This window comes from Bubalus kerabau, chromosome X, assembly GCF_029407905.1.
Source record: "Bubalus kerabau isolate K-KA32 ecotype Philippines breed swamp buffalo chromosome X, PCC_UOA_SB_1v2, whole genome shotgun sequence".
In the NCBI taxonomy this organism is placed as follows: Eukaryota; Metazoa; Chordata; class Mammalia; order Artiodactyla; family Bovidae; genus Bubalus; species Bubalus kerabau.
Genome location: NC_073647.1, coordinates 5,494,269 through 5,613,103, shown reverse-complemented (window position 1 = coordinate 5,613,103; position 118,835 = coordinate 5,494,269). Strand labels below are relative to the sequence as shown.

Genomic DNA, 118,835 nt, shown 5'->3' with positions numbered 1-118,835 from the left:
AGCATTGTATACATAAATATTTAATGTCACACTGCTTCAGTGACACCAGTATGTAGTGTTTACATCATGTTTTTATCTGTTCATCTGTATTGCAAGGTGTTGGGGCAAGAAGAGTATTTTCAGTTCAGTTCAGTCGCTCGGTCGTGTCCTACTCTTTGTGACCCCATGAATTACAGCACACCAGGCCTCCCTGTCCATCACCAACTCCCAGAGTTTACCCAAACTCATGACCTCCTTATATTACTCACATGGCTTGTACTTAGCATAAGGCATGTAGTGAGAGGCCGATGGGAAATAGTAGGGCATTTTTCTTTGCTATTTCCCTCCTGATTTCTGAATTTGGAAGGAGAAGTAGTTTAGAGTGAGGGTAGATGTGAGCTAGCAAGAACTGGGAGAAAAGAGGGCTGGGAGTCCTGGGAAAGCCTGGGATTGGGCTGTGTGACCAGGATCTCACACTACATTTAGCTTTCACGTCTCTTCAGTCTCCTCTGATCTATGACAGTTTTTCAGTGGTATCTCCTACTTTTAATTTGCATTTCCCTAATGACAGATGATGTTGAACATATTTTTCTTTTTTTTATTGTGGTAAAAAACATATAACATAAAATTTACTGTCTTAACCATTTTGAAATGCACAGTGTTGTGCAACAGATCTCTGGAACTTTTTCATCTTATAAATCTACAAGTGTATACCCGTTAAACAATAACTCTCCCTTTCCCCTCTCCCTAGTTCCTCGAACCTCCATTCTACTTTCTATCTCTATGGATTTTACTACTTTAGAAACCTCATATGAGTGGAATCATCCCAGTAGTTGTCTTTTTGTGACTGGCTTATATTTTGCATTGAATAATGTCCTCAAGTTTCATCCATGTTGTACAATATGATAGAATTATGCATAGACCATATTTTGTTTACACATTCATTCATCAATGGCCATTCACATTGCTTCCACCTCTTGGCTGTTATGAATAGTGCTGCTGTAAAAACACTGGGTACAAATATCTCTTCAAGACCCTGCTTTCGATTCGCTTGATTATATATCCAGAAGTGGGATTGCTGGAACATATGGTTGTTGTTGTTCGGTTGCTCAGTCATGTCCGACTCTTTGTGACCCCATGGACTGCAGCACGCCAGGCTTTCCTGTATATCATCAACTCCCAGAGCTTGCTCAAACTCATGTCCACTGAGTTGGTGATGCCATGCAACCATCTCGTCCTCTCTTGTCCCTTTCTCCTCCTGCCTTCAATCTTTCCCAGTGTCAGGGTCTTTTCCAATGAGTCAGCTCTTTGCATCAGGTGGCCAAAGTATTGGAGCTTCAGCTTCAACATCAGTCCTTCCAATGAATATTCAGGGTTGATTTCCTTTAGGATGGACTGGTTTGATCTCCTTGCAGTCCAAGGGACTCTCAAGAGTCTTCTTGAATACTGTAGTTTGAAAGCATCATTTCTTCGGCACTCAGCCTTTTTATCGTCCAACTCTCACATCTGTACATGACTATTGGAAAAACCATAGCTTTGACTGTACAGACCTTTGTCAGCAAAGTAATGTCTCTGCTTTTTCATATGCTGTCTATGTTGGTCATAGCTTTTCTTCCAAGGAATAAGAGTCTTAATTTCATGACTGTAGTCACAATGGAAACAGTGACAGACTTTATTTTCTTGGGCTCCAGAATCACTGTGGATGGTGACTGCAGCCATGAAATTAAAAGACACTTGGTCCTTGGATCATATGGTAATCCTGTTTAATTTTTTGAGAACCCTCCATACTATTTTCCACAGTGACTGTACCATTTTTAATTCCCATCAGTAATATACAGGACTCCAATTTCTCCACATCCTCACCAACACTTATTTTCTTTCTTTCTTTTTTTTTTTTTTTTGGTCTGTTTCTCTCAGCTTGTAGGATCTTAGTTCCTTGCCGGGGATTGAACCTGGGCCCTTGGAGGTGAAAGCACGGAGTGCTAACCACTGGACAGTCAGGAAATTGCCTTTTTTTTTTTGATAGCAGCCATCCTAACAGCAATGATATATCATGGTTTTGACTTGCATTTCTTCAGTGATTAATGATGTTGAGCAATTTTTCATGTGCTTTTTGGCCATTTGTATATTATATTTGGAGAAATGTCTATTTGATTCCTTTGCCCAGTTTTTAAATTGGATTATTTGATTTTTTTGCATTGTGAGCATAGTTTTACTTGCTAATTTTCCATCTATGTATCTTCTTTGGTGAAGCATATGCTCAGATCTTTTACTTATTTTTAAGCTGGGTTTGTTTTTGTATTGTTGAGTTTTAAGAGCTCTTTATATAGTCTGGATAGAAATCTTTGATCAGGTATGTGATTTGCAGTATTTCCCAGTCCATGATTTGTCTTTTCTTTCTCTTAATAGTGTAGTACCTTTCTGCATGACCCAGGATCATGCAGTTTTTTTTCTATATTCTAAAAGGTTTATATTTACATTTAGATCTATGATCCATTTTGAATTAATTGTTGTATAATGTATGAGGCATGTGTTAAGGTCTTTTTCCTTTCATAAACATGTCCAGTTATTCCAGCACCATTTGTTGAAAAGACGTTCCTTTCACCTATCAGTACCCTTTGAGCCTTTGTTAAAAATCTGGGAATTCCTTGGTGGTCCAATGGTTAGAACTCAGAGCTTTCAGCCATGGGCCTGGGTTTGATTCCTGGTTGGGGAACTAAGATCATGCAAGCCGTATGGCACAGCACGGCCAGGAAAAAAAAAAAATCAGTTGACTATGTTTTTGGACTTTGTCTTCTGTCTATTGTCTGTCTATTCTTGCATCAATACCACACTATTTTGATTTGAGTATTACAGCTTTATATATATCTTGAAATTTGGTAGTATGATGCTTCTTTGCTTTTTTAGAATTGTTTTACTTACTCTAGGTATGATATGTCCAGAATTCTTGCAAGGGTTTTGATTGGAACTGTGTAAAATCTAAAGATCAGGTTGGAGAACTTCCCTGGTGGTCCAGTGGTTAAGACTCTGTCTTGCAATGCAGGGAATGCAGATTTGGTCCCTGGTTAGGGAACTAAGATCACACATGCCATGGAGAAAGTAAGCCTGCGAGCTGCAACTGCTGAGCCTGTGCTCTACAGCTAGAGAGCCCATGCGCCGCAATGAAAGATTGTGCATGATGCAATGAAGATCCCACGAGCTACAACTAAGAAGGTAAGGTAAGGTGAAGTCGCTCAGTCATGTCAGACTCTTTGCGACCCCACGGACTGTAGCCTACCAGGCTCTTCCATCCATGGGATTTTCCAGGCAAGAGTACTGGAGTGGGGTACCATTTCCTTCTCCAGAGGATCTTCCTGACCTAGGGATCAAACCCAGGTCTCCCACATCGTAAGCAGACGCTTTACCGTCTGAACTACCAGGGAAGTCTCTAACTAAGACCTTACGCAGCTAAATAAATAAATATGATTAAAAAAAAAGATCCAACTTGGGGAGAATTGACTTCTTAATAATATTGCATCTTCCAACCCATGAACATGGTCTATCTCTACATTTATTTAGATCTTTGATTTCTTTTGTCAGTGTTTTATAGTTTTTCATGTATAGATACTGCCAATATTTGGTTCAAATGTATACCTTCATTTCTTCTGATGCTATTATAAACCTTGTTGTTGTTGTTCAGTCACTAAGTCGTGTCTGACTCTTTGTGACCTCATGGACTGCAGCACGCCAGGCCTCCCTGTCCCTCACTATCTCCCAGAGTTTGCTCAAGTTCATGTCCATTGAGTTGGTGATACCATCCAACCATCTCATCCTCTGCTGCCCTCTTCTCCTTTTGCCTTCAACTGTAAACCTTACCTCCTTTCAAACAAGGGAAATCATCTCAGGATGTATTTCCAAGCTCACTAGGCTTATTCTTACATAAACTCAGGCCATAATTTCCATTTATCTCCTGACCCCAGGCCCTGAGTCCTCAGTGTGACTTGTCTTATGGTGGTGTTCTGAGTCCCCAGAACCAGGGCCTGAGTATTGTCCTTTTCTAGTTGACAGTAACTCTGATCATTGCTTTTGGGGAAAGCCATACAAAAACTTCATATTAAAAAAAAAAAAAAAAAACAACTTCATATTACATACTTGTGGCAAGGTCAAGGGGGATGCTTCAACTCTTGGTTCAGAGGTCTCTTGGTCAACCAGTCTGGAATGGCAACAGGCCTGGGAAGTGGGCAGTAACATTTCATTATAGGTGTACACAGGCGAGACCTATAGTTCTTTATTTAAAAAAAAAAAATTACAAAAATCTGTAGGGTAACAGTCTTCTGCCCAAATATTTTAAGCCACTGCCAATGAGTCCTAATTATCAAACATTTTGGCTAAAGCTTTGAACTTGATTTCTATTATGGCAGCCATGCTTAGCTGAAAAAATAGATACATCTTACCTTCTTTGAATATTGTAACATCTACCCTGCAAGCTCCCAATTTAGAGTCAATCTTACAACCTACTTTCTCTGATCTTTTACCCAAATAGATGAATGTTCACATCTTATAAATTAGTGGAGTTTGACATTGTAAATTTATGTTTCCCATATCAGATGGGTTCTCACCATAGCTGGTTAATCCTACTATATGTTTTGGGTCAGCCACTCTCCTGTTCCCCTCAGGAACAATTTAGAGCCTCCACCACTTTTCCCAAACTTCTCTGCCTATGCGGCTTCTCTCTCTGCAGATGATTTTCCTCCCCAAAGCACCAAGAACATAGGGGCACACTTGGTTGCATCTGCTCCCATCCTTTTCTCTCTTTAGTCTCAGAGGAAGAGGTGGCCCTCTTCCTGCTCAAGGCTCATCTACCTTTTATTCAATCAACTAATATATATATTAAGTATTTATTATTTGATAGATATTGCACTAGAAGCTGGGGATATAGTGGAGAACAAAGCAGTTCACATTCTGGGGGCAGGGGTGACCAACAAGTGAACAAGAAAATTATCAAGAGGCTTCCCTGGTGGCTCAGTGGTAAAAAAATCTTCCTGCCAGTGCAGGAAGACATGGGTTCAGTCCCTAGTCTGGAAGATTCCACGTGCCATGGAGCAACTAAGCCTGTGTGCCACAACTATTGAGCCTGTGCTTTAGAGCCTGGGAGCTACAACTACTGAGCCCACATACCAGAACTGCTGAAGCCCAAGTGCCCTAGAGCCCGTGCTCCCCAACAAGAGAAGTCGCTGTAATGAGGAGCCCACACACTACAACTAGAGAGTAGCGCCCGCTCGCTGCAACTAGAGAAAGCCTGCATGCAGCAGCAAAGACCAAGCACAGCCAAAACTAAATACAAAATAGAGAAAGAGTTCACGAGCTGGTCAACTCATGAGAAACATATCTTTGAAAATTGCCCTGAGACTCTGCTTTGTTGTTGTTAGTCACTCAGTCAGTCTGACTCTTTGTCACCCCGTGGACTGCAGCCCACCAGGCTCCTCTGTCCATGGGATTCTCCAGGCAAGAATACTGGAGTGGGTTGCTGTTTCCTTCTCCAGCAGCTCTGCTTGGAATGAAATAAACAATACATATATATTTAAAAAAGAGAAAATTATCAGTTAAAATAGCATGATGTGATAGAGAGTGACAGTGGTCAGGATGGACTCTAAGGGGGGGCCGTTTGAGCCATATAAGACCTGAAAGATGAGAATACAAAGTCAGCCAGGTAAGGACCAGGGAGAAAGCATTCCAGATGATGGCAATGGAAAATATAAAGGCCCTATGGAGAGAGACAGAGAAGGTGATGGCACCCCACTCCAGTACTCTTGCCTGGAAAATCCCATGGGCTGAGGAGCCTGGTAGGCTGCAGTCCATGGGGTCGCTAAGAGTCGGACACGACTGAGCGACTTCCCTTTCACTTTTCACTTTCATGCATTGGTGAAGGAAATGGCAACCCACTCCAGTGTTCTTGCCTGGAGAATCCCAGGGACGGGGAAGCCTGGTGGGCTGCCATCTATGGGGTCACACAGAGTCGGACACGACTGAAGTGACTTAGCAGCAGCAGCAACATAGAGAGAGAAGCTTAGCATGTTGAAGGAACAGAAAGAAGGCCAATGTGACTAGATTGTAATGAGTGAGAGAGAATGAACAAACAACAAGAGGTGAGGTCAGAGGAGTGCGCAGAAGCCAGGCCATGTGTGGCCTTACAGGCCCAAATAAGAATTTGGGGTCTCAAAAGTACAGGGGGAAATGACTAGACTCTCAAGCAGAGGAGTAACATGATTTATGTTTTAAAATCATTCTGGCTGCTACATGGAGAATGGTTTATTGTTGGGAGGCAAGAGGAGAAGCAGGGAGACCAAGGAGGAGACTAGTGTAGTAGCCGAGGTGAGAGATGAGAGTGGTTGGACCAGGGTAGTAGAGAAAGAGAAAAAGTGAATGGAGGTTTTGTTATCAGTACTAGCTGACAGACTGTGAGAAGTGAGGCGAAGAGGGAAATCAAGGACAACTTCTTGATTTGTGGTCAAATAACTTGGATGAATTGAAGTGCAATTTATTGAGATGAGGAGAAACCCCATTCAGGAGATAGCCAAGTGCTCTGCTTTGGACATGTGTTGTTTGAAATGCCTATTGGCTATTGAAGTGGAGATGTCAGCTAGGCAGTTGAGTATGTAGTCAGGCGGGGAGGCCCAGCTAGAGATAGAAATTTGGGAGTTTTCAGCACATTGGTGTTATTTAAATAGATGTTATCCATGAGATAGCCTGAGACTCCCAAAGATGTAAGTGTAAATAGCAAAGAAAATAGGTCCAGAGATTGAATCCTGGTGCACTCCATCTTTAAATGGTCAAGAGATGAGGAGAAATCAGCATGGAAGACTGAATAGAAATGGCTAGTCAAGTCGAAGGAAAACAGAAATATCCTGACAGCTAAGAGAAGTAGGTGTTTTATATCAGACAGGGGCCAGTTAGAAAACAGAAGCCACACTCAGAATTATAAACAGGAAAATTTAACATGAGGAATTGCTTACTTAGGTGAGACCTATTCTTCCTGGGAAGAGCTGAGAAGCCAAGGAGGTGATGGTTAATTAACCCAGAAATTTAGCAACAGCAGAAAGCTGCTTCTCCTCTCAGCTCAGTTCCATTCAGTCGCTCAGTCATGTCCGACTCTTTGCAACCCCAGGGATTGCTCAGACTCATGTCCATTGAGTCGGTGATGCTATCCGACTTCACCTCTACTGGAGGTAAAAGTGATGTCGCTCAAGCCCAAGATCAGGGACCACACAGCAGAAGCAGGAAGGCTAGCCCTGAAGGAGTTTTATCCATGGGGGGAGGGCCTATCCAGGGGGAACCACAGAGGATGTACAGTCACCGCTAGAGATGACACTCAAAACAGAGGGAAAGGAAGGGGAATACCCTCACTTGTCCACTTCTCCTGCTCTTTCATCTTAAGCCATTGATTCTCATTGGCCAAATGTATCAGGAAGTTGGAGGGACAGGGTGGCTGGGAAATGTTGTCTTTTCTACGCAGCTGAGCAGGAGAAGAGGGAATGGCTCTGAGAGCAAACAGGCAAATGACCACCACATGTAAGTAAGATGACGATTTGGAAATGGCTATGGCATTTAGCGATATGGAGGTCATTGGAGACCTTGACAAGAGCAGTTCAGTGGAGTGGTATGAGAAAAAGCCTGGAGGAGTGAGTACCAGAGAGAATAAAAAAGGAATTGGAAGCCATGAATACAGGCAACTTTTTTTAGTGTTGCTATAAAAGGAAAAGAAATAATTGGGAATATATGAAGTGGGAAATAAGGTTGACAGTCAGTATTTTTGAGATGGGAGAAATAACAGCATATTTGAATGGTGATGAGGAAAAAGCCAAGATGGAAATAAAAGTTGATAATGTAGGAAAGAGAAGAATTACTGGAGTGATGTACTTGAGTAGGCAGGAAGGGATGAGATCCAGTGCAGAAGTGGCATAAAAATAGGATTTGGAGAAAGTCATTCATAAATTTAGGACAGGCCTTAAACATCACGTGCTCTAATGTCCCACATGCAGGGATTCAGACACATATTGGTCCAGGCTTTGCTTGAAAGTCTCCAGTGAGGGTAAACTTACAATTTCCCAAAGCAGCCATTACCATTTTAAGACAAATATAGTTGTTAGAAAAATATTCCCCTTTCAAAACAATCAGATTCAATTAATGCCTTGTTCTGAATTGGGTTTTGGTTTGGACAAACCAGCTATAAGGGTCATTTGGGGGGTCAATTGGGAAAATGTAAATATGTGGTATTAGATGAGATGAAAATTTATTAAAATGGTGGAGATTGTTGGCTGAAAAAAAGTTTGCAGAACAGTGTGGAGAGTGAACTTATTTGGTGTATTATATATTTGTTCATGTGTACTCCCATACACATGCACATAAACAGATCTGAAAGTGTATGTATGCATTAAGATATAAGTGGTGATCTTGGGTAATGAGTATATGTCACTGAGTTCTGGTAGAACTTAAGTAAATAGATCTTACAGTGTTTTAGGGAATATAAAAAGATAACTTTTCCCAATTTTTGATATGAAATAGGATAACTGATACCAAACCTGACAGTGATATAGGAGAAAGAAATATATGGACCAATCTCACCTGCAAACAGATATAAAAATCCTGAGTATGGTTCTAAAAGTTCTAAATAAAATATTAACAGATAGGATCCAGGTGAAAATCTAGAGGCAATGTCATTAATGTCAGAACAAGACTAGCATGCTTGCCATCACTGCTATTACTCAATATTATTCTGGAAGTTCTACCTCACTGAATAAAATCAGAAAATTGAGAGAGGGGCTTCCCTGGTGGCACAGTGGATAGAAATCTGCCTGTCAGTCAGGGGACATGGCTTCCATCTCTGGCCTGGAAAGATTCCACATGCCGCAGAGCAACTAAACTCGTGTGCCACAACTACTGAGCCCAGGCACCTAGAGCCTGTGCTCCAAAACAAGAGAGAAGTCACTGCAATGAGAAGCCCTCATACTGAAAGGAAGAGAAGCCTCTGCTTGCTGCAACTAGAGAAAGACCTTGTACATCAATGAAGACCCGCCACAGCCAAAATAAATAAATCTTAAAAATACAAACAAAAACCCCCCCAGAAAATTGAGAGAGATAAATATTTAGAAGAAAGTGTCAAAATTATTATTGTTTTAATTAGGCTTTTTAGGGTGTTGCAATTGATATTCAAGTTATCATAAATGACAAGAATTTATTGTAAGGATATACATAAGAATAAGGAATCATGAATAGAAGATATTTCTTAGTTATAATAAAAGGTATCTGTAAAAAAAAATCTTACACCAAGTATCATACTTAAAATCTTGCCTCCTAAAAGGAAATGAGTGAGGGATTCCCCATATTACCATTGTGTTGGAAATCCTAGGCTGTGCAATAAGAGAAGTAAAAAAAAACCAAAAACTTTAAAGACTTGGAAAGGAAGAAACAACACTGTAATTGTTAACAGAAACAGGATTGTGTACATAGAATATTCAAAAGAATTGAAGGATAAGCATTTGAATTGATAAATGAATTTAGAAAGGTTGCTGAACATGTGGACAACGATGAAAATCAATTGTATTTCTGTATATGATCAACAAACAGTTGGAAACTTCAAAAATATAATGTTAAGTCATTGCAATAGCATAAAAGGTACCCGGGGATAAATCTAGAAAAACACATGCAAGGCCTCGACACAGAAAACTATAACAGATTATTGAGAAAAAGGAAAACCTAAATCAATGGAGTGATATACTGTGTTCACAAACTGGAAGATGCAATATGTTTAAGGTGTCAATTCTCTGCAAACTGATTTATAGATTCAATGAAACCCCATTCAGAAATCCCAGCGTTTGTAAATGAGTGCGTAAGTGCGGGAGAACTGACAAGCTAATTTAAATTATATGGAAATAAAAAGGTTCAAGAATAGCCAGAGCACTCTTGAAGAACTAGTGGGAAGACTTATTCTACTAGATATTATCTTATTATATAGTGAAAATAATTAAAAGAGCAAATAGGCAGTGATAGGCAAATAGATCAATGAAACGGAATAGAATGTCCAAAAACACCTGGACATATCCAGCACAGATATAACAGATATATAACAAAGGTGCCACTGGGAAAGGATTAAAAAAAACTTTGCTGGGACAACTGTCTATCCATATGGCAAAAATAAAAGTTGACCACCCCCTTATATCATCCACAGAAATCAATTCTAGGTAAATCATAAATCCAAATGTATGAATTAAAATATAAAACTTCTAGAAAATAATACAGCAAAATATTTTCATTGTCTTTGGGAAATGAAGGACCTTCTAAAACACAAAAATACTAATCATAAAAGAAAAGATGGATACATTTGATGACATTAAAATTAAAAGTTTGTGTTATTAACAGAATGAAAAAGCAAGCCACAGAATAGTGTTAGTCTCTCAGTTGTGTCTGACTGTTTGCAATCCCACGGACTGTAGCCCACCAGGCTCCTCTGTTCATGGGATTTTTCAGGCAAGAATAGTGGAGTGGATTGCCATTTCCTTCTCCAGGGGATCTTCCTGACCCAGGGATCGAACCAGGTCTCCAGCATTGTGGGTGGATTCTTTACCGCCTGAGCCAGTGGGAAGTAATACAGAAAAGTATATACAGAAGTAATACAAGAAGTGATACAGAAAAGTATATATGGAAACTCATAGCCAAAATATCTAAAGAACTACAAATCATCTTTTAGATAGTAGAGGGTTTGACTTTTGACTCTTTGGGCACCAGTGCAGTCCCCAGATCCCCAAAGGAAGGCAAAGCCACTTATTCTTTTTTTTTTTTTTTTGGCCTTGAGGCTTGCAGGTTCTTAGTTCCAGACATGAGGTGGAACCTGTGCCCCCTCCAGTGTAAGCTCAGAGTCCTATCACGGGAGTTCCAAGGAAGTCCCAAGGCCACTTATTCTTTTTGCCTCTGAAGGCAGAGCCAGAGTCAGGGAGGGAGGTGGGAAAGTGGGACTTTGAAAGAGAATGTGCTGTCTAAAGACCCTAATTGAAAAGATTTTTTTTCTCAGAAGGATTAGAGGGAATAGGTGTCCACATCCCATCATGCCCTTCATCATAGCATCTCAAGGGACAAGTGAGTGGAGTACTTTCTGAAGGTAGAAGGGTGGACTGCATAAACTCTAAAGGTCAATTCTTTTTTTAATATTTATTTTTGTTTATGTGTGTTTTTTTTTTTTTTTTGGTTGTACTGGGTCTTAGCTGCAGCATGCAGTCTCTCTCTCTCTCTTTTTTCTTGAGGAACCTCCATACTGTTTTCCATAGTGGCTGCACCAACTTATATTCCCACCAACAGTGTAGGAGGGTTCCCTTTTCTCCAGACCCACTCCAGAATTTGTAGACTTTTTTTTTCCGCTTTATTTTTTACTTGAAGGATAATTGCTTTACAGAATTTTGTTCTTTTCTGTCAAACATTAACAAGAATCGGCTGATTCTTGTTCAGATTCTTGTTCATGCGATCTCTTAGTTGTGGCAGATGTTATCTAGGTCCCTGACCAGGGATCGAATCCAGGCCCCCTGCACTGCGAGTATGGAGTCTTAGACATCAGGGAAGTCCCTAAAGGTCAATTCTTTTTTTTTGGAGGGGGGGTGATTTTATTTTATTTATTTATTTATTTTACTTGGAGGCTAATTCCTTTACAATATTGTGGTGGTTTTTGCCATACACTGACATGAATCAGCCACGGGTGTACATGTGTCCCCTGGTCCTGAACCCCCCTCCCACCTCCCTTCCCAACCCAAAGGTCAGTTCTTAATTTCAGCTTGCTCCTGCTGGCTCAGCCCTAATTCCAGACTGAGGAGGTGGAGGAGTTTCAAGGACTCCCCCCGTCTGTCCTCCCAGGTCTCGAGGTTGGGGGTGGAGTGGGGAATCCAGGCCTGAGAATCCAGTGAGGCCTTTGGAATGGAGCTGGAGAGAGAGGGAGTTATTAATAGGCATTCCTGTGGGACCTCCCCTGCCTTCCCTGTGAATCCCAGCAGCGTTAGGAGGGCTGCCACGCCGGCGCTGGTTTGGCTCTCCCACTCCTAGGCACAGGACACAATCTTCACTCCTTGTTCATTCGTTCTGACCTCAGCTCCTGCTATGACCCCCCTCAGCTCACTCCCTTCAGCCTTGGTGGCCTCCCTGACGCCCAGACATGTCAGACACATTCCTCCCTGAGACCTTTGCATTTGCCATTCCCCTGCCTCGAACACTTTTCCTTCAGGTATCTACATGGCCCATCCCCTGCCCTGTTTCAGGTCTTGACTTAGATATCATTTTCTCAGAGAGGTCTTTGCTGCCCATTCTATCTAAAATTTCATTACCCGCCCCCCAATACTTCCTATCTTCCTTCCTTGATTTCCTTTCCCCTTAAGACCCTGTGTATTTTATTTACTTATTTATTTATTTTCGGCTGTGCTGGGTCTTTGTTACCACGTGGGCTACTCTCCAGTTACAGTGTACGGGCTTCTCATTGCAATGGCTTCTCTTGTTGCGGAGCACAGGCTCTAGGGCCTGTGGGCTCAGTAGTTGTGGCACATGGGCTTAGTTGCTCCTTGGCAAGTGGGATCTTCCTGGACCAGGGATTGAATCCGTTTCTCCTGCGTTGGCAGGCAGATTCTTCACCACTGAGCCACCGGGGAAGCCCTCCTGTGTATTTTTGTTGCTCATTTTGTTTACTGTCTGGCACTCCCACAGTGAGGACAGGGATGTTTTTTGTGGGGGTCACTGTTGTATCTCAGAGCCTAGTAGTTCCTGGTAATGTAGGAGATGTTCAATAAATACTGGTTGAATACATGAATCAGCGCTTATTGAGTGCTGACTAGGTCCCCGCCTGTGCTGGGTGCTGAGGGTATGATTGAGAAAGATGCAGGCCTTGGCTCCTCAGGGAGTTTGCTGTCTCTTCAAGGAAAGAGCGACCAGGAAGCAGGTCTGTTGGGAGCCCCCACTGTGAGACTCCGACACGAGGAAGAACCCTTGCTTGGTTCCTGTACTCCTGCAGTTCCTGATGGGAGCCCCACTCACAGTGGTTTGGTTTCCAGGCTTCAGAGTGGGGCCGAACAGGAGACTGCACCACCAGAAATGGGTCCCTGACTTTTGTTTGGCTTCTTTGAAGCTGGGCCTGAGAAAGGAGTCCCTGTAACCTGTTGGCTGCTGCACTGGAGCCCCGCCACTGGGCCCTCTGAAGCACCGCCACAGCATCCCCACCCTGACTGAGGGACTCGTCACCGTGCGCTGTAATCACCCATCGACCGCCCTGGGGCCACGCTAGAAGGTAAGCACAGGGCAGGGGCAGGGGCCAAGTCTGTGCTGCTCACGGCTCTAACCTCTCTCGCCGTCTACTAGCCCAGGCCCTGGACCACACATGCCAAGGAGCATGGGCACTGTGGGCCAGAGTGCCCGAGTTTGAATCCCAGCTCTGCCACTTACTACCTGTATAATCTGGGGCAAGTCACTTAATATTGCTGTGCTTCAGATTTTCCATCTGGAAAATGGAGACAATAGCAATACCCCTCTCGTGGGGTTATGAGAATGAAGTGGGTTAATATTGCAAAGTGCTTAGAACAGCACCTGGCACATGGTAAGTGCCTGATAAATAGACACATGCTAAACACTAGCTATTGCTTGAATGAATGAACTGCAGTGATGCTCACCCCCACCTGTGCTGAGCTTAACCGTGAATCCCACGTGTCTCTAGCTCTGGGACAGCTCAAATCAACTGAATTTCTGGTAATGGTGTTAGGGAAATTTTTTTAAAAAAATAGTCTTGTTTAGGCTTCAGAGACAAAGCAGAGCAGGCTTCTGACCTTGCTTCTAACCTGCCTGGACACTGCCCTGATTGGGAGTGACTGCCTGCTTTGAATGCAAGACTCACAGCACTATAGATAAGATGGGGGAGACATCTTGAGATTGTTGAGCCCCTGGAGGGGGCCTGGCCAACCAAGCCCCAGGCGTAGCTGCATTCCAAGTTTTACAAAACAAAACAAACAGCATTAACAGGAAACCAAGCTTGCAATTTGGTCACAGATTGATGATGATATCAGTTTGCGTCTGTCCAGGGATTATAAACAGGAACTTTGAACTGCGATCTTTGAAGTCTTACTCATTGAGCAGACACACTGCCTGGGACCCTTTTCCCAATCTGGACTCCAGATGTGCTGTGACATGGGACTTTAAGTATGGATGTTGGTCAAAACCCAATTTGGTGATGTATTCTCTGCTCTTTCTATTTCTCTTTTCTTTTAATGTTAGTATGTTGAATGTAAGCTAGATAATTCTCTAATAAATATCTGTATTATTTATTTGTATATAACGAGTCACTTATTTTGTTAACAAATCCTTTGAACCTGAGACGCAAGTGAAAACTTGCGGCAAAACCACAGCACCCAGGCTGGCCACCCTCAGAGCAGGTTTCTGTCTGTGTCCTCTTGTATCCTTTCCTGACTTGATCTCCATTTCTGCCCTGTAGCAGTGCTTGTGGCACCCTTGGGGCCCCTAGTTTTCATCTGCTCTGCCAGGGAGCTTCATTTCCCTCCATCTCTGTTTTTGCATTGGGGGCATGGTGCCCTGATCCCTTTCTGAAGAAGCTTAGCACTTTCTTATTGTCTGCAGGCCAGGGCTGGGTTATCCCACCAGAAACCTCATTCTGGTGCAGGAGATAGCCCTGGGCGTGGTAGCGGGGATATGTGAGGTTGCAAGGTCAGGTTACAGAGCCAGAGCATCCTGAACTTCAGCCGTGAGAAAACCCTTGAAGTTTGGGACATGTGCACTCTCTCCCAGAGGAATCTGGGGGCCTGCCGAGCCAGGTGAGGGTCTGGGCCAAGTTGCTTCCTTGGAGTGGACTAGCCTACCGCAGAGGTTCTTAACCTGGGCTCCACAGAGTTCAGGCTGAACTTCAGAGAGTCCTTGAACTCTTTGAAAGAAATATGTTGTGTGTAGATGTAAGCAGGTGGGCATTTTTCTGTGGAGAGAATTCACTAGTTTCACTAGGTTTTCAGAGAGGCCCAAGAAGACACAACAGTTAAAAATCACTGGTCTAGGGGGCTTCCCTGGTGGTCCAGTGGCTAAGACTCCACGCTCACAGTGCAGGGGGCCCAGGTTCCATCTCTGGTCAATGAACTAGGTTTCTCATGCTACTGAACCGGAGCAGGACCCTATGGTCCTTGCCCCGCCCCCACCATGTCCTCTGCCTGCCTTTTGTCTGTGGAAAACTTTAGTCAAAAAATAAGTTTAATCAGAGAAGTGAGAAATGCTGAAACAAAGGAAAACAGTCAAAGGAGACTAAATAATAGTAATGTAGTCATTGAGCATATTCAATGACCTTTAGCTCTTTCTCAAAGGCTCTAGGGAGAAGGCAATGGCACCCCACTCCAGTACTCTTGCCTGGAAAATCCCATGGATGGAGGAGCCTGGTAGGCTGCAGTCCGTGGGGTCGCTAAGAGTCGGACACAACTGAGCGGCTTCACTTTCACTTTTCACTTTCATGCATTGGAGAAGGAAATGGCAACCCACTCCAGTGTTCTTGCCTGGAGAATCCCAGGGACGGGGGAGCCTGGTGGGCTGCCGTCTATGGGGTTGCACAGAGTCGGACATGACTAAAGTGACTTAGCAGCAGCAGCAGCAGCAAGGGCTATAGATAATATTCTGAGCCATATCCTGCAAGCTGTCTTATAGATATTGAAACACCAGGTGGGGAAGTTAAGTACATGATGACCAGAATGTACCCAGGACATGAGCTGCCACAATTCTGAGAACTGACCTCAAAGAAATAGGAACAAATGGACCCTGAAACTGAAGATTAACTGTACCTAAAACAACCAAGATGATGCTAATCAGACCACTGATGACCAATTTGAAGATGACTGTTAGAGGTGATTATGCAGTTTCCACATGTAGCCCACCACTCTGTCTATAAAAGCTCTCACCCTCTGCTTGTCGGGGCGGGGGGCGGTGTTGGCTTTTGGATAGATGTCTGCCACCCTCTCTCTCTAGTAGCTGCCATCTGAAATAAAGCAAACTCCTTTTCACCAACCTGGCCTGATTATTGGCTTTTGAACAGTGAGCAGCCAGAACCCACATACATATCTTTCTGTAACACTATAAGAAAGATCAAAGACCCACGTGCTGCAACTAAGACCCAGTTCAGTTTGGTCACTCAGTTGTATCCAGCTCTTTGCAACCCTATGGACTTCAGCATGCCAGGCTTCCCTGTCCATCACCAACTCCCAGAGCTTGCTCAAACTCATGTCCACCGAAACAGTGATGCCATCCAACTATCTCATCCTCTGTTGTCCCCTTCTCCTCCTGCCTTCAATCTTTCCTAGTATCAGGGTCTTTTCCAGTGAGTCAGCTCTTGGCATCAGGTGGCCAAAGTACTGGAGTTTCAGCTTCAGCAACAGTCCTTCCAATGAATATTCAGGACTGACTTCCTTTAGGATGGACTGGTTAGATCTCCTTGCAGTCCAAGGGACTCTCAAGAGTCTTCTCCAACACCACAGTTCAAAAGCACCAATTCTTTGGTGCTCAGCTTTCTTTATGGTCCAACTCTCACATCCATACATGACTACTGGAAAAACCATAGCTTTGACTAAATGAACCTTTGTCGGCAAAGTAATGTCTCTGCTTTTTAATATGCTGTCTATGTTGGTCATAGCTTTTCTTCCAAGGAGCAAGCGTCTTTTAATTTCATGGCTGCAGTTACCATCTACAGTGATTTTGGAGCCTGAGAAAATAAAATCTGTCACTGTTTCCTTTGTTTCTCCTTCTATTTGCCACGAACTGATAGGACCACATGCCATGATCTTAGTTTTTTGAATGTTGAGTTTTAAGCCAGCTTTTTCACTCTCCTCTTTCACTTTCATCAAGAGGCTCTTTAGTTCCTCTTCACTTTCTGCCATAAAGGTGGTGTCATCTGCATATCAGAGGTTATTGATATTTCTCCCGTCAATCTTGATTTCAGCTTGTGCTTCATCCAGCCCAGCATTTTGCATGATGTACTCTGCATTGCATATAAGTTAAATAAACAGGATGACAATATACAGCCTTGACGTACTCCTTTCCCAATTTGGAACCAGTCCGGTGTTCCATGTCCGGTTCTAACTGTTGCTTTTTGAACTGTATACAGATTTCTTAGGAAGCAGGTCAGGTGGTCTGGTATTCCCATCTCTTGAAGAATTTTCCACAGTTTGTTGTAATCCACACAGTCAAAGGCTTTAATGTAGTCAATGAAGCAGAAGTTTTTCTGGAATTCTCTTGCTTTTTCTGTGATCCAGTGGACATTGGCAATTTGAGTTCTGGTTCCTCTGCCTTTTCTATATCCAGCTTGAACATCTGAAAGTTCTTAGCTCACATACTATTGAAGCCTGGCTTAGAGAATTTTGAACATTACTTTGCTAACGTGTGAGATGAGTACAAGTGTGTGGTAGTTTGAACATTCTTTGGCATTGCCTTTCTTTGGGATTGGAATGAAAACTGACCTTTTCCAGTCCTGTGACCACTGCTGAGTTTTCCAAATTTGCTGGCATATTGAATGCAGCACTTTCACAGCATCATCTTTCAGGATTTGAAATAGCTCAACTGGGACTTCATCACCTCCACTAGCTTTGTTCGTGGTGATGCTTCCTAAGGCCCACTTGACTTCACAATCCAGGATGTCTGGCTCTAGGTGCGTGATCACACGACTGTGGTTATCTGGGTCATTAAAATCTTTTTCATATAGTTCTTCTGTGTATTCTTGCCATCTCTTCTTAATATCTTCTGCTTCTGTTAGGTCCATACCATTTCTGTCCTTTATCGAGCCCATCTTTGCATGAAATGTTCCCTTGGTATCTCTAATTTTCTTGAAGAGATCTCTAGTCTTTCCCATTCTATTGTTTTCCTCTCTTTCTTTGCATTGATCACTTAGGAAGGCTTTCTTATCTCTCCTTGCTATTCTATGGAACTCTGCATTCAGATGGATATATCCTTCCTTTTCTCCCTTGCCTTTCGCTTCTCTTCTTTTCTCACCTATTTGTAAAGCCTCCTCAGACAACCATTATGCCTTTTTGCATTTCTTTTTCTTGGGGATGGTTTTGATCACCACCTCCTGTAAAATGTCACAAACTTCTGTCCGTAGTTCTACAGGCCCTCTGTCTATCAAATCTAATCCCTTGAATCTATTTGTCACTTCCACTGTATAATTGTAAGGGATTTGATTTAGGTCATACCTGAATGGTCTAATGGTTTTCCCTACTTTCTTCAATTTAAGTCTGAATTTTGAAATAAAGAGTTCATGATCTGAGCCACAGTCAGCTCCCGGTCTTGTTTTTGGTGACTGTATAGAGGTTGTCTACCTTTGGCTGCAAAGAATATAATCAATCTGATTTCGGTATTGACCATCTGGTGATGTCCATGTGTAGAGTCCTCTCTTGTTTTATTGGAAGAGGGTGTCTGCTATGACCAGTGCGTTCTCTTGGCAAAATTCCGTTAACCTTTGCTCTGCTTCATTTTGTACTCCAAGGCCAAACAAGGCCCGGTATCTCTTGACTTCCTACTTTTGCATTCCAGTCCCCTATGATGAAAAGGACATGTTTTTGGTGTTAGTCCTAGAAAGTCTTGTAGGTCATCATAGAACTGTTCAGCTTCTTCGGCATTAGTGGTTGGGGCATAGACTTGGATTACTGTGATATTGAATAGTTTGCCTTGGAAATGAACAGAGATTATTTTGTCATTTTTGAGATTGTGCCCAAGTACTGCATTTTGTACTCTTTTGTTGACTATGAGGGCTACTCCACTTCTTCTAAGGGATTCTTGCCCACAGTAGTAGATATAATGGTCATCTGAATTAAATTTGCCCATTCCAGTCTATTTTAGTTCACTGATTCCTAAAATGTCAGGGTTCACTCTTGCCATCTCCTGCTTGACCACTTCCAATTTACCTTGATTCATGGACCTAACATTCCAGGTTCCTATGCAATATTGTTCTTTACAGCATTGGACTTTACTTCCATCACCAGTCACATCCACAACTGGGTGTTGTTTTTGCTTTGCCTCCATCTCTTCATTCTTTCTGGAGCTATTTCTCCACTCTTCTCCAGTAGCATATTGGGCATCTACTGACCTGGGAAGTTCATCTTTCAGTATCATATCTTTTTGCCTTTTCATACTGTTCATGGGGTTCTCAAGGCAAGATTACTGAAGTGGTTTGCCATTCCCTTCTCCAGTGGACCATGCTTTGTCAGACCTCTCCACCATGACCCCTCCATCTCGGGTGGCCCTGCATGGCATGGCTCATATTTTCACTGAGTTAGACAAGGCTGTGATCCATGTGATCAGTTTGGTTAGTTTTCTGTGATTGTGGTGGGTTGCCATTTCTTACTCCAGGGGATCTTCCTGACCCAGGGATTGAACTGAGACCCAGTGCAGTCAAATAAGTAGATTAGTTAATTTAAAAAAATCACTGGTGTAGTCCTCAAAATGTGGGAGGTATCATAGCCCTCCTGGGAAACATACAACCTTGCCATCAGATTGTTTGGGTGCTATCATGTACTGCCTGTGACCTTGAGTAAGTCACTTTACCTCTTAATGCGTCAATGTCCTCATCTAGAAAGTGAAGATAATAGTACAGTCACACCTTGGAGATACCGTGGGTTTGGTTCCATACCACTGCGATAAAGCAAATATTGCAATGAAGTGAGTCATATGAATTTTTTAGTTTACAAGTGCATATAAAAGTTATTTTTACACTTATACTATAGTCCCTTAAGTGTGCAATAGCATTATGTCTAAAATAAAAAAACGTACATACTTTAAAAAAAATAAAAAAATAAAATAAAAAAAATGTACATACTTTAATTTAAAAAGACTTTATTTCTAAAAATACTAACCAGCATCTGTGTTTCCATTGAGTCATAATCTTTTTGCAGTAGTAACATCAAGATCACTGATGATGGATCACAGTAACACATATAATAATGAAAAATATGAAATATTTCAAGAATTATCAAAATGTGACACAGAGACATGAAGTGAGCAATTTGCTCTTAGAAAAATGGCACCAGTAGACTTGCTCAATGCATTTTCAGTGGCTCAGTTGTGTCCCACTATCTGAGATCCCATGGACTGTAACCCATCAGCGTCCTCTGTCCATGGAATTTTCCAGGCAAGAATCCTGGAGTGGGTTGCCATTTCTTACTCCAGGGGATCTTCCTGACCCAGAGACTGAACTTGAGTCTCTTCTGTCTCCTGCATTGGCAGGTGGATTCTTTATGACTGAGCCACTTGGGAAGCCCTTGCTCAATGAAGGGTGGTCACAAACCTTCAATCTGCAAAAAAACACAGTGTCTGCAGGATTTCCCTGGTGGTTCAGTTGTTAAGACTTCACACTTCCATTGCAGGGCCTATGGTTTCAATCCCTGGTTGGGGGACTAAGATCCTACATGCAGAGCCACCAAAAAAAAAAAAGAAAAAACAAACAACAACCTCTCCCCCTAGTATTTGCAAAGTGCAGTAAAGAGAAGCACAATAAAACAAGGTCTGGTTTTCTCCAGATATACGCCCCAGTGTTCATTGCAATACTATGGAAGCAACATAGACATCCACTGACAGAGGAATGGGTAAAGAAGATGTGGTGCATATACACAATGGAATATCATTCAGTAAATGAAATAGTGCCATTTGCAGCAACATGGATGGACTTAGAGATTGTCATGCTGAGTGAAGTAAGTAAGACAAAGAAAGACAAATACCATATGATATCACTTATATGTGGAATCTTAAAACAGGCTACCAATGAAGTTATCTACAAAACATAAATAGAGTTACAAATGTAGAAAATAAACATGGTTACTAGGGGGTAAGGGAGAGGAGGGATAAATTAGAAGATTGGGATTGACACATACACACTACTATATATAAAATAGATAACTAATAAGGACCAACTGTATACACAGGGAACTTTACTTTGTAATGGCCTATATGGGAAAAGAATCTAAAAATGAGTGGGTGTGTATATATATATATATATATATATATATATATATATAAAACTGATTCACTTGGTATATATCTGAAACTAACACAACATTGTAAATCAACGATACCCCAATTTTTAATTGAAAAATTAAAAAAAAAAAAAAGCAAAGTCTGCCTGTACCTGCTGTATAGAGTTCTTCAGAGGAAAAAAAAATGGCATCATAAAGGCACACCCCTGGGGCTTCCCTGGTGGCTCAGTGGTAAAGAATTTGCCTGCCAATGCAGGAGACACAGGTTTGCTCCCTAATCTGGGAAGATCCCACATACTGAGGGGCAACTAAGCCCATGCACCACAACTACTGAGCCTGTGTGCTCTAGAGCCTGGGAGTCACAACTACTGAGACCACGTGTCCCAGCTACTGAAGCCTGCAAGCCCTAGAGCCTGTGCTCCACAACAAGAGAAACCACTGCAATGAGAAGCCTGCAGACCACAACTAGAGAGGAGCCCCTGCTCACTGCAATAGAGAAAAGCTGACACAGCAATGAAAACCCAGCACGGACCAAAATAAACAAGTAATAGTTTTTTAAAAAAGCAAAGCCCTTAATAGACTGTGTGGAGCATGATCAAGTAGGCGTTATCATTATATTCTGTGCATGTGTGTTTCTGAGACTAGAGGCTGAAGGATGGCGGACAGTGGTTGGAGCTCTTGGAACTCTTGCCTAGATCTGACAGGCTGCTGGAAGGAGCTGTAGGAGCTCTCCAGCATGGAGGCTGTGGGCAGCCCCATCGTATTTCTAAGATACAGTTGAAAGCAAGATCAACTAACTCCCCTTGTATCTAGAATGGTTTTAGGGCGCAGCAAGGCAGTGTTACTCTATTGGTCTGCCATTCTCTGTGTCCTAAAATGTCTACAATTAGAGTTGCTGATAGCTTGGGCAAAAAACTTGTGCTCAGTAGCAAGTCTGTGCAGGGAAGCAGGGTGAGGCCCCATCACAAATGTTGACTTTGTTCTGTATTTGGCTGTGTCGTATATTTCCTAGGAGTCATATTGCTACTGCCAGTTATACAAGTTGTTGCTACTCACTCGCAGTTACTCATGGATGACAAGCTGGTTTCCTGTGAGAGGCACAGTAGGCAGAGTGTAGCCCACACTCTCAGCTGAGTGAGTTCTCATTCTAACCACTCCCTATTGTGTGGGGACCCTCTCTTTGAAAAGCAAAGCATCATTTTTTAATAACTCTCCACATACTTCCTGTATGGATTTTAAAAGCCCATTTAATTGAGCCGTATACTTGTTTTTTGTCACTCTAGTACCCGACAAGCTACCTGTTCTGATTTCATCATCACAGCAATGGCTTTGCTTTTGTGACTTCCTAATTAATTTTCCTTTGAATTTTCCTACATTTTGGATTTGCCTACTAATCAGATTTAATCTTGACTCCTATAATTTTCATTCATCTGCTCATAGACGTGTTTATTTTCTTTATTGTCAACTCTGAAAGAGTTTTCTGATTGGTTTGCAATGTTTAATATCCACACTGTTTTATTTCCGGTTAGCCAGATTGTTGCCATTAGCATGATTAACTATTATCATAACAAAAATGAGTTAGATACCAGCATTCTTGAATTTAGGTCTTGTTTAGGTGGATTCTTTACCAGCTGAGCCACCAGGGAAGCCCAAGAATACTGGAGTTGGTAGCCTATCCCTTCTCCAGCAGATCTCCTCAACCCAGGAATGGAACTGGGGTCTTCTGCATTGCAGATGGATTCTTTACCAGCTGAGCTACTAGGGAAACCCTTGTTTAGAAAATAGTTGAGGTAAAAAGTTTCTGAATTTAGGAACATGGTGCAACATAATATTCTTCTCTAAACGATATATAGATGTTTCCTGGTACAAACTAATTAAATCCAAGGGAGGACAGAGCCATATAGCTGAGGATGAGGGACCTTGAAACCTGAATGCTGTTTGAGCCTGCCAAAATGATTCCTTCTCTAGTTTCACAGACCCCAACGCCACCTGGCGATCCAGCCCTATGTCCCTGGGCAGCTCCTCTTCCGGGTCCTGAAGCAGCCATCCCACCACCATTCATTCCACTTGCCTCCATCCCACAACCCCCGCCAGCATCCCCTTTCAGCAGAACGACCTGTTTCCATTTTCATGGAGCAAAATTCAGGCCAACAGTGTAAACTTCAGCCTCAACCTGACTGGCCCACAGATTCAATTCAAGTGCGATGGCACCCCCTTCCTCTCTGTGGCGGGCATTGTATGTACTTCCCCGGACCATCTTCATGATGGAAGGACTCAGTGCCTAAGCCCACAGCCCTCAGCTGTCAGATCCCTCTGGGGACTGCCTCCACGGAAGAGAGCTGCTTTGCCCAAAGGCCAGCCAACTTCCTGGGGCAGCCTGTATCCAGTGAATGACTGATGAGGGGGTGTAAAGGCCCAGCCCCTGGTTTCAGCTCCTAGCTTCAGAGCTTCCCAATGGGGCTGGCTGAGGCCTTTGTCCAACCTGCTTTTGCAGCCCAATCCTGCTTCCATTCCTTCCCATCCTCGGGTGGAGATCCCAGGAGAACTCCCTCATAGCCCTACGCTGAACCCCTCGTCCTGCCCACAGCTGAGAACTACCTCCCCCAGGTACTCAGGTCCAGTCCCCTGGCCTCTCCTTGAGCCCTGCTCCTTCACTTATGTCATCTCTCTTCCCTGTAGCTTTAAGCTCTCCCTCTCTCTCCATCTCTCCCCCTCAACGTGGAGATTTGAATAAATACCTTCAACAAAAACCTCCTTTGACACAGAGCTCCCTTGCAGCTTCGGTCGTTTCTTGCCCTTCAGTCTCAGCTGCTGGAATCAGCCCTCTGCAGTGTGGCTTCTGCCTCCATCACTCTGCTGAAATGTCTCTCCTCATGTCCCTGCTCTCTTTTCTGGTACATCTGGCTCTGACAGCCATTCTCTCCTCCCTTCATTGCTAGGACACTTGGCTCTCTCTCATTTCCTTTTTGTGTTTTAAGTGCCTGTGCACTAGCTCCAGAGTTCCATCCTTAGCCCTCTTCTCTTCTTATTCATAATTCTATCCCTCATCTCATTCATGACCATGGCTTCAGCTCCCCTCACATACTTGTGCGTGCATGCTAAGTTGCTTTGGTCGTGTCTGACTCTGTGCGACCCCATGGACTGTAGCCTGCCAGGCTCCTCTGTCCATGGGATTCTCCAGGCAAGAATACTGAAGTGGGCTGCCATGTCCTCCTCCAGGGGATCTTCCCAACCCAGGGAACGAACCCACGTCTCTTATGTCTCCTGCATTGGCGCCATGTGGGAAGCCCTCTTTTGTCATGATCTCTCCCTTATCACCTACTTTTGTACACCCACCACATTCTGTTGATTCTGCTTATTTCAGGGCTCTTGAATCCCTCCTTTATACCCTCCCTGACAACGTCGTCATTCAGGCTTTGAACCCACAGAATCTAGACAACTGCAGCGGCCTCCTCAGCAGGCCCTTCACAGCCTGCCCGTCTCTCTGCTTCCAGAACCGTGTTGCTTAATAGTGCCTTGGATCACAGTGCTCCCCTATTCAGAATGCTCCAGTGACCCCCCCCCCATTGCCTTCAGAATGAAGTAAAAACTCCTATCAGGGGCTTCCATGGTGGCCCAGTGGTTAAGACTACACAATCCCAACACAGGGGGCATGGGTTCAATCCCTGGTCGGGAAACTGAGATGCCACGTGCTGCAGGGTGTGGCCAAAATATTAAAAAATAAAATAAGAATAATAAAAATAAGTTTTAAAAAACTCCTTTCACTGGCATCTCTCTGATCTGGCTGCTGCCAGCCTGGCTTCATCACCCTACCCCCACTCCCACCTAGCACTTTATATTCTAGCACAACTGGACTCCTTGACGTGCTTTGAACATGCCTCACTCTCCACATCTCAAAGCTTCCTTTGTACATGTCCTTCTCTCTGGAAAACTGCCTCATTACTCCCCAGCTACTCTTCCTTCCCCCATCCCCATTTATTCTTTGAGTGTCCTTGCAAACTTTCCTGACTCCCTGAGGCTCTCTTAGGCCCTCCTGCACCTTCCCTCCTCTTTATAGACATTCCCTATTCAGTGCCCCTCTTTCCATGTCTTTATTTCTACCTGGCTGATTGCTGGAAGCCAACAGTCCCAGCCTGTGGTCCGAGTACTTGACATGGTTATTGGCAGTTGGCTGCCCCTCATTAAGGACTTCCGGGATGAACGAGTCAGCAAGGCCTGAGTGTAGCAGGAGGAGGGAAGAGAAGAGCTTGTGGGGCGGCAGACAGCAGATGCCCTGGTCCCACGATTCTGCTCTGAGCAGATACCATGTCTTTGGTCTCTGCGCCACGCACATTATCCCCAGATGCAATCTGCATTGGCCCAGAGGTCTGTGGGGTGGCTGTGATCTTGTTGCTTCTCTGCCTCAGAAAAGGAGCCCAAGTAAAGCCGAGTCTGCAGAGCTCTGCCTGGGGGCCAAGGCAGGCATAGAAGACCCTTTCCTGCTGCTCAGCGGCCATTCCCGTCTGCACCTATGGTCACTGCAGGGCCACCCACCAAACCCTTGGCTGACTCTCTTCATGTGGAAAGAAGGGAATTTGAATCCTGACAAGGCTCACCACTGCTTTAGCGACAACTTTTGTATACAGCAGACGGCGCTTGCCATCCAGGTGCTGCAAAAGGATTCCAGCAATGCTGAGATGTTGGTGCTCTCAGCCTTTGGGCGGTGGGGGGTGGTGGTGGGAGGGGGCGGTGCTGGGCGGAGCCTGAGACGGCTCTTACTTTTCATCCCAGAGTACTAGACTAAAGTTCTCTCTGTGCTGCGACATGAAAAAGGTTGCTTCTATTACATTGTTGCTTCTAATAACATTGTTATTAATAAATCATATCTAATCCTTCTGGTCAAGTACCAAGAATTTCACGAGTGCCCCCTTGGGGCCTTGGCATCTTGAATTAACCCATCCATCTTCCCCCCGGTTAAAGCTTTGTCTCAGGTTTTCAGGTACAGTGGAGGGGACTTTGTTTATCCCTGTTTCACAGATGAAGAAACTGAGGCATAGCGAGGTTGAGACCTACCCACTGCAGTACTGGCATAGATGAATCAACCTGGTAGGGGTAGCTGGCTTCCCCACACCAGAAGATGTGAGAGCACAGCCTGGTGAGAGCCAAGCCCTCTAAGGCTGCCCAGCCAGCGCAGTACCTGTACACTCTGTCCCCCAGAGGTCAGTAGGGTCTGTAGGAGCAGAGAGGGTACCTGAAGGCGGCTCCATGGCAGTGGCAGGTGGAGCTCTTCTCCGTGATAACAGCCTTGGCCACATGGGAGCTCCCTAAAGGGAAATCCTGCTACACAGCACTTCTGGGATATGCCTCCTCCCCAGACAGATCAGAGGTTGTGCCAGGCCAGGGGTGTGCCTCTCCTGGGAAGGCTGTGGGACTTTCCAGGGGCAGCCGCCTTCTTGTATGGCCAATCCTCAGGACATGATGAGCCAGTTGTGGCAGATAGTGCCTGTAGGTGCGGGCTTCCCAGGTGGCTTAGAGGTAAAGAACCCACCTGCCAATGCAGGAGACGTGGGTTCTATCCCTGGGTCGGGAAGATCCTATGGAGAAGGACATGGCAACTCACTCTAGTATTCTTGCCTGGGAAATCCCATGGACAGAGAAGCCTGGTGGGCTACAGTCTATAGGGTTTCAAAGAGTCAGACACGACTGAGCCACTAAACAACTGCCTGTAGGTGCAGCACCTATCCTACGTGCCCTGTGTCTGGAAGGCTGCAGTCATCTCCACAGGAATAACTGTAACCAAAAATATCACAAGGTTGTGTCTACTGGGCCAGAACCTTCCTGGGTGAGGGACGCTGAGGGTGGGGGAGACTTGAAGAGCCATCTATATAAACATCTCCAGGATTTAGAATCAGGACCTGGGTTTGAATCCTGACATGTCCTCTTATTAATCATGACCTTGGGCAAGTTACTTCACCCCCCTAAGCCTCACTCTCATAATTAGTATCATGGGGAATAATAATACCTGCTTTTCAGGGTTGTCCTGACCACTTACTCATCCCCATTTGACAAATAGCGGAGGTCCTAGCAAGTCCTATCCTAGACTTGCTATCAGAATCAGGGCACATGATGCTTAGATTTAATACCTGGCACACTGTAAGTGCCGAATTAATGTTAACTTCTCTTTGAATGTCAGGCCATGAATTGGGACTCAAGGGAGCAGGCAGCTGGAGGCATTCTGAACAGAAGAGTAGCAGGAGAAAAACACTATTAGGGAAGGTTGCAGTGCAGAGGCAGGATTGAAAAAGGCCAGCCTTATCATTTCCACAGGGTTATTATGAACATCATAAAGCACAGGCAGAGCAACAGGCTAAGGGCTGGCTCATCAGGACTTGAGCCCAGACTGCAGTTGGGGACCGGAAGTAGCAAGAGGGAGGAGGGGCTGGGAGGAATCCTCCTCTCTGCACCCTGGAAGCTGCTGGGCTTCATTTTCAGATCACCTTGCCTGTCTTTGGGCAGTGGTTTCAGGATGTGGGAAAAGGTGTGGGTATGTCTGTACTGCAGCAAGGACGTGAGCCAGGGTGTTTGAAGGACATGAGAACACAAGGGTATAAAAATGCCACCCTGTGGATGAGACCCCATTCCTCTAACCCAGACGAGGGCATCATGGGATGCAAAGACCCCACCATGGTCCTTGAGTCCTTCAGTAAACTGTCAGCCATGAGTTTACCCAAGTCTTTCAGAAACTTGTCTTTTTCAGCCTCTCTCACCAACTGGGATGTTTTCCACATGTTTGTTTCCTTCTAAAGAAATTCTTTTCTTAAAAATACACCTCTCAGGACTTCCCTTGTTGTCCTGTGGTTAAGACTCGATGCTCCCAATGCAGAGGGGTTCCGTCCCCAGTTGGGGAATTAGGGTCCCACATGCTGTGTGGCACGGCCATCCTCCCTTCCAAAAAAGCAAAGCCAAACAAACAAAAAAACCACACCTCTCCCAAACTTCATATGATGCCCTTTTTCTAGGGCATCAGCCTTTCCCTCTGCCCACCAGATTGCAGGTGTGTGTCAGCAGTACACAGCACGGCTGGAGGAAACCAAGGAGATCTTCTAGAAGAGCCCCTTTAGATAATTTTCTAAAAGCTGGTTTAAAACTCAACATTCAAAAAACTAAGATCATGGCATCCAGTACCATCACTTCATGGCAAATAGATGGGGAAACAATGGAAACAGTGACAGACTTCATTTTCTTGGACCCCAAAATCACTGCAGATGGTGACTGCAGCCATGAAATTAAAAGACGCTTGCTCCTTGGAAGAAAAGCTATGACCAACCTAGACAGCATATTAAAAAGCAGAGACATTACTTTGCCAACAAAGGTTCATTAGTCAAAGCTATGGTTTTTCCAGTAGTCATGTATAGATGTGAGAGTTGGACCATAAAGAAAGCTGAGCACTGAAGAATTGGTGCTTTTGAACTGTGATGTTGGAGAAGACTCTTGAGAGTTCCTTGGACTGCAAGGAGATCCAACCAGTCAATTGTAAAGGAACTCAGTCCTGAATATTCATTGGAAGGACTGATGCTGAAGCTGAAGCTGAAGCTCCAATACTTTGGCCACCTGATGTGAAGAACTGACTCATTGGAAAAGACCCTGATGCTGGGAAAGACTGAAGGCAGGAGGAGAAGGGGACGACAGAGGATGAGATGGTTGGATGGTATCACAGACTCTATGGACATGGGTTTGAGCAAGCTCTGGGAGTTGATGATAAACAGGAAAGCCTGGCATGCTGCAGTCTATGGGGTCACAAAGAGTCGGACATGACTCTGCAGCTGAACTGAGACTGACAATCAGAGACATGAAGTGACTTGTTTAAGGTATCACAGCTACTAAGCTAAGGTAATCTAAGTCACTTCAGTCGTATCTGACTCTGTGTGACCCCGTATTATACGGCAGCCCACCAGGCTCCCCCGTCCCTGGGATTCTCCAGGCAAGAACACTGGAGTGGGTTGCCATTTCCTTCTCCAATGCAGGAAAGTGAAAAGTGAAAGTGAAGTCAGGACCCCATGGACTGCAGCCTACCAGGCTCCTCCATCCATGGGATTTTCCAGGTGGTAGGTAAAACCGGAAATTTCCATAGATGTCCAGTCGGAAAACTGACCTGTACTTTTCTTCCCAAGCCAAATGGTTTCCCATTTAGGTTGTATTTTTCTGGACTTCCCTCATTGCCTCTATTCTTTCCACCCCACCCCTCAATTTCTTTTCATTCTGTCTGCTTGTCGGGTGTAGGTGCCAAAGTAGCCTAGGCCAATCAGGAGAGCCAGCAGGCAGGAACCAGAGCAGTGGACCCTGGAGGAGGGCATAGCAACCCACTCCGGTATTCTTGCCTGGAGAATCCCATGGACAGAGGAGCCTGGTGGGCTATGTCAGACATGACAGAAGTGACTTAGCATGCATGCAGGTGTTCTGTAACCGGGAAGTTCAGACACCAATTGTTGTTCTTCCAACCTAGGAGAAAAGTCACCTCTGCCACCGTCCCCTGCACCCCTCCCCAGCCCCCACTCCATCCCCTGCCCTCCGAGGCCAGTGGAAGTGCTAACTGGGAGCCATCTGCTCGTGGCATCAGCCTGAGAACATCCTGGGCAGCTGAGAGTGTGGTGCTGCCCTCCTGTGGTATAGGGGATGGGAACTGGCAAGGGTGACGATGCAGACACAAGGGCTCAAAAGGCTCTGAAAGGGGAGGGTTCAAACAGATTTACAAAAGTCCCACTCCCTGCCGGGCACCCATGTCCCACCCAAACTACCCCTACCCCAACACATCTTCCAGCCGGTGCCTTCTGACCACACCGTTCATGGGGGTTTGGAAAAGAGGAGAGGCCTGCTGTGTAGTTTGCACCGAGGCATGGCTCTGTGGACTCCCACGTCTCTGGGTCACTAGTACTGTTGTCCTGATGGCTCCACACAACTATTAAGGAGACATTGTAAAACCGCGCCTTCTTCTATCAGCAGGCCCTGGGCTGAATGACCTGGGGAGTGTACCAAGTTGGAAGTTCTGGTGTGTGTGTCTGTGTTAAAATATTAAAACTTTCTGTTTCCAGGCCAAACTTTGCTCCTGTGCTCCAGACCACACACTGTGGCCTCAATTCAAGCACCTCCTGGCCAGCCCCGCTTGGCTGTCCCAGAGGCAACTCAAATTTGACAGCCCCAACCACACTGGAATCCTTTCTCTCCCCCTCAGACCCGCAGTCTGTCCCTCCCAATGAGCCCTCTCTTGATAAAGTCACTGATGCTCACTTATGTGGCTGAGCAGGAAACCTGGGCACCCCTCTCATCCTACTTGTCCACATGTCTGGGCACCAAGTCAGGCCTCTTCCATTCTGCACGTTTTCACTTCATCAGCCTAGCTCTGCACACCCTGGCGAGACTTGAGGTCAGGCCACCATCACCTGGACGTGCAGTCTCAGCCTCTTGATGTGTTTTCCTGCCTCCAGGTCCCCCATCATCCCTACCCACCCATCTCTATTCTCCACCCTGTCCATAACCAGTACTGAATGATGCGCCCAAGGCAACAGGAAGAAGGCCCTGCTTGACTGAATTGGTTTTTATCTCGGAGTCTCAGGTACCCGAAGTTCCAGTCAATTCTGAGGACAGACGCTGACTTCACAGCTAGCTCACGCTTGACCACAACCCAGTTTATATGATTTATCCTACTGACATCAGATTTTCCTGGGCAGTAAGGACAGAACATGAAGTGGAAAGGAAGTTTTGACACCAGTGAGGAAGTCGGAAGCATGCCCAGAATAGGGTGATGCACTTGTCCCCAGAGCCAGAGGGCATTTCTGGGATTTGGGGAAGTGGCTTCCAGAAAAGGGGTGGCCTGGGTCCTGCAGGGACCACCGGGAAAGAAGACTACCCTGGCAATGGAGAGGTCTCAGGTGGGCAGCTCCCGCAGTGACTGGGGAGCTGCAGGTCTTTCTGGGGTGGAGTCACTGAAGATTTCCCAGAGGGAAGGTGCTCAGATCTTCCAGAATGTGGTCTGGGGTTTCCTTTCAGAAGAGAGGGAAGAATCGGGGAGAGGAAATTGAGGGTGAGGCTGGAAAAGCAGTTCCCATTCTCCCCCTGAGACTTCTGGCCTGAGGAGGTGAGCCCCACATTTCTGCTCTGGGTGGGTGGGGCCTGATTCTCAGAGTCTGAAGGAGGCGTCTCGCCTTTCTTTCCTGGTAAGTCTTCACAAAACACAAGGCTCTCTTCCCAACCCCCATCCTCTAGGTCTGCTGGAGAGACAGCCCCCTACAGCAACAGCCCCGCCAGCCCCCTACTATAGTCCTGCAAGACCAGGTTGAAGCCCAAGCCCTCCTTGGCTGCTCAGACAGATCCAGGACACCACTCCGCCAGTCCTCCAGCAAGGTGACACCACTGGACTTCTCGGGAAGGGGTCACCATGCTCATCTTTGTACCTCTAGGATGAAGTGTCCCCTAAACATAACAGGCACTAAGAAAATCAGCCCTATGCCTCCCTCTGCTCAGCCTACAGCATGCTGCCTTTTTCTCTCCATCCTTGAGCATCCTCTGAAGCCAAGCCCCTTCCTTGACCTCTGTTGAGATTATATCTTTTTTTAAAAAAAAAAAAAGAAAAAAATTTTTGGCTGCACTGCTTGGCATGTGGGATCCTAGTTCCCTGACTAGGGATTGAACCTGTGTCCCCCTGCAGTGGAAGCATGGAGACTTAACCAGTAGAGTACTGGTAAAGTCTCAACAGTATACCTTTTTACCTTCCCTCTCAGCCCTGTTATACAGAGTATGTGACAATGATTCCAAATCTGTAAACTACCAAAACCTACAAATTAGAAATCCAAACATGAATCAACATTGTGGTGCAAGGTCTTTTTAAAAAAGTATTTCTGTTGTGTGTATCTCATTGTCCTCCAGATAAAGCCCAGATTCCCACTGTGGCACTTAAGTCAGTTCAAGATTTGGCTGCTGCCAAATGGGGAGATGTTGGTCAAAGGGTATGAATTTCCAGGTATGAGTCAGTTCTGGGGATCTAATATACTGCCTGCTGACTATGGCTAAACATAGTGCATTATAAACTTGAAAACTGTTAGGAAAATAGATTTTAAATGTTCTCAGCACAAAAACGAAATGGTAATTATGTGAAATGATGGAAGCGTTAGCTCTCACTAGTGATGGTAATCACTGCAATATGAAAGTGTACCAAACCATCACGTCCTATACCCTGGTCCTCTGTCTGTGACACCTGACCATAATTGTTTTATTATTTGGAAATAATTTCAAATTTTAAAATGTTGTGCAAATAAAAATAGCACTAGGAACACTTGTATACCCTTTACCTAGATTCACCTATTGTTAAAATTTTATCCTGTTTCCATTATCATTTGGCTTTTCTCTCCACACACACACTCTGATTATACGGTTGACCCTTGAAAAACATAGGGTTAGGGGTGCTGACCATCTGAGCAGTCAAAAAATCTGAAATTCCATATATAACTTAGAGTATCTGTATAACTTATACATATATGTGTTTCCTCTGTGTCTGCAGTTCTACACCCAAGAATTGTGTAGTACGGTAGAATTTACTGTTGAAAAAAATCCCCATATAAATGAATCCATGCAGTTCAAACATATGTTGTTCATAGGCCAACTGTACATCTTCAGGGGCTGTCTCTGTTTCTGTCTCTCTCTCTCTTTCTCTCTCCATATATGCACACTTAATTATGTACATATAGTATATGGTCACACACCATACACATATATACATATTTGTATATCCATCTTTTACACACTCATAGACACTTTTTCTGAGCCATTTGAGAGTAAGGAGTACACATCATGACCCTTTACGCCTCCACTTCAGTTTGTATCTCCCAAGCACAGAGCATCCTCTGCCATAGCCATGGCCCAGCTCTCAGTTCATGAAATGAACACGGTCATAATACTTGCCTCTACTGTCCACATTTTTCTTTTGCCAGGTGACACACTGATGTCCTTCAGGACATCCCTGTCTAGTACCAGAGTTACTCTAGGGTCAGGTATTGAACGGAGTTGCTCCTTCTTTAGCTTTCATTAAACCGGAACATTCCACAGCATTTTGGGGGTCTTTTATGACCCAGTGATTTCTGAAGACTACAGTTCCTTCTCCTGCTAGCACTTTTAACAGAATGAATGCTCCTCGTGTTGTTCCCTCATGAGTCAACCGGGGTCGTGCCTCTCTGCTGGCACACTGCTGTGGAGCTAATATGCTTTCTAATGTGGAGGTACTCAGTGTACGTCTGTCTCTCATTGGTGATGTTAATTTTGATCACCAGTTCAAGGTGGTGCCCGATTTCTCTACTCTATTGTTTAGTCGCTCAGTCATGTCTGACTCTTTGCGGCCTCATGGACTGCAGCACACTGGGCTTCCCAGTCCATTACCAACTCCCGGAGTTTGCTCAAACTCATGTCCATTGAGTCAGTGACACTTGACTTTATAGCTACTCTTCAATCTCTCCCTTGCCCATAATAAGCAGCCTGTGGGGAGACACTTTAAGATTATGCAAATATCCTGTTTCTCATTAAAATCTCCACTAAATTTAGCACCTATGGATGGTTTTTGTCCAATCTAATCTTTATAACGATTGCCGTAAAATAATGCATTTCTAGCTTCCATACTCCCTCCATCCACATTTACCAGGGTCAACTGTATTTTAAAACATGTGTGTGGAGAGAGAACCTAAATGATAAAGGAAACAGGACAAAATTTTAATTTTCAAATTTACCACTCTAGGGGACTTCACTGGCGGTCCAGTGGTTAAGACTCTGTGCTTCCACTCAGGGGGCACCAGTTCAATCCCTGATCAGGGAACTAAGATCCCCACCATGCCACAGTTTGGCAAAAAAATAAAAAATAAATTAATTTAAAAATAAAATAAAATTTACCACTCTAACCATTTTGAACCACTTTTGGTTCGCCACACCTGCTAAGGGCTTCCCTGATAGCTTAGTTGGTAACAAATCCGCCTGCAATGCAGGAGACCCAGGTTCAATTCCTGGGTCAGGAAGATCCCCTGGAGAAGGGATAGGCTACCCACTGCAGTATTCTGGCCTGGAGAATTCCATGGACTCTATAGTCTATGAGGGCACAAAGGGTCGGACACAACTGAGTGACTTTCACTTTCACATCTGCTAAGGGCTCTTGGCTAATTCCTATTCACCCTTCAGTCTGGGCTACCACAAATGGTGGTGTGCAACTCCAGGGGGCACCCTTTACATTGTAGCCATGCCCAGTGGCAGCCGTGGGTCTTGGTTTCTCGGAACTTCCTGTTGGAAGCTTTCCCAGATTCCCCAAGTGTCAGTTAGGCAATCCTGCTCTTTGCTTCCAATGCTCTGTCTGCTTGCTTGTCATCAGCATGCTTGTCACATTATATTATCATTGTCTTCTTCTCTGCTTCCCTCAGTGGGATACGAACTTGTCAAGGGTAGAACTTTCTCTTTCTCCTTCTCTGCTGTGCCCCGCCCAGAAGATACATCCAGCAAATGTCAAAGCAGTTAAAGAGTTGGGTCTCGTATTACAGCTAGTTACTTATATGGCCGGCTTCTCCGGTAGAGGACAAAGTCTTTAAGGGCAAGGACCACACTTAATTCGTCTCTGTATCTTCTGCCCCTCCCCTTAGTACTTGGCACGGGGACTCGTTTGTAACAGGCGCGGAAAGAACCTTTGCTAAATGAGTCCTCATGTGTATACTGGTCGTTAAGGAGACGTGTTTATTCCCTTTCCACAGAACCGCACTGAACTCTGTGGGCAACGCCTGTGAACCACGTGCTGTGCCCTTTGTACCCCCGCCCTTCTAGCCCAGCTGGGCCCAGCCCTGCCTGGTTACAAGGCACAGGGAATGCAGGGGCCTGTGCTGGGGATCACCAGGGTTCTTGTTACTGAGTGCGACTCTGAGAGTGACCAAGGGCTGTCAGGGACCCATCCTGAGGCCTGAAGCCTTCCTAGATGACAGTCCCTGGCTCCTCCCAGGGACCCTTCCCAGGAGCTCCTGGCTGAACTATACACAGTTGGCAAGCTGATCTTGGATGCCTTTCTGGTGCTAGATCATTTGGAAGGCACGCTGCTCTGTGGTTGGGTTGATGCAGAAGCAGGAGAGACATGGCGAGACAGCCTAGGAGAAGCTGGGCTGCCCACCTGACCATTTTGTCTGGAGCTTAGCCTGCCACTCGGGCAGAATGACCTCTGATGACTGCCCAGATCTGGACCTGGATTCCAGGCTTTCATCTTGCTTGGCAGCCCCTCAGAGTGGAGGCCCATTGCCATAGCAGCACCTACATCTTTGGGGAGGCTGAGCCATGCCCCCAGCTTGGCAACTAGAGCAACTCTTCCCAGAACGCACTGGCTGGGGAAGCTCTGGAGAATGCTCAGCTCAGCCCCCTAGAGGCAGAATGGAGCCTCAAGAGCAGCCCCAGGCAGGAGTCAGCGTAGTGAGACAACTCCACCTTTATGCTGAAATTTTAGCCTAGATACCGGCTGTTCTTTAGGTTTTCCTCTCTATGTAAGACAGCACTCAGTTTTTCCCAGTAGGAAAAAAAAATGCACCCAGGAGCCCAAGATCAGTTAAGTGAAACTCTTGAAACTTACAGCTAGGGAACGGCTAAATTCAGGAAAATAGATATAACACGGAACCGCTAACATTAAAAGTTCTATTTTTTATTTCAAAAGCACTTATATAGCATTTACACTATTCCAGGGACTGTTTTAAATGCTTCACAATCTAACTCACTACATTCTCAAGACAATCTTTTAAAGTAAGTACAGTTATCATCCCCATTTTTACAGCGGAAGAAAACCGAGGCTCAGAGAGGTTACATAACTTGCCTAAGGTCACACAGCTGATCAATGGCACAGTCAGGACTCCAGCCCAGGTAGTATGACCCCAGACCCTGTTCTCTTTACCCTTCTGTCCTGCTGCCCCCCTGGGTTTGCAAACCTTGTGAGAACAGAACAGGACAAGGAGTGGGCCTTCTCCCTTAGCACTCTCCTTTCTTCCTTGGGCACTTTCATTATAGACCAAGTGGAGTCCAGCCTGTCCGCTAGTCACCTGAGGAGGAGTGAGCGAGAGAGCAAGAGTGTTTGAGAGAGAGAGAGAATGCGAATGAAGGCACTCTCTGAATGCTTGGATGCTTCTGGAAAAGCCAGCTCTAGCAGGGGCTGAGACATACCGCCATGGTTCCGAAACTCCTGTATTTTATTTCCTGAGCCAAAATTCTGAGCTGAATGTGCTTAGAGACTCCCCAGAGATGAGCATGGCATCTCTTTAACCCTAGCTTCAGGCAACAACCACCACCAAAGAGCAGCCAGAGCTAAGCTTTGGCTTGACACTAAACAGCAGGGAAGAAAGTGAGTGCACCAGGATGGAGTTTCTGAGCTCGGATGTGAAAGGTGACCTGCTGTTTACAGTCAGCAAGGCCCCAGTGACCTCTTCATAAAGCTCCGTCCTGAGAAAGCACAGTCAGAGCCCAAATGGGTAACATGTTGGTATGCCTGTGGGAACCTCAACTAGACAGAATGGACTCCCAGGGCATGGGTGAGGGCAACAAACTTCAGAGCAAACAATCCTACAACCAACATACTTTTTTGGCAGGCCTGTGTGTTTGGCCCTCTTCTGGGCACCGGGAATACAAACATGAGTAAGAATGCTACCATTTGTGCTGACCTCTTGCATGCTCATGTCTACAATGATGATCCCTGGTGGGGGGGCGGGTACCAGTGGGATCTGGGGACAGAGATCACTTGGGGGTAGTTAGGGACCCGTGGTGGGAGGGCAACCATGTTGCCACTGCAAACCCTTTCTGCCTTGTGAGTTTTGTCTCAGAGGCACATGTTACCTGTATATGACCTCTGCAAAAAATAAATAACATAAGAGGGAGAGATAAACATGAAGATGAGTAAATAGGAAAGTCAACAGCAGGATAAGGGCTCACAAGGATATGTTCAAAGAGCTGCGGGTTGTAGGTAATGGAAGAACCAGGACAGAAAGACTGAATTTACCAATTTGTCTTCCTTGCTTAGGACATAGGCCAGGCTTTAGCCATGCCAGTTATTTTCAAGAAGTTTTCTTATGATGTCCTCACTAGAGAAAAAAAAAAGTGTGTTTTCTAGTCTTTTCCCCCCCCCAAAACATGTCCCATGAAGAAACTACTAACCTGACAAGAAAGCAGAGGCAGGTGAGGCCTGCCCAAGGCAGAGGGGATTTTGTCCTTCCACAGCTTTGGCCTCCTCCTCCCTGCTTCATGGACAAAGGTGACTGTGTGGTAAGAACCATTCACCCAGCAAACACACACGGCTCCCCAGCCAGGCCTGCCCCAGGCACAGAGAAGTGTCTCTCAACAGGCTGGGTGTCTGGCTGGTCGTCGGCCAATGCTGCCTGCTCACCGAGCCTCACCGGGCTGAGGAGCTGGCCCAAGCCTGAGAACAAGGGTCAAGAAAGCAGGTTCTGGTGGTTTTCAGGATAACAAATGGACACCATCAATTTTCTAGTGTGGAGTACATCTTTTCTGGATTGTATGCTCATAGTCTTCAATTCTGGTCTGACTTTCCCTCACATGCCCCTCACTATCTGCCGACTTCCTTTCTCACTATGATCACTACCCTTACGGAACGCTTTCGTAGGCCAGGCTCAGGCTAAGTGCTTTACAGGTATTGTATTTCACGCAGTCCTCACAAACACCCAGTGAGGAAGGGACTGTGGCCCTCTTGGCTTTATAGATAAAGAGACTCAGACTCAGGGAGACAAACAGCTAGTACGTGGTGGTGACCAGACAGTGGTTACAAGCCCATAACCACTGCGCTAATTAAGGCTTTTAAGTACTCTGCGGTACTGCCTCTCATAAAGTTAATTTTAATATTAGCCTAATCCAACCCTATTTAGGAAGGAAAGTGTGCTGCCAAAAAATCACTTATGATATCCTAAAGTTAAATATAAAAGTTTTTCTGTGATTTCTTGTTTGGGGCTATTTAGGACAAGGCTTTCCTCCAAGGGCCTAGGTACCCAAGGGTTATATGGGTGCATTCCATTTGGGTAGACAGGAAATGAGCCCAGCTCAGCTGGCCCTGAATCAGGGCCTGAAAAAAGATCTTTTTATAAGATCAGCATGGACATGAAAGCCTTTAGACCAGGCCCTAGGGACTAAAAAATGCCAAGAGCATCTTTCCAGTTTATTGCCCCTGGGTTGGGGTGGGGAGGGTTCTGCCTGGGGATGAGCATTTTGTAGCTTATAGCTGAAGCTTTTGTGGGGGAGAAGCCAACTTCTAGATCCCATTGGGTCATCACCTTGGAATTATAGATGTGCATTTAGGATTCAGAACAAATAAACTTTCTGACTCCCTTTTTCTGTATTCTTGGTTTAGTCCTACAGTCAGACAGTCCCTGGGACTCTTCTCCTTCTTAGCTTGCTGTCCTGGTGGTTAATTCTGTGTAGACTAGGCTGAGGGATAGCTAGTGAAACATTGTTTCTGGATGTGTCTGTTTGGGTGTCTCTGAAAGAGATTAGCATTTGAATCAGTTGTAGAAGTAAAGAAGGCAACCCTTCCCCGTGTAGGCGGGTATTATGTAATCTGTTGAAGGTATCCCACCCTCCCCCCCAAAAGGACAAAAGGCAGAAAAAAAAGTCAAATTTGCTCCTTTTGATTTGTCCATCTTCTACTGGGCTCAGACATGGATACTCCTGGTTCTTGGGCTTTTACACTCGGACCTAGACTTATGCCATTGGCCACCTGGCTCTCAGGTATTAAGACTCGAACTGAGTTATATCACCAGTTTGCAGATGGAAAGTCTTGGGACTTCTTTGCCTCCATAATCACATGAAGGTAAAAAAGTGTTAGTTGCTCAGTCGTGTCCAACTCTTGGTGACCTCATGGACTGTAGCCCGCCAGGCTTCTCTCTGTATGGAATTCTCCAGGCAAGAATACTGGAGTGGGTAGCCATTCCTTCCTCCAGGGGAATCTTCCCTATTCAGGGATTGAACCTGGGTCTCCTGCATTGCAGGCAGATTCTTTACCATGTGAGTCACCAGGGATCACATGAGCCAATGTCTATTATAATATATACACACATTCTGTTTCTCTGGAGAACCCAGACTAATAGAATTACTCTCATGGATTTGCATTCATCTTCTAACATGCTGAGGCTGGACACCAAGAGACTTTTCTAGCAATAGTCACTGGAGACACTCTTTCCCTCATCTCTCTTCCCTGGCTTCTTCCTGCTGAGGTAAGGACTCAACTGCCTCCCTGGCCGGCCCAAGGGTCTTGCTGCACCAACCCCAGGGCAGCAGCCCTGTCCTTGCTAGCACAGACACAGTGGGCTGATCTGTGAACTCAGCCATGAAGTCTGAGGACGTTCACTCTCTCCCTCTTCCTGGAATGCCCTCCCCACTCTGCTCTCCCCACTCCTGCCTCTTCACCTTCAATGACTCAGGGTAAAACCTACCTCCTATGCACCTGCCATTGTATCTTCCAAGTTTTTTCTGTATTCAATATGTAGCCCATTGCTTTATGATTACTATTAACAATAACAAGGTCTTCAGGGGAATTCCCTAGTGGTCCAGTGGTTAAGAATCCATACTTCTACTGCAGGGGACATGGGTTTGATCCCTGGTCCAAGAACTAACATTTCACATGCTACATGATGCAGTCAAAAACACCCAACCAGACAAAAACAAAAGAAAACAACACAAAAATCCCAAGGACTTCAGCTAACATTCATTGAGAGCTGTTGTTAGACTTTTTCTCATTTACACATTATCTCATTGAAATCCCACAGCCACACTATAAGACAGGTGCAATAACAATTACTCTCCCCATTTTCCAGATGAGGAAACTAAGACTCAGGGAAATTAAATGTCTTGTCCTAGGACATAGAGCTAATAAGTGGTAGAGCTGGATCTGAACCTAGGTCTCTCTGATCCCAGAGGCATTCTTTGAATTAATATGAGTTTACCTGTTCTCTTCCATTAGATTCAGTTCGTTAAGGGAGTCTTTTGTTTCTTCTGGATTTTTCCTCCAAACACCCAGTCCTGGGCTCTGCTTGGAGTGGGCAGTTGCCCGATTGATCTCAGTTTGCAGGAGCTCTGCTCTCACCATCACACCCCGCTGGGCATCAGACTCTGCTTCTATTCAGCTCAGAGAGGGAGATGCAAACAGCAAGGCAGCCAGGAGCTAGAAGCAGGAGGCAGCGTCAAGTGTGAGCAATGACCAATGACCCCCCTGAAGTCAGGCAATGGCTCTGTGGCTTCCTGCTGTTCACCGCGTGGCCATATCACAATTGCACACCTCTGGCAGTGCAGCTAATGAGGCAGGGAAAATAAATGACACCGACATCCTGTTTGTGCTTGTGCTTGTTTGGACAGCTGGGGTATCTATGCAGGAAGATCACCTTTTAATATCACTACATTTCAACAGCAACCAGACTCTGGCAGACATCATCTGCCCCCTTGTGGACTGTGCTTCTCTGACACTTGTGGAGAAGAAGAGAGGAAAACAGACGCAGTCTCTAAAATTCCTGGAAAAATACCATTGTCTGAAAATCTTGCAGGGTCTGAGAACTGGTGATTTTCATTGACCAGGGACAATAGAAGCCCTTGTGAGCCTTCTGGGTTCTTCTACTCTGATTGGGGCTCCCGACAGCACCTGGCCCCTTGCACTTTGCAGTTAAGCCCACTTAGCAGGTCTCTGCATCTTTCTGAGCTCATACCTGTCTCCCCTTTTAGTCTGCAGCCAGCTCTCAGCAGTCTCCTTTCAAAAATAAGAAGTCTCCTTCCTGCTCCTTTTCCCATCATCCCTTTCCTTCCGTCTCCACTGCCCCCGCCCTAGCTTGTCCTAATCCCCAGCCAGTTAGAGCAGCCTCCACGCCTGCACCTCCTCCCCTGCCGCCCTGCAACCCTCGCCTCACCCCACTTTGCATAGGAGATTCACGCTGCCCACAGGGTTCAAGTTCAAAATCCCCAACCTTCCTCTTAGTCTTACTGACTGATGGCCTATTGTATACAAAGCACTCCTCAGAAATCTGTTCCAGCCTCAAGGCTGGGATCACAATGGCTACCAACAGTTTCTGAGGGTTGCCACAGGCAATTTATACACATTCTGTCCTTGAATCTTCAGGACAATTCTTCAAGGTATTATCATCAGAATGGAAAATGAGTCTCACAGATGTTAGATAAGTCTGTGTTCCTCTAATCTCCATCTGTTTGTTCTGACTTGTGAGGTGTGGGAAGCTTTGGTCTCAACTTGGCCAAATTCATTCATCTCCCTCCCTTTTCTCCCCTCCCTTCCACCCCTTCTTCTTTCCTCCCTCTCTTTCTCCACACTTATCAAGATCTTACTACACTAAGTCCTGCCAAGGACTGTGCTAGTCACTGGGGATACAATAGTGAGCAAAAAACTACCCTCTGGCACTTGCAGTTTGCAACCATTCCTTCCTTCCTGCCTCGCCCCTCTACTCAGGCCATTCCTCTGTCTAGATGGTCTTCCTTGTATTTCTTTACCAAAATCCAATCCAGTCCTCAAAGCTGATCTCGAGTCTGAGTCTCGTGTCTGCCAGGGAGCCTTGCCTGACCATCCACCCATAGTGATTGCTGGTGTCATTCAACACTTACCATCTGAACAAGTCACTTGACACATGCAAGACCTTCTTGTATCCTTAACTTCCACATTTATGCATGGATCTTGTAACCCTGACTTTGTTGCAGGGAGCAAGCCAATTCTGACTCCAAGTTGGAACTGTTTCTTTGACTTGCTTTTCATTGCTAATCACACAGAATGGTTAGCCTCAGAGAATCCTGCCCCTCTGCCTAACTGTTAAACTAAAGTGCTTTTGTTCAGAACCCTGTGTACCTGGCAGGAAGGAAGAAATTAACACATCCCCTGCCTGAGGCTTGCCATTCTAGGAGATGTTGGCAAAATTAATGGCCTTTTTACTTTGCTTCCTCCCCTACCCTCATCTCTGATTTATCAAAGAACCTGGCATCCAGACCCCAATAAGATGGTTATTTTGAGGCACTAGCCTGCCATCCTCTCAGTCTGCCGGCTCCCCCATTAAAGTATCTTCCTTGCCTCAACACCTCATCTCTTGGATTCATTGGCCTGTTGTGTGGCGAATTGAGTGAGCTTGGACTCTATAACAACTTGACTGTTCGTCTCAAAATGGGAAACATTTTCACTCCTCAAGAAGCATTTATACGAGCACCTACTATGTATTTTTAGCAGTGCAGAAAGTGATAAACCTTTGTGGAGCCTCTTTAAATTAACAAAAAGTTCTCATAAATAATTTATCATTTGATTGTCACAAAACACTACCACTTCCATTTTATTTTTTGACTTAGAAATGGTAATTTAGATTACTTAATAAATATATTCTCCTCATGAAAGTGGAAATACTATAGGTCTGGCTACCATACTCGTTGACCACCCCTATGCCTTCCCATTCCAGATTCTCTTAGAGATACAGATGAAGACACAGGCTCAGAGAAGTGACCAAGGTCACAGAGCGAGTGTGTGGCAATTTTCTGACTCTAAATCTCTTGTTTCCGTTTTTCCATGCTGCATCCCGTGAGGAAAAGGACCCTGTTTACATATCTGTGTCCCGGGTGCTGTGCACAGGGCTCTACACTGAAGCTGGGACTCAGCAGATATTTCCATTATCAGTGGGCTTTTCCGCACACCGGTTTCCTCTGCACAAGGCACTCACTGCCTCTGGAGGAGGGCTATACCGGTCCCACTCGGTTAGTGAAGGCTCAGGTGTCAACTGAGGACACACAGGCATCCTGCTAGGCGCCCCTTCTGCCACCTCTGTGCTCTGACATCGAGGACCCCGACACTCCCCTGGGGAGTCATTCATGGAGGTGAGTCAAGTGTTCTCTGGGCACTTGGTCTGTGGCTACCAGCGTGCCAGGGGCCGCGTGTAGTGGTGAGGAGGGCTGATATTTCAACCCTTCTGACATTGTTGTGGAGTCAAGACTTCCCAGTACACCAGACACACTTAGCGAGCCAGCCGGCACATATCCGAGTTCTAAATTATGCAAGCGTGGATGATGCTTTAGGGGATCAGGGGAGGAAGAGTATGGCCACAGTGGTCAGAGCAGGATACTTGGAGGAAGTGGGCTGGCCCAAGCTGGGTGGAGAGCAGCTGGCGTGGAGGGCGCCGCAACCCGCCGGAGCCCCCACCCAGGCAGCAGTGCCGGGTAGAGCAGAGACATAGCGCGCCCTCTGCAGGCAGCTGCGAGGAAGCTACTGAGCCCGGAGAGGCGAGTTCGCCATTGGTCGCGGAGGCGGCTGCGCGGCAGGTCTCCCAGCCTGTATCTGCCAGCCAGCCTAGCATTTCCAGCAGCTTTCAGTTGCCAGGCCCACGGCAGCCTCGTTTTCCCCACTGGGCGTGCCCGGCCCTCCTCTCTCTTAGTTGCCTGCAGTCGCCTCCGCGGCAGGAGGGGACATCTCCCTCTGCTACTCCCTCCACTTCCCATCCGCCGCAAAGACTATTGCCGCCAACACCCCGAGAGCGCCCACTACAATGTTTCCCTTGAAAAATCCGGCACCTAAACGGACGATGCTGGCGGTCTCCAGAGAACCCCCTGGTCATTTCACATCTAAGCACAAATTCTGTGCCCAGCTCAGTTCCAGGAGCCTCGCAAGTACTAACTCATTTAATCCACACAGTAGTGCTGCTCTTGACCCTAGACCGCTGAGCAAGCTAAGGCACTGAGAACTTAGTACCTTGTCCACCTCCTGGCCTCACTCCTGGAAAGCGGCAGAGCCCTCCTCTAACCACTACACCAAAGCGTCTCCTGACGCTGCAGACATCGGGTCCTTCCCCACCCAGGCGGATGGTTCCCTACACACCACTCTCCTTCCTCGGGTCTCCCTGGTCATTTTCCAGGAACCACAGCATCTCCTGGCCCTCACTTACGTGGTGGGTGGGGGTGGGGCTGAGCTCTGCTTTCAGGGTTTTTAGCTGCAGGTGCTGTTTATAAACATATATGACTTGCCTCAGTTATCCTCATCTGGAAAATGGTAATCACAGCACCTGCATCAAAAAGCAGCTGAAAGGATTAAATAAGAGAACCCATACACCACTGGAGGAGTGTCTGGCCCACAATAAAAAGCTCAAGAAATGACAACGGGTGAGCAATAAGAGACCGAATCCCTGGGGGGTTCCCACCCACTTTCAAAACAGGGAGCAAACCCACTTGCCTTCAGAGTAGATCAGAGGGTCACCTTCACTCTAGGGTTCTCTTCGGCCTTCTGTGGCCGGGGCTGTCTTGGAAGCGGGGAACATCAGGCCCAGGCACAGGAGTATGTCTGGTCTAATCAGCCCTAATATATCACGTGGGTGTGCAGTCGGTACAGCTCTGATGGCAGCGTCCTCAGGTGCCCCAGTAACTGCCTATTCCTCTCCCCTTGGAGTGGCCTGAGTCATGTTGTGTGACAGTCAGTGTTCAGCACTGTCACCATCACAACCAGATATCCATCAAGTATTTACTTGATGGAGGGATCTGTGCTTGGGGTTCATGATGGAATAGGCAGCATATATTCCCAGGAAGCTAGGGGCACTTGCTGTGGAGTCATATCTATTTTGCACATAAATTTGGGGAAGGGGGGTTTCCAAGACCCTGGCTCTAGCATGGACCACATAGCAGCAATACAGGAACACGGTGATTCCCCAACCTCCTGCTGTATCCAGAGCCTCCCTCTAAGCCCAGGAGCTGGGCAAACAATAGATGCCAGTCAAGAAGGCCCAGTGCAACATATTACTGCAGAGTTGTTCCCAGGGTGCAAGAGGCTGGATCCAGTCAAAATTTACTCCTGCAGATCAATAACCAAGGAGCAAAGTTCACACGTTCATTCATTTCTCCCTCCAATGGACATTTACCACACAAAGTTTTCTGCTCCATGTTAGGAATGTAAAGAGGAACAAGACACAGCCCCTAATGGGGCCAGACACTTAGTCATTATACAATGACACAAACATTAGAGTTCATTCACTTAATTATTTCTTGAATACCTACTATGTGCCAGGCACTGTTCCAGGCACTGGGGATACAACCATGAATTGAGCATAAATAGACTACTTTAGCAGTTCAGAGGAAAGGGCAGCAAGCACTGACTAGTGGAGTCTGGGAAGACTTGTGGAAAAAGGGGTGATCTCAACTGGGTCTTGAAAGACTGTGCCTTGGCAGAGAGGTAGGAAATGGCAGCTTGTGGGTGGGGCTGGAGAGGGGGGAGTAACTGGACAAAACTGCTCTCCATTTTAGTAAACAAAGAATGTTGCCTGCCATCAAGCCATCAGCAACTGCCACCCTCCCACCTTAACATGGTGTGCCCTGAGGGGGAATTCAGAATGGCGAAAAAGAAGATACCAACCCTAGATGCATATCTGAGGAATAATTTCAATGAGCCCAGATTCCTGCATCTTCTATACATACAAAAGTGCTACAATCATTAACTTGAGATGTCTGTATTTTTGTAATTAGCAGTAATCTTCTGATGTTTGACTATATATTTTTTTCCAGCAAAAACTCCATTGTATCCTGGCTCCTCCTTTGCCTTTCTAGAACATTTCTTAGGAGCTATATGAGAGGCCATCTCCTCGAGTATGGTCCTCAAAAATGTCCCTGAATAAAACATACCTCACACCTTTTAGCTTGTGGTTTTTCTGCAGTCATAGTACATCAAAGCTTAGAAATATGAGCATGAACACCTGGTAAGGGAATGGCAGCGGTTTGGTTTGGGACTTTGGAGCATGCACGGATGTAGCAGAACAAAAGGCACAAGTTACTGTCTCTCCATAGATGGTTCGATCAGCTAAAATAGACCAGCGCCCTGGTGTCAACATTCTTCTGAGACCTGCCCCCCACCCTTGGCAAGAGGTGAGGGGGCGCCAAACACCACCTGGTCATGTGGTTGTGTTAGCTGGGTTGAGCCTTACCCAATGGTCCAATAACACAAGAGCCCCCGCCGCAGGCAAGTAACCTTAGTAGGGGGCTCAGCATTCCTTGCTAAGAGCCTTCTTTTAAAAGGAGGGTCTGTCCTGAAAAAGTTAAGGAAATTTGAATAAATCAAATGTAGCTTTAGGTTAAAGTAATTATTCTTGAACAATAATTCTTAAATTGGCTGGAATAGTAAATAATTCATATTCTAAAATTGAACTCTGTAAACAGTGCTTTGGTTATTACAATTTCTATTTAATATTTGTCAAGTGGTTGTCTGTGGTTGAAACTAGTCAGTTTTCATATTTTAATATATCTTGACTCAAAATAAATAGATGGACAGGCTCACCTTAAAGTTCTCTTTGAAAGTCAAGGACAGCTCAGAGTGCGTTACCTCACCTCTTAAAGCCTCAGTTTCATCAGCTGTAAAATGGAGCTTATAATAATACCTACCTCTCAGGACTATTGAGAGAATCAGGAGAGTTAATCCAGGCAAAGTGAATAGCACAACATTGGCATATAGGAGGTCAAAATAATTAGTTATGATTGTGATTCTGTAGTTTTAGAGAAATCATAGTATTTGGTTGTATTGATTGTTTAATCAGCAGAAGCAGGCTTAACAATCCAATCTGTCTAGCTCTAGAAATTCTGAAAAGAGTCACAGCCCTTGGTAGAAGATTTAAGAAATGATATTGCACCTGATACTGTTAAAACACACACACACACACACACACACACACACATACGTGTGTGTATAACTGAATCACTTTACTGTACATGTGAAACTAACATAACATGGTAAATCAGCTATATTTCAACAAAAAAATTTTTTTAATGGCGACTTTCCTGGTTATCAGTGGTTAAGAATCCATCTGCCAATGCAGGGAACACAGGTTTGATCCGTGGTCAGGGAGATCCTACATGCTGTGGGGCAACAAAGCCTGTGTGCCCCAACTACTGAAACCAGTGCACCCTAGAACCCATGCTCCACAATGAGAAAAGCCATCATGATGAGAAGCCTGCGCACTGCAACCAGAGAGTAGCCCCTGCATGCCACAACTAGAGAAAGTCCATGCACAGCAACAGACATCCAGCCAAAAACAAATAAATGAAAGTGATATTGTAACCCAAACAAGAAAAGTTGATCTCCAATTTTCCTGGTAGACAGACTGAGGGACTAATCCATGATGAGCTCTGATGTGACCTAAGAGAAACAGGGAAGCAGGGAGCTGAAGTGGGATTACAATTTCAGTAACCAAACTCCCAGCTTTCTATCCTAAATGGCAAGCAGCACGCTTTTACCCAGAAGTCCAAGCCCCCAGCCTCCGACCTTCACTTCTAGGGTCAGCCCGCTACAAGGCTCAGTTTTTATTTAATAAAGGGACTCAAGCCCTGAACTGAATTGCAAAAGTGAAAGGAGATCTTTTGCTTCCAAAGGTCTCAGTGTGGCCTCTCCCCAGCAGCTTCTTTCCCTAGGGAGTCACATCATAGACTTGGGTAATCAGGCAGGGACCTTGTGGATTCCTCGAAATACTGTAAGGACAAAGGGAACCCTGGTGATCACATAGCGCTCCTGGGCCAGCAGGGCAGTGGGGGTCTGGGTGTGAGGCAGGGTGGATTTTTTTGGCCTCTGCTCCCTTAAATAACCAGAATTGTAAAATAAGTGCTCTAACTTAAGAGTTCAGGATTACCACCATAGCCACACATTCCTATTCAGTGCATTCCAAGTGTTTTTTTTTTTTCTTTCGTTACAACCTTTTCTTTCTTTGTGTGTGTGTGTGTGAAAGAGAGAGAGAGAGAGAGAGAGAGAGATTCACTTTCTATGGGACATGTGGCATTTTCGTGACTGTTTTAGAAATCTGTAGGTCAGGGATAAGTCCATTACATCAGTCTCCCATGGATGAAACAAAACTCATTTAAGGCATTCCAATAAAACAGTAACAGTCGTTGTTGTTTAGTTGCTAAGTCATGTCCGACTGTTTGTGACCCCATGGACTGTAGCCCACCAGGCTCCTCTGTCCATGGGATTTCTCAGGGAAGAATACTGGAGTGAGTTGCCATTTCCTTCTCCAGGGGATCTACCCAGAGATCAAACCCATGTCTTCTGCATTGGCAGGCAGATTCTTTACCACTGAGCTACCAGGGAAGCCCAGTAACAGTCAGCAAAATTGTGTAAAGCAGGTGTCCACATTGTTCTAAGCACTTTACACATATTAACTGGCAAGCAGCACACTTTTATCCAGAAGTCCAAGCCCCCTATGTATGATAGATGGGGAAAATGAGGCAGAACGCAGTTAGGTAAAAATTGGAGAGTTGTCAAGTGAGAAAATTTGGTCTTTGAAAATGAGGCCTCAGCAGAAACTAACACAACCTGGTAAAGCAACAATGTGTGTTGTGTGTGTGTTAGTTGCTTAGTTGTGTCTGACTCTTTGCGACCCCATGGAGTGTAGCTCTCCAGGCTCCTCTGTCCATGGAATTCTCCAGGCAAGAATACTGGGGTGGGTTGCCATTTCCTTCTCCAGGGGATCTTCCCCACCCAGGAATCAAACTTGGGTCTCCCGCATTGCAGGCAGATTTTTTTTATCATCTGAGCCACCGAGGAAGCCCTCAAAGCAACTATACTTGAATTAAAAAAAAAAAAAAAAGAAAATGAGACCTCCAGTCCAGAAAAGTCTTATGAGCAAGTCCTGGGCAAGAAGATGGGGAGCAGTGAGGAGACCAGGTGACAAGGAAGTCCCAGACCTGGGTAATGCCTCTGCCTTCATGTACAGGGTTGCCTCCAAATTCCTTCATCTATTCCAGCTCCACCAGCAGGCTTAGATGCAGGTTTTGTGGGAATATCAGTTTATATAATTATATTATTTGTGTGCCCCCTTTTAAAAAACACAAACATATCTTTTGGACATTTTACAAAACCCAATGACCAAATGAATATATTGCTGTGGCACCTCTCGGGGCTGGGAAGGGGCCCATGCAATGGGCTTCAAGGCTGAAGCATCGTTAGGTTCTTGGCACGTCTCTCTCCATCAGGAGAGAGTACATTTGCTCCTCACCCAGCAGGGCATTGGAAACTCATTTAGACAGAAGCGTTTCCCTTTGCACTCCTAAACACGAAGCCCTAGGAAGCTGATCTGTCGTCAATAGTGGTCTAGCAAAGACTTTGCCCTGGTTATGTCTTTATGGCCACAACCATCTCCATTGTGGGAGTGAAAACATTAGAGAGGGTGAAACGTGTCTTGTGATTAGATCCCAGAAGTTCCCTTAAATCTCAACAGTGCTAAATTTCCTCCCCTCATTACCAAAGTCACCCAAGGAAATGAAATCCCAGGATGGGGACCTCTCTTCAACTGACAGTCATGGATTAATACTTTTAGCCTGTAACTCAGTTGTGTCTCTGAAGAGGGTATAGTGAAAATACTGCCCAATCTGTCACTTGAACGTTGTTTATATTTGTTGCTGGGATACCAAAGGCTCTTTTAAGCCTTTGGCTAAGAAGAACACCATGCATCTGAACTTGTTCACCTGCATTTAAACCAAATAAATGGCTGAAATGATGGGAAAGCACCTCCAAAAATTTTGAGTGGAACACAAGGTACTTTTTTTGTGTCCAGAAATTGTAGCATCCAGTATTTGTTGTTCAAATAAATCGCCATTCGCATACCAAAGTGCATATTACAGATAATAAGATGAGGCTTTGAAAAGATGGATATTAACTATTTTGAGGTAAATCAAACCTCCTTTGACCCAGACTCCAAGCTGTAATTTTGTTGCTCAGCTTCTTGGTCTCGAAATTAATGTAAATCTTTACATTTGTAATTTTACTTGCCAACACCAACCCACCCACACAGTCTGCAAATGACTGTTCTGAGTCAGAGACTATTCACTTGTGACTGTGTTAGATAGTTTAAAATGTTCTCGGGGAGGATTAAATCACCTAATCCCAGTCCTTTCACTGATTCTGCTTTATGTAAAAATGATGGAGCCAGAGAACATCTCAACTGGAAGGAACTTTAAAGGAGAAATTAAGGTTCTGATGTGAAAAGTGACTTGCCCCCAGGTCACTCAGCAACCAAAGCTAAAACCGCAAAGGAAAATACTGGCTTCCTTTTAAGGTTTTAATAAAGAATCACATTTAGAAATCCTTGCTCAGAATACAGAAACTACCCGTTCCCCACCCTCCTGCCTCTGACAGCATCTGTAAGTCCTGGTCCCCAGAGTCTGACACCGGTCTAAAAGAATCATGCCATTTTGAATCCAAGCCGTCAGGATTCAGATAAAAAACAAATCAGCTACTCTCACAACAATATGCATTACAAATTTTTTTGTTTGAATAGACAAGAAACTGTTCATAATGGTTAACTTTTGAAGACGGGGGTTAGGGATGGGACAGAGGAAATGCTTACTTTTCATTTTATATCTTTACTGTTCAACTTTGAGGACCATGTACAGATACTAACTGTGTTTAAAAAAAAAAAACCCCAAAACAAATTAGAAATACTGTGCTTACAAACCTCCTAGGAAAAAGGAAATGTACCACAGGAACATGGACCCTTGAAAATCTAGCATCCAGCACAGCAGTACTTTAAAATTTTTTTGTACCTTAGTATCTGTAATGGCAGAGGAGGCTGAAAGGGTTCCCCCTGGGGTCTGAGGGCAGTGCCGGAACTCTTTCTACAGCTTTAAAATGCATTCAAATTGTGCAATAGACTCGCTAACATATCCACATCTCTTTTAATACAAAATAATGGCTTAAATGACTTACCATCCACAACTGCCCCTGTGGGAAGACACCCCTGGTTTCTTTATCCAGCGGTGGTGCTCAGAGCACCCGGAGCACTGCCTCCAGTGACTGAGCCGAGTGGCCCCTGGAATGGAGAGCGAGGCTGTGTGCAAGCTGACCTGTATACTGGCTCTCTCACCTGGAATCGGGCTTCACGGATTCTGTTAGGCTTTGAATAGTAACAAAACAATGGCATAAATTAGGGGGTTGCTAAGATTGTGTACTATCAATGTTCGCATGAGCATAATGGACATAATGAATTCTATAGCACTATCCTGCACAGCTTGGAGAGATTAAAACCACTTTGTCTTTAAATTAAATTTCAGAAATCATTGAACAACAAGAATAGAAAGAGGGAAAAAAAAAAACCACACCTCATCTATGTCAGCCACCCAATTGTAGGAAGCACCACTTCTTTCTTTCTGATCATTAATGCTTGGTCCTAGGTTTATTTTAATAGCTGCCAGCTCAGTGAGTCCACATCTATTGTAATAACCATAAAGGGGGCTTGGGTTCTCTTGTATTATGGCTTGCAGCCCTAAGTGAAGAGCCTCTTATCCCCTTTCAGGATCAAATTCTCTGAAAAAAGACCCAATTTGAAGTTTATTTTATATAAATCCTACACAAAATAGTTTATCTAGGCTGTTGCAGAGAAAAGAGAAGTGGGTTTGAGTTCATTCTTAAGTAGTTCTCTGCTTAGGCAGACCTTCATTCCACAAAATGGATGTCTAATTATGAAAAACTCACATCAGAGAGCTTGCTAGATGCCGGGCACTACACTGATTGCTTTACATACTTTATGTTACTTAACTCTCACTCCCAAGACCCCAAGGAAATATGGCTAGTGCTGTTATATCCCCATTTTACAGATGAGGACACTGAGACCCAGGATAAGTGACTTGCCCAAGGCCATACAGTTAAGTAAGCAGCAAAGCTGGGATTCAAATCCAGGTACTTCTGATTTTGGAGCCCCTGAAATCTTAACTGTCTCTTAATAATTATCATAGTTACCACTTACAACGTTATGGATGTTCTATGGTAGATGTGGTGGTAGTGTTAATCACTCAGTCGTATACAACTCTTTGTGACCCCATGGACCGTAGCCTGCCAGGCTCCTCTGTCCATGGAATTCTCCAGGCAAGAATACTGGAGTGGGTTGCCATTTCCTTCTCCAGGGAATCTTCCTGACCCAGGGAGCGAAATGGAATCTCCTTCTTTAATCCTTGAAACAACTCTCAAAGGCAGGCATTATCAATATCCTCATTTTATAGATGAGGAAAACTGAGGCTTGAAATTAACTTCCCCAACAGCACAGTTGTGGCAGAATCCAGGCTTGATACCAGTAGTTTTGTGGGTTTTTTTTTAAGCAACTTTAGTAAGATACTTTTTATTGTCAGTATCACTGAAGGTCAGGGATAAATCCATTATATAAAAACACTGTGTATATTTAAGGTATATAACTTGATATGTGTACATGTGTTGACTCAGGTGGTTGGCCAGGTGGCACATAACAAAAAACACTAGGATCCTGTGGGCAATAACGCCTGCTGTGCAGACCCTATCTACGAGTGGCAGATAAACATGCTAGTGTATGTCGCATTCCTCAGGAACTTTCACCTGTGCAAGTGGATTACCTATCATTTTCTACTTTGAATGTTGTGGTTTGCCGGCTATGGTGCTTCCTACAAACGTCATGTTCCAGGTAAAATCCCTGGATTTCTGAGGCTACAAGAGCTGCAGAAATTGCAAACACATTCTCATGTGGATCCCAAGGAAGGACTTTTCCAAAAGAAACATGCATCCTCCATTAACCGGGCTGATTAAAATGCCAACCAAAATGTAGATGCGGTTTCCTTTTTGAAAAGTGAGATTTGAGTTCTTGGCAGCTCTCTCCATAATCTTTAACAGTACTGCCATCTCAGCACTGCCTGACTATGCCAGTTCTAATCCTCTGCTTTGAACAGGATTAGATTGACTTGAGACAGGTGAAGATGGAGGAGGGAAGGCAATTGGACAAAAATTGGTAACTGTTACCACCTTATGGGCTTCCTGGTGGCTGACAGTAAAGAATCCACCTGCAATACAGGTCTGGGTTTGATCCCTGGGTCAGGAAGATCCCCTGAAGGGAATGGCTACCCACTCCAGTATTCTTGCCTGGAGAATTCCATGGACAGAGGAGCCTGGTGGGCTACAGTCCATGGGGTCACAGAGTTGGACATGACTGAGGGACTAATACTGCTGCTGCTAACTCACTTCAATCGTGTCCGACTCTGTGCGACCCCACAGACGGCAGCCCACTAGGCTCCCCCGTCCCTGGGATTCTCCAGACAAGAACACTGGAGTGGGTTGCCATTTCCTTCTCCAATGCATGAAAGTGAAGTCACTCAGTCATGTCCAACTCTTCGTGACCCCATGGACTGCAGCCTACCAGGCTCCTCCACCCATGGAATTTTCCAGGCACGAGTACTGGAGTGGGGTGCCATCGCCTTCTCCAGGGACTAACACTAGCACCACCTTATAACACTTTTGTTTAAATGAGATGAAACTCATGGAAGAATGAATTTCATCATGAAATGAGATGAAATTCAAGTGTAAAATTTAGCTAGTATTTCTTCATTAATAAGCACAAGATAGGAAAGGTGGGTCCAGAGTGCTTTTTAGAGAAAGCTCATCAGCTGTGACTGTCCACAGGCAATGGACCAACAGTTTTCTGTTGCTCTGGGTCTGGAACATCGATGGGTCACACAGACAAGCTATTCTTTGCTAACTGGATGGCTGAAGATTGGTTTTAGAAGAAAGCTCATCACCTCAGGATATACTGCAGCATTTATTAAACAGGTAGCATTTACTCAAATGTAGCCCTTACTAAATTATCTAATGTACTTTTAAATGAAAATAAACCACAAACAAAACTATTCCAGGTATTTTTTATTTCTTCAAATTTGTTATTTGCCAGGAGTGACTGAAATAAAAAATTAATTGGGTCCCATCGTCATCATGGAAATGGCTTTAAGAGAAAACTGGTCAGGTGAATATTATTGCTTCCCATTTTCAACCCGTAAATAGTTGCCATTGATAAATAGACAGCTAACAGTCTGTCAGGAATGCTCAAGATATGTTATATAATACAACATGCCTAGTCACAGGAGAAAAACTAGGAAATAACTTAGGTGAACTTCTTGATTTCATCATACAGGACAAGCACAAACGCCCCGCCCATGCCTCTGAGCACATTGGACCACGCGCCTTTGAAAAAGGCTTTGGCTCCTTCGTCACGAGCAATCTTCCTCCAGCAGTCAAGCGTGCCTGTGTACATGATATCAGCTGCAAAGGACAAAGACAAAGGGTTGGTGACCCGAGGCTGAGGTGAAAAGTCCTTAAGTTTAACTAGACTCACCCAGAGCCCCACCTCTAAGAGCTGTCGTCAGTTTAAAAAAATCCAACATTTACACATTAGTGTGGCCAATACTGCAATCTTAATATGGTGACTAAAGGATAACAGGGAGGTGCAGACAACCTGCTGGCCTTAACCTCTAGCACCAGGCAAGCCCCCTTGGGCATAGGCACCCAAAGGGCCCGCTGAAAGGAGACTGCAGTGGCCGCAGACCAATCAACCCCACCTGGGATCACAACAGATTGCCATTTTTAAAGGCAGGCATGGGTGGTCTGAGCCCATGTGCCATGCCCACATCTGTATCTTCTGCTCCAGTGGAACTTACTTCCTTTGCGCCCTGACTGCATCATCATGCGGCGACGCACAGTGTCGAATGGATAGGAAGTCAACCCAGCAACCGCTGTGACTGACTGTGCGATCATCCAGCTAATGAAGATATGAGTGTTCTTGGGATCTGGAAGCATTCCTGAGAATAGGAGAGAGACACTTTTACCAGTAAACAGACTCTTCCTGACTTGTTTTGCACATCCCCACCCCCAACATCTCTGCACACAAAGGGCTGTACGGGGTGACCCTGGCTGCCTTCAGACAACCCTTTAAACATTCTCACATGGACAGTTCTGAAGCCCACGGGCAAACTTACCCTTGGCAGTGTCATAGATACCAAAGTAGGCAGCTCGGTAGATGATAATACCCTGCACAGACACGTTAAAGCCTTGGTACAGGCCTCTAATCCCGTCAGATTTGTAGATCTTAACCAGACAGTCACCGAGGCCTCTGAATTCCCTTTCAGCTCCAGCTTTGCCCACGTCGGCCGCTAGACGGGTACGGGCAAAGTCGAGAGGGTACACGAAACACAGGGAAGTGGCCCCGGCGGCACCACCTGATGCCAGATTCCCTGCAAAGTAGCGCCAAAACTGGGTCCTCTTGTCCACACCACCCAGGAAGATCTGCTTGTATTTATCTTTGAAGGCAAAGTTGAGAGCCTGGGTGGGGAAGTATCTGATCACATTCGCCAGGTTACCACGCCAGAAGGACAGGACTCCCTGCTCCTTGGGGATACGAACCACGCAGTCTATGATGCCCTTGTACTGCTTATCTGCAGTGATTTGCTTGCTGGCATGCTGCACCTGACAGACAAGGAGGAGGCCAACAGAAAGAGTGATAATCACGAGAAGTGAAGAGAATATAGCATCTCAACGGACACCCTTAAAGGTTAGTTGGTTCCCGCCTGCCCCAAGTCTGGTCTTCTGGGTCCCACAGGTGGGACCCTCCTAACCTTCTGCCACCATCACAGCTAGAAGCATTAAGCCTCCACCCCTTTGGGTGAGGAGGTGCCACCCTCAAGCGGAGCCGTGACCTTTGGACCTGGGAGAAAGGTCATTATCTCAGACCCTGGTTCAGAGACATTAGGGCGAGTCCCACGTCAGGCGCGGTCACCCTGGTGACCGTGGTCTTCGCCTAAGGTCCCTGGGAGCAGCTTCCCCTCCCGCTCAGGTCCCCCGCTCCTGGAGGTGACCCGAGGGCCACCACCCGTCAGCCTGTGCGGGCGCGCCCTCTAGAGCCGGAGTAGCAGAGCGCGCCACCAGGCCGCGGGAACGCGCCGGCGGCTGCGCGGGGGCTGAAGCACAAGGGACACGCGCTTCCCGGCGCCGGCTTCCGGCCCGGCCGGTCTGAGCGCTGCTGCCGGCTGCGAGGCCGCTCCACCGGCCGCGTGGCCTCCCCCAGGCTGTTATCTCCTTGCCACGACCCTGAGGTGCTCGGTACGGGCAGGTGTCCCTCTTTTCAGCGCCTTCGCCCTTGACCCCAAGGCCCGGGAGCCAGTCACTCCCGGGCTGCCCCATCCGAGTTCGCTGGCTCTGGGATGCCCAGGCCCTGGTCTTCCTCCGCCCACCCTCCGCCCCCGACCCTTTCCGAGATCCTGAACTTCAGATCACTAAAACACCTCTCTCAAGTCTGGCTTTTGGTCCTACCCCGCGGCCACCCCTGCTCCCACGCTGCCACTTCCCTGGGCAGATCACGAGGGCTGGTTCCCCCCAGGCCCTGGACCACCGCTTCCCGCGCGGCCCCTCCCCCCACTTCCTGGTCAGGCTCTCGGATCCCGAGACGTACCTGCAGCAGCAGCTTCACCCGCTCGATGGGCGCGACCGCGGTCTTGGAGATGGCCGCCGCCACTCCACCTGCCAGGAAGTCCTTGGCGAAGGACACGGCGGCGTCTGTCATCTTGGAAGGAAAGAGTAAGCGGACGACTAAAAGATCAGCGAGGAACCGGCTTGGACTCCGGGGCTCTGGGGCGGAGCGAAGCAAATGGCTGATTTATATAGGGGAAGCCGGCGCCCGGGCGGCCGGCGTCGGGGGCGGGCACTGAGCCCCGGCGCGCGGGGCGGCGGGGCCGCTGAGTGGCTGAGCGCGCAGAGGGAGGAGCCGAGGAGTGCGGCAGGGGCCGCCCTCCGCGCTGCCAGGGCTCGCCCGCAGCACCTGACCCGGCCCGAGGAGGCGGCGGCCCCAGAGTACCTGACCAGGACGCGGGACCCCAGGGGAGGCCCCGGGGCACGGAGGGGGAGAGGTCACGGTGTGCCTGGACCAGGGTGAGGCGCGGTATTTAAGGGGACCCCAAAGAACCAACAAACAACATTCCTCCCCCCCCCCCCCGCTACCCAAATTTGGTTGTCAAGAGAAATAATATTGAGTGCAATATTTTAAAAATTCATATAGATAAACTGTGGCGCGCTGGCTGGTCGCCTGTTTTTGTAAATCAAGTTTACTTGGAGCCCCAGGGCTAGGGTGAGGGTGAGGCAAGTGAGGCAGGGCCCTACCAGTGCAAGAAGGGAGCCTGTCTTTATTGAGAAATTTGAAATGTTCATCAAGGATTTTTGCATTCCTTTAGATTTTTTAAATGGTGCATTAACAAGAATCATTCATTTTGATTCCTGAGTTGTTTGGTGTCCACTAACATTTGGCACCCGGGCAAGTGCCTCACTCTCCTCACCCTACGTCTGGCCCTGGCCTGGAACTTTGCCGGTGTTCTGTTCAGTTCAGTGGCTCAGTCGTGTCTGACTCTTTGCAACCCCATGAACCGCAGCATGCCAGGTCTCCCTGTCCATCACCAACTTCCGGAGTCCACCCAAACTCATGTCCATCGAGTCGGTGATGCCATCCAACCATCTCATCCTCTGTCGTCCCCTTCTTCTCCTGCCCTCAATCTTTCCAAGCATCAGGGTCTTTTCCAATGAGTCAACTCTTCGCATGAGGTGGCCAAAGTATTGGAGTTTCAGCTTCAACATCGGTCCTTCCAATGAACACCCAGGACTGATCTCCTTTAGGATGAACTGATTGGATCTCCTTGCAGTCCAAGGGACTCTCAAGAGTCTTCTCCAACACCACAGTTCAAAAGCATCAGTTCTTCTGTGCTCAGCTTTCTTTATAGTCCAACTCTCACATCCATACATGACCACTGGAAAAACCATAGCCTTGACTAGACGGACCTTTGTTGGCAAAGTGATGTCTCTGCTTTTTAATATGCTATCTAGGTTGGTCATAACTTTCCTTCCAAGGAGTAAGCGTCTTTTAATTTCATGGCTGCAGTCACCATCTGCAGTGATTTTGGAGCCCAGAAAAATAAAATCAGCCACTATTTCCACTGTTTCCCCATCTATTTGCCATGAAGTGATGGGACCTCTGGTGAAGCCAGAGGAAACTGGAGGAGCAGCAGAGCTGGGACACTGTCCACGTGCCTCAGACCCCTGTTTGCAAATGCAGTTTAGCAAAGATCTTGCTGGGAATTGGCAGAGGAACGTTCAAAAGGACTGGGCTGGAGGGTTTTATTTGAGCCAGAAGCCAAAGCATAGAGGGTATATCGTTAAGGTTAAGAGGTTGTGTGAACTAGATTGGTATTTGGGTCTCTGGGCCCAGGTAAAGTACTCTTGCATTGAATGGATTGCTAATCTCCAGAAAAGTTTAGAGGAATCAACAGAACTAGATTGACACCCATTGTTGTCAAGAGACAAGGGCTTGTTGACTCTCTTAATCTCTGCACTGGGAAAACGTTTGCCACACATGTCCTTAAAAACCTACTTGTTAGCTTGAATGCCCTTCCTCAGATTCAGAACAGAAGCTGAAGGTGTCCTCACAAATCCTATGTTTAAGTCATCACAGCCATGTTTACAAAAATAACTGTTGAAAACACCCACTGTAGCTGAGCCCTAGGTACCCAGCACACTGAAAACATAGATGACATGCCACTCAATTTCTTGCCCTCTCCCGCCTTCTCCAGATCTGCCTGTTAAAGGACCCAACTCTAAGATTCCTCTGGGCATGTCAGGTTCTTTCTCTAAGTATACTTTGCAATTCATTAGTCTTTCCATGAACCTGAGCAATCCAAAGTGAAAAGTACACACAGCACATGTTCAGAGAAGAGCAATTTTCACTCCAGCTTTGTTGAGCCTGGGGGCTATCTTTGACCAGTGTTCTGGAGAGGCCACTTGGTTCTCATTAGTTGATTATAATAGAAATGCAGCTGGATACAGAAATGACCTTGCTGTGCAGTTTCAATGATAGAGTGTGTTCTCTGAAAGTGATAGCCAGTCCTCTACCTCTACTGGTGAGAGAATGAACAGTGAAAACAAAACATCAACAGCATTTTGTTTAGAGGTAGGTGGTTTTAGAATGCATTTCACTATACAATTCAAAACCTTTCTAGTCTGAACTCTTGACATTCTGATGAATGCATTTTTATTCAAATATTAATTACTCTGACCCAGCTCACTATCACTTATGTACCCTTTTCTTTTTTAACCTTTCCTTGGCCACATCTGCTACTTCCATTGAGCATGATGTGTCTACCATATTCTACTCCAAAGCTCTTTTACTGTTTCAAGGATCTCCACATTTACTGTTCTGTTACATTTCACTCTCCACAAAAAGATGATCAAATAATTACGTAAAATTTGCCCCTTCTCAGTCTTTGGGTCGGAGAAGGCAATGGCACCCCACTCCAGTACTCCTGCCTGGAAAATCCCATGGGCAGAGGAGCCTGGTGGGCTGCAGTCCATGGGGTCGCTAAGAGTCGGACACGATTGAGTGACTTCACTTTCACTTTTCACTTTCATGCATTGGAGAAGGAAATGGCAACCCACTCCAGTGTTCTTGCCTGGAGAATCCCAGGGACAGGGGAGCCTGGTGGGCTGCCGTCTCTGGGGTCCCACAGAGTCAGACACAACTGAAGTGACTTAGCAGCAGCAGCAGCAGCAGCAGCAGCAGTCTTTGGGTGCTTAAGTGTAGTTTTACTAAAGGTGAAATACATTTAAGAGTGACTCCATGCCATGACTTGGTATTTTGCTGAATCCACTGTGAGCTGGAGCTCTCCTGGTTGCCTATGACCAGGTGTACTTAAAGGAGTTGGATGTTCTCAAAAGTATCAAGGTCATGAAAGAAAAAGAAAGACTAAGGAACTGTCACAGATTAAAGGAGACTAAGGAGAAAAACAGATTAATACAATGTGTGATCCTGGATTGGATCCTGGATCAGAAAAAGGACATGGTGGTACTATTGTTGAGATTTGGATACATAATCTGTAGATTAGTTAATAATATTCTACCAACTATTTTTAGTTACAATGGTTATGTAAGATGTTACCATTTGAAGAAGCTGAGTGCAGGATACATGGAAATTCTTTATACTGTTTTTTTTGTGTGTGTGTGTGTGTGGGCAACATTTTTATTTCTGAAAGTTAAAAAAATTAAAAAGTCAAAAGAAAAAAAAAAGAGGAAAAAGAAAAGAAACCAGGAGCAAGAGTCCAGGGAAACAGGGACTAATGTCAATGATAATGATGATGATGTTGATAATGATATAGACTAGTCAATTCATTAAAAAGAAATGCCTTCATTGAAACATAGTGGAAGCTCTTAGTAACTACTATGTTTCTGGAAGTTGTGTAGTATACACATACAATTAAGGAAGAGAAAACAGAGCTAAGGCAGTGCCTGCTCTCTCAGAAAAAACAAGGAAGAAGGTCAGAAATGATACTTAAGGCCTCAGTTATCTATGTACTCACACACCCGCCATATGAGTAATAAAGTGAATGTAAAATGTTAATACAAGCAAGAAAAGACAATTTTATAGGTATTGTTCAAACTTGGTAGAATGGGACTTCTGACTGGCATCAGTAAAAAGAAGGGTAAACCTGGTTCAGAGAGATACCATGTAGGAGAGCAGAGTAGTAATATATCAAGAAAGTATAGCCAGTAATTCATTGGTAGGAGGGTGAAAAGCATTCCATGAAAATGAAAGGGAGAAATGAAAGTGATTGTCATTGTGAAAGCATACAAGAGACTGCCCATATAGATAAAAGCTATGAATAGTACTTCATGAAGTCATCATCTTGGGGAGAAATGTTGATCAGAGACAAAAACCATCTGAGTATCTGCTACAGGTTTCATTATTCTGATAGCAACACACTGATAAATACTTGACTCTTGCTGATAATTATAGTTCTCAGAAAACTGAAGAAGCAATGAGGTAAATTGCTAAACTAGGCTTACTCCTGATAATAAGTAAGGAAGATCTCATTGTAAAGTGAAAGCGACAAGAATCGTAAGGAAACCGACCAAGACTGACTGATCTGGATCTGTTAAACAAAGGAATGCTGGGCATAGTCAAATAGGTTAACTAACCTGTGTGTGTGTGAGTGAGAGAGAGAGAGAGAGAGAGAGTGTTTTAAAAGTCAAAAGGATCAAAGAAAAGATAAATATGATCTCTTGTTCAAACTCCAAATAGAAAGATAGCTCAGGAGGGTGAAAGATTCCAAAGATAAAATTCAGATCCATACAATTTGCAAAAATTCCAATGAGAAATTAAAAAAGGAGAGATATCTAGTAAATTAAGCTGTCCTTCCAGATTCTTCTCTGATGAGCTCAAATTTTTAAAGTACATATATAGATGACAGAATGAAGGCTGGACTTCCAAGGACAAAGACTAAAGAGTATCACAAATCTCTAGGAACTGAGTCAGAAGGGCTAAAGTCCAGAATAAACAGAGGCTTATAAAATGGGAAGGACCACAATAAAGGTTTCTAATGTTCTGTTTAGTGCAGGACATTTAAGGATAAGGAGCTAGAGCATGTGTGAAAAAGAACTGAGGGTTTTAGTTGACCGTAAGTTGGCAATGCCAAAAAAAGCTAATGAGTCTTGAGATGGGTCAAGATGATGGTCATGAACAAATCAGGGGACTTTCAGTCCCATTTGGGGCTCTTCTGTTGGCCCATAGAGCTTTGTGCTCACTTCTGGATGCCATTTTAAGAGGACATTAACAAATTGGGACATGTTTAAAAAAGATAGTTAGGAAAGTGAAGTGCCTTCAAATCATGTCATAGGAGAAATGGCTGAATGAATAAGAGATATTTAACTGGGAAAGGGCTTTGGGTGAAGGAGGGCCATCATGACTTTCTTCCTAATTGAAGGACTGTCAGATGGAAGAGAATTAGACATCCTGTGTGGAATCAATGGCAGCTGGTAGAAGTATCATGAAGGTAGACTCCAACTGAACGAAAAACAACTTTCTAAAACATGAGCTACTTGGGAATTCCCTGGCAGCAGTCTGACTGCCAAGGCCCCAGTTTCAATCCCTGGTCGGGGAACTAATATCCTGTAAGCCTGAAGCTGAAACAAACAAACAAACAAACAACAAAAAACCAAACCACCAAACCAGTGTGATAGTGAAGGAGAAAATAGTTCTCCTCATTTGCTGGCCAGTCTTCCTGTCTGTAATCTCTCATTTCTATTTCAGCTTCTCGAACAATCTTGTTCACATCCAGTTTTCATCACATCACCTATGTTGCTCAAGAAACCAGTGACTCTTTTCTGCTTAGTGGATCAATCCTGAACCCCGCAGCTTAGCATTTGAAGCCCCTCCACCTCACCCAAGGGCTTTGTTTTGGGCCCCTTTGAGCAGACTTAGAAAGTGTTTGATATATTCCAGCCCTGGATAACTGCTTCAGATAAAACAAAATATCAGTCTTATTGAGGTATAATTATATACAATGAAACTTACATATTTAAAACTTTTAACATACATAAACACCTATGAAATTATCACTGCAGGTAAAATGGTGAACCTATCCATCACCACAGTTTTTCTAGAACCTCATTGTAATCCCTCCCCAAGCAACCACTAATCTTTCTATCACTATAGATCAGTTTGCATTTCCTAGAATTTCATATGAATGGAATCATATAGTATGATACCATTCTTTTGGGGATGGGGGCATCTGGCTTCTCTCACTTTATATATACATGTATATATATATATATATATATATACATGTATATATACATATATGTGTGTGTGTGTATATATATATATATATATATATATATACACACCCTGAGATTCACCCATGTGTTTTGTGTGTGTGTCAATAGTCAATTCCTTTATATTGCTAAGTAGCTCCATTGTATGGCTATATAACATTTTGTTTAGCCATTCATCAGCTCATAGACATTTGGGTCATTTCCACTTTTTGTCTTTTATGAATGATACTGCTATAAACATTCCTGTACAAGTTTTTGTGTGGACATATGTTTTCGTTTCTCTGGGGTAGATACCTAGGAGTGGAATTGCTAGGTCATATGGTTAACTCCATGTTAAACCAGTTGAGGAATTTCCAGACTATTTTCAAAATGATTGTACCAATAGCAGAGTACAAGAGTTCCAGCTCCTCTATATTTCGAGGCCTTTCCTTAGCTAACATCTTAATGTCATTTCTTGTTGCTTCCCTCTCCTCCAGGGCTTCCCAGGTGGTGCTAGTGGTAAATAACTTGCCTGCCAATGCAGGAGACTTAAGAGTCGTGGGTTCGGTCCCTGGGTCAGGAAGATCCCCTGGAGGAGGGCATGGCAACCTACTCCAGCATTCTTGCCTGGAGAACCCTATGGATAGAGAAGCCTGGTGGGCTATAGTCCATGGGGTCGCAAAAAGTGGGACACGACTGGAGTGACTTAGCACACACACCTCCTCCCCCAGGAGTTTCTTCCCATCTCCTCCTTTGGTTGTCTCATTCAGTCTCTTGGCTTTACATGCCATCTATCTGCTGACCACACCCAAATTTCTACTTCCAGCCACCACTCCCTCCTGAGCTCCAGACTTGTCTTGTTTGGCCAGGACAGCCCAGGTTTGCTTTGTATCCTGACATAATTATCAATAATGTTCTGGTATATTAGTTTTCTATTTCAACAAAGGTTCGTCTAGTCAAGGCTATGGTTTTTCCTGTGGTCATGTATGGATGTGAGAGTTGGACTGTGAAGAAGGCTGAGCGCCGAAGAATTGATGCTTTTGAACTGTGGTGTTGGAGAAGACTCTTGAGAGTCCCTTGGACTGCAAGGAGATCCAACCATTCCCTTCTGAAGGAGATCAGCTCTGGGATTTTTTTGGAAGGAATGATGCTAAAGCTGAAACTCCAGTACTTTGGCCACCTCATGCAAAGAGTTGACTCATTGGAAAAGACTCTGATGCTGGGAGGGATTGGGGGCAGGAGGAGAAGGGGACGACAGAGGATGAGATGGCTGGATGGCATCACTGACTCGATGGACATGAGTCTGGGTGAACTCCGGGAGTTGATGATGGACAGGGAGGCCTGGCGTGCTGTGATTCATGGGGTTGCAAAGAGTCGGACACAACTGAGCGACTGAACTGAACTGATTGCTGCTGTAACAAATTACTGCAAAGTCAGTGGCTTAAACAACACAAATTTATCATCTTAACAGTTATAGAGGTCAGAAGTCTCACATAGGTCTTACTTGGCTTAAATCAAGGTGTCTGGCAAGATTGCAATGCTTTCTGAAGACTCTGGGGGAAAGTCCATTTCCTGGCTCATTCAGGTTGTTGGCTGAATTCAATTCCTTGTGGTTGTAGGACTGAAATCCCCATTTCCTGGCTCTTGGGCATCGTTGTATTCAAAGTCAGCCAAGTCCTTCTTGTTCCCCATTTCTTCTGCCTCATTTTGCAACCTCGAGTCTCTCTTCCACCCTCCTCTTCCACTTTATCTGGGCCTACCCAGATGCTAAGTGTTAAGTCGCTTCAGTCATGTTTGACTTTTTGTGACCCCATGGTAGCCCACCAGACTCCTCTGTCCATGGGATTTTCCAGGCAAGAATACTGGAGTGGGTTGCCATTTCCTTCTCTAGGGGATCATGCAGTTTTTTTTTTTTTTTTTTTTAACCACTAGCACCACCTGGGAAGCCCTGATAAACTATGATAGTTTTTCCATCTGAGTATCCTTATCCTTAATCATGTAAGTCCCTTTTGCTGTGTAAGGTAAATATTTACAGGTTCTTAGGTATTAGGGTGTGGACACCCTTGATGGGGGGTTCATTGTTCTGTCTACCACAACTGGTTTGGACAATTACATGAACAGCCTATGGTCCAGCCAACTGTCTACTCGGATGTCTCATGGGCATTTCAAATTTAACATGTCCAAAACAGAACTTTTAATTCCTTTTCCACCAAAACTTGGGCCCCCACCAGTCTTCTCCACCTTAGCAAATGGCAACATTATCTACCTTTTTAATAAGTCAAAAGTGAAAAACCTAGATGCCATCCTTGATTTCTTTCTTTTATTCCCTACATTCAATTGCTCAGCACATCCTGCTGATCCCAAACTGAAAAATCTATTTTGAACCTATTCACTCCTCTCATCCTTATTGTCACCTTTCTAGTCCAAGCCATCGCTTAAATTATTTTTTAAATTTTTTAATTTTTTGGCTATGTCACTTGCAGGATCTTAGTTCCTGGACCAGGGATTGAACCTGGGCCCATGGCAGTGAAAGCACCAAATCTTAACTACTGGACTTCCAGGGAATTCCCCATAAGTCATCATTTCTTACTTGGACTTTGTAGTAGCCTCTTAACTGGTTTTCCTACTCACGGCCTTGCTTCCTTCCCATCTATTATCCACATAGCAACCAGAGAGATATTTCAAAAATGAAAATCAGATTATATAGCATCTCTGCATAAAAGCCTTCAATGACTCCCTGCTGCACTTAGAATTAAACTAATTTTACTCATTTATTTTAGAATTAAACATTTTACTATGGCCCAAGTGGCCACATATGACCTGGACCTCTGTCCAACCACATCTCATCCGTTCTCACTCACCACACTGGCTGTGCTCACTTCTTTGTCGTTCATCCAGCCTTTCCCACTACCAGTACCACTGTTGCACCTTCCGTTCTCCCTACCAAGAATGCTCTTCTCCCTAGTTCCTTATGTGGTTGATTCATTTTTATTTTTCAGGTCTCATTTCAAATATCACCTCTCATAGTGGCCTTCTCTGGCTCCTTGATTAAAAATACTTCCCTTACCTCCCATGTAATTCTCTAATAAAGCACCCTGTTTATTCCCCTCATAACATTACAATCTATACCTCACTTGTTGATTAGGTTTTTGACTGCCCCCCTCACTAGAACGTGGGCAAGGACCTGAGCTGCCTGGTGTATCATGATGCCCAGAGTGCAAGCTATCATTGAACGAATGCATGAAGCCAGTCTTTGCACTCTTTTGCTTCCTTCCACCTCTGTGATACCACATATGCTACCTTCAGCCTGCAACATATTCTCCCCTCAACCTATTCTTCACCAACTATTATCCTTTCACTTCCTTCAAAATGTACTGTAAGACTCATTCCTTCCCAGGACTTCCCTGGTGGTCTAGTGGCTAAGACTCTGAGCTCCCAATGCAGGGGGCTCAGGTTTGATCCTTGGTCAGGGAACTAGATCCCATATGATGCAACTAAGCGTTTGCCTGCAGTAACTAAAGATGCCACATACCGAAACAAAGATCAAAGATCCCACGTACCACAGCTAAGACCTGGAGCAGCCAAATAAATAATAACTATTGCAGGAGACTTGGGTTAGATCCCTGGGTCAGGAAGATCCCCTGGAGAAGGAAATGGCAACCCACTCCAGTACTCTTGCCTGGGAAATCACAGGGACAGAGGAGCCTGGCAGGCTACAGTCCATGGGGTCACAAAGAATCAGACACAACTTAATGACTAAACCACCACCACCATATAAAAAAAGACTTGTTTTTTTCGATTATACTTTAAATCACTGATTCACTAAGTGAATCAATTATGGAGCTCCTTGGTAATCTTGTTAACAGTTGCTGCTATATTATCATGCCCTTGCTTGTATTTGCTTTGTAATTATAGTTATTTCATATGTGTAGGTATGTTTTGTTCCTGAAGACTAGAAGTTACTCCTGGCTCAATATTGCATCACATATCTTTATAATCCTCCCAAAGTACTTAGCCCAGTTTGGTGGAGCCCATTGCAAACCATAAAGCAGAAAAGCAGAACACTTCCTTCATACCTCTGGGAAAATACAAGAAGTTGGAAATTTGTTTTAGGAACAGTACTAGAGTTTTAAAAATATTTTTTTACAGCTTTCAGAATTTTTTAAAAAGTTGTTCACCTCAAGGAAAATCAAGAGTAACTAACATGAACTATTCACTCTGGGTTAAGAATCTGTTAAACTCACCTTTCACCTCTAAACTCACCTGATGCAAAGAACTGATTTCTTGGAAAAGACCCTGATGCTGGGAGATTGAAGGCAGGAGAAGGGGATGACGGAGGATGAGATGGTTGGATGGCATCACTGACTCAATGGACATGAGTTTGAGCAAGCTCTGGGAGTTGGTGATGGACAGGGAAGCCTGGAGTGCTGCAATCCATGGAGTTGCAGTCAACTGAGTCAGACACGACTGAGTGACTGAACTGAACTGAAACTGTAACTGATTGGGCTACAGATGAGATTTTCTTGTGTATATCAACTTCTCTTTTCCATAAAACACAGTCTGCCCCAGTGGCTGAAAAAATGAGTTATTTTGATATATTTCAATAGGACAAGTTTCTGAGAGTTTAAAGATTTTGGCCAGTATGTATATAGCAATAGTTTTCTAACTCAAATTAGTAATAAATGACCAACACATAATTTTTCTTTGGAAAATAAATTTAATAGGGAAAAATACTTCCAACATACTGAAAGTCTCTTTCTGTGTGTGTATAAATTAACAACTTAATATTAGATATTGCTTTTTAATGCATAGATAGGCTATTCAAAAGGTACAATTACATAAACCTGACATAGAATCCCCAAGGTAGAATAAACCCAAAATTTGATTTTAAAAAAATCTAGTAGACATGATTAGCCCAAAGTGCTTTTTAGTTACATTGTGGGTCTGTGTGTGTGTCAAATGTTCCATTTGATCCTCTCTAGGCAACTGGGACATGCTGTGAGAATAAGTTGACTAAATAATTTATTTTCTGGGTAGGCTTGCAAAGCAAACTAAAAAGGCAGAGAATTCAGGCCATTTGAACTATACAATGACTAACTGAAAGAAGGTTTTCTGGGGCATAACGAAGCAGTTATGCTACAAACTACCTTCTAGAAACACAAGAAGGCTTCAAATTTAAATAAAGAAGGCTGGATCTACTATGACGGTGGTAACTTTTAAATGTTAAATGTTTTTCATTTAGTTTCTGGTAAGGCATAATTTACATCATGGTGCGTGCACTCCAAAGTCAGCCAGGATTGTGAGTTCTAGAATGACTGGATCGGGAAGTCTCTAGTGAATCTGGGTGAAACTAGGCTGCTGTGGGTTAGTGAGCCTGTGAGCCTGTGGCGGAGCTCCAGCATGCTGTCTGCCCAGTCACTTCAACAGCACGTTGCTCTGAGGGGTCATGGCCAGGCCCTTTCTTTGGTGTTTTGTACACTGCCTATTTGATGCTTTTCAACTATTTGATGCTTTTGAACTGTGGTGTTGGAGAAGACTCTTGAGAGTCCCTTGGATTGCAAGGAGATCAAACCAGTCAATTCTAAAGAGAATGAATCCTGAATATTAATTGGAAGGACTGATGTTGAAGCTGAAGCTCCAATACTTTGGCCACCTGATTCAAAGAACTGACTCAATGGGAAAGACCCTGATGCTGGAAAAGATTGAAGGCAAGAGGAGAAGGGGACGACAGAGGATGAGATGGTTGGATGGCATCACCAACTTGATGGCCATGAGTTGGAGCAAGCTCTGGGAGTTGGTGATGGACAGGGAAGCCTGGCGTGCTGCAATCCATGGGGTCGCAAAGAGTTGGACATGACTGAGTGACTGAACTGACTGACTGACATTGCCTATTTATATCCAGAGTGTAAACTGTACATTTCATTACTGCTAGGTTTTGTTATAAAATCATGGTGGTGCAGGTGTTCACAGGGCCATCACTCTGGAGCTCAGGTATGGCCAAATCTTCTCATTTCCAAGAGCAGCAGACAGGAGCACCCTCTTGTTACACCATGCGTGCACAATTCTGAGGCTACATTCCTCTCTGATTGCAACACGCCTTCAATCAATGCACTTCTAGTTCCATTCAGTTTTAAAGAGTTGGTTTTTTAGACTTTAGTTGTCCAGTTTTGAAGAACTTATTTAATTCCCGTAACTCCTGGGGCTTCAAACTCTGATCCACCCCTGGGGTCAATTTATAGCTCAGAGGAGACATGATGTAACCATTTTGGTAAAGACAGATTCTCTTGCAGAACTCAAAGGTGCCAAACATAACTCCAAAATATGGAACTATCTGTAGAGAAAGAAAATGAAAATCATGTGAAAATCTTAAAACATCAATGCATCTGCAATCAACTTGGATCAGGGTAAACTGAGATAAAGGCTGTGGACAATACAACATGGTCATTATTTTGGAATCAGGGAAGATGGAAAAATGCAAGCTGGCCCACTGAGGGCTGGGGAGAGGAGTGGCAGAGCCATTGAAGGGCCTGCCCTGGGGAAGCCTGGGTGTGGATTGATATGCGTGTAGACAATCTAACACTGCTTGTCAACATACACTTGCCTTTTTTTGGCCATGCCATGCATGGTTTGTGGGATCTTAGTTCCCTGACCAAGGATTGAACTCAGTAGTGAAAATGCTCAGTCCTAACCACTGGACAGCTGGGCAATTCCTAACATAATCTTGTCTTGATTGGAATCATTTCTGTGCCAACTAGTGCAAGGTTAGTCCACAGTTCTTAACTTTTTTTTTTTTTTAAAGTCATGGAGTTCTTTTGGAAAATGATAAAAGTTATGGATCCTTTCCCCAGAGAGATGCACATACGCCCATATGGACACATTTTTTCATACAATTTTAGGATAGGGGGTTATAGTCCTTTTAGGAGTCTATGAACCTCCATTTTGGGAAGCTTGACACTAAATGCTTAGCTCCTCTGGGATGGGGTATCAGATGTCCCAACACTGCACAGGGTCCCCACTCTTCAGGGCCAACAGCCAGCCTGCATTCACAGGCTCTGTGCTAGAGGAGGTGTTTGCAGGCAAAATGCAGAGGGAGTGGCAAAGGTATAGAACAGGGTGGCAGCGGCGAGGCGGACAAGCGGGAGACTGACCACTTCTCTCACCTTCAGCAGGTTGGCTGCCAATCCATTCCAGAGCCCCAAGACCCCTTGGGCTTTCACTATCTGCCGGAAGCAGTCCATTGCTCCTGAGAAATGGACATCCACCCCTCCACCATGGGGAAGGTAGGGGCTCTGAGCCTGGTAGGAAAGAGAAGATGGGATGAGGTGATTTAGTCACTGGGAAATAATGGTTTTGTCAAGCAGCCAAGGTCTCAAGAGTCAATGTCCTGGCCAAGATGATGATGAAGAATGGCCGCCACAGGACTCTATCTTTTCTATAGGCTTAGAAGTGGGCAGGAAAGCCATGACACCCTATTCACATGTTTGGGGCTATTGTTCTTAGAAGGAAGCAGCTATTCTGGACAGACTCCACTTCACACTTACCACTGCCTCTCAGTCTATACCCTCTGGACATGGTAGACACCTCTCAGGCCTTTAATCTTTTTTCATTTTCATTTGTCTTCTTTATTAGCTATAAGGATTTAACACATATACTATACTCACAAACAGCTGCAAGCTGCCAAGGATACTGTTTTACATTAAATGGGTTGTAACAGAGACTTTAATCTTTTTTAAGTGCCTTCTGTTTCCTTGTCTTAAATGATCCCTCCTCTGTGAAGCCCTCAAGTGGGGGCTGTTCATTTCCCCACCTCACAGATGTCCTGGAATGGGCAGCAGAGGGAAGGGCATTCTTCCAGCTCCCGCTTTCTGTTCCCAGACCCTGGCCACTCTCATGTCAAAAGCTCTCAGCTGGGGCTGGTGGCACTAAACCACACTCGTTGCTGTTTTCAGTTACTGGCCTCCTGGCCACTCTTCTACACTCACTGAGGCCTGTGACACCTAGTAGCTCCCCCTCTTCCACAGTCACCACCATCATAGGGAACTTTAGCATCTATAGTCATCCCATCTCATACCTTGTTTCTAGACATAGGCATCAGTGATCCTCACCTTGACACCCCTTTGACCACCCACTCCTTTGGTTACCCCATGGATTTCATCACCACTCCCAGTACCATTCTGGCTGACCACCAAAATGCCCCATCTCTGAAAGTAATTTTTTGTCCTTTAACAAGATAATTTTATGATCAAATGAAAGAACTTTTCAATATACCATCTACAGGCAGAATTGACACTCATCCAGTGTGAGGGGGACAGCCCCTTATAGCTGGCTTTCAGAAATGCAGACACATTTACATCAAGCTATACGCCTACTTAGGTTCATTTCTGAGATGGCTAGTTGAGGTCAATATAGCATTTTATTATGATGCAATCAAGCTTTTCCATGTGGGAGAAGCAATAGAGTATATTAGTCAGAGAAGCATAAACCCTGGAGTCTAACAGGTTGGGTTCTAGTCCATGGCTGCTCCACTTACTGGTCATGTGACCCTGGGTAACTCATCTAATCTTTTTGAGCCTCAGTTTCCTTATTAAAAAACAGGAATAGTATCTGCTGTGAGAATGAATGAGATGTGCATGCAAAGTACTGGTGTCAGGCACATGGAAAGGATCAATAAATATGAGCTGAAAGTGAAAGTGTTAGTTGCTCAGTCGTGTTGGACTCTCTACAACCTTATGGACTGTAGCCCACTGGGCTCCTCTGTCCATGGAATTCTCCAGGTAAAAATACTGGAGTGGGTTGCCATTTCCTTTTCCAGGGGATTTTCCTAACCCAGTGATTGAACATGTGTCTCATGCACTGCAGGCAGATTATTTACCATATGAACCACTGGGGAAGTCCTGCTTTGACTATTCTGTATAAAGTATTCTAAATATCAGTCAAACCCCTAACCTGACATATGAGTCCTCTGTCTCCACTTCAGAACTGCTTGGACCAGTGTCCTCATCCATCCAGCTCCCCCGCTCCCTGATGCCTATTAACCATAATCATTCGGATCACTAACTGATCTAGTCACATGCCCTCTCCCTTGTCTCCCATGCTATTAGTTCCCTGTTGGCTTCATGGTCCTCCTTTTCTTGTCCTCCCAGCCCTTCTTTTTGTTCCTCGTCTTAAAATCCTTGCCCTTCGTCCTTCAGCTGATCTCCATCCCCCCTCCCCACCAACCTCTTCTCTGCACCAAGCTGCTGAACACGAATCCACAAAGGGACAGGTCGGCACTACTGAAGCTTTGAGGTCTCTAGCCTCTGCTGGACCATCATACTGCAGGGTGAGCTCTGGAAGCATCGTTTCCCATTCCTCCCAGTGGCTCTTCCCAACCTCGCCACACACAACGCCCTGCACATCACACTGTGTCCTCCGTCCCAGATGGAGTTTGTGTTGTGCCGCACAGTTTGTGGGGAAGACAGATCATCTTTCCTTCCCACTGGTGCCCTGGATCTCACACCTTTGAATTCCTCTTGGCCACCTTTCCCAAGAGACCTGATTTCCTCCCTTAGTAAATGAATAAACTCAAGTCCCTCCCATATGAAAAAACAACTCCTTCCTCCGATCTTTGTCTTTTAGACTCTGCCCAATCTCATGTTCCTGAAGTAACATACAGTAAAATTACCTTGTTTGGGGGTAGTTACATGAGTATAGACACTTGTATAGATGGGCTTCCCTGGTGGCTCAGTGATAAAGAATCCATGTGTCAGTGCAGGAGACGCAGGTTCAATCCCTGAGTCAGATCCCCTGGAGGAGGAAATGGCAACCCACTCCAATATTCTTGCCTGGTAAATTCCATGGAGAGAGGAGCCTGGCAGGCTACAGTCCATGGGGTTGCAAGAGTCAGACATGACTGAGGACTGAGCATACGTGCACGCACATGTATAGATCTGTGTGACCACCCCTGTAATCAGGATATAGAACTGCTCCATTAGCCCCCAGAATTTTCCTGCTCCTTTATAATCACAGTCACCCCCACCCTAGCCCAGGGCAACCACTGATCTGTTCTGTTCCTATAGTTTTGCTCCCTGAGAATGTCATATAAATGGAAACATAGAGCTTGTAACTGTTTTGAGATGGGCTTCTTTCACTCAGCATGATGCCTTTGAGAGTCATCCATGCTGTGTTCATCAATAGTTTTTTTTTTTTTTTTTTTTTTTACTGCTGAGTCGTATTCCATTGTGCAGACGTATCATAATTTGCTTATCCATCTAGCTGTGGATGGACATGTCTCTCCCTTTCCATCTGCACTTCTTGAAATAGCTGTCTACTCTGGCTGACTCCACTTCCTCTCTTCCCACCTCCCTACTCTACCCACTCAGTTTAACATCTGTCTCCATTACCCTGCTCAACTGATTGTGGCCAGGCCTATCTCCTTTCCTTGCTCTTTCATAGTTGGTATAATTACTTATTTTCTTTATTGGTTGCTCCTACCCCCCAACTAGAATTTCAGCTCTGTAGGAAAGGGATTTCTGTTCTCCATCAAGGCAAAGGGTGAACTTTGGGGTTAGGCCTTCCCCTTGAGGTATAATAACAACCTAGCACAGACAGAGTATGAGAAAAGGAATGTGAAATGAACAAGCTGAGTCTCCAGCCTAGAGTTACAGGAGCCAAAAATGGTCAGGGGTCTTTGGCGAATGTCTTTAAAGTGTTCATCTTAGCACTGTTCTGACATGGCCTCTTTTCCTTCCTATCCCATTGAGAAAGAACTGCTGTCAAAGAGATATTAAGCTTCCTTTCCCTTAGAAAGAATCAGCCTAATTGCAAGGTTTGAAGCACCTCTTGCTACTGGAAGATTGAAATATTAAAAAGAGGAGATTGTGCTCATGCAGGAAATTAACTGTCTTATTCTGTTATGAGATAATATTATTGATTTATCTTCTGCTGGTTTCCAGTAAAATAGCAAAAAGCCCCCAGTCATGAGTCAAGGTAATAATTTTGCAACCTGGGATCCCCTACCACCACTAAAACAAAAAACACTAACCAAGTTACATGAATTATATAACAGGTTCAGTTATAGTCAATTTGTGATGAATCAGGATCTATGGTCAATCTTGGGACCCTAGCAATCTTTCAGATGTCTTTCCTTCACTCCACCTTCAGTGTTCACATGGACCATTGTAGCAGCATCCTTAGTAGTCTCTTTGGGACAGAAAAAGTTTGAGACTTCTTGCCTTCTGTCTCTATAGAGCAGCCAGAGTGATTAAAAAAATCAAATCTTTTTACTCACCTGCTTAAAATATTTTAATGACTTTATTAAAGCCACTGAGAATAAATATAAAATTTTCACTGCTGTCTGTAAGCTGTAGTGGCAATATTGTAGTAAATATTTAACAACTGGTTCTGTGGGTGGAGGAAGCCCTGAGTTGTAGCATTTCTTTATTTCAATATTGTAAATACTCCTACCATGGCAGATTGCAGGCTACCAACTGTGAGGTCAACCAGCACCCAAATTTGCTGCAATTTAATAATCAGCTCTCTTGAGCTGGTAGGAACTGGCTGAACACATGACGCGAAGGCTCAGGCCCTGCGTGACCTGCGCCAGGACATATTTTCAGTTTCATCTTGCGCCACTACACTTCAATTGCACTGGCCTTCTTCCTGTTCTCTTCTGGCCCCCTCTCTCCTTTGAGCCAGAGGATCATGTAACCAACTACCTACTTGACATCTCTCCACTTAAAAGTCTAATAAACACCACAAACTGTATATGTATTTTGACCTCTTTGCTCAGGCCCCAAATTGGAGTTACCCTTAAGTCCTCTTCACCCCTTGTGTATACCACTCAAAACTCATCAGATACTGTCATTGCTTTGCTTCGAAACCTTCACCAATCCCCAATTTTCCAAAGGAAAACTTCCAGAAGGAGTGTTTTCCAAAGAAAACTTAATAGAATTCAAAACTCTCTACAATTTGGCCCCCACCTATCTTCCCAGCATCATTTCCCAATATCACCCCATGATGGGCTAGTTTCATGTGTCAACTTGGCTAGGCCATGGTCAGTACCCAGATATTTGGTTAAATACTAGTTGGGATGTTACTGTAAAGGTATTTTGTAGATGTGATTAACATTTAAGTCACTAGACTTTGTTAATTTGATAAATTAGGAGTTTGGGATTAATATATACACACTACTGTATATAAAATAAACAACAAAGACCTACTGCATAGCACAGAGAACTATACTCAATATTTTGTAATAACCTATAATAAAAAAGAATCTGAAAAAGAATATAAATATATATATATAACTGAATCACTTTGCTGTACACCTGAAACTAACACAACATTTAAATCAACTATAGTTCAATTTTTAAAAAGTCACTAGGCTTTTGAGTAAAGCAAATTACCCTTCATAATGTGGGTTGGTCTCATCTAATTAGTTGAAGGCCTTTAGAGGGAAAAAAACCAACTGAGGTGCCCCGAGAAACGGAATTCTGCCTGCAGCCCACCGTTGGACTTGAACTGAAACATCTCCAGTCTTTTCTTTTCCTGTTTTGTGCTCCCTGAGGTACTGGTTAGACCTCTGCCATGGGCCAGGCTACCTGGTATAAGTTATCTGGATGCAATCTCTGGGCTGGCAGTCAGCAAGCTCATGGGAGCAGACACTAGGCAGTCCTCACTGTCCCAGCTCTTCAGGGTCTAATACCCTTCATTGCACATACCAGGCACTCGTCAAATGTAAAACAAAATTCCCCTCAATATCAGGGTTGCTAGTAGCTTTCCCCAGTACAACTGTTTACCTGTGACCGGGCTCAAATAAGCCACATGTATGGCCAGGAAATAAAATAATGGCCAATATTTACAGAGTTATAGGTGTCAGGCATTACACTGAGCATTTGACATGGACTAGCTCATTGAATCCTCACAGAAGCCTCATGAACTAGGCAGTATTATCTTACTAGCCCAGTTTTATGGATGGCAAAATAGAGCCCGAGAAAAGAGAAAATTTCAAAATCACAGACTGCTTGAAAAAAGCATCAACTTGAATCTGGGTCAGATTGAAGCTCTATCCCACTAAACTACACTATTTCCAGTTAGATTACTACCTCAGCCCTCTGCAAACCTGTTACCACATATCAGCCTCGAGTGTGGGTGTCACAGCACACACTGAATGAATTCTTTATGCTAGGACTGGAGCTCGTGGTGCTGGTGTTGAGTCGCTCCGTCGTGTCCGGCTCTTTGTGACCCCGTGGACTGCAGTGTGCCAGGCTTCCCTGTCCTTCACTATCTCCTGGAGTTTGCTCAAAGTAATGAGTTTGCTCATGGTGTGGTATGAATAAATGCCTCTACAAGGGTCATACTAAACAGATACCCAGAAAATGGATAGCCAACAAGGTCCTATTGTATAGTATATGGAACTCTACTCAATATTATGTGGCAGCCTTGATGGGAGAGGAGTCTGGGGGAGAATGGATACATGTACATGTAGGGCTGAGTCCCTTTGCTGTGCACCTGAAACTATCACAATATCATTAATCAGCTGTACTCCAATACAAAATAAAAACTTTATTTAATTAAAAAAAAACACAAATAGACACCCAGATTGCAAAGGCAAAATCATATTGCTGGTTGCCCCCTGGACTGACTGTCTGTGTCCCCAAAATTCATATGTTGGATCCCTAATCCCTACTGTGATGGTATCTGGAGGTGGCAGGTGATTAGGTTATGAGGGTGGAGCCCTCATCAATGGGATTAGTGCTCTTATAAGGAGACACACAAGAGAAATAATGTCTCTCACTCCACCATGGGAGAAGACAGCAAGAAAGTGGCTATTTGCAAACCAGGGAGTGGCTTCTCACCAGATACCAAACCTGCTGGCACCTTGATCTTGGACTTCCCAGTCTCTAGAACCGTGAGGCGTAAGTGCTTGTCAAGTCACCTAATCTATAGTATTTCTGCTATAGCAGCTCGGATTAAGATATCCCCAAAGAAAGAAAGAATGGTATGGCTATATAGCCATGCTTCTCAACCTTTAGCTACATATTAGACTAAACATGGAAGCTTTTCAAAACCATCAATGATTGGAATCATCCCTGGAGACTGTGATTTAACTGACTTGGGGTGAGGTCTGGACGTCAGCAGTTTTGGCAAGCTCCCCACATGAGTCTGATAGGCAGACAGGTTGAGTTTCACTGGCGTGGGCCCTTCATAGCACACAGCAGCTAAGGCTAAGACCTGAGCCCACCCCCCAGCTGCTGACAGTGAGAGCGCCTGGGCAGTGAGAGCACATGGGCACTGAGGCCAGACTGCTTAGATTGAGACCTCAGTTTGCCACTCACTAACCCTGGGACTTTGAGCAAATGCCTTGACCTACCCAAGCCTCAATTTCCTCATCTGTAAAATGGGATGATAATAATAATGCATATTTTATAGGATTGTTGTCAAGATTAAATGAAATACATGTGAAGTGCTTAGAACAGCATTTGACAAATAGTAACCACCATTATCATTACTATAGAGTATTTCAGCTTGGAGAAGAGGGAATTCCCTGGCAGTCCAGTGGTTAGGACTCTGTGCTTTCACTGCCAAGAGCTCAGGTTCGGTCCCTGGCTGGGGAACTAAGATACCACAAGTTGTGCAGCATGGCCAAAACAGAAAACCCCCCAAACCTAAAAAACTCCCCCAAATACCCAAACAACAGCAACAACAACAACAAAAAAAACCCAAACCTCCCAAAGCTTGGAGAAGAAACAAGTATACTGAAGACTAAACCAACCCAGGAGCCTAGAATGCTAGACTGCCATTTGCCCAAACTGTATCTTACTAGTAAAGAGACACAAAGCATATCAGGTTACTAACCACAAGGCCCTGAACTTAAATCCTCTCTCTATACAAACCCAGGTGACTATCCTGTGGTGTCAAGTTCAGATCTGCCAGAATGGATGCAGTGTTCTACAACAGACGTCACCTGAGAAAGCTGAGTCCTAGATCTGGCTCTGCCACCATTTGCCTCACCTTGACCAAGTCCTTGAATTCCTTGAACCTTCCTTTCCTCACACGTCAGGTTAAGGAGGCTGAAACTAAATGACCTTGAAGGCTCTTTCTTGCTCCTCTAATCCACACTGCTGGTCCTAATCCACACTCCTTCCTGCCCCTAGGACTTCAAATCTGTGCTTCCCTTTGCCTAGCTAAGTCTTTCTTACCGATGAGACTAAACATTACTTCTGCAGGGAAGTCTTCCCAGATCTCCAGCCTAAGTCAGGAGCCCAGTAAACACTTTTGGTCACCCCGTACTTCTCTTTCATGGCATGTGATACAGTTTGTAATGATCTAGTGGATAGTGCTTCCCTGGTGGCTCAAACGGTGAAGAATCTGCCTGCAATGTGGGAGACCTGGGTCTGATCCCTGAGTTGGGAAGATCCCTTGGAGAAGGAAATGGCAACCCATTCCAGTATTCTTGCCTGGAGAATCCAACAGACAGAGGAGCCTGGAGAGCTACAGTTCATGGGGTTGCAAAGAGTTAAATATGACTGAACAACTAACATTTTCACTTTCAGTGTATAATTATTTCATGTGTCTCCACCCCCCATACCTCACAGACTAAATACCATGAGGGCAGTGACTATGTCTACCTTGTTTATGGTTTTGTTCCCAAAGGCTACCAATATGCTCAGCACCCAGAACGTGCTTAATACATATTGAAGGAAAGAAGGATTGGATTTGCAGTCAATGGAAATGATAGGTAAGCACTTCAAAGCAATGTGCTTGATTGTTTCTGTGATAAACTCCCCAGAGGTCTTCTACCAGAGGCAACATTTTAGGTTTTTTATTCTTTCCATGAGTACTGAAATAATTAAAGAATACTTGTGAAGATGTAAACTCATATCCCCTTGATTAGAGCAATCCTAATTCTAGGAATCTATCCTACAGATACATTTGCCCATGTGGGAAATGATGTATGTTACAAGGATTTTTGTTGCACCATTGTTGATAAGAGCAGCAAACTGGAAATAATCTGAATGTCTATCAAAGAGATAGTATGTCATACTATGGAACACTATGTCACCATTTAAAAGTATGTGGCAGTTAAATCTGGACTGATAAGGTGCCATCTCCAAGATACATTTTAGGTGGAAAAGAAAACAGTGTAGAAGAGATATATGCATGCTGCTGATTTTCTAAAAACAAAAAGAATATAAATATGCATGTTTATGTATATCTTTGGATAGACCATCTGTGGAATGACTAGGTAAAAAACTGGAAACAATAGGGTTTTCTCTACAGAGAACTGGAGGGGCCGAGGGACAAAGGTTGGGGAAGACTAACTTTTTAATGGACAGTATTTGTACCTCTTGGATTTTGTTTCAAATGCGTATGTTTCCTAGGCAAAAGGTAGAATGTTAATTGTAAAAGAGCATTAATCAAGACAATAAGAAGACAAACCACAGGCTAGGAGAAAATACCGGCAAAAGTCATATCTGATAAGCGACCATAGAGAGAACTCTTAAAACTCAACAATAAGAAACAACCAAATTACCACTACACATCAACTAGAATGGCCACAATCCAGAACACCAAGGGCAACAGATACTGGTGAGGATGTGGGACAACAGGAACTCTCATTCATTACTGGTGGGCATGGACAATGGTACAGTCACTCTGGAAGACAGTTTGGTGGTTTCTTACAAAACTAAATATACTCATACCATAGGAGCCAGCGATTGTGCTGATTAGATATTGGTATTCACCTAAAGGAGGTTAAAAATTTATGCCCTCACAGAAACCTGCACATAGTTGTTTAAAGCAGCTTTATTCTTCACTTCCAAAGCTTAGAAGCAACAAGATGTCCTTCAGTGTGTGAATGGATAAATGAACCAGTATCAGACAATGAAATATTATTAAACTGAGAAAGGTATGAGTTATCAAGCCACGAAAAGAGAGGATACTTAAGATGTCATTATACATTAGCATAAATCCATGGAATGGACAACACCGAGAGTGAACCCTAAGGTAAACTTTGGACTTTGGGGGATTATGTTGTGTCACGGTAGGTTCATCAGTTGTAACAAGTGTACCACTCTGGTGGGGGATGTTGATACTGGGGGAGGATGTGCATGTGTGGAAGCCGAGGGTCTATAGAAAATCTCTGTATCTTCCTCTCCATTTTGCTGTAAACCTAAAACTGCTCTAAAAAACCCAAAGTCTTCATTTAAAAAGAGTATTTAAAAGGAGAGACAAAAGAAAGAATACACAAAAAAAGAAGAAAAGGGTCTGCTAGTTGGAGCCAACAGGAGCTCATAACCTCTTACTTGTTATTTGGAAACAACTTCTAACTTCTGCAGTAATATAGGGCACAACCTGAAGACCACACCATCCAGTTTCCAAGCCGTCTGAGAATGTATATTCGTGGAAGGCAGTTGGCAAATCCCGAGGAGTCAGACAAGTCAAAAGAAAAAAAAAAACCAATGGTATTAAAGTAAAAGGGCCTTTATGTCTTGTGAGCCACACGGCTCAAGTTTCTCTTGGCAGAGCTAGGTCCCCTCAAATTGTCCTCATACAGCTGAGAAACACCCTGGCTCCTTGGGGGCGGGGGATGTCCATGCAAGCGGGGATAGGCAGCTGCTCCCGGCTTGGCAGGCCTACAAGCCATCCCCCATAATGACCCACTCGGAAAGCCTGCAGTGACATGGGGGCAGCGAGGAAATGGACAGCAGGCTAGTATTTTGCTTGGGAAGAGAATAGTTTCCACATACCAGCTGGGGGTGGAGGTGGGGAAATCAAAAGTGCAGCTGGACCAGACTCGAGAAAGCAATTGAGATGCAGGCACGGGAGCAGCTGAGGGAGGCCATGCAGTGTGTGCAGGGCACAGCCAACTTTTAGTGTTACCTTCTAAAATTTTGTTTTGATCTTTTGGCCACACCCCACAGCTTGTGGAATCTTAATTTCCTGACCAGGGATTGAACCTGGGCCCTTGGCAGTGAAAGCACCAAGTCCTAACCACTGGACCATCAGGGGTGTCCCTAGTGTCATCTTGACAGGGAATAAGACTGCGTAGGAAGCTTGCAGGAAAGGATTTGGCACATGCCAGTTTTCAGCAGGCTGGGAATACACAGACATATGCAGTAGCTGCACCCAGTGGCCTCTGGGTAAACACCTGTTAAATTAACCCAACAAATGAATGATCCACTCCACTACCATCCCTTCTCACCATTATCTATAGAGATGGAAGATCTTTTGAGGTCTTGCAATGCTAGCTCGTTTGTGTGTTTATAGTGATCATAGAAAACACATAAACACACCTGGCCTGGCTTTTGTAGCTCTAATCAGGCCTTCGATGCCTGAGTAGATTCTGAAGAGATGCTTCAAGAATAAAAATAGTACCTTAGCTTTATTGAGTATTTATCATGTGTCTGGCTCTGTGTCTGCATTAACCCCATTCAGTCTTCTCCAAAGGAATATGAACCAGGCACTTCTCCCCTTGTTTTACAGAGGAGGAAAGATGAGGTTCAGAGAGGCAACGTGGTTTACCCAAGTTCACACACAGAGTAAGGGGCAGGGCTGGCATCTAAAGCCCACACTCTGGACCACAGAGCTAGTCTGCCAATGAAAGCTTTAAGATAAACACAGCTATCAAAAGCAAATGAGCAGGGGAACTTCCCTGGTGGCTCAGTGGTAAAGAATCCATCTGCCAATGCAGGTGGAGAAGGCAATGGCACCCCACTCCAGTACTCTTGCCTGGAAAATCCATGGACGGAGGAGCCTGGTAGGCTGCAGTCCATGGGGTCGCTAAGAGTCGGACACAACTGAAGCGACTTAGCAGCAGCAGCAGCAGCCAATGCAGGAGACACAGGTTTGATCCAAGAGGATCCCACATGCCGCAGGGCAACTAAGCCTGTCGGCCTCCAACTATTGAGTCTGTGCTCTAGAGCCTGCGAGCTGCAACTAAAGAAAAAAAGCCCATGCAACAATGAAGACCCAGCACAGCCAAAAACAAGTAAATAAATTATTAAAAAACAAACAACCACCTCCCCTAACAAATGAATAGGGACTTCCCTGGTGTTCCAATGGTTAAAACTCCAAGCTCCCAATACAGGAGGCATGGTTTCAATCCCTGGTCGGGGAACTAAGATCCCATATGCCACATGGCGTGGCCAAAAACAAACAAACAAACAAAAAAGAGACAAACAAATCTCCAAAACAAATGAATAACATCTATGTGAGGGAAAGGAGGTAAAAACTGGTGCTGCATTTCTAAAGCTGGCTTGATGCCAGCAGAGGGATTCACAAACCCCAGTGTGCATCTCCTCCTGACAGCAGGGCCTACAGATGAGTGCTCACAGCTGTGGGCCTTTCCCAGGACTCCCCTCCCTTCCCCTGTCTCTCTTCACCCCAACCCAGGAGGCAGAGGGAAGGGGAGCTCCCATTTTAGCTGCTGTTATTGTCCAGCTGGACCTCAAAGAAGTCTGCTTAGCAGAGGTTGGCCATTTTGATTCCCAGACTTTATCTCTTGGAAAGAATGAGACAGTGCAAGTCAGGAGGAAAGGGCAGAGTGATTTTACAATGAATGGAATTAGGAAGGCTCCTCCCTGCGGCCCCGGGCCCACCCCCCACCCCTCTGCCCCGCCCCGTGCCTGCCCTCTAGGGAACAGTCTTGTTTCCATGATCAACAAGTGCCATCCCTAAAGTATTTAGGACACTCTACACCTTGGGAACAAACAAAGGGGAGACTTCTCTCCTTATACCTTAATGATGATACTCAAACAAAGCCACCTGGCTTGAGGGATGTCCAGACCTCTACCTGGATCCAAAAAATGTCCTTTTCTTCCCTCCTCAGAATGCCAAGGCAATGCTACTGACCGAGGCAGAAGCTGCCAGTTCCCAAAGGGCCCAGCCACCAAAGCAAACTGATAGCAAGGAGTTAAAGATGCAGTGACCTCAAGGCAACACTCCCATCCTCCCATGACCCTGAGAGCTGAGAACCCAGCAGTGTTTGTATTTCTGGACCAGTGGGCGAGTTGGCTGTGCTGGGGAAACAGAACTCTAGTCCTCCTGAGACTAGATGCCATGTCAACCAAGAAATGCTGAACTAGGCAGAACACCTGAAATGCATGTAGCGCTTCCTGGCAGGTGTGCTGAGAATAATCTACACTTTCTCATGCTGGGGCTTTGCACCTGCTCTGTCATGGGCTCGGCGAGCTGCTGGGGCTTTCTTCCCAGTCTGTCCAAGCGGCATGGCCAGTCTGAGGCGGCCAAAGGTCCACGGCTACTGAATGTTCTCTGCTCCTCATTTCAATCTGCAGGCTTCAAGCTTTCCGTTGTCAGGCTGCCAGTGACCAAAGAAAGCCAGGGCGCCCAACAGCCTGGTTTTCTAAAGATTTTTTTTTTCCCCCTTCCAACTGAGTTAACCAATCCTTGGCCAAAGCCACTCTCGTGCCCATTTCTGAGCTTGTGTGCTACTGTTTTTTTTTTTTTTTTTTTCAACTGAGGCCCAGCGTTCCCACATCTCAAGATTAGGTTTCATTCTCTGTCATCCTGAACTGGAAAAAAACCCCTAACTGATTACCTAGCATCTAGGAACAAGCTCGGGAGAAGGCAATGGCAACCCACTCCAGTGTTCTTGCCTGGAGAATCCCAGGGATGGTGGAGCCTAGTGGGCTGCCATCTATGGGGTTGCACAGAGTTGGATACAACTGAAGCGACTTAGCAGCAGCAGCAGGAACAAGCCCCTGGAGCCCTGGTGGATAAAGCATGGGCCTGAAGGAAAGACCTGATTTCCTAGCCCCCAAGCCACTTGGTAGCTAAGTGAATGCTGGGCAGGTAACTTACCCTCTCTGTGCCTCATGCCTCATTTCTTCACCTAGAAACTAGGGATACTAACTATACTTACTTAATAGGGTGGATGAATAGGATGGAATGGGATGATACACGGCCTGGTTCACATTACATGATGAATAAATGGTAGTTATTATCACATTATTGTCATTTCTTATTTCCAGGGGAAGACTTCCCTGTGGTTACCTCCTCCAGACATATCCCCATCCTTATGCCAGATCTAGATCTGTTCCTTCATATCACGTTTACTGAAATCAACATGCAAGTGCAAACACTATGATGCTGATTCATCAAGCACAAAGTGTTGGGAGGCTGTTGTGAAGAGGGGGTGTCCATCAAGACTGTTTTTCTCTGTCCTTTTAGCGTATTTACTTATCTTGAAATGGTAACAGGTGTTGGAGCTGAGATACACAGAACAGGAGAGCTAAGGCCGGGGGTAGGAGATAGTGCGTTATCAGAGCAAGGATTGCAGGCAGTTTGAGGCAGGGGACAAAGCCGAGGTTTCCCTAGGTCAGCAGGCAGGAAAAGGCAGGCTGTTCTTACCTTCAGCACAGGGCAGGGATGAGCACACAGGCTTGGGGCTCATCCAGTGGCAGCTAAGGTTCAATTCTGTACTCACAAGGCAGTGGGAAGTCAGAAGCCAGCCCTGAACTTTATTCATTTTAAAACAAGTATCAAGTGCCTGCAATATGAGGTTATGTGCTGTGGGGACAAACATGTAAGACACACGTCCCAAAGGCAAGGAGCTCAGTCTGGAAGGAATCATGAACACAGAAGATTATGACACAAGGAAGCATGTGACATGGGCCTGCAAGCTATAGAGAGGGAGCTATGGGCGTTCAGAGCCAGGAACCTCTTTCCTCTTGAGAAGATGAGAGAAGGTTTCCGGAGGGAAGGGTGGAGGCGTGCAGCAATGGTGGAGAGATGGTAGGAGGTAGGGCACGTGGAGAAACGCTATGGAAACTAAACTAGCTGGACCAGAGTGTACACACAGGCTAAGTGTATCATTTAAAAGGGGTTGAAAAGTGAAAATGAAAGTGTTAGTTGCTCGGTTGTGTCTGATTCTTTGCGACCTCATGGATGGTAGCCCATCAGGCTCCTCTGTCCATGGGATTCTCCAGGCAAGAACACCAGAGTGGGTTGCCATTTTCTTCTCCAGGGGATCTTCCCCACCCAGCAATTGAACCCAGGTCTCCTGCATCCCCTAGTGGCTCAGACGGTAAAGCATCTACCTACAATGCTGGAGACCTGGGTACGATTCCTGGGTCAGGAAGATCCTCTGGAGAAGGAAATGGCAATCCACTCCAGCACTCTTGCCTGGAAAATCCCATGGACAGAGGAGCCTGATAGACTACAGTCCATGGGGTTGCAAAGAGTTGGACACGACTGAGCGACTTCACTCCTGCATTGGCAGGCAGATTCTTTACCATCTGAGCCACCAGGGAAGCCCTAAGAATGCTGGAGTGGGGAGCCATTTCCTTCTCCAGGAGATCTTGCCAGCCCAGGGATTGAACCTGGGTATCCCCTATCACAGGCAGATTTTTTTTTTTTTTTTTACTATCTGAGCCACCAGGGAAGCACCTAAAAGGAGCTGTTCAACCACAAAGCTTTTGGAACAAAATATGCCCTTGGGGGTGGGGGTAGTGACAGTGAAGACAGCATCTATAGTTATTGACAGAGCACACTTTAAGTAACTTGGATTCTCCTACCCCCAAATGCCCTCTGAAGTGGTTTGGAACGCCCTCATTTGTGGTTTTACAGAGGCAAAACACAAGATGGATGTCTTGATCCATCACAATAGGACCACTGTTTGAGGGGTAGGAAAAGTGAACTCATTTATCAAATGAAATCAACAGATAGGTGCTGTTGTAAGTCAAAAGCGTGCTTCCCAGGTGACTCAGCAGTAAAGAATCTGCCTGCCACTGCAGGAGATGCAGATTTGATCCCTGGGTTGGGAATATCACCTGGAGTAGGAAATGGCAACCCACTCTAGTATTCTTGCCTGGAAAATCCCAAGGACAGAAGAACCTGGTGGGCTACAGCCCATAGGGTCACAAAAGAGTTGGACATGAATTAGCTAAACAACAACTTGCTAAGAGCCAGCCACCACGAGGTACATCTCAGGTGAGATGGAGGTGGATGCTTCAGGCAGAGGTGACAGGAATGTGAAATACACTTATTCTTCAGGGGGATGGAGGAGAGGGGCTAAGGAGATAATTTTGATTGAACTGGAGGCTGGAACAGGCAGAGGTTTAAAAATCCTGTTTTGTTTAGCTCAGGCAAAATCTGACAACTTGTATTTGCCAACGTTGAAAGATTGGGGGATCTCACAGGAAAATCTGGATTTTAGGCTCCCTTGAAAAATGGGCCCACATTTCTAAATGGCATCTACTGTTTGGAGAAGGGGAACTCACTGCAGCCTCCCCTGGCCACTTTGTTCCACGCTGCAATTCGTATTTAGATGCTGATCACATTTTGTAAGCACAGTGCAGTTAGCTCTCCAGAATGCTTCTGAAAGCCAGGATGGCTCAGAGTGCATTTGCAAGCTTATTCTTTAGGAGGTGAGTGTTAGTTATATTATCCGGGTTTCCCTACTTTCTCTTTTTTCCACTACTTCCAAGTTCCTGCCAGCATCTGATTGTGCAATTCCTGATAGAGGGGACCTCAGTGCAACAAGGGTGGCAAAGTTGGTAAGGGCAGCCTGCTGGGCCAAGGGGCTCAGCCTTTATTCTCTCAGGGCAATAAAGGACACGACACAGGCAGATCTTAAGAAAATTCATCTGGCAGAAGCCCATAGGCTGGGCTGGAGGAGGCAGAAATGAATATTGACCCTGGTGATGCAAGTTACTCAGTTACTGAGTGTGTGGACTTGGGTGGGCTATGGAACCTCTTAGTGCCTCACTTTTCTCCTCTGTAAAATGGGCTTGATAAGAACAGTACCAATCTGGCAGGTCTGTTGCCAGGATTAAAATGAAATAATAAGCATACAGCATGTAGCACAGTGCCTGGTTGGTACATCAGTGCCCAATGCTTATGATAATTTTTAGAATGAATCCTGAGATCAATTGGAAGATTACTGCAGTAGCCGACGTATGAGCTGATAAGGTCCTAGAGGAGGGAAGAGACAGTGACAAAGACCAACATGGGAGTGTTAGGAATGACGACCCAACTGGGTTCAAGGCTGACTGGGGGAGGGGGAAGAGAGACAACTTCTGGGTCTGTAGCCTGGGTAAGTGGGGAATGACCGCACTGAAATGGAGAACCCTGGGAAGACAGTTTCAGGGGAGGGAGAAGTCAGTTTGATACATACTTCGAGGTGACCCTGGAGAGGTGGAGGCCAAACAGCAGTGTCCAGCAAGCGATGAGAAGTGCGAGAGTGGGGCTGGGGAAATATGGCTCAGGGCTGAGGATGTGGGTTATGAACATGAGGAACCCAGAGAGGGGAGAGGCACCCTGGAGGGAATGGATGAAGCTCTGTGCCCAGTTCAGCATCTCAGTTTGAACAGCTGGGGATTCTCTTGACCCAGAGACTGTGCATATTCTGCTCAGTCAGCTGTGCCACTTGGATACCACCTTTGTCCTTCATCTTATGTGCTTTTAGTTCAAATGCTGACCGGGCCTAATCCTGCTTGCCTTGTGAGCCCTGATGAGGTCAAAGTCCCCTGTGTAGAAAGCGACAGGCTAACACTTGGTTTTATGTTTGATGAAATGGAGACACCTGATACGGACTGCAGGGAGAGGGGGAGGTCAGGCAGAATTGTGGGGGACCCAGCTTTTGGCTGGCGCCTTCCTCCTGATCCTCTCAGAAGGCCCACCTTGTTCCAAAGCTCCACCTTCTCAGCTGCTCCCTCGATTTTCCCGGCAGCTTCTCTCTCTCTTTTTTTCCACATGAACTGTTCAGAGAACCATTTGCTCAGGACTCCCTGGTCCTCATGGAGGCAAATCAATCTCCATCTACTTGTTCTCTCAATATACTAAGTGCTGCCAGCCTCTTCAGTCCCAAGCTCTGGGTTAGGTGTGGGAGAGACAAAGGTGGCAAGGGTGGGTGTACCTGGAAGAGCTTGAGTTGAAATGTGCTGAAGTGTGGCCAAGGGCATTTCAGGCACGGTGGTCTTGGGGGCCACGAGGGCACACGAGGTGTGGGGCACCTCATCGTATGTGTGCACAGGGCTGACTCACCCCCTTCCCACCAGCAGCCATCCCATCAGAACATGCACATGCATAATTTTATTTACCTCTCCAGTCTCTAGCATGCCAGCCAGGAGCCAGGGTAAGAGAAAGAAAAAGGAATAAAATGAGTGTAAGCACAGTGAAGGAAGGGCTCAGCTGGTTAAGCAAGACTTCTGATTACTGTCATTAGTGCTCAAAAGAGTTCCAACCTGAAGTGGCATTAAATGGACAGATTGTGTGTGTATGTGTGTGTCTGGATAAAGCATATATATTAGAAGAACGAGACCTTCAGACAAAGTGGCCAGTCAGTGTTGGGGTGAGGAAATTTCCTGTCCAGCTGGTTATCTAATGGACACCTGATGTTGATTTGCTTCCTGATGGACAGTGTAAGGAGGAAACCCAATGGAATGGAAATGTTACCATTAAGTGTGCTCAGGTCAGAGGAGCCTGGCTGCCCTGCAAAGCTCTCTCCTTATACATTCAGCTGGCAAACCTTGCCTGCTCCCCAGGAGGATGTGGAGGGAGACTTAGAACGCTCTCTTTTCTTGAAGAAGTTGGATTGAGTACTTTGCAGGAACAAACAACCTCAATAGAATTTAGGGCTAGCCTGTTGTTTCTAGGTTCCTTATCCTCCAAACTTAAGATGTATTTTGAGCTGGGTTCAAGAGGCTGTAAACTGGACAGTGATCACCAGCTGCAAGGCTTCCGGACCCTCACGTAGTGCTCAGATACGCTCTGTTACTGCAGCGACATCTAATGGCCAGAGAAAGCAATGCATATTTGCATTTAAAAGCAGCCTGTGGTTCTGCCTTGGGAGGTTAATTTTTTTTTAAAGTAGATTGTCATATATGGAATTTAGAAAGATGGTAATGATAACCCTATACACGAGACAGCAAAAGAGACACAGATATAAAGAACAGAATGGATTGTGTGGGAGAATGCGAGGGTGGGATGATTTGAGAGAATAGCATTGAAACATATATACTACCATATATGAAATAGATTGCCAGTCCAGGTTCAATGCATCAGACAGGGCACTCAGGGCCGGTGCACTGGGAGGACCCTGAGGGATGGGATTGGGGGGGAGGTGGGAGGGGGGTTCAGGATGGGGGACACATGTACACCCATGGCTGATTCATGTCAATGTATGCAGAAACCACTACAATATTGTAAAGTAATTAGCTTCCAGTTAAAATAAATAGATTAATTAAAAAAATAATGTAGGTTGGACAGGGTACTATTGTTTATTGTTGTTGTTAGTTAGTCGCTAAGTCGTGTCAGACTCTTACAATCCCATGGACTGTAGCCCACCAGGCTCCCCTGTCCATGGGATTTCCCAGGCAAGAATACTAGAGTGGGTTATCATTTCCTTCTACAGGGGATCTTCCAGATCCAGGAATTGAATCCGTGTCTCCTGCACTGCAGGCAGTCGGGGAAGCCCCATTATTGTTTATTAACTCCTGTAAAATAACATTTTGACTGCCACCCTAAGAATTCACTTCCTGAATCTTTGGATGACATTTATGTTGTTGTCATTCATAACTGGATGTTAATCAAATTTTTTGAAAACCAAGCAATTGCCTCTTTGAATTTTTTTCTTACAACCATCATGACTTTGCACTATTTTAAAGCTTCTTGTTGGAGCTCTGTGTATGTATGCATTATGGAGAAGGTTTCTATCAAAGGGAAAAGATGATCAAATTTTCCTCCAAATACCCACTTCTCGGCTTCCCTGGTGGCTCATGGTAAAGAATCCACCTGACAATACAGGACATGATGGTTCAATCCCTGGGTTGGGAAGATCCCCTGGAGAAGGAAATGGCAAACCACTTCTTGCCTGGAAAATCCCATGGACAGAGGAGGCTGGCGGGCTACAGTACATGGGGTCGCAAAGAGTCAGACATGACTTAGGGACTAAATGACAACAACCCACTTCCACTCTACAGTAAATTGTTGTGGTAAATATATATTCTAGAGTAGAATGGTGGTGGTGGCTGGATTTCCCCATAAGAGGTCACTGTTCTAGCTCTTGCGTGAAGAAAGGAATGCTGAAAGTTTACAGAGAAGATTGAAACCTCTATTCCCATATTTAGATGCCAGTGAATTTCATCTGAAACCCTTTGCGATACTGTGATTTATAATAAATATATACTTGATCTTCGTCCCCATTTCTGGCACAGAGCTCCTATAATATTAACCTGACATTTCCTAAGTGATGAGAGCAATAAAGGTGCCTTGGTATTCATAACAAACCCTTTTCAGTCACACCTGAGTTTATGTTAATACAGTGACTTTTGGAAAGTGTCAAAATGGATGGAGTCTGGTTGCCAGTAATCCAGTGAATAAACTAGTTTCCTGAGTTCTGTGAGCCACTCTAGCAAGTTAATCGGATTCAAGGCTGTGTGAACCTCTAATTTATACTTCAGAAGCTCGGGTGACAACCTAGACTTGAGATCGGCATCTGAAGTGGGGGGCAGTCTTGTGGGACTGAGCCCTTAACCCAAGGAATCTGATGCTGTCTCTGAGAGTGTCTGAATTGAGTGGAATTGTAAGACTCCCATGTGCCATTGGAGGCTTGCTTGGTATGCGGGAAAAAAACCCACACACTGGAGTTGGTCCTAGAATCTAACCCCTTTTCACTGACTACCCCAAACCCTGGGCTTCCCAGGTGGTACTAGTGGTAAAGAATCTGCATGCCCATGCAGGAGACATGAGAGATGTAGGTTCAATCCTTGGGTCAGGAAGATCTCCTGGAGAAGGGAATGGCATCCCACTCTAGTATTCTTGCCTGGATAATTCCATGGACAGAGGAGCCTGGAGGGCTACAGTCCATGGAGTCTCAAAGAATCAGACACGACTGAGTGACTGAGCACACACATTCTAACCTCTAGGTCCTGGTTTGGGGAAGGCTTGCTCTAGGGAGGAAGTGAGGTCATGAAACCTTGAACTCTGCATAAGGAACACTAAATTGTAAGAGGTTCCAGAAAGTGCTGGGTAGATGCCTCTGGCTTTACTATTTCAAAAAGTGGTCCTCAAAGCATGGAAGCCAGTGATATAAGCAGCCTTAGTCTCATCCATCTTTTGATGGCCAACCAGCGAGAGCCCATTTTCACTCCTGACAGGAAAAGAAATTCTGAGGGCCAGGATATTAAAAAATGAATAAAAAGCTTGTAGTATATCATACTTCTTTCCCACTCAACTTCACTCTGGATTTTTTAAAGAAGCTATCTTTTTTAGAAAGACCATACTTTGGCCACCTGATGTGAAGAACGGACTCATTGGAAAAGACCCCGATGCTGGGAAAGATTGAGGCAGGAGAAGGGAACAGAGGATGAGATGTTGGATGGCATCACCGACTCAAGGACATGAGTGTGAGTGAACTCCGAGAGTTGGTGATGGACAGGGAGGCCTGGCGTGCTGCTGTTCATGGGGCTGCAAAGAGTCAGACACGACTGAGAGACTGAACTGACTGAATAATTATCATATGAAGAAATCAACTTTTCTAAGAATTGACCATATGAAGTTGCCCTTTGGGAATGTCAAAAAAAGGCTGTTGGCAGTGTCATATGGTTCAGTGTAAAAAAAGAAGACTGAAACTAAAGGGGAGATATACTGTATTCCTCAATAAAGACAGAATATTTTACGTAAATTATTCCAAGTATATAAGTTTAACATAAGTCCAGTCATAATCACAAGGTAGTTCTAAAGTTCATCAGAAACAACAAATGACTGAGAATAATCAAGGGAAGATTGAAGAGTGTTGAGCGGGTAGATGCCTTGCCAGACATTAAAGGCTCTTATAAAGCTTTAGGAATTGAAATAGTGTGGCGCCGGCACGAGGACAGGCTGACAAATCTACAGTTCAGGATACACAGCCCTGAGACAGACCCTGAGACAGACATATATACATCTAGGATGGGCTGAAAGTCACAGAACAAAGTAGTGGGGAAAAGAGATGATTTCAAAAGTGGTGCTTAAACAACTGGTAAATTATTTTTGTTTTTAAAGTCAGGTGATTACCTGACATCACACCACAGGTAAATTCTAAATACATTAAAGTGATAAGTGTAACAATTACAATAAAATATTTAAAGAAATATATCAGTGAATAGTCATATGATTGTGGGATGGGGTAGGTCTTTTACACAGAAGAGCAAAGTTTAAAACCCCAGAATAGTAACATGTATATATAATTGCATAAAAATTGTAAAATATGTACAATAACAGCATAAATGGCATTAGAAGCCAAATGTCAAATGGATGCAGTAAATGACAAAGGGTTAATACCTTTAACATATAAAGACTTCTTACCAATTAGTGGGAAAAAAAAGCTAAATAGTCTAGAAAAATAGGCAATGGGTACAGATGGAAAATTTACAAAGAAATACTAATGACAAATTGATATATGAAAAACCTGATGCTATTTGCTTGTAATCAGTGAAATTCAAATTAAAGCAACATGACAACATTTTTCAGCTATTAGGTTCAAAAGGATTCAGAAAGTGAAACCACCCTACTCACTGATGTTGCAGGTGTCAACTAACAGCCTTTCTGGGGTGCAAACTTCATTAAGACCTTAGACTTATTTTTATTCTGTGGCCTGTATTTCTAGGAATACAGCTAAACAGTGTCATTATAGATGTGAAAAAAATACAAGGGCTTTCACTGCAGTATTATTGTACTGAAGAATTAGAAACAGCCTAAACATTTAAACATGGAGAAATTGTTATTTATGGTACGATTGAAGCAGAGATTGAAATTATACTGCCACAAACCAAGGAACACTTAGGGCTACCGGAAGCTGAGAGAGACAAAGAAGATTCCTCTCCTAGACCCTTCGAAAGGGGCATGGCCCTGCCAACATCTTGGTAGTAAACTTCTAGGCTCCAAAACTTTGAGAGAATAAATCTGTTTTTTAAAAAATTATGGCACACCCAAAAGAAGTTGTACTACACACACACACACACACACTGGAATATTACTCAGTCATAAAGAGGAATGAATTTGAGTCAGTGGTAGTGAGATGGATGAACCTAGAGCTTATCCTACAGAGTGAAGTCAAAAAGGGAAAAACAAATATTGTATATTAAAGCATATATATGGAATCTAGAAAAATGGTACTGATGAACCCAACTGCAGGGAAGGAATGAAGACACAGATGTAGAGAGCAGACTTGTGGACACAGAAGGGGAAGGAGAGGGCGGGATGGATTGAGAAAGTGGCACTGACATATATACACTATCATGTGGAAGATAGCTAGCTAGTGGGAAGCTGCTGTGTAACACAGGGAGCCCAGCCTGGAGCTCTGTGATTTAAAAGGTGCGGGACGTGGGGGAGGCTTGACGGAGGGGATATATATATATATAAATATATATATATATTTATGATTCATTCACGATGTTGTACAGCAGAAACCAATACAACATTGTAAAGCAATTATCCTCTAGTTAAAAAAATATTAAAATGGAAAATAATTATGGCATATCCAAATGGTAGAATATTATGTGATAATTAGAAAAGATGTTCTTAATACTTGATGGCCTGAGGCAATATCCATTCAATAATAACTGATAAAAGCAGATAAATTTTCATTTATTATATAATTTTTACATACAGTAGGAATGCAATTTTATGAAAAAATAACTTTCCATATACATATTTATGCATACACATCTGCATATACATATGAACACACAGAAGTAAAACTTAATCACTATAACACATGGCTATTGGGCTTATAGGTAATTCTTTTCTTTGTCATGCTTTTCTGTATTTCCCAAGTTTTCTATAATCTATGTGCATTCCTTTTTTTTTTATTGTGGCAAAACACACATAACAGAAAACTTGACCATTTTAACCATTTTGAAGTGTATGTATTATTCTTAAAATGAGGGATAACAGGTTTTATCAATAAGCATACACTAGGCACGCTCTCAGCTTGCATCGACATGACAATTACAATAATGTGACAATTTCAAAAATTTGTTCGGACAAAGGACAGGAAAGGAACACAATCCAGAGAGATGAAAAGTTTGATGGACTGGAGCAGCAGAATTGGGTGTAACTGTGATGTGTGTTGTCCTGAAGGCAGCTTTTCTTTATAGGTTGAGATAAATACTTGCAGGCTTTTTGGTGCTGAGGAAAGTGAGGCCTGGCTCAGCCAAAAAAGGCACATGGGGAAGCCGGGGGCCACTGAGACAATAGAGGGAGAAGTTATAGACATGAGGAAAAACAAACTCAGCCAGGGCTGATCATTTAAAATTGGATTCAACTGGCCCCAAATGAATATCCGAGCAGGTCTTCAGGATACATCAACTGTATAAATCCAGATTTGCCCAGAAAAGTCCAGGAAGGCAGGTAAGCCTTCTGATGTGGAATCTGAGGGGAGGCTAGCAGAGAAGGAGCATGGTTCAGGGCAGATGCGAAGCCCCATTTGGTTTTGAGTTCACCCCCCAACTGTGTGAACCTGCCTGTAATCCTCATCCTTACTTGGACCATTCTGATTTTTCTTCGATCAGAATTGGCTGATTCTAGGCTCAGTTCCTCACTATGAGACCTTGGGTATCAGGCTTTTGCCTTTGTGGTCTGTAGAGAAACTGGTTTTCCTAGGTCACAATTAGGAAAATACAGGGCCAAGCCCAGTAAGACACTGACTCATTTCAAATGCAGTTACTTCCTCAACAGGGGAATCAGGGACTACTGGCCCCTTGTTAGTGACAGTTCCTGGCTTAGTTTGCTTCTTTCCAGGCTGTTTCACTGAAGGACAGGCTGTTAAGGCCAGAGTGACCTGTCCTCACTGTGGAAGCCACCTTGATGTAACAGGCAGTGCAGCTATGAAGTGAGGGAAGAAAAGTGGGCCTCACCTGTAGGTCTACTTCTCTGTAGACCTAAGATAGCAGAGGGTGGGAATGGAGAGGCAGCGTGGGCTCATGCCCATTGCCCTGAAGTTACAGCAGAAATGCCATGGAGTGGGGCTTTGCAGAGGGTTTGTATGAGCAGTCATGAGCATTTTGGATCCTGGTCTCGCTCAGGCTCTGTGTTCTTTGCTGTTGTTACTCATCCACAAACAAGGCAAGGTCCCCCCAAACACATCTCCTCACCTGCATCTTCCTCTTCACAGTGTCAAAGGGGAAGGAGAGGGTCTGGGTCACTGCAGCAGCCAGGCAGACATTGGCAAAGTTCTGGAAGAGAGAGAACCGATCCCGGGGTCCATTCCAGATTTTCTCCAGGTTCATGTAAACTAGAAGGGAGCCAGCAGAGAAAGGGAGAGCACCTGAAAAACAAGGGCAGGGAGGCTGTGATGGCTCAGGAGACACTGGTTTGAGAACACAAATGCCAGTAGGAAACCCTGGGGAAAGCAACAGGACCAGCTCTGGGCTTGTGAAAAGTCACTCCAACAGAAGCAGCACGCACTTTCTTGGGTAATGGTAACGTGGTATATTTTGATTGGGTTTGTGTCATTGATCACAATGCATCGAATGATTCCCTGCAGGTTTGTGTATTCTATGTCCATTTCACTTTTAAAAGAATCATAAACAAATATCGAACTCTAGTTAGTAATATGCACGCTGAAAGGTTGAGGGGTGAAGTGTATTGATGTTTGCAATTTACATGAAAATCATCAAAAAATACATGACTGATGAATGGCTAGAGGGATGGATAGATAAATGATAAACCAAAACATTCATTGAAGGACCCGGTATATGCTGGGTATATGGGTATTTCCAATTCTTTTTAAAATTTATTTTATTTATGTGTAGTTGATTTATAATGTTGTGTTAGCTTCAGCACAGTAAAATGATGTACAGCAAAGTGATTCAGTTACATAGTCTTTTTCATATTTATTTCAATTATTGTTTATTACAGGGTATTGAATATAGTTTCCTGTGCTATACAGTAGGACCTTGTTTATCCAGGGTATTTCCAATTCTCTTAACATTTTGGGGTGTTTGAAATAAAAAAAGAGTGTTAGGGAAAAAATCATTCTTAAATAAAAAGTTAGTGGGAGGTACTTAATCAAGCTTTGGAGTTTAGGGGATACTGATCTTCAGCTGAGAAGGTAACATTCTGTGAAAACTGAAGAGTGAGATCGTAGTGGTGAGGGAGGGAGGTTACTTGACCTTGCTTCTGGGAATGACGTGGGATATCAGGGCCCAGTGGGCACCCTGCACTGTGTGGCAGCCTCTCTTTTTTTAAAAAAAATTTATATTGGAGTAGAGTTGATTTACAATGTTGTGTTAGCTTCTGCCGTACAGCAAAGTAAATCAGTTATACATAGACATATATTCACTCTTTTTCTATATAGGACATTACAAAGTACTGAGTAGAGTTCCCTGTGCTATCCAGTAGGTCCCTTATTAGTTATCTTTTCTTTTTAACTTTTTATTTTGTATTGGGGTATAGCTGATTAATGATGTGGTAATTTCAGGTGATCCGTGAAGGGACTCAACCATACATATACATGTATCCATTCTCCACCAAACTCCCCTCCCACCCAGCAGCCTCACCTTTCTAGGAAAAGGTGGTAAGCAAGTAGTGCAGTGGTTGGCACTTTGAAGCTTCCAGAAAATTTTGGACCAATCTGAAGTTTACACAGGGACTAAATATCTCCCTTAAGATGAGATTTAAAAGAAGGGCTAACACTAGTTGGGTTGCTCATCTTTAGAAAAATGTAGTATTTATTTAATAAAAACAAAAATGACATACCAACGCTATATTTTCATTCAGAAAACATTTGTGGAGCTAATGCTATGTGATGGGCCCTTTGCCAGGTGCCAGGAATACAAAGAGGAGTGAGCAGGCTAATTCCTGGAGATACTCACCATCTAGTGGGAGAGACAGACAGATAACGAGTCATAGTAGCGGGGCTAGGAAGGCTATACAAAGTGCTTTAGGTACACAAGGATCAGAGGGATTCATTTTGCCTGAGGGAATCAAGAAGGACTTCACAGAAGAGAGAACTTTTTAACTGGGTCTTCAGGAATGAGCAGGAGTTCATCAGACACTGACGGAGCAAGCAGAGGGAACAACATATACAGAGAGTGGTATTTCCAAGAAATGCCAGTATTTCTGGATGGCCAACACAGGAGTGCAGGTAGAGCATGGTAGGAGATGAGGTAGGGATTGGCCGGCAGGGCCAGGTCTGAAGGCGCTAGTATGCCAGAAGGAATTTGGGTTTTTCCCTGTAGCTCACAGGAGTCAGTGAAGGCTTTTAAGGAGGGCAGTGGGAAGAGGTTGATGAAATGATTAACTTGCACTTAGAAAGCTCACCACACCCCTGGGAGCAAGGTATAGGGTGGACCGGGGTAGGAGAGACCCAGGACTGGGACCAGGTAGGAGCCTCTCGTGTCTGCAGAAAGATGATGAGAGTGTGACCTGGGGCAGAGAAGATGCGGATGGAGAAGGGGCAGACTTGAGAGCTTTAAAAGGTGAAATTGACAGCACTTGCGGCTGAAGTGGGCATGCAGTGAGAGGAGGAGTCAAAGTTGAGGAGATAATAGGTTTCTTCTGGCTTAGGCCACTGGGTGAAAGAAAGGCAGTCTTGTTCACAGGGACACAGGAAGGGAGCAGGCATGCAACTAATGAGGACATCAGGTTTAGTCCTGACTAAATATTGATACATCCCTTGCAGGCATTCATACTACCACTGAGAGTTGGTGGTAGTCAGTGGCTAAGAGAGACGGCTCTGGGGTTGTATTGCTAGATCTTCTGCTTTCTATCTATGTGGTCTTGGGCAAGTTGCTTAGCTTCCCTAAGCATCTATTTCACCTGTAAAATGTGGCTTAAATGAGGAGCTGTATGCAAAACGTTTAGGACAGTGCCTGGCACCTAATAAAGAGCAATAGATGTTAGTCATTGTTATTATAGAGATGAAATTGGGAGTCATTAGAGTATTACAATGTTTGTTTAAGCCACTAACTTAGATGAGGCCACCCAGGGACGGAATGAAGAGTGAGAAGAAAACTCAGAAAGGAACCGGGGAATAGCGACAGGTAGAGGGCTGGCAGCATCAGATGAGCCACACAAGAAAGAGCTGAAGAGAGGTGGGAAAAGAAATCGAGATATAGTGGGATCCTGGAAGACAGGTTTCTAGAATAAAGGGTGATGGGTCTCATCAAATACTGCAAAAAAGGTCAGATAAAAGGTAAAAGTCTACTCGATTGGCAACTGGGGGTCCTGGTGACTTGGCAGGTGTAGTCCTGGCAAAGGTTCTGAAGATCACAGAAGCTACAGTTGCTACCCTGGTTGTGCTCATACATGTATGGATGTACTCGGAGACTCCTTCCTGCAGTCATATGGGGAGTGTGTGGGACTGTTTGCCTGTCAACTTGTGCTGAGCCACCTGCAGGCTGTCCTTCTCCCTCCCAGGCCAAAGTTAGGAGTGGGGTATATGGCTATGGAATAGAACAAAGCTAATCAACTCTATATTGAATCCATATGACCTTGCACTCAGAGGTCATTCTGTCATTTTTGAAGCAGAAGATATTAAGAAGAGGTGGCAAGAATACACAGAAGAACTATACAAAAAAGATCTTTATGACCCAGATAATCACAATGGTGTGATCACTCACCTAGAGCCAGACATCCTGGAATGTGAGGTCAAGTGGGCCTTAGGAAGCATCACTACAAACAAAGCTAGTGGAGGTGATGGAATTCCAGTTGAGCTATTTCAAATCCTAAAAGATGCTGCTGTGAAAGTGCTGCACTCAATATGCCAGCAAATTTGGAAAACTCAGCAGTGGCCACAGGACTGGTAAAGGTCAGTTTGCATTCCAATCCCTAAGAAAGGCAATGCCAAAGAATGCTCAAACTACCACACAGTTGCACTCATCTCACACACTAGTAAAGTAATGCTCAAAATTCTCCAAGCCGGGCTTCAACAGTACGTGAACCCTGAACTTCCAGATGTTCAAGCTCGTTTTGGAAAAGGTAGAGGAACCAGAGATCAAATTGCCAACATCCGTTGGATTATGGAAAAAGCAAGAGAGTTCCAGAAAAACATCTATTTCTGCTTTCTTGACTATGCCAAAGCCTTTGACTGTGTGGATCACAACAAATTGTGGAAAAATCTGAAAGGGAATACCAGACTACCTGACCTGCCTCTTGAGAAATCTGTATGCAGGTCAGGAAGCAACTGTTAGAACTGGACATGGAACAACAGACTGGTTCCAAATAGGAAAAGGAGTACGTCAAGGCTGTATATTGTCACCCTGCTTATTTAACTTATATGCAGAGTACATCATGAGAAATGCCAGGCTGGATGAAACACAAGCTGGAATCAAGATTTCCAGGAGAAATATCAATAACCTCAGATATGCAGATGATACCATCCTTAAGACAGAAAGCAAAGAAGAACTAAAGAGCCTCTTGATGAAAGTGAAAGAGGAGAGTAAAAAAGTTGGCTTAAAGCTCAACATCCAGAAAACTAAGATCATGGCATCTGGTCCCATCACTTCGTGGCAAATAGATGGGGAAACAGTGAGAGACTGTATTTGGTGGGGGGCTCCAAAATCACTGCAGATGGTGACTGCAGCCATGAAATTAAAAGACGCTTGCTCCTTGGAAGAAAATTATGACCAACTTTGACAGCATATTAAACAGCAGAGACATTACTTTGCTGACAAAGGTCCATCTAGTCAAAGCTATGGTTTTTTTCCAGTAATCATGGATGGATGTGCGAGTTGGACCATAAAAAATGCTGAGCACTGAAGAATTGATGGTTTTGAACTGTGGTGTTGGAGAAGACTCTTGAGAGTCCCTTGGACTGCAAGGAGATCCAACCAGTCCATCCTAAAGGAAATCAATCCTGAATATTCATTGGAAGGACTGATGTTGAAGCTGAAACTCCAATACTTTGGCCATCTGATGCGAAGAACTGACTCATTGGAAAAGACCCTGATGCTGGGAAAGATTGAAGGCAGGAGGAGAAGGGGACAACAGAGGATGAGATGGTTGGATGGCATCACCGACTCGATGGACATGAGTTTGAATAGACTCAGGGAGTTGGTGATGGACAGGGAGGCCTGGCATCCTGCAGTCCATGGGGTCACAAAGAGTCAGACACGACTGAGTGACTAAACTGAACTGAACGGACCTTGAACTCAGTTAAATGAATTTAACGGGTTACAAAGATATACAATACATTCATATATATCCCTTGAACTCAGTAAAGTGGATTTCACTGGTTACCAACAAAGATATAAAAATCATTTGTATAGGTCCAAGAACACAGCCTTTTCTTGGACAAGGTGACAAGTTCCATCTTACCTAAAACAGTAAGGGAAACCCCTCGATAAAGGGCCAGGAACCCTTCCTGTTGATAAATAGTAGAAAATGCATGGAGGATCCCCCTGTAGGATGGTTCCAGCATGTTCTGCACAATTAACCGAGTTTTGATGAGGTCTGTAGGATATGTCACAATGGTGGAAACCATCCCTGCGAGACTCCCAGCCATGATGGAGCTCCACTGGGAAATATGGCCCAGGTCATCCATGAACAGCACGACAAACCTGGGAGAAAACAGGGAGAAAGGCCCAAGGGAATCAGCTATGGATTGTTTTGGAGTGTTCAGCACTACTGATTGCAACATTTCCCCGCGTTTGGAAATGCTTTATGAAGCAAAAATTACTATACTAATGTATTAAGATAAATGAGTAAACACATTCAATTCTAGTATATTTATGGAATTCTACTTAGCTCTAAGGAAGAGATATCTAAGCTTCTTATTTACATCTACCCTAAGTCCATCCACTTCATCTTAAGCATTTTCCCCTTTTATTTGCATAACTGTCAACCCTGGCTTTCCTGTGGGGTGTAAATGAACAGAAGTACTCCATAAATACTGAACTGGAATGTGCTCCTTTGATTCGGTTGCAACTTCAATGAAATTGCTTGAAACAATGACTTTAAGCATTCCCAGTAATTGAGGTTTTTTGTTTTTGGCTGCCTCAGGCAGCATGTGGGATATTAATTCCTCAACCAAGGGTTGAACCTGAGCCCCCTGCATTGGAAGCTCAGAATCTTAACCACTGGACCACCAGGGAAGTCCCTTGAGTTTTTAAAATATATTGGTTTAATAATTGTAAGAGAAGATGCACGACCCCACCAACTGTCAGAGAAATAACAAAAATAGTAACAAGATACCAATTCTCACCCAGCAGACTGGCAAAGATGAAAAAGTCTGATAACACCAAGTGATGGTGAGAAAGTATGGAAACAGGAATGCTCACCCACTGCTGGGAGAGGTGTACATTGGCAGGTCACTTTGTAGTATCTAGTAAAATTGGAAGAAAGCCTACTTTCATCCCAGCAATTCCATTTCTCAGTGCATATCCTAGAGAAACTCTTGTATAAAGACACAAGATGTACTTGGAGACTGCTTCCTGCTGTCAGATGGGGAGTGTTGGGACTGTCTTCCTGTCAGCTGGGTGAGAAATGGTATTTTGTTACTGTTTTTATTTGTTATTTTTCTGACAGTTGGTGGGGTCATGCATCTTCTCTTACAATTATTAAACCAATATATTTTAAAAACTCAAGGGATTTCCCTAGTGGTCCAGTGGTTAAGATTCTAAGCTTCCAATGCAGGGGGGCACAGGTTCAACCCCTGGCTGGGGACACTTATTATTAATGCATTGTTTGTAAGTGAAATTGAATAATCTAAAAGTCCATTGGTAGAGGAATGGATAAATTGTGGAAGTCATATAATGATACCATAAATGAATGCACTTAGAACTGTGTATTTACATGGATAAATCATAAAAGCATAAAGTTAAGAAAAAAGTTAAGAAAAAAGCAAGTTGCAGAATGACCTATAGTGTATGGTAACTATCTATGGTCATTTCTCTGTATCCACAGGTTTCAGAAACCCCAACAGATACCAACATCTGTGGATGCTCAAGTCCCTCATAGAAAATGGTGTATTATTTGCCCTCTAGTATACTTTAAGTCAGGGGCTTCCCTACTGGCTTAAACAAAAAAGACTCTGCCTGCAAAACAGGAGACCCGGGTTGGATCCCTGGGTCAGGAAGATACCCTGGAGAAGGGAATGGCAACACACTCCAGTATCCTTGACTGGAGAATCCCATGGACAGAGGAGCCTGGCGGGCTACAGTCCATGGGGGTCACAAAGAGTTGGACACAACTGAAGCAACTTATCAGGTACATATGCATACTTTAAATCATCTCTAGAGTACTTATAATACTGAATACAGTGTAAATGCTATATAAAAAGTTCCTGGGGCATGGCAAATTCAAGTTTTGCTTTTTGGAACTTTCTGGAATTGTATTACACAATACTGAATACAGTATTTCCAACCTGTGGTTGGTTGAATCAGTGGATACAGAACCTAAAGATACAGAGGGCTGACTACATTTAAATCAAGAAATACATGTACAAAACCATATCTTAAAGTAATTATGGATATAGACATGTAAAGAAAGTATAAAATAGACCCCCAAGAAGGTGGAGAGCAGATGGGACTGGAAAAGAGAATGAAGGGGACTTTACCATTATCTGTAATATTATATTTCTTGTACTAGGTCTTCCCTGGTGGCTCAATTGGTAAAGAGTCTGCCTGTAATGCAGGAGACCCAGGTTCAATCCTTGGGTCGGGAAGATACCCTGGAGAAGGAAATGGCAACCCACTCCAGTATTCTTGCCTGGAGAATCCCATGGACAGAAGAGCCTGGTGGGCTACAGTCCATGGGGTCACAATTAGCTTAAAAGATACTTCAAGTATCTTTTTTATTTCTTGTATCTTTTAAGATAATTCTCTTTTATGCTGTCAATCCTGCACTGTGGGTACATGAGTGTTTGCTAGACCATTCTTTTTTTTTTTTTTTTTAATTTTATTTTATTTTTAAACTTTACATAATTGTATTAGTTTTGCCAAATATCAAAATGAATCCGCCACAGGTATACATGTGTTCCCCATCCTGAGCCCTCCTCCCTCCTCCCTCCCCATACCATCTCTCTGGGTCGTCCCAGTGCACTAGCCCCAAGCATCCAGTATCGTGCATCGAACCTGGACTGGCAACTCGTTTCATACATGATATTTTACATGTTTCAATGCCATTCTCCCAAATCTTCCCACCCTCTCCCTCTCCCACAGAGTCCATAAGATTGTTCTATACATCAGTGTCTCTTTTGCTGTCTCGTACACAGGGTTATTGTTACCATCTTTCTAAATTCCATATATATGCGTTAGTGTACTGTATTGGTGTTTTTCTTTCTGGCTTACTTCACTCTGTATAATAGGCTCCAGTTTCATCTACCTCATTGGAACTGATTCAAATGTATACTTTTTAATGGCTGAATAATACTCCATTGTGTATATGTACCACAGCTTTCTTATCCATTCATCGGCTGATGGACATCTAGGTTGCTTCCATGTCCTGGCTATTATAAACAGTGCTGCGATGAACACTGGGGTACACGTGTCTCTTTCCCTTCTGGTTTCCTCAGTGTGTATGCCCAGCAGTGGGATTGCTGGGTCATAAGGCAGTTCTATTTCCAGTTTTTTAAGGAATCTCCACACTCTTCTCCATAGTGGCTGTACTAGTTTGCATTCCCACCAACAGTGTAAGAGGGTTCCCTTTTCTCCACACCCTCTCCAGTATTTATTATTTGTAGACTTTTGGATCGCAGCCATTCTGACTGGCGTGAAATGGTACCTCATAGTGGTTTTGATTTGCATTTCTCTGATAATGAGTGATGTTGAGCATCTTTTCATGTGTTTGTTAGCCATCTGTATGTCTTCTTTGGAGAAATGTCTATTTAGTTCTTTGGCCCATTTTTTGATTGGGTCATTTATTTTTCTGGAGTTGAGCTGTAGGAGTTGCTTGTATATTTTTGAGATTAGTTGTTTGTCAGTTGCTTCATTTGCTATTATTTTCTCCCATTCTGAAGGCTGTCTTTTCACCTTGCTAATAGTTTCCTTTGATGTGCAGAAGCTTTTAAGGTTAATTAGGTCCCATTTGTTTATTTTTGCATTTATTTCCAATATTCTGGGAGGTGGGGCTAGACCATTCTTTGTGTTTCACTGCAGTTTCACAATTTAGTCCCAAATGGTTTTGGGTGGACTTTTCTATTGGCAAACTAGAAAGCCACTCTGTTACAATCCCTCTTTCTGGAAGCAGTACATCCCCAGTCATGAGAGCCTACGTTGGCAGAAATTGTTCTAAGAGGACTTTTACATGGTGCATGTTCCTGGGCCAGGAAGCAAAGGAATTTTATTCATGCTTGGGAAATGTGGAGAAAATAAAAGAGGGCTTGGAAACCAGGAAAAATAAGATTTTCTGTCAGAGAGTGGGTAGGAGGAGCAGGAGAGGTATAACAAGGATCTGACTAAAAGGAAGGTGAACAGAGCTAGCTAATAGTATTTTATCTTTTTTAAAATGAGAGCATCCTGAATACTTTGGCTTCCAAAGCTCTAGCGAAGATGTGTATTTCCTGCCTTTTCAGGCCCCCTGACTGACGAATAAGTGTTCAGGTGAAACCACTGAGAGAGTTCTAGATTGGCTCCTTTGCTCCCAAGTAAACACTTATCTATTAAAAACATCTCCTTCAAGCTGTAGGAAAGTCTGGACTTCATTTTGTCAGCCTCACTTAATAGTCATTTGAGTGAACCAGCACGACCTTTTAAAGATACGGGTAAACCAAGCTGGTTCTCCCTAGTGGGCCATCTGCCTTGGTTTCACTGCCTGCACCCTTCTTGAGTCCTTCCTCCCTCCTCTCTCCCCCGGCCAGTCCAGTCGAGTGGGAGGGGAACCTTAGCAGAGGGAGGGGAGACAGAGGAAGTGGAAATGCTTGGCTAGAGGGGTGGTCTGCAGCATGCTGGAATAATCTAGAAGAAGGAGGAGTTTGAAGAAACACCATTCATTCTCATTCAGTTCAGTTCAGTTCAGTCGCTCAGTCGTGTCTGACTCTTTGCGACTCCATGAATCGCAGCATGCCAGGCCTCCCTGTCCATCACCAACTCCCGGAGTTCACCCAGACTCACGTCCATTGAGTCAGTGATGCCATCCAGCCATCTCATCCTCTGTCGTCCCCTTCTCCTCCTGCCCCCAATCCCTCCCAGCATCAGAGTCTTTTCCAATGAGTCAGCTCTTCGCATGAGGTGGCCAAAGTACTGGAGTTTCAGCTTTAGCATCATTCCTTCCAAAGAAATCCCAGGGCTGATCTCCTTCAGAATGGACTGCCTCCCCCTTATTCACCATCCCAGGGCACTCGTGCATGCATTCATTCCCCAGTCACTGAATATATACACTGTGCGAGCTTTCAGCATAAGATCATGAGTTCAACGGACCTGCCAGAGAGATGTCTGATAGGGGCGGCCTGAGAGAAATTAGGGTCTCTGAATGACTTGATGAACTAGGAAGAACCCTGTCTTCTATCAGTTTGCTTTATAAAGAGGGTTTTGCTGACAGATATACAAAATCGAAAAGAAGAACCAAGGAAAGCCCTTTTTCTCAGACTCATACTATACAGAGGTGAAGACAGAAGTTCCTCTTACAATCAGAGTCAAAGCAGGGCAACCCTGATAGGCCATCAATGACGTCATCTGAATCCCCACATCTTAAGTGCTTGTTTGATTGGCTGGGGCAGCAGTGTTCCCCTTTCTGCTCTTCCTTGCACTCCCACACACTGCATAGAAGCTTTTCCAGCAAGACTGGATAAGCTGATGAGCGGCAGTAACCCCTTCATTTCAGGCACACGGAGATTACACACACCCTTGATGTATGTAGTTAGAACTGCCAACACTTCAACCTAACACAAGTTGGCAGCCAAACACAAGCTCGTGAATTGGTTACATAATAAGGAAATGGTGTTGGTGATGAACAATTTCAGAGTTTCAGGAACCCAAAACAATGCTTATACAGCTAGACAAACAGTTGTAGCATAAAGTTGGGTAAAGGTCTACATCTGATAGCCACCCATTGTGTTAGATTTTATTTGTTTAGTACAAGGACCTAGCTCCTCCCAGACTCTACTGAGTGGATTCTTTTCATTGTAAATCCAAGTAAGGAGATATGTCATCATCACAACGTTAAGCTGAGCACTGAACTAAGCAGAAGACCTGGTTTCAAGCTCCAGCTGTGCCATTAATTGTGTTTGTGAGCAAGTCACTGAACTACTGCATTTTAAAAAAAAATTTTATTTATTTATTTTTGACTGTGCTGGGTCTTTGTTGCTGCATGGGCTTTTCCCGAGTTGCAGTGAGTGGGGGCTACTCTCTAGCTGTGGTGCATGGGCTTCTCATTTCGGTAGCTTCTCATTGCAGAGCACAGGCTCTAGAACTCCCAGGCTCTAGAGCACAGGTTCAATAGTTGTGGTATGTGGGACCTTCCTGGACTAGGGATCAAACCTGTATTGGCAGGTGGATTCTTTACAACTGCGCCACCAGGGAAGCCCTGAACAACTGCATTTTCTGAACATTCTGTATGTTTATGCTTTTTTATTCAAACCCACAATCACAGGCTGTACCACTACCCACAACTAACTGTTCTGCAAATTCATGGATCTGCAAATTCAGTATAATGATGGATCCAAGGTATTGTCTTAATGTAGGAAGTCTGGCATCATGATTGATCCACCACTTTGCTGCCTATCACTGAAATATTTCCTTTTAATTTTCAGAAAGAAACTAACCTTTCAGGAAAACATTATTAGCAAACCTAGCCTGAGTAGCTATGTGTTCTTCCTCTCCCACACATCTCCTTTTCTCCATTCCCACGGTCATCAGCCCATTTCAGATGCTCTCAGCCACCACATGGACTAGTGCAACTGGTTCCTAACTGGTCCTGCCGCCCCCAGCCTTCCTCTTTAGATGTCCTCTGCAGCTACCAGGTGACAATTCCTGTAGAATTGCTTTAATCACAGCACTCCCCCATCAAAAATCCCCCCCAGTTACCCTTGCATTCCAAGTGAAGTCCAAACTCCCTAATCTGCCCCTCCAAGATCTCATTCCAACCTGCTTTTCTGGCTGTATTTTCCATTACAGCCAGAGACACACCTTATGCTCCAGTCATGCCGCATGCCTTCCCACTGCTGTGCCTTTGCTTATGGCATTACCTGCAGTATCTTTCTCCCCATCTTTGCCAGAAAACTCCTACTCATTTTCCCAAGACCAAACTCGGATGGTTTTTCTCTGCTGCGACATCTTCACATCTCCTCCCTCATCAGAGGTGTGAATTTCTATAGCACTTTAAACTTGGCAGTCACATGCTATGGACACACTATAGTTTTATTCTATTGCTCTGGAAGCTCCGGGACAAAGGGACCATGCCCCTTTCATCCTTGCATCGTCCCCAGCATCATGCATACAGTGGGCACTTAATGAATGCAGACAGAAAGGCAGTATGAAGTAATAGGGCATGGGTATTACAGTCGGAAGGCCTGGTGGTGGAGTTCAGCTCTGTCACTGATGAGTGGTGTGGCCAATCTGAGCCCAACAGTGCATCTGTAAAGTGGGCATACTTCCTGTCCTGTGGACGGTACAGGGAAGGAGACAGGTGTTGTAAATATCCAACGATTTACACACACATACACACACACACATACGAAATGGTAACTAGGTAGAGGTAATGGATGTTAATTAGCTTGATTGTGGCAATCATTTCACAATGTATACATATATCAAAGCATCAACTTGTACACCTTAAATATAGATAATTTTTCATGTCAATGATATCTCAAAATCTTAAAAATCCAATGATATGCAGTCATCCCTCTGTATCCATGGGTTCCAGAACTAACTGCAGATTGAAAATATTCAGAAAAAAAATTCCAGGAAGTTCCAAAAAAGCAAACCTTGAAGTTGCTGCACAGTAGCAACAATTTACATAGCATTTACATTATATTTACAACTTTTTCCATAGTATTTACATTGTATCAAGTAGTATAACCAACCTAGAGATGATTTAAAGTATCCAGGAGGATTGTGCAGGTTACATGCAAATACTACTCCATTTCATAGAAGAGACTTGAGCATGTGGGGTGGGGGTGGGGGAGTGGTGGGGTGGAGGTTGTCCTGAAACCAATCCCCTCCCGGATATGGAGGGATGTCTGTATATATTGGAGAGGGTTAGCAGCAAAGCCACAGTACTTAAACCAGCCTTTGAAGTTCTGCTTCCCTCTCCTTGGTACACATTCCAAAGGAGGAGTTCCATACTTTGTGGACAATACAGTAAAGTGGGGAGAAATTGAGTCATTAAAACTCCGAGGAGAAATGTTTACAGACTGAAGGCCAGATGTTGCTGAGAGCAAGGGGCCTGGGGAGGAAAGAGAGCCTTGACAGAGATGCCCCACCATCTCACTACCCTCCTTTCCCAGAGTAAGAGAGGCAACGCTATTCCCAGGCATAAGTGAAATGAGCGCTGGCCTCGAGGAATCAGTGATAAGGAAGATTCCACTGGGCTTGTCAGTTGTCGGATGAGACTTCCAGCTCCAGCCTCCCTGAGCCAAAGGCAAAATCCTTCGACTGTCAGTCTGCAAGGCAGACCTACAGTGGTCAAGACTGTGGATTGTGTTTCTCTAATTCTGAGGTAAGGCCAGGCTTCAGAGTTGGCTGCTGTTCCCAGTGAATGGGGAACCCGGGACCATCCCCCCAACTACAGAAACATCTCTACCTAAAACCCCACCCCTATCACTTCATTCTTTTAGGCTGTGTTTCCAGTTAAAATGCAAATATCTCTGAGTTCTTGAGGAAGCTTTAAGACTCATCAGGCTAATTTACATATTTAGAAGTTTTTCTAAAAAGCAGCTGTTTTTGTGGGAGGTGTTAAAAGGAGGCCAGTGAGCAGTGAGGGTGGGGCAGCCTCTGTAGGACCCCAAAGGTCAGCTTCTTGGGGGAGAGGGCAGGGAGCCGAACTCCGCGGCCTTGTGGTGGCAGTAGATTGGGCCCTCTGTCCCTAGCAAGCACTGTCTTCTGAGGGTTCTGGTCACACAGACTCTCTTCCATACATGTATCCTCAGAGGTCTCTCTCCCAAGCCAGCCAAAGCAAAATTTCCAAGTTGGTGTACAGTGGGAAGGGGTTAGGAGCCATCTATCCGGAGATTTCTTCACTCCTTCCCCCCAAATCTCCTTTCACCCTCTTCCGCCTCCTCTCCCGTCCAGCCCCGTCAGCCTCTCTGGGCCAGAGCTGCGTCCCCCTCAAACTGCAGAAACCCCCAGAAAAGGTGAAGAAGAAAAGGTGGGGACTACACTTTGGGGGCCGAAGAGGTCGCCTTCTGGCCCAAGGGGCTCCCACGAGATCCGGAAGGAGGCGGGGGCGCACCGCCGGCCCGATCCCCAGCACCCCGGCGGCGTCGGGCCGCGGGATACCCGGCGGCGGCCTCCCGGGCCCTGGCCCCGCCCACGCCCGGCTCTTACTTGCGGTAGGCGGCTAGCTGGACGGCGCTGCAGGGGAAGAGGCGCAGGCAGGCCACCGCGTTCCCCTTCCACAGGGCGCGCGGCCCCTCGGTCCGCCACACGCGGAGCCCCGCGGCCCACGGCCCCCGGGCGCGGCCGCGCACGACGCCGACCTGGGCCAGTACGGTGGCGAGCTCCAGCGGCGCGGTGAGGCTGAGGCTGAGCGCCCCCGCCAGCCCGGCGCATAGCAGCCGCTGGCTGCCCGTCAGCCGGCCGTCCCGCCGCCAAGTCGCCATCGCGCGTCCGCGGCCCGAGCCCCGGGCGACCGGCCGATCGCGTGGCTCGGGCCTGGGGCTCCTGGGCTCCGGCGCAGGGGGCGGGCCAGGCTCCGCCCGGCGTAGGGCGGACCCGCGGACCGGACGGGAAGCCGGTCCGCGGCCGGGCCCGAGCTGGCCTGGGGCCGGGGCGGGGTTGAGGAGGCTGGTCCGGGGTTGAGGCCGTCGCCGCTCCGGTTTAGTGTTTGATTTTCAGCCAAGACGTTTCTGTTTGCGGTTGAGAAACACTCACCGCGTTCTTTCAAGGCCTAGGCCGCTCTATTTGTGTTCTGAATATTCAGCCCCCGCCACCCCCGCCTTATTTATACCCTTTCTCCCTTTCCAAGTTCCACCTTGCCCCCTTCCTTCCCTTGCCTCTGTTCTCAACCCTGCGACCTTTTTTCTGCCCCTAGGAAACGCTTTACCGATTTCTCAGGGCAGAAGGAAAAAACCTTCTATAACATACACACTATATCCAACACTTGACAAGTATCAGGCTTTTCGTACATTGTCTTATTTAATCTTCAAAACAGTCCTTAGTAGGTGTGTCCCCATTTATTACTCTCAATTCGAGAGGCCGTAGGTACGGTGCTTAGAGCTTCGACTCCAACCTGCGTTAGCATCTGAGCCCTGCAGTTTACCAGCTGTGTGACTTTGAGGAAGTCACTCAACCTCTCTATGCCTCACTCGCTTCATCTATAGTTTTTTTTCCTCTAGGGGTTGTTGTAAGTAGTAAATGAAAAATGATACAGGTAAGCACTACAGATGTGTTAACTATGATTAGATGTTTTTACAGAAGAGGAAACAAAGGCATAGAGATTGACTTGTTCTAGGCACACAGCGGCTAGACGCCATCTGGATTCAGGTCTGTTTTGTAACAACATTCCCTAACAGCTACACTAAACGTCCACTGGGACAGCAGAGTCTCTCTCGAGTAGAGACATTTTCGGTGGTTTTGTGAGCTAAGGGGACCACGGGGGCAAAGAAGGCTTAGCAGTCAGTGACTTGGCCAGAGTCTAAGAAGGATTTTGATAAGTTTTTTAAAAAATTAAAAATTTCTCCCTGTTTTCTCTTCTTAAAAAGCCGTTTCAGTAATAATAATGGAAAGGTAGTCCAGCAGTCTGTTAATATAAGACATCCCAGTTGCTTTTAGGCTTGTATTGTTATTTTCTACATTTACTAACACACATGATGATATAAAGATCCTTTTCTAAAAGGTGTTGCAGGGTTTTGATCAGGGGAACTTGTTCTACCTATTTATTAAACAGCGACAGACTCAAAGACAGAATAGACTGGTTGCCCAGGGGGTTAGGGAGTGGAGGAGGGATGGCTTGGGAGTTTGAAATAGGCTTATGCAAACTATCATATAGAAAATGGATCAACAAGGTCCCACTGTAGAGTACAAGGAACTATATTCAATATCCCGTGATAAACAATCATGGAACAGAGTGTGAAAAAGAATGCATATGTATGTAACTGAATCCCTTTGCTGTACAATAAAAATAAACACAACATTCTGAATCAACTATACTTCAATTTAGAAAAAAGAAATGGAAAAAGAGGACTTGTTCTAGTAGAAGCCTTGCTCTGCTCTCAACCATTTGGGATGCTTATTTTTCTTGTTTTGTGAATTCTCCTGTCTTGCTGTAAGCTAATTTCATGGCTGTGGGAGGTTGAGGAAAGTAGGTTTATGACTCTGAAGACCAGAGGACATGAATTTCACAGGGTTTGAATTGGAATTTGGAGACTACAGTAAGGAAACCTTCAGTTACTAGTCCTGTGCTAAAGCACTCTGTTGGACAACAGGACTGGATTCTAAAGGTCCTTTAGGGAGCTCTGCCCTGGGAATGGAACAGCTGATGGAATCACCACATTGTGTGGAGTTTGGCTTGATTGGGTTGTACTGGTTTTGTTTGGCTTTAAGGCAACTTATATGAGCATTTCAACTGCACCCACCTCGGGAACCAGGTATCCTTTTTTCTTGAGCACTGCTGTTCTTTTTGTCTTCAGCAGGAATACGATGTTCTAGTGAGCCAGAGGCAAGAAGAATCCTTTTAGTCTTCCCAGCTGTGGGCCAGGAGAGATTGTGAGTTGATGGTCTATTTTAACCTCAAAAGTAATTTTTCACAGTAGGTACTTTGCACAGTAAAATGGGTAAGCGCAGAATATTTTCTTTGCCGCCTTCTGTCTTTTCATGGAGATGTGCAAACAGAAAAACGTTTGTTCGTATTTTACTCAGCTAGAGTCCCATTCATTTGCTAAACCTTGGGAATATTATGTAGATTAATCTTAAACATAAATCAGTCCTTGAGGGTGTCATATATTTGGATTGCCACTTATAGACTTGTTAACCTCAGTGCCTCTTCATATTTATTGAAAAGTCTGTGAAGAATATAGTAAGTTAAGGATCTCCAACTTTGGAAAAGGCACACAATATGAAACTGGGGTGCTGTGTTAAAAATAAATGTATGATAACTTAAAAAAAAAGGAGAAAAGAGGCGGTAAGTGAAATAATCTTAGAAGTAGCATTGTAACTTGAGGAAAAAGGGTGGCTAGCTGATTCAGGCCAGCAGGCAGCCTCCTGTCCTCAGCAGACGTTGGGAGATGCTCATGGTTTTGGATTCTTCAGCACTCACTTTTTGTTTCTCTCTCACAGAGTGAAATCTTCTCTCAGTACATTACCGTAGTTCAGCTTGCTGATGTTTCTAAGATTATAATTGATCTTGCTATATGATTATATATTGATTATATAATATATAATGCTTTATATTATATATTAATTGAGTATATAATATATAATATTATAATTATATACTATATAATATATAATCATAATATTTATATAATAATATATAATCATAATTATATATATGATTATAATTGATCTTGCCAATGTTGGTGGATTCCTGCTCTCTTAATTTGTATTTTATTCTTTAACCTTATGGGATTTTGTAAATTGCAAATGTAGAATATACCTGTCATACCAAGGAAAACAGTACAGAAGTGTATTAAAAAAACTGTCTCCCTGAACATCCTCTGAGGTAACATTAGAGAAGCCAACATTAAGAGCTTGATGTGTGTATGTACACACACACACACACACACTTTTTCTGCAGTCAAATGCTCTACCACTGAGCTATACCCTCTCTGCTGGGTGTATCTTTCCTCATCTTTTTTTTTTTTTAATGTTCAAACAAATATTCATTTGTATGAGTATTTCCCCTCTCTCCCTCTCTCCCTTCCTTCTAAACAAAAAAATGAGATAAAACCACTGGAAGTATGTAAAAAACCCTGATAATCAGATTATCTCTAGGGAAGAAAACTGGGAATGGTGGGAACAGAGGTGGAAGGGAGATCGACTTTTGACTATGTGCCCTTTTGTACTGCTTTCTTTTTTCCCCTCTTTTCATTTTATCTTGGGCATGTCTTATCCATTAAAATAAAATCTCTCCACCATCATCAGTTTTCCCCGAAGCCTTTCCCATTAGGTGCAGTGTTTCTCATTAGGTGACATTTGCCTTGCCTTCCCGGAGGTGTTGGCTTTGAAATGTTGAACAACTCTTGGTGAAGTCCTGAATGAAATAGAATACAATCTGCTTTCTATTTACGTGGTAATTGCATTCCTAGGATGTTCCATGTGCAGAAACACTGTGCGAAAAATGTTTTGTCTTTATGAGTTAAGCAGAGTTAAGTTTTCAACTCTGATAATGAGAAAAAGCTTTTCCACTTATATGGGTGCCTGGTGGGATCTTTGAAAGTCATGAAGGATGCAGGACAGTCTGGTGCATTGCAGCTCTGCAGCATCCCTGCCCTGCCCATTAAATGCCAATGGAGTCCTCCAGTCCCTGTGGGCCCCCTCCCCTCAAACTTTCAAAATGGCCTCTAGGAAGCAGCGCCATTCCTTTTGAGAACCACTACTCTAGCTGCTCCCTCTGCTTGGAAAGTTCTTTCCTCACATATTAGCAGAGCTGATTCCTTGTCATTCTGAGCTCAGCTTAAATGTTATCTCCTGTCAGAAGGCTGACCAGCCCACCCAGTCTGCACACCCTCATTCACTCTGCCACATTGCCCCATTTCAATCCTCTGTGTGGCATTTTTCCCTATTTGCTATTTTTCTTTCTTGGTTTATCATCTGTTTCCAGTTACCAGAATGTAAATTCCATAAGGGAAGGGATCTTGTCTCTTGGTCACAACTGTGTTCCCTGTGCCTGGAACACTGGCTGGTGCATAGTTAATGCTCAGTAAACATTAGATCAATGAAGGATGGAAGAAAGGAAGAAATTTCTTTCTTCAGTTTTCCAAGTTGGAAAAGATTAGCAGAACATAATGTCTTTACAAAATTACTTATTTAGATCTAACCCATGGTAAAAACTCAAAAGATGAGCTAGATTCACAAGCTTGGTAGATTTATCAATTCCCATTAAACACTGTCAGTTTTGTCAGAAATTGGATGTTTGCCATTGTAAATTTCCAGCCACATCTGTAATTCTAAAGTGAACTGTGATATCTGACAGAGACTCTTTGTACCCAGTCATCATTTTCACCATGTCTTGAGCAGATGTTTTGGCAACTATGTCAACAATGACTTCAGTAGCCCTGATCTTTGTGGTTAAATAGAACACTATAAAGTGTGGCTTCCACAGCTTTTTCATTTTTCTCCCTTGGCACACTGTATTTTAGCTTTAAGTGATGTTTGAATATCCTTCCATTCTGCTTCAAACTTTTTGATGATGTTGAAGATGTAGGGTTTCATATCAACATGTATAAGCCTTTTCCTTATTTCATTCTCTCACTCCTTTGTTCATTCCACAAATGTTTGCTGAATTGTTACCCTGTATCAGGAACTAGGTTGGGGATACATATTTCACATATGTATCTTTACATATTGCTCTCATTACCAAGCCATGGTATTCCAAATGTCAATGTGTGTGTGGTTTTTTTATGGTAGTCACATAATACTTTTAGTTTCTTTGTTGCTGCTTTGTTTAGTTTCTTTGTTTCTTTGTTATTTTTATAACACTAAGAGATGGTCCTGGAGAAGGCAATGGCACCCCACTCCAGTACTTTGCCTGGAAAATCCCATGGATGGAGGAGCCTGGTAGGCTGCAGTCCATGGGGTTGTGAAGAGTCGGACACGACCGAGCAACTTCACTTTCACTTTTCACTTTCATGCATTGGGGAAGGAAATGGCAACCCACTCCAGTGTTCTTGCCTGGAGAATCCCAGGGACGGGGGAGCCTGCTGGGCCGCCGTCTATGGGGTCACACAGAGTTGGACACGACTGAAGTGACTTAGCAGCAGCAGCAGCAAGAGATGGTCCAGGTGATGAAATGATACATCTTTAATATATGTCTGAAGACCTAGGACTGAAGGAGGAAACAGAACAGGTTCCATCTTGAAAGCAGGACTCCATCTTGGGCTGGACTGTGGACTTTGAGCTATATGCCCAGTATCTATGGAAACGACATACCAACTGGAAAACCAGATCCCCCGGATGGAAGAACCCCAGGGCTCATACCTAGACTCTCCATTGCCTAAAAGAATTCCCTAATTATCTGTGTAACCAAATAGAATCATAAATTCTATTATGCTTATTGGGGTATGACCACAGGCCTATTGATAATTGTCCACCGTTAACTACCTAGGCTTAAGGCATATGAATCACAGGTTAACTTTGATTGTATCTTTCTCTTCCTTTGTTCAGACTAGTTTCACGGAATTTGGGGAGGTGGATTTGGGCACGTACACTTAGGGTATATAAGGTTTTCACAAATGCTGGTCAGGGTCCTTGGCTAAGAGGAGACTCTGCCTTGGGCCCGCCAGTGTAATAAACTGTACTTCGCTATCTCCATCATCTTTCTGAGTGAGTTTGGCCTTGCTGTGTGGCATGTGGGATCTTAGTTCCCTGACCAGGGTTCAAACCCATGCCTCCTGCAGTGGAAACATAGAACCCTCAGCGCTGGACCACTGGGGAAGTCCCTAAACTCATCACATTTTAATCACCAACTCCACCTCTACACTTTTTGTCATTTATGTACATTTATGTATAATTATGTAAAATTACCTTATTTTGATATAGAATTTGTTATATGCATACTAACACATGTATAGATCTGTGTAATTAGCCCCAATCAGAATACAGAACTGCTCCATCAGCCCCTAGAATTCTCCTGTGCTGTCTGTCTGCAGTCAAAGCCTCCCTGACTCTCAACTCTGGCAACCACTGATCTGTTCTTATAGTTTTGCCCTTTGAGAATGTCATATAAATGAAAACATATGGTTATAAAGGGGCTTCCAGGTGGCACTAGTGGTGAAGAACCGGGTTGCCAATGCAGGAGACATAAGAGACATGGATTCGAACCCTGGGTCACAAAGATCCCCTGGAGGAGGGCATGGCAAAGTGACGTAGCATGCATGCACATGGTTGCATAACCTTTTGAGACCATCTTCTTTTACTTAGCGTGATGCCTTTGAAATTCAACCATGTTGTTATGTTCATCAGTAGTTTCTTCCTTTTTATTGCTAAGTCATATTCCATTGTGTGGATGTAACATAATTTGGTCATCCATTCATAGACATTTATGGTGATTCCAGTTTTTGGCTATTATGAGTAGAGCAGCTACAAAACATTCGTGTACAGGTGCTTGGATGAAAATATCTCCTTTTGTTACATAAAAGGTGACTTTCTATAGATATAACATTGGTACTTGCTTTTTTCATTGTATACTATGTCTTAGGTGTTACTCCAACTCAGTTTATAGATATCATTCTCACTCTTATTTACAGTGGCAAAATATTTATTATTTATTTATTTAGATAAAAAATATTTATTTACAGTTGCATGGATGTACCACAGTTTATTTAGCCACACTCCTAGGAATGAGCGTTTAGGTGGTTTCCAGTATTTTGCAATTATAAAAAATATTGCAATGCATAACTGTGTGCATGTGTATTTTTGTATTATTGGGGGTTTATTTTTATCTACTGTTAAACTTTAAAATCCCATTTGTAATCACAGATCCATGGTGAGTTCTATGGAAAGCAAAACTGAAAAGAATGAAGCACAGGCCTAATTCCTAGTAAAAAAAAAAATGTATATACTTTTACATATATCCTGTATTAAAGATTTGTCAGCCTCTGGAAATCATGTGTTGATGTGTAAATGAAAAGAATGCATGGACCTTCAAAATACAGGGCCCCATACTGCTGCCCTGGATTGTGAAGTGGCAGTGGTCCCTGGCAATGGGCAGATAAGGAAACAAGAAACCAGGGTGGTGGGTGGTTGACCATGTGAATGTTGAAGTGACTGAGAATGATGGGAGAAGTTGGGACAAAGAGGACAGATAGTTAAGAACTAAAGCCTATACGGGGTTCTCAAGGCAAGAATACTGAAGTGGTTTGCATTCCCTTCTCCAGTGGACCACATTTTGTCAGAACTTTCCACCATGACCCATCTGTCTTGGGTGGCCCTACATGGCATGGCTCATAGTTACATTGAGTTAGACAAGGCTGTGGTCCATGTGATCTTAGCAAAGTAATGCTCAAAATTTTCCAAGCCAGGCTTCAACAATACGTGAACCATGAACTTCCAGATGTTCAAGCTGGATTTAGAAAAGGCAGAGAAGCCAGAGATCAAATTGCCAACATCTGTTGGATCATCAAAAAAAGCAAGAGAGCTCCAGAAAAACATCTACTTATGCTTTATTGATTACACCAAAGCCTTTGACTGTGTGTATCACAACAAACTGTGGAAAATTCTTCAAGAGATGGGAATACCAGACCACCTGACCTGCCTCCTGAGAAATCTGTATGCAGGTCAAGAAGCAATAGTTAGAACTGGACATGGAACAACAGACTGGTTCCAAATTGGGAAAGGAGTATGCCAAGGCTGTATATTGTCACCCTGCTTATTTAACTTATATGCAGAGTACATCATGAGAAATGCCAGGCTGGATGAAGCACAAGCTGGAATCAAGATTGCCGGGAGAAATATCAATAACCTCAGATATGCAGATGACACCACCCTTATGGCAGAAAGCAAAGAACAACTAAAGAGCCTCTTGATGAAAGTGAAAGAGGAGACTGAACAAGTTGGCTTAAAACTCAACATTCAGAAAACTAAGATCATGGCAACTGGTCCCATCACTCATGGCAAATAGATGGGGAAACAACGGAAACAGTGAGAGACTGTATTTGGTGGGGGGCTCCAAAATCACTGCAGATGGTGACTGCAGCCATGAAATTAAAAGATGCTTGATCCTTGGAAGAAAAGTTATGACCAACCTAGACAGCTTATTAAAAAGCAGAGACATTACTATGCCAACAAAGGTCCATCTAGTCAAAGCTATGATTTTTCCAGTAGTAATGTATGGATGTGAGAGTTGGACTATAAAGAAAGCTGAGCGCTGAAGAATGGATGCTTTTGAACTGTGGTGTTGGAGAAGACTCTTGAGAGTCCCTTGGACTGCAAGGAGATCCAACCAGTCCATCCTAAAGGAAATCAGTCCTGAATATTCATTGGAAAGACTGATGTTGAAGCTGAAACTTAATACTTTGGCCTCCTGGTGCAAAGAACTGACTCATTGGAAAAGACTCTGATGCTGGGAAAGATTGAAGGTGGGAGGAAAAGGGGATGACAGAGGATGAGATGGTTGGATGGCATCACTGACTCGATGGACATGAGTTTGAGCAAGCTCTGACAGTTGGTGATGGACAGGGAAGCCTGGCGTGCTGCAATCCATGGGGTCACAAAGAGTCAGACATGACTGAGTGGCTGAACTGAACTGAACTGAAAGCCTATATGAATGAGGGCAATCACCAGGAAGGTGACAGAAGACTACCACCAGGGTGAGGAGAGGGTGAAATAACAGGAAGGTGTGAAAGGAGGAGGAGCCAGAGACTTCTCAAGAGTGGGAGGAACAAAAATCAGAAAGTGGCCTTGGGGCACAAGGAGACTTCCAGCTCTATCACTTGGCACTCTCTAAGGAATTTAGCTATGGGGAGATGAGAGAATAAACAGCCTGTGCTTTAGAGGTGTCATCAGACAGTGAAAGATTCAATTACAGTAGGATGTGGAGGGAACGTCCTGAGGACAGGTTCAAGGCTATTGGGGCCTGTTGTTGTTTAGTCACTGAGTCATGTCTGAATCTGTGCGACCCCATGGACTGTGGTCTGCCAGGCTCCTCTGTCCATGGGATTCTCCAGGTAAGAATACTGGAGTGGGTTGCCATTTCCTCCTCCAGGGGATCTTCCCCACCCAGGGATCAAACTTGCATCTCCTGCATTGGCAGGCAGGTTCTTTGCCACTGAGCCACCAGGGAAGCCCCTCCTTGGACTTGGCCCATCGCAGACTGGAAGTTCTAACCTTAATCCAATCCTCACACCCACTTAACCCTCATCTCACCCTGCTGGTGAGATTCAGCTGTTGTTATGGAGTGTGTTCCTTTTCTTCTAGACTGCTGGATTGCTTCTTGGCCTTTTGGCTAAGATCAAGTGTAGATCAGCTGGTGCTGGCAACAGCAATAAAAATAGCAGCAACTGGCTACAATGAGCTTTGTAGCCCTTTGCCCTTAGGGCACTGGTAGTGGTTTTCAGTGTAGAACATCTCTCTGGATGTTCTTCAAGATTGAGCCTGAAGGCCTGGTTGGAGGGTCACAGGGCTCAGCTCCTCCTGCAAGTTTGGCAGGCACAGTTCTTGTGTTTAGTGTCCCCAACCAGAGTCTAGTTACATCTCCCACAGTATTGCCATGCTACTGCTATTTTGCATGTAATTTGCATGAGGTTTGTTGCATTTCAAAGATGTCAAAGGGAAAAA

The 118,835-nt window shown here is 44.6% G+C and overlaps 2 protein-coding genes, 1 long non-coding RNA gene and 1 other non-coding gene across 4 annotated transcripts; 1 reads left to right on the top strand and 3 right to left on the bottom strand.

Moving 5' to 3' along the window:
• Positions 1-53,608: 53,608 nt before the first annotated feature.
• On the bottom strand, positions 53,609-56,381 carry SLC25A5 (solute carrier family 25 member 5). Its single transcript, XM_055565231.1, has 4 exons — positions 56,204-56,381; positions 54,735-55,221; positions 54,417-54,557; positions 53,609-54,021 (listed from the first exon to the last, which is right to left on the bottom strand). The coding sequence occupies exons 1-4, from the start codon at positions 56,312-56,314 to the stop codon at positions 53,864-53,866; spliced, it is 897 nt and encodes a 298-aa protein (XP_055421206.1). The 5' UTR covers positions 56,315-56,381; the 3' UTR covers positions 53,609-53,863.
• Positions 56,382-67,084: 10,703 nt separating this feature from the next.
• On the bottom strand, positions 67,085-109,157 carry SLC25A43 (solute carrier family 25 member 43). The gene is made up of 5 exons (XM_055565230.1): positions 108,729-109,157; positions 99,625-99,866; positions 94,458-94,630; positions 69,537-69,671; positions 67,085-68,707 (listed from the first exon to the last, which is right to left on the bottom strand). Exons 1-5 carry the CDS (start codon positions 109,001-109,003, stop codon positions 68,507-68,509), a joined length of 1,026 nt encoding a protein of 341 aa, XP_055421205.1. The 5' UTR covers positions 109,004-109,157; the 3' UTR covers positions 67,085-68,506.
• Positions 76,101-90,804, top strand: LOC129639938 (uncharacterized). Its single transcript, XR_008708687.1, has 3 exons — positions 76,101-76,274; positions 78,013-78,097; positions 90,595-90,804. It is a non-coding gene; the product is annotated as an uncharacterized LOC129639938 (long non-coding RNA).
• On the bottom strand, positions 80,298-80,370 carry TRNAE-UUC (transfer RNA glutamic acid (anticodon UUC)). The gene has a single exon. It is a non-coding gene; the product is annotated as a tRNA-Glu (tRNA).
• Positions 109,158-118,835: the final 9,678 nt, after the last annotated feature.

Excerpts from the sequence above, each read along its gene's own strand:
- SLC25A5 (XM_055565231.1), bottom strand. The coding sequence starts at position 56,314 with ATGACAGACGCCGCCGTGTCCTTCGCCAAGGACTTCCTGGCAGGTGGA. Across the intron at positions 55,222-56,203 it reads GGGTGAAGCTGCTGCTGCAG|GTGCAGCATGCCAGCAAGCA; the intron begins GTACGTCTCGGG and ends CTTGTCTGTCAG. Across the intron at positions 54,558-54,734 it reads TATCTATGACACTGCCAAGG|GAATGCTTCCAGATCCCAAG; the intron begins GTAAGTTTGCCC and ends TCCTATTCTCAG.
- SLC25A43 (XM_055565230.1), bottom strand. The coding sequence starts at position 109,003 with ATGGCGACTTGGCGGCGGGACGGCCGGCTGACGGGCAGCCAGCGGCTG. Across the intron at positions 94,631-99,624 it reads GGTTTCCCTTACTGTTTTAG|GTGCTCTCCCTTTCTCTGCT; the intron begins GTAAGATGGAAC and ends CTTGTTTTTCAG. Across the intron at positions 68,708-69,536 it reads TGGCAGCCAACCTGCTGAAG|ATAGTTCCATATTTTGGAGT; the intron begins GTGAGAGAAGTG and ends CTTTCTCTACAG.